Source organism: Mobula birostris, chromosome 18 (genome assembly GCF_030028105.1).
Source record: "Mobula birostris isolate sMobBir1 chromosome 18, sMobBir1.hap1, whole genome shotgun sequence".
NCBI lineage: Eukaryota > Metazoa > Chordata > Chondrichthyes > Myliobatiformes > Myliobatidae > Mobula > Mobula birostris.
Genome location: NC_092387.1, coordinates 70,436,329 through 70,543,743, shown reverse-complemented (window position 1 = coordinate 70,543,743; position 107,415 = coordinate 70,436,329). Strand labels below are relative to the sequence as shown.

Genomic DNA, 107,415 nt, shown 5'->3' with positions numbered 1-107,415 from the left:
GTCCCATTTCTGTGCACTGACTGAAATGTTAGACAACCTCCAGTGACGTTCATTCGCTGCATTCATATCTCTTCATTTCTCTCTCCACCCCCCACCTTTCCAGCCAGCTGCTTCCATGAGGAATTAGTGCTCTTTTTTTATCTCCTATTTCCTTGATCACTCTTGGCATTGGGCTTCAGTCTGCCTTGTGTAAGCTTTTGATACCTCTGGATACTATGCTGCCTCCCATTACTGGCTCGTTGGCCAACATTAATTCTGATGTACTTCATTAGTTCCTTTTGGAGCCAACATCCCACTGAACAGTTTATTTCTTTTCCATTCACCTAATTTTTCTCCTCATCTTTCATTTACTTCAGTGATTAGAACAACATACAATACTCCAAATTAAGCCCCACCGACCTCTACAATTTCAACGTAACATCCCAACTTCTGTACTCAATCTTCTGATTTATGAAGGCCAATGTGCCAGAAGCTCTCTTGACAACCCTATCTATCTGTGATGCTACTTCCAAGGAATTACATAGCTCTATTCCCAGGTCCCTCTGCCCTCACACTCGTCTGCATAACATTTATCTGCTATTTTTCAGCCTGTTTTCCCAACTGGTTGAGATCTTGCTGAAGCTTCAGTCGGCTTCCTCACTGTCTACTACTCCTGTAGTCTTAGCATCACCTGTACATTTGCTCATATATTTTACAATATTATCATCTAAATTGTTAATATTGATGATAAACAAGGGAGATGTAGGAGCTAATTAATAAGCATATTGTCTGTTTGGATTGGAAAGCCAACCATGGTTTAAGGAAAAACTGGCATTACATCTGCTTAACCTGGATCTCTACTCCTTAAGTTTTTCCACCTCACCAAGTTTGCTTCCAGATCCTGTTTAGGATCCATCTCCTCCTCCTCCTGTAATTTCTCCGAGACTTGGCATTTATGAGGCAGATTAAGACTGTCCTATACTTTGTAAATACAACCTTTGACAAAGTTGTTTTTTTTTCCTGAACATATTAATGTCACTCTGAAGAACTGGGAATTTGGATTGAAATTTTTATTCACCGTGTTTGTACAGATTTACCCCACACATCCCCATTGCTAGTGCCTATGATAACTCCAGTGTTTAACAGTGCAAATGTTCATGCAATGTTGGCTTAGCCGCTTATTGCCCTGAGATTATCTCATATTTTTTTCAGTATACACTTTGTTCAGATTTTTCATGTCTTTAAACGTGTCCCCATCAACATGCATTTCTCATTGTTCTTTCAGTTCCGTGTTCTGCTTGCCATTAATTTCTGGAGCTAAATGCCCTTTACCCTGTTTACTGGCCTTTTCCTGTGGTGGCTGCTCCATCCTTAGCTCCACTTTCTGTTAACTTTGCCTCTTTATGTTCTATGGGCCCGGTTTCTGTACCCTCAGCCACCTGGGTCTTGTCTCCCTCAGCTGTGATCTCTGTTGTTTCACTGGTTCCTTCCTCCGTCACTGCTTTGGTTTCTGAATCTCTTGCCTCTTCAGCCTTTTCTTTTGGTTTTCCCTCAATGTGCTCGACACCTGTCTGTGAGTCTCCATTCGCCCCTTCACCCTCTTTCATTTTAGAAACCTCTTTCTCTTCAGATTTTTCTTTAGAAATCTTTTCTTCATCCTTTGCTTCTTCTGCCTTCTCTCCATCTTCCTTCTCTTTTGCCTTCTCTCCATCTTCCTTCTCTTCTGCCTTTCCTTTAACCTTTTCTTCTGCCTGCCCTACAACCTCTTCAACTTTCTCATCCTTTGCTACTTCTGCTGCCTTCCTATCTTCAACTTTTTCCTCTTTAGACTTCTCTTCTGTCTTCTCAACCTTCTCTCCATCCTTTACTTTGGGTTTTTCCTCGACTGCCTTCTCTTCAACTTTCTCTTCATCCTTTCTTTCAGCCTTTTCAACCTTTTCCTCCTCCGGCTCTTCAACTTTCTCTCCTTCCTTTCCTTTGACCAGTTCCTCCTCGGGCTCTTCAACTTTCTCTCCTTCCTTTCCTTCAACCTTTTCCTCTTCTTCCTCTTCAACCTTCTCTTCAGTCTTTTCAACTTTCTCTTCACCCTTATCCTCCTTTGTCTTTTCAATCATCTCTTCAGCCTTGTCCTCTTCAATCTTTTCAGCCTTCTCATCACCTTTTTCAATCTTCTCTTCATCCTTATCATCTTCAGCCTTTTCAACCTTCTCTTCATCCTTATCCTCTTCAGCCTGTTCAGCCTTTTCAACCTTCTCTTCATCCTTATCCACTTCAGCCTTCTCAACCTCTTCAGCCTTTTCAACCTTCTCTTCAACCTTATCCTGTTCAGCCTTTTCAACCTTCTCTTCATCCTTATCCACTTCAGCCTTCTCAACCTCTTCAGCCTTTTCAACCTTCTCTTCATCCTTATCTTCAGCCTTTTCTTCATCAATAGCCTCCTTTGCTGGTTCCTGTTCACCCACACCTTTATCTTCTGCCTCATCGGCTTCCTTTTCCTCTTGCTCCTCCTCTTCAGTTGATGCTTTTGGTTTGCCATCTTCCTCCTCCACATCTTCCTCTTTCTCTGCTGCTTCACCTTCTGGTTTTACTTCCTGATCATCCACTGGCTTGTAGTCAACAGCTTCCAATTCTGCCATATTAATTTCCTTTGTTGTTGCACTAATGATTTCTTCTACAAACCTGTATTGAGGCATAACCTTTGTGGAGGTGGCTTTTGTCTTGGTCGTCACATAAGCTGTGTGTGCTATAGGCTGTGGCTTATATGTATATGTTGAGGGAGTGAAGTCACCAAATCTTGTCTCTTCCCCTTCAAGGAGTTTTCTTTAAAATAGAAAACAAATAATGTTAGATCATCAGCAAAATATTAAATTCTTATATGTTAATGAAGTCTGGCACAGTTAGTTTTGTAATGAAGAAGGTGAAGTGATTTATACCAGAGAAGATGTTTCCTACAGTGGGGAAGTCTAGCCCAAGAGGGCAGGGCCTCAGAATACTAGGACATACATCTATTTAGAACAGAGATGTGAAGGAATTTCTTTAGCCAGAGGGTGGTGAGTGGAATTCATTGCTGCAGACAGCTGTGGAGGCCAAATCACTTGGTACATTTAAAGTGGAGGTTGATAGGTTCTTAATTTGTAAGGATGTCAAAGGTTATGGGGGGTAGGCAGGAGATGGGGTTGAGAGGAATAATAAATCAGCCATGATGGAATGGCAGAGCAGACTTAATGGGCTGAATGGTCTAATTCTGCTCCTATCCTTTAAAAGCTGGATTTGGATTCCACATCAGTGTGGTGTGATGTTGACAGGGTTCAGGGTGTGCTGCCCCATCTCTGAGGGAAAGTTCCACGTGCCCCATAGATGGGTTTATTCTTCTGCTGTTTGCAATAAGTTTGGGCAGAAATTGCTCCAGTGATCCCATTAACTGAAATTTATTTTTTAGATGATGATCTGAAGAATTTTATTTAGATGATGATATTTTGGGTTAATTGAGGTAAAGATTGAATGTTGGAGAATGGAACATGTGCTGCAGTGCTGGACATGGAATAAGTGTCTCTCAGTTCCCATTCAGAGGGGGATTTTTTTTTATGTGGCTTTGGAGAAATTGCCTTCCTCATTCAGAACTAGCTAGTTGACTGCACTGCTTTATGGTGTCCCAAGTTGTGAAAGACACTATGGAAATGCTAGTCTTTGCATTCTGGGCCCACACCTCCAATTCTGCAGAAAATTCACGTAGCAAAAGAGCAACCTTCAGATAAGTGGCTTAAAGGAAAAGGATACTCTTTAGTAAAGAAACATTTGTACAGCATGAGAAATGATCTTAGATTGAAATGTAGGTAAAGTGTGGAAGAAGTTACAATAGTGGCATTAAGAGACCTGATAGCCTCAAGAGAATGAAGGAGTATGGATCTCTCCATAAAAACTACCTCTTTATTTCTATTTTGCACAATTTCGTTTTGTAACTTATTGTAATTTTTATGTGTTGTACTGTATTGCTACTGCAGAAAATCAAATTTCATGACATATATCGGTGTTAATAAACCTGATTCTGAATCATGTACAAGCAGAAGAGAATTAGTTAAATTTGGGATCACATTCAGCACAGACATTGTGGGCCAAAGGGCCTGTTTTTGTCATGTTCAGTTTTCTACACTGAGGGACGCTGATGAGGTCCTGTAAAACATGCTGTAATAATCAGGATAATTTGAATCTCCATGTAGATTGGCTAAATTGGATTGATAAGCATGAGGATTCTTTAAAAACTTTAAAAAATAAAATATATTTGGGAGAATTGTTTACATTGGGCCCAGTCATGTGTAATAAAAGAGGATTTATTGATCATTTCCAAAGGATCCTCTTGTTGGGATGGGAGGAGGGAGGTTGGAATTTCATATTCAGTTTAACAATTAAACTATAGACTAAGTCTATAATCTTAAATTTTAAAAAGTGGGCTACAGATTGTATAAGAACATTTAAGGAAGTTTTTCACAATCCTGAATAAAAGGATTATGCATTCCTAGGTCTGAACATCACCAATAGCCTGTTCAGCTACATTGATGTCATGGCCGAGAAAGATCACCAACACTTCTACATTCTCGGGAGACTAAAAAAATTTGGCATGTCTCTGTCAATCAGTGCACCAGTCCCGACACATCACAGCTTGGTAGGACAATTGCTGTGTTTGTGACTGCAGGAAACTGCAAAGAGTTGTGGGAATAGCTCAGCATGCCATGGAAATCAGCCTCCCTTCCATGGTCTCTGTGGAACTTCTCAATGCCTGCATAATCAAAGAACCCTGCAACCCCAGACAGTCTCTCTCCTCCCATCTCCCATTGGGAAGAAGATAATAAAGCCTGAAAGTAGGTGTCACTAGACTCAAGGACAGCTTCAATACCACTGTTATCAGACTATCGAGCGAACCTCTTGCACAATAAGATGGACTCTTGTCTTTACAATCTACTTCATTATGATTGCTTACCTGCACTGCACTTTTTTTGATAGCTTTTACACTTTATTCTGCATTATTATTGTTTTACCTTATTCTGCCTCAATACACTGTAGTGAACTGTCCTGCATAAACAGTACACAAGATGGCGTTCTGCATAGGTATGTTCCATTGAGGCAGGGAAAGGATGGTAGGGTAAAAGAACCATGGTGTACAAAGGATGTAGAAAACCTAGTTAAGAAGGGGAAAAAAAGCTTATGAAAGGTTCAAGAAACTAGGTACTGTTAGAGCTGTAGAAAATTACAAGGGTGCCAGGAAGGAACACAAGGATGAAATTAGAGCTAGAAGAGGTCTTGGTGAGAAGGATCAAGGAAAACCCCAAGGCATTCTTGAAACAAGTATGTGAAGAGCAAGAGGATGAGCCATGTGAGAGTGGAAATGTGCATGGAGTTGGTGGAGGTAGTGGTGGTACTTAATAAAGACTTGGCTTCAGTATTCACCAGTGAAATGGACTTCGGCAATTGTGGGGATGACTTACAGTGGACTGAAATGCTTAAGTGTATGAACATTAAGAATGAGGTTGTGCTGGAGCTTTTGAAAGGTATTAAGTTAAATAAGTCATCGGGACCGGACGAGATAGACCCCAGGTTACTGTGGGAAGCAAAGATTGTTGAGCCTCTGGCAATGATCTTTACATCATCAATTGGGACGGGTGAAGTACCAGAGGAATGGAAGGTTACAAACGTTGTTTCCTTCTTCAAGAATAGAGATAACCCAGGAAATTATAGACCAGTGACTTTTACTTCAGAAGTTGTTGGAGAAGATCCTGAGAGGCAAGATTTATGAGCATTTGGAGAGACATAATCTGATTAGGGATAGTCAGAATGGCTTCGTCAAAGGTTAGTCATGCTTTACGAACCTGATTGGATTCTTTGAGGATGTAACAAACCACATTGATGAAAGTAGAGTAGTGGATGTAGTATATATGGATTTCAGTAAGGCATTTGATAAAGTTCCCCATGCCAGGCTCATTCAGAAAGTAATGGGGCATGGGATCCAAGGAGACCTTGCTTTGTGGATCCAGAATTGGCTTTCCCACAGAAGGCAAAGGGTAGTTGTAAATAGTTCATATTCTGCATCGAGGATGGTGACCAGTGGTGTTCTGCAGGGTTCTGTTCTCTTTGTGATTTTTATAAATGACCTAGATGAGAAAGTAGAAGGCTGGGCTAGTAAGTTTGCTGATGATAGAAAAGTTGGGAGGGTTGTCAGAGGTTACAGCAGGACATTGAACTGGACTGAGAAGTGGCAAATGGAGTTCAATGCAGATAAGTGTGAAGTGGTTCATTTTGGTAGGTCAAATTTGAAGACAGACCATAATATTAATGGTAAGACTCCTGGCAGTATGGAGGATCAGTGAGATCTTGGGGTCCATGTGTATAGGACACTCAAAGCGGCCGTGCACGTTGACAGTGTTGTTAACAAGGCATATGGTGTGTTGGCCTTCATCAGCCATGGGATTGAGTTCAAGGGCCATGTGGGAATGTTACAGTTAAATAAGATCTGGTTAGACCCCACTTGGAGTACTGTGTTTAGTTTTGGTCACCTCACTACAGGACAGATGTGGATAATATAGAGAGAGTGCAGAGGAGATTTACAAGGATATTGCCCGGATTGGAGGGTGTACCTTATGAGAATAGGTTGAGTGAACTTGGCCTTTTCTCCTTGGAGCAACAGAGGATGAGAGGTGACCTGATAGAGGTGCATAAAATGATGAGAGACATTGATTGTGTTATCGGATAGCCAGAGAGTTTTCCCCAGAGCTGAAATGGTTAACATGAGGTAGCATAGTATTAAGGTGCTTGGAAGTAGGTACAAGGGGGATGCCAGAGGTAAGTTCTTTTCACACAGAGAGTGGTGGGTGTGTGGAATGCACTGCCAGCGAAGGTGATAGAGGTGGATACAATAGGGTCTTTGAAGAGCCTCTTAGATAGGTACATGGAGCTTAGAAAAATAGAGGGCTATGAGGTAGGGAAATTCTAAGCAGTTTCTAGAGGAGATTACATGGTCGGCACAACATTGTGGGCTGTAGGGCCTGTAATGTACTGTAGATTTTCTGTGTTCCATGTTCTACAAGTCAAGTTCTTCACTATAACTTGGCACCTGTGACCGCACTACCAATTAAGGAAGCTAAGAACTGTATCAAATTGACAGAAAAGGCATGAGGTGTTATGAAGATTGGTGTACACAGAAGACTGGTAGCATTTGAGAAACCAGCAACAAGGAAGGTAGTATGGAAAGTTGCCAAGAAAGAAATCTTGAGGCAGATAGCGAGGTCTACTGTAGGTACACAAAGGAAAGAGCAGCAAAGGAATGGAGTCTCTGGGAGGAAAGTGACCACAGCATTATCTAGGGAGTTAGGAATTGATGGCCCTTTGGCCCATCATGTTTGTGCTGACCACAATCTCAATCCCATCTGCCTCCTGCCTGCATGTGGTCCCCATCTCATGTATCTGTCCACACCACCTAAACACTTCTACTGTATCCGCCTCCACCACCTCTTCTGATGCTATGTTCCGGGCATCTACAACTAAATTTAAAAAATGCCTCTCACACTGGGAAGACAAATTCTGATCACCCACTCCGTAGAATTCCCAGAATTTTACATACTTTTCACCTCTGAGCCTCTGATTTTTCAGAGAAAACAGTCAAGTTTATCCTTATAGCTTAGACTCCCTATTCCAGACAACATCCTCGTGTTAGACACAAAGTACTGCAGATATGGAACAAGAAACAGCTATCTACAGGATTGAAAGGGACCATCGACGTTATGGGTTGAAACCCTGCAATTCAGATAGGATGGAATAGCAATGACTGTAAAAGAAGAAAGATCATCCTTATTCATTGTAGGGATTTCACTGTCCTGGGACATGGCCAAACTATTGTTGTTAACCTTTAGGGAATCCTGCACAAGGACTCCAAAATCCCTCAGCACCTCTGATTTTTTAATTTACTCCCTGTTCAGAAGATAGTCTATGCCTTTATTCCTTCTACCGAAGTGCAAGATGATATACTTCTCGACACTATATTCCATCTGCCACTTCCTTCCCCTTCTCCTAATTTTATTCCTGCCGATTCCCTGCTTCCTCTATCTGATCCTTCACTTATCTTCCTATTATCTGCAAACTTGGCCACAAACCATCAATTCTATCATTCAGATCATTAACATACAATATGAAAAGTAGCGGACTTAAAACCAACCCCTGCAGAACATCACTAAGTCACAGGCAACCAACCAGAAGTTAAAGGTTTCCCAATCCTCTAGCTTCCTACTCATTTTTGCAATGATATATATCCCCTCTTTTTCTTATATGCTGTCTTTGATTCCCTTGTCAGCCACAGTCTTTTTAAGACGAACCCATCCTGTGTTTTCTGAATTACTCGCAGAAACTCCAGCCATTGCTGCTCTGTCGTCATCCTTGCTTGGTGTCCCGTTCCAGTCAACATTGGCCAGCTCCTCTCTCATGCCCTTGTAGTCATCTTTACTCAACTATAATCCCAATACATCCAATTTTAGCTTCCCTCTTCCCTCTCAGTTCAACTAACAAAAAAATCGTCTCACACTGTTTTGTTTGCAAACTTCCAGTTTTGAAATGTAAAAGATTAAAATATGTATAAGTAATCTTCCAATCTGAGCCATTAGTCCTGAACATTGTCCATCACTACTTTGCGTTCAGTGCCGTAGGGAAACTGCGAAGGCTTTTGAGAGGATGAGGGGTAGTACCTCCCCGGAATGAGGGCCTTTGGTTAGGAGGAGAGAACGGGGAAACCGAAGTTGCTTCCCTTGGAACAGACGAAATTGTGGGAAGATTTAATAGAGGAAGTTAAGGCCGTCGATGGTCCAGACAAAAGGAACCATTGGAAAGTCGGGAACAGAGGAAGAGGTCGGCGGGAAAAATGTGAAGGTTCTTGACGCAGTGAGCAGTCAGGCTTGGAATCACGTTGAAAGTGCAGCTTTGGAGAGAGAGGGAAAATGCGATAGTGGGGAGGGTGATCTGGCTAGATTCCTCGCACAAAAAACTGCCTCAGACTGGGCAGCTATCACCTCTGTCAGTGCTGTAACCTGCGATTCTGTTACCTCGGGTTAAGTAGTGGTTGTGGTTTAAAGGGTTGATTCCGAAATGCTCGTTCTCAGTTTAGAGGTACGATCCTCAGCCTAGAATCTCATCTGTGGAAAGAACCCGTTTCTCTGACGTTTCCATCTAGCTGCCTTTTCCTGAGTAAATTGTTCTTCCAAAGGTTCTAGCATCTGCAGAGTTAGTGTATTGATTTCACGTCACGGTTATCGATGTGTGTGGTCCAAATCCAAAGTAAGATGGTGAATGGGAAAGCCGCAGTTTTAACCCTTTCCTTCCTCGTGCTCCTCCTCAGGGTTAATTCCTCCCAGATTATGTCGGGATGTAGGGGAAGGGCGAGGGGGAGAGTCTCAGCTGCAGTTTTGACGGAAGGACTACATTCTAATTGGAAAGCCATTCATCTGTCCACACAATGCACAGAGCAGAGATTGGACTCCATGGTTCCTGTACCTCCACTCATCGAGGACTTGGTGACAAGGGTCCCGTATCACTTTCCTGCAGAAAACTGCTGTCTCCTCCCAGAATTTCTTTTTCTGACCAACTGGTACTTTTACCAAGAGGGTAAAGACAGTTAGAGGGAGGCGGTGAGCATGCCGTGTCACATTATCTGACAGAATGGTGATGGAGTCCGCACAAACTCCGAAACCGACCAGCACTCACTAAATCTGATGGCGACTACCTTTAAGATGTTGGACAGAGGAGTTCTGGTCTCAACCTGCCCTGCTCTGAAGTGAATGCAGTTGCAAATTTCAGAGCGTGACAGTGCGTGGGGAAGGTTTATCCTTCAAAGTAGGAAAATGCCACAAAAAGAGTTTTGTGCGTTACCCCCGCCACCCACAGACGGTGCTCGATCCGCTCAGTTCCTCTAGCAGATCGTTTGTTGGTCCAGGTCCCAGTATCTGCCGTTTTTTTTTGTCTCGCAGGAAGAATTGTTTTGTTTGTAACAAATCCTTTTGAACATCAAATCAGTTCAGAGGGAAGGCTCGGGGACAGTGACTTGGTGATGGTCATCGGCTTCTGAAACGTCATATAACCGCAGGGGCAGCATTTCACAACTCTCCTTACTGTCTCTTTCTGTTTTAGTGTCTCCCCCTTTCACTATGATTAATTTGCATTCCGAGAATTTCTTTCACTGCAAATCATTCCGTACTCATAACCATTACAACCGTACCTGTAGGAGGCGATCTCCACGTCCAAGGCCATTTTGACGTTCAGCAGGTCTTGATACTCCCTCAGGTGGCGGCTCATTTCCTGCTTCGTACTTTTAAGCTCGTTTTCTAGCTGTTGGATGGCATCCTGTAAAACCGAGCAAATTGGAATAGATTGAGCAAGCAGGAGAGAGAATGTGCGCAAATCCTAAACACAAGAGATTAGGTAAATGCTGGAAATCCCGAGTAACCCACACAAAATACTGGAGGAAATCGGCAGGTCAGGCAGGGCGGAATGGAGTCCTGATGAAGGGTCCCGGCCCGAAACATCGACTGTTTAATCCTCCCCATAGATGCTGCCTGACCTGCTGAGTTCCTCCAGCATTTGCGTGTGCTACTCTGGTGTACAGAGAAGGTGTACAGTTTCTCACCTGGTACTGGATCAATTCTCCGTCGTGCCTGGCCTCAGTATCACTCAGCTGCTTCTCCAGAGACTCCTTCCGGCCTCTCAGTGTTTCTAGTTCGATGTTCTTGCACTGAAGCTGCCGACTGTACTCGCTGATCTCCTGCCTGGTACTCTGTAGGGCCTCCTTGTTGATGGCTGCTGCATCGTTGAGTTTGGCTACCTTGGAGGTGAACCACTCCTCCGCATGTTGCATGTTAACGCTGGCGCACCCTTCCATCTGCGATCGAATCGCTCTCAGGGCTCCGGCCAAATCGGGCTTGGTAAAATCCTTCATTTCCACGCTGACCTGTGAAGCTTGGACCTGAGAGAACAGGTCGGACATTTCTTCCTCGTGGTTCTGCTTGAGAAAAAGGATTTCGTCCGTCAGAGACTGCACCTTCCTTTCCAGCTCCAGCCTCACCAGGTTGCTGTTGCCCTGGTCTTTCTTACAAGCCTGCAGGCTCGCCTCGGTGTCCAGACGAGCTTGTACCTCGGCCTCGAACTTTTCCTTTAGCCGCTGGACTTTCTCCTTCAGGTGGTCTCGCTCCAGGAGAACCTGTGTCTTCTGGTTTTCAGTCTCCAGGAGGAGGTTTCGTAACTCTAACATTTCAGGTTCGTAGAAGCTGGCGAGGCCAGATCGGTTGCTTTGGCTCTCTCTCAGAGCAGCGATATCCGTCTCCAGCCCCTGATTCTGCTGTTCCAGCTGCCGGACCTTGTCAATGAATCCGGCGAAGCGGTCGTTCAGCCCTTGCAGCAGCAGCTTCTCATTCAGGCTGACCGCGCTGTGATCCTCGGAGAAGGCTCCCGACTGATAGAGCTGCAAGCTGTCCGAGGGCCTCTGAAGCAGGGCGGCAGATAGCGGACTCTGCTTGAGGGACGAAGCGGTTCCTCTGGACCAGGTCTGAGTGCGAAAGCCCATGTCTCGATGCATGGGCATGGTCCTGGAGGAGTCCAAGTGCAGCCTCCTTGTCGGAAGGGCATCCAGTAAATCCCAGCCGTAGCTTGTCATTCTGCTGCAGGACTGTCCGGAACAATGCGGTCCGCTTGTGCACCGAACCTTTTATTGAGAAATCTGATGCTGACGCTGCTCATTTGTTTGCCCGACGACTTGAAGGAAATTTGTGAGGCTTGCAGTCTCTCGCTATTCTGCATTTAAACTGGCAATGCGTCTTCGAGTGGCCAACCTGCACAACTGCTTCCTCTAATGTTCCAAAGTCCAAAGACTCAATTCAGCAAAAAGCAGATTATTGTACCAAAAGGATCTCTCTTCCACCACTTCTGAACACATGGGCTGATAGATAGTTTGTATGTGAGTCAGGCACCGATAGGAAGCAGTTTGCCCTGGTTACTCTGGCCGCAACTCCCACCCCTGTCTCATCAAGAGCAGCAGAGCCCATAGACAGGTTCCCTCTAGGCCACCCAGCTTCACCTAGAGGTATATTGTCATTGGGTCTAAACCCTGGAACTCCTCACTAACCCCATCTTCACCAGCCGACATCATGAAATGGACAGTATTCAGGCATGGGCTGAGAAGTGGCAAGGAACATTTACTCATCATCCGAGAGAGAGCGAGTGTAGCGATCTACCATGGGCATTATCATGTCACGGCCTTCAACACCATCATCATCAGGTGCCGTGCCCAGTCTGAGCTTTGACCGCCATGGCCCACACACTCCTTCCAGTTCTCTGGCTGCTGTCTCCATCATCATCACAGCCTTCACCCCCTCCCCCCATTAACATTGTGGCCACTTGTTAACCAGAAACTCAACTTGATCTGCCAAATTAATATTCTGGCTACGAAAGCTATGATTGACTCTTCTCTTGACATCTCGAGGCCTTCCACCATCTATGTACGAAGCATATTTCAGGAGTGATGTTAGGCTCTTTACTTGCTAATGCCATACCGGACAAAGCAGCCCACATCATTTAGGAAGAGATCATGGGCCGAAAAGCTGCACTGTTCTGTGTTCAAAGCAGTTGGATAAGTGCACAGAGGGATGGGGCTCGGAGGAATGTGGTCCGAACCTAGGAATTGGTATGAGGCGGGTGGGCAACGTGGTCAGCATGGTCTGGTTGGGTCAAAGGGAAGGGTTGCATGCTATACTAATCTATGACTCTACAATCAACCAGTCCTGACATCCATTCCCTTCAGCTTTGTGCAGTTTCCACCCACAAGTGATCGATGACGTTACTCAGCCACTTCAACTGCATCCTCTGAACCCTGGACTGCATCACGTACAGGGACGCGGGCAGGCACAAATTACCCTTGACTCGTTGGGCCGAATGGCCTAATTCTGCTCCTCTGCCTTATACTCTTTAGCGCAGGGGATAACCACCACTGGCAGATTTCCGTCAAGTCAATCCCACCATGACGTGGAAATATATCAGCAGTGTTTTATCACTGGGTCTAAGTTCTGGAAATCCCTTCCCACGCCATGGCGGAGAACTTCACCAGAACGACTGCAGTGGTTCAAGAAGGCAGATCACCATCACCTTCTCAAAGTTTAGCAATAAATGTTCGCTTTACCAGTCGTGACATGATCCTTAGAACAAATAAAAACGAATAATGAAGAAAAGGGTTCAAATGGTGCAACGAAGTAACTGAGTGTGGCCTCCCCGAATTGAGGATGTCCTCCCGCGAGGGGGGGGGCGGGGTGTGGTAACGAGGGACGTGGCCTCTTCGTGGGACAGAGAGGGACGAGTGAAACATCTCAGCCCAGGACAATAGCTATAAACTCATTTATTGAAGGAATAAATTTTGAAAACATTCTGTCAAACTTCACTCCGAAATCACAAACACTTCTCGAAGGTGGTGGTGGGTGGCTGGCAGTGGAGATAGTTGTTTAACTGTTCTTTTACGCCGTTGCCTGGACAACATTCTTAGCGGAAGACAGTTTATGTGTTGGGCTCCAAGGTCAAAGCGGAGGTGCAACTGTCCCAAAGGGTGGGGAGGGGAGGAGGGTATGAAATGCGATTACTGTAAGATCAGTGTAAATGGGTGTTTGATGGACAGCAGCGAATCGTTGGCCTGAAGGGCCCAGTTCCGGGTTCTGCTACTCTACCTAACCCTGCCTGACCGCGGAGTTGTGGTTGATGGTGATAGCAGGTGGGTTTCTCAGGGCTGCGCCGGTCGTTTGGCCCATCTCGTGAAAGGTGTCCAGGTTTCTATAACCGCAGATGGACAGAGGGGAATTAGACATTCCTAAAATAGACAGAAAAACGCCCCAAGGAAATTCACCACATCCCGTTTCAGCTGCCGGGCGCATTCTGCCCTGAGGTTCATGGTTTAACGAGAAGGAAGCGCGCAGCGTTGCCCGTTTAAGAGGCGGTGGGGCCACTCCTCTGCCGCATGTCTCCGCCTTGCTGAGTCATGTGTTGGCTCCGGCCGTGGCCGCTGCAGGAGCCGGTGTCCCGCGGCCGGCACCCGCAGTCGAACCGCACCCGTCCCGCATCGACTGACAGTGGGCTTGTCCTGCGGATCTACCCAGCGGGGGGCGGGGTAGGTGCCGGGACAGAGACCCGAGCAAGGGAAGGGCAAGGGTAAGGGAAGGGTGTGGGCGGGAGGCAAGTAGAGTTCCAGTGGAATGGGAACCAGAGTGCCAGAACAGTTACCGGAGAGACTGTGAATAAAGATGTTGGTAAGACCTCAGAGAAAGTGAGGAATCAAAATGTTGAGCACGGCGCGACTAGTTCTCAGCTGTGTACACAGGTATGTCAATGCAAGAAGGCGGAAGAGCTCAGGGCATGGATCGACATCTGGAATTACTATAATGCAGCTATTAGTGAGACTTCGTTGCAAGAGGAGCAGGGCTGGTATCTCAGTATCCGTTGCTTTAGACATCACAGAGCGGGAGGCATGTTAGTTCGGGAAAATACCACGGCAGGGCTCAATCTGGACAGACTGGAGAATTCGTCTAGTGAGCCGTTATGGGTAGAACTGAATAATAAGGAAAGTGTGATCACGTTAATGGGGCTATATTACAGACCACCCAACCATCTGAGAGATTTAAAGGAATAAATTTGTCGAGAGATCGCTGACTGTTGCAAGAAACTTACGGTTGTTATAGTAGGTGGTTCTAATATAGTAAGTCTTCATCGGTGGTAGGTCTTTGACTGGGGCTCCCATACTGTAAAAGGATTAGATTAGATAGAGTTTGTTAAATGTGTTCTTAATCAGTACATAGAAGTTCCAAGGAGAGAGAATCTATGGGGATTGTCACGGAGTACAGAGAGCTGGACAGTGTTTGTGGGGAGGGTCACAGAGTACAGAGAGCTGGGCAGTGTCTGTAGGGAAGGTGACAGAGTACAGAGAGCTAGACAGTGTCTGTGGGGATTGTCACAGAGTACAGAGAGCTGGACAGTGTCTGTGGGGATTGTCACAGAGTACAGAGAGCTGGACAGTGTCTGTGGGGAAGGTGACAGAGTACAGAGAGCTGGACAGTGTCTGTGGGGAAGGTGACAGAGTACAGAGAGCTGGACAGTGTCTGTGGGGAAGGTGACAGAGTACAGAGAGCTGGACAGTGTCTGTGGGGATTGTCACAGAGTACAGAGAGCTGGACAGTGTCTGTGGGGAAGGTGACAGAGTACAGGGAGCTGGACAGTGTCTGTGGGGAAGGTGACAGAGTACAGAGAGCTGGACAGTGTCTGTGGGGAAGGTGACAGAGTACAGAGAGCTGGACAGTGTCTGTGGGGATTGTCACAGAGTACAGAGAGCTGGACAGTGTCTGTGGGGAAGGTGACAGAGTACAGAGAGCTGGACAGTGTCTGTGGGGAAGGTCACAGAGAACAGGGAGCTGGTCAGTGCCTGTGGGGAAGGTGACAGAGTACAGAGAGCTGGACAGTGTCTGTGGGGATTGTCACAGAGTACAGGGAGCTGGACAGTGTCTGTGGGGAAGGTGACAGAGTACAGAGAGCTGGACAGTGTCTGTGGGGATTGTCACAGAGTACAGAGAGCTGGACAGTGTCTGTGGGGAAGGTGACAGAGTACAGAGAGTTGGACAGTGTCTGTGGGGAAGGTCACAGAGAACAGGGAGCTGGTCAGTGCCTGTGGGGAAGGTGACAGAGTACAGAGAGCTGGACAGTGTCTGTGGGGATTGTCACAGAGTACAGGGAGCTGGACAGTGTCTGTGGGGAAGGTGACAGAGTACAGAGAGCTGGACAGTGTCTGTGGGGAAGGTGACAGAGTACAGAGAGTTGGACAGTGTCTGTGGGGAAGGTCACAGAGAACAGGGAGCTGGTCAGTGCCTGTGGGGAAGGTGACAGAGTACAGAGAGCTGGACAGTGTCTGTGGGGATTGTCACAGAGTACAGGGAGCTGGACAGTGTCTGTGGGGAAGGTGACAGAGTACAGAGAGCTGGACAGTGTCTGTGGGGAAGGTCACAGAGAACAGGGAGCTGGTCAGTGCCTGTGGGGAAGGTGACAGAGTACAGAGAGCTGGACAGTGTCTGTGGGGATTGTCACAGAGTACAGGGAGCTGGACAGTGTCTGTGGGGAAGGTCACAGAAAACAGGGAGCTGGTCAGTGCCTGTGGGGAAGGTGACAGAGTACAGAGAGCTGGACAGTGTCTGTGGGGATTGTCACAGAGTACAGGGAGCTGGACAGTGTCTGTGGGGAAGGTGACAGAGAACAGGGAGCTGGACAGTGTCTGTGGGGAAGGTGACAGAGAACAGGGAGCTGGACAGTGTCTGTGGGGAAGGTGACAGAGTACAGAGAGCTGGACAGTGTCTGTGGGGATTGTCACAGAGTACAGAGAGCTGGACAGTGTCTGTGGGGAAGGTGACAGAGAACAGGGAGCTGGTCAGTAAGAAAATGAAGGTGCTTGCACATGTATATGTGATTTGTACAGTGGTGTAACCTCTGACCAGTGGGGTGCGGTAGAGTATAACGATACGTAGGTAATGCAAATGTACAATATGGGAACAGGGCCTTTGGGCCATTATGTCTGTGCTGAACATGATGCCAAATTAAACGGAGACTTTTTAGCCTGCGTGGATCCATATTCCTCCATTCTCTTCATATTTGTGTGTCTACTGTAAAACTGTTGTGTCTGCTTCAACCCCCTCCCGCGAAAGCCTGTTTGAGTCACTCAACACTACTTGTGCAAAAAACTGACCCACACATCTCCCTTATGCTCCCCCCTCTCACCGCTGCCCGTTAGTATTTGACATTTTTATCCTGGGAAAAAAACTCTGACTGTCTGTCTCTGCCTCTCAGAATTTTATAAACTTCCATCACATCTCCTCTCACCCTCGACAAGGCCAGAGAAAACATAGTCATAGTCATACTTTATTGATCCCGGGGGAAAGTGGTTTTCGTTAAAGTTGCACCATAAATAATTAAATAGTAATAAAACCATAAATAGTTAAATAGTAATATGTAAATTATGCCAGGAAATAAGTCCAGAGCCAATAGGACAATACACGTTTCTCCAACTGCTCCTTATAGCTAATACACTCCAAGCAGGCAGCATCCTGGTAAACATCGTCTGCAACATCCTGGTAAACACCCTCTGCAAAGCCCCCACATCCTTCCTGTACTGGGGTGAGCAGAACTTCACACAATACCCCAGCTGCTACCTGCACAAAGTTTTATGCAACTGCGACATGGCTGCCCGATTCTTGTGCTCAACACAGACCAGGCTATTCCCTCTGCTGCGAAATCCTTTCTGCGCACTCATCCGGACTATCACAGCTTGCTGAGAATTTGGATTTTCCTTCATATTGCAGAGGAGTAGCCAGGGACGAAGACATCAATCATTTGTTGAGGAAAGTATGTTCAAGAAGCTATTAATATTGAAGTAGAACCGATCATGGAGGTGACCCCATGAATGAAATTCTGCAGAGGTACAGAAAGTTTAAAATGAAAACTGTTTGGTGTGTGTCAGTAGCGAGCATGAGTGAAGAATGGATGACTCTAACTCTGTATTCTCAATATTATTTATTTACACATTTATTGTAGTCGCACAGTTTGTCTTCTTTTGCACATTGCTTCTTTGTCAGTCTTTGTCCGTGTGTAGTTTTTGATTGATTCTATTGTATTTCTTTGGTTATTGTAAATGCCCACAAGAAAATGATCTCAGGGTTGTATGTGGTGAAATATATGTACTGTGATAATAAACTTCCTTCGAACTTTGAACTGTGATATTTCTGTTGAACAGCAGTCCTGTCTGAAGGTTTTATAGTTAGAGCTGCTTTACACTGATGTGATATCAGCCTCTAATTGCACTTGTACTAATAACCAGGAGTCACCTCTGGAAAGAGATTGAGCAAGTCACTTCAATGTCAGCTGCCTCACTGAGTCCACTCTCAGTGCCTGTTCACAGCTCTAGGAGCTGGTTAGGGTTTCACTCATCCTGGCCAGCAACTACAATCTCTGTAACATCCCACCCCTACACCTTCAGACCTTGTTTTCACGTCTTCAAGCCACCATTGCTGCACACCCATGCAGTCTGGAATCTCCCTCTAAAACTTCCCCTTGGATCTCCCTGAGGTCTCCTTCTTGCTCCCTCAGTCATTATTGTGTCCGGTTGTTATCGTTTCATGGCTCTGGAAACTGTTACTGAGGACACAAAGCTGTTAGAAAATTAATTCTTTTCAAACAGTTTAAATTATTAAAACATAAAGTACTTAGTATCATTTCAGAAAGAAGCTAGCTAGAAGTGTTTCTTGTATTGATGTACCAGACCCAGGAAAGGTTTGGCACAGAATCCAGTGTGATTGACTTTGTCCCAGCGATTGGCATTGACACTGCGGAATTGTGAATGCAGCGGAGGCTACCTTGCAGGACAATGAATAAAGTGACAATTCCACACTGTCAGAATTGCCTGCTAACCGGTGAGCACAGGTTTTTGTTTTAAACCAGTGACCAATAATGGCCTTCACCAAACCTAATGCTCCATGCAGTGTGAACACAGTCATCTTCAGTGGATGGTACTGGAGGGTAATGTATAATTTGTTACTCCCTGACACAGTGGCAGATGTAGTGATGGGGATGTTTAAATGCGCCTGGGTGGGCTGGGTTGGGGAGATGAGAGAAATGGGTGCAGAAGGTGTTAGAGAACTGGGGAGCACCTAATTTCACCTGTGGAAGACCATTAACCCATCAATAAAACGTATGGCTCATATCTCACTTTCAGACTGCCACTAACAAGTGTGATTACAATAACTCCATTTTATAACCACATAATCATATAACAATTACAGCACGGAAACAGGCCATCCCGGCCCTTCTAGTCCGTGCCGATCTCCTACTCTCACCTAGTCCCACTGACCTGCACTCAGCCCATAACCCTTCATTCCTTTCCTGTCCATATATCTATCCAATTTAACTTTAAATGACAACATCGAACCTGCCTCAACCACTTCTGCTGGAAGCTACCACACAGCTACCACTCTCTGAGTAAAGAAGTTCCCCCTCATATTACCTCAAAACTTTTGCCCTTTAACTCTCAACTCAAAAATTTTAACAGTAGTTCATTTAATTTGTTCAGCGCATCTATAAACATTCCACAAAATAATCACTCAGAACGTTGTTTCCAATACTAGTGTGGCTTTTATTCCCTTTGTTTTCTTACCTATAAAAAATGTACAAATGCAACATCCTAAATCCTTTTTTAACCCCTTGAGTGTAGGAATCTACTGAAACAGAATATATTCAGGGCTTTGTGGCCACTGGTAATGTTTCTGCATTTTCTCAAAAAGATGTGACTTGCCCTGGGAATACAAACATATCCTAATGCCTGGGCCAGCCAGATGATGGGTTGGGGAGGGGGGAGAATTGATTAGGGCATTGACGACTCTTCCACAGTGTAACTGACACCTCAATGTGAGTACAGACATGACCTGCACTCTGGGTGACACCTCACTACGGTGCAGTCTTACCTCTGCCCTGTCTGCTCTGTGTTCCTCCCTTATTGCCATCTGCTCTGTTAACAGGCAACCCCTTTGGACCAGGTACGCATGTTTTTGTGCCTCCATCATCTTGTCCACTGGCAGCAGAGTCTGATCTCCATGTTAATGAGTTAACTGCCACTGTGATCCCCAAAGCTCACTCACTCATAATCCCGGTAACACGTGTAAGGGTTGGAATCATGTAGCTGCAATTCTACTCCACGTGGTAGGGGATGACACAATTGAGGTATATAACCATTTTACTTTTGAAAATGGAGATAATTTGAATCTAAAAGCGATAATGGACAAATTTGACGTATTTTGTATACCGAAACGCAATATGACATATGAACAGTATAATTTTTTCAAAGGTCGGCAGAGACTAGGTCAAACAATTGATCAATTTGTTACGGAGTTGAGAAACCACAGTAAAAGATGCGAGTTTGCAGAGCTTACAGATTCTCTCATTAAAGACAGAATTGTTTGCGGCATTCTGGATAATGGTCTGAGAATAAGACTGATAGAACAAGATTTGAATTTGGAATAAGCTGTGGCATTCTGCAAAGCTTCTGAGACTGTGATGTCGCAGGCTAAATAGCTTTTTATCGAGAACAGCTGCATAGATGCTGTAAAGCACGAACATATTTTAAAAAAATAATGTAGTGACAACGAAACCGACAGAGAGCAAGACGTTATCTGAAAGAAAAAAACTTTGTGATCGCTGTGGGTGGGAACATCATCTAAAAAAGTGTCCAGTGAATGGGAAAATGTGCAACACCTGCAGTAAGTGTAATAATTTTTCACACAGTTGCAGAAGTAGAAAGGAAATAAAACACGTGAATGCAGTGCTTGAAAATGAACGTGAGGAGTTTTATATAGATGTGCTTTGTGAAAACAAACAAAGTAACAATGACTGGACTATGCCATTGCAAGCGAACCAAAACATTATTCTGTTTAAATTGGATACCAGAGCACAAGTAAATGTTCTTGCAGAATCTGTGTTTAATGCATTAAAGCCTAGACCAAAGTTACATCAGACAAATATAAAAGTGACTGGGTATTCAGGTGCAGACATTCCAGTTAAAGGAACATGTGTGGCAAAAGTATCACATAAAAATATTGTGCACACGCTTTCATTTGTGGTGGTGCCAAAGAAGGTACAGTCAATACTGGGTTTATCTGCCTGTGAGAGACTGAATTTGGTGAAAAGAGTATTAGTCCTGGACACTGACACAGAGCCAAACTTGCCAGTACAGTACAATACTGAACTGAAGCCAAAGAGTGACAAGAATCAGGATCCAATTGACGAAGTGAAAGCACAGATGAAGGAATAGAGAAGTTTTATTGAAATGATGAAGTCTCAGCATACAAAAGAGATTACACAGTTAATGAATGAATTAGATGAAGAAAAAAAGATTCGTATTTCATTACAAATGGAAGTGGAAGGAATTAAGAAAGCTACAGCACTTGAAGAAGTACAACCCCGATCATACATGGTCCAAACAGAAGAAGGAGCAGTGTTAAGAAGAAATCACAAAGACCTCAAGAAAGAGCCACCTTCAGAGTTTCAGTTAACTGATGCAGACCAGATAAAACATGGAAATAGCAACGAAACACAAGAACTGTGTGAACCACTGAGAAGGTCTACTCATGTTTGTAAACCCCCAGAGAGACTGATAGAGACATGTTAAGTTATGTATTTGTTCTGATCAATGTTGCTAATTGTTTTTCTTTTTAAGGAAAGGAAGATGTGATGGTATCACATGTCACGTGTAAGAACGTGATTGGACAGAGTTCTGAGTATGCACAAAAATGACAGAATGATCTAGAAACTGTAAGGTGAAAACGTGGTTGCTATTTGCTGTTGTAAACAAGAGTTCTGGTTTTAATTCTTCCAGAGTATGGTTTGTTCTTAGTAACCCATGGTACGTATAAAGAACACAACAACTAACTTTTTTGAGTTAGTGTGTGGCGTGAGGTGGGCTGGGGGAGATCAGTGGGTGTTGTAGACAGGCAGAGTACAGTAGGCCACAGTCTGCCTGAGAGGACAGCTTCTTCCCTGGCTTCTCCACAGCTGCACCTTGCTGATGAGATGAAATAATATTCCGATTTTGGCCAACATTGTGAAAGGCTGAAATTGGAAACAATTTTCTTCTTTTCTCATCTCCAGCACTATCAAAACGAGAACAAATAAGCACTGTTTATGCCACAAGCTGTTAAAGCAGCAGCACATCAGAAAAGGGTTAAAGTATTTGGAAGAAGGTTCTAGTTCATTCAGGAATTCACCAGAGACTCTTCAGGTTTTTACAGATGTCTGGTGGAGAACATTCTGACTGGTTGTAACACTGTCTGGCATGGAGGGGCCAATGCACAGGGCTACAGGAGGCTGCACTGGGTTGTAAACTCGACCAGCTCTGTTACAGGCACAGCCAACCCCTCCAACGAGGACATCCTCAGGAGGCAGTGCGTCAGGATTAAGGACCCTCACCGTCTGGGACAGGCCCTCTCCTCATTGCTGCCATTAGGGAGGAGGTACAGAAACCTGAAGACGCACACTCAATGATTTGAAAAGAGCTTCCTCCCCTCTGACATCAGATTTCACGAGCCCTTGAACACCACCTCACTATTCCTCTTTTGCCCTATTTTTGTAACTTCTAGTTTTTTTTTATGTTTTGTACTGTACTGCTGCCATAAAACAACATACTTCACGAGAAGTAAGTTTATTTTTCCATAGCCGCTGCCTGACTTGCTGAGTTCCTCTGGCATTTTGTCTGTGTTGCTTTGGACTTTCAGCATCTGCAGAATCTCTAGTGTTTATACTTCATGAGATATGTCAGTGACAATAAACCTGATTCAGATTCTGTTCACTCGATTAGACGCATATTTAATCATACATTGAAATGATAAGAAACATTTGTTTATTGACACCAATAGGAATTTGTTATTAAAAGGTTGAATAATTTACTGTGAAATATATTCACATCATGGGTTAAGTTTTCTGTTAAAGCTCGCCCTGATGCTTCTCTTTACCGTTCAGCTTATTGCTGAGAGTGGAACTGGAACTAAATTCGAAATTATCAATATGTGTCAATTGCCCAGACTGTCAGAGGTAGAAATGATTTATTCCCTTGCAGTATTTATTTCTGATGACAGAGAGAAAAGCTATATTGTTGAACTTGTAAGTGAGCCAGTCTCTAGTGTTAAAGTAATGCAGCACAGAAACAGGCCATTCAGCCCAACCAATCCATGCCAGGCATTCTATCCTTTCTACTCGTCACAGTTACTTGAATTTGGCCTATAATCCTCCAAGTCTGTCCCCTCCATATCCCTATCCACATGCTTCATAAATGGCCCCAGCCACTTCCCTTGGCAGTTCATCCCAGGTCCTCAGGCCCTTCTATGAAAAGAAGTTGCCTCTCTGGTGTCTTCTAAATCTCTCCCCTCTTATATTTATGCCCTTTGGCTTTGGACTCCCCAACCCTGGGGAAAAGATGATAACTGCCACATTATCCATAATCCTAATGATTCTTTGAGGTCACCTCTTATTCCTCTACACTCCAGGCAACAAAATTTCAGTGTGGTATCAGAGGGTTCCTTGGGGCTTTAGGGCAAACAGTTGGTTTCTGACGAGATGGGCATTATGTATGTTGATAGTCCGATAGGTCACACATCATTTCTTGCATTTAGTCTGTTAATTAGCTTTTTCCACCATAGAGTTCCTACAACGTGGGACATAAAGGTAAAAGTTTGACAATTAAATCCCACTTCAGGTTTACTGATTCACAGATTTACTTCAGTCTCTGAAGTTGGATGTAATTGGATGTACAGTTATTACTCACGACTCCCACCATCTCTCTTTGATTATTTTTATTTTCTCCTATTTTGCTATTTTGCATTTCTATAAGCTCTTGAGTTTTTCTCCAATCAGTGTGTTTGTGTGGCCAGACATGGCTGTGGTCTGAAAGTAGAGGTCACCCTGAACGATGCAGAGGAATTTTAACTCCTGGCTGACTGTGAATCCTTGGAATTCATCAGCTCCTAGTGCCAGGATGCTGAGATACACTCTGCTGCAGGCTCCTGTTGATGGATCCGGAATGTCAGAGACACCGAGGGGACATCAGACAGGGAGGGCTCAGATCAGTTGTCATACCAAAGGAGCTGGGGACATCTCACAGTCACTGCCTGGCTCCTGTCTGTTACATCCCTCTTCTCCCTCTTTCTCTCTGTCTGTCTGTCTATTTCTCTCTCTCTTTTGCTCTCTATCTCTCTCTCTCTCTCTTCCTCTCTCTCTCCCCCCTCTCCCCCTCTTTCTCTCCCCTCTCTCTCCCACCCCTTTTCTCTCCCCCCTCTATATATATCCCTCTCTCCCCTCTCTCCCCCTCTATATATATCCCTCTCCCCTCGCTCTCCCCCCTCTATATATAACCTTCTCTCCCCCTCTCTCTCCCCTCTATATATATCCCTCTCTCTCCCCCCTCTCTCCCCCCTCTATATATATCCCTCTCTCTCCCCTCTCTCTCTCCCCCCTCTATATATATCTTTCTCTCCACCCCTCTCTCCCCCCCATATATATCCATCTCTCCCTCTCTCTTGCAGCACCCCTTGCCCCCACTCTCTCTCTCTTTCTCCCCTCTTTTTTTTCCTCTCCCTTCTGTCCCTCTCTCTATTTCTGTCAGCTTTTGTCTCTCCATGCATGTCTATGAGTGTTCCTGTATTCCTGTGCATGTCTATGAGTGTTCCTGTATTCCTGTCCTTCTGTTCTGTGTGTGTTTTTTCTCTCACTTTCTCTGCTCCTCTCTGGGAATAAAGATACACACTGTAATTTCTTGAAAGATGTCAATAAGACTGGAAGAGTGCAGAGGACATTTACAAGGACATTGCCAGGACTTGAGGACCTGAATTACAGGGAAAGGTTGAACAGGTTAGGATTTTATTCCCTACAGCAAAGGAGACTGAGGGGAGATTTAATAGAGGTACAGTATACAGAATTGTGAGGGGTATAGAAGGAGTAAATGCAAGCAGGCTTTCCCACTGAGACTGGGTGAGACTAGGACTAGAGGTCATGGGTTAAAGACCATAGGCCATAAGATAGAGGAGCAGAATTAGGCTATTTGTCCCATCGAGTCTGCTCTGCCATTTCATCATGATTGATCCAATCATCCTCTCAGCCTCAATCTCCCGCCTCCTGCCCGTATCCCTTCATGCCTTGACCAATCAACATTCTATCAACCTCTGCCTTAAATATACATTAAGACTCGGCCTCCACAGCAAAGGATTCCACAGATTGACCATGCTCTGGCTGAAGAAATTCCTTCTCATTTAAAAGAATGACCCTCTATTCTGAGGCTGCGTTTTCTGGTCTTAGACTCTCCCAACATAGGATACATCCTCTCCACATCCATTCTATCAAGGCCTTTCACCATTTGATAGGTTTTAACTAGCTCACCTCTCATTCTTCTGAATTCCACTGAATACAGGCACAGAGACATCAAATGCTCTTCAACAACAGGCCTTCATATTAAAGGTGAAAGGTGAAATGTTTGAGGGGAATACGAGGGGATCTGTTTCACTCAGAGGGTGGTGAGAGTGTGGGTTGAGCTGCCAGCAGAAATGGTGGGTGCAGGTTGGATTTCAACATTTAACTTTGGATAGGTACATAGATGGGAGGAGTATGGTCTGGGTGCAAATTGATGGAATAGGCAGAATAATGGTGCAGCACAGATTAGATGTGCTGAAAGGTTATGGTGTTCTATGGCTCTGTTATGTTCACTCTTTATCTTGCTCCCTCTCTCTCACACTTGATGTGTCACTCTCACTCTTTTTCTTCCCTGGTCTGTCACTGTCTCCCTCTCTTGTTGTCTCTCTCGTGCTCTCTTACCTAATCCCTATTCACCCCTTTCCCTCTCTCTCTTTCTTTTATTCTATTCCTTTTCTCTCCTCTTTTTTTCTCCATCCCTATTTGTTCTTATCTTTTTCCCCTCTCTCTCTGTACCAGGAGGTTTTTGAAAGAGTAATTTCAGAATTCAGAAAATGAGTTTAGTGCTGAGGAGAGAGCTGACTGGTCATTCAATAGCTAATGTTTGTACAACTTAGTTAATCAAACATTCTCTCTGCAGCAGTAGAAGTTGAGGGAGAGTTGACAGAAGTGTATAACATTAGAAGAGGCAGAGATAGAGTTTATTCTTGGTTTAGAAATGTCAAATACTAGCAGGCATAGTTTTACAGTGAACATGGAACATAGAACAGTATGGTATGGACCATTTCACCTCTTCACACCCGGACTCATCCACATGTCCAACTCTCCACATCCAGACCTCTGCACATTTCCAACCCTTCACATCTCCGGCTCTGCACATCTCCAACCCTCCACATCCAGACCCACCCACACCTCCAGCTCTCCAAACCCAGATTTCTGCACCCCTCCAACCCTCCACATCTCCAGCTCTGCACATCTCCAACCATCCACATCTCCAGCTCTCCACATCTCTAACCCTCTGAATCCAATCCCTCCACGCCTCCAACCCTCGACATCCAGACCCATCCACATCCCCAATCCTTCACATCTCCAGCTCTGCACTCCTCCAACTCTCCACATCCATACCTCTGCACATCTCCAACCCTTCACATCCAGACCCATCCACATCTCTAGCTGTCCACACCCAGATCTCTGCACATCTCCAGCTCTGCACATCTGGACCCTCCGTATCCAGATCCCTCCATAACTGGACCATTCTATGACCTGATCAATCCACATCCAGACCCTGCTACATCCAAACCTCTCCTCATCCAGACCCACCCGATCTGGACCTCCACAACTGTACCCATCCATATCCAGATCCCTTCACAATCAGATCCTCCACATCCAGACCCTCCATATCCTGACCCCTCCTTATCCAGAGATCTCCACATCTGGACTCCTTCACATCTGGACTCTTCCACATCTGGATAGCTCCACATCAGGACCTTCCACATCCAGACTCTTCCACATAGGATACCTCCACATTTGGACCTTCCACATTGGGACTCTTCCGCATCTGGATACCTCCACATCTGGATAGCTCCACACCTGGACTCTTCCACATCTGGACCCTCCACATCCAGACCCTCCATATCCTGACCTCTTCCACATCTGGATACCTCCACATCCAGATCCTTCACATCCGGATCCTTCACATCCAGACCTTCCATATCCAGTCCCTTCACATCCGGACCCTCCACACCCGGACCCTTCACATCCGGACCCTTCACATCCGGACCCTCCACACCCGGACCCTTCACATCCGGACCCTTCACATCCGGACCCTTCACATCCGGATCCTTCACATCCGGATCCTTCACACCCGGAGCCTTCACATCCGGATCCTTCACATCCGGATCCTTCACATCCGGACCTTTCACACCCGGATCCTTCACATCCGGATCCTTCACATCCGGACCCTTCACATCCGGACCCATCACATCCGGACCCTTCACATCCGGACCCTTCACATCCGGATCCTTCACACCTGGACCCTTCACATCCGGACCCTTCACATCCGGATCCTTCACATCCGGACCTTTCACATCCGGACCCTTCACATCCGGACCCTTCACATCCGGATCCTTCACATCCGGACCTTTCACATCCGGACCCTTCACATCCGGACCCTTCACATCCGGACCCTTCACATCCGGATCCTTCACATCCGAATCCTTCACATCCGGACCTTTCAGATCCGGATCCTTCACATCCGGACAATTCACATCCGGACACTTCACATCCGGATCCTTCACATCCGGATCCTTCACATCCGGACCTTTCACATCCAGACCCTTCACATCCAGATCCTTCACATCCAGATCCTCCACATCCAATCCCCCCACACCTCTGCCCCTCCTTTAAACCATACTTTGACTGCCTCTTTATCTTGGTGTTGGGCTCGATGATACATTTGTCTGAGATACACTGGGTGCTCAGTACTGAGGGACAATTCTTGGTCCTAGATGTTGGTGTAAAACTGCTTTTGTCGGTAGCAGAAAGCAGGTGTGGCTGTGTTGTTGAGTTCACACTGATCTGTGAGTTCATACCAGTATCTGTGCTGACATTGATCTGTGACACTGCAGTAGACTGTGGGGCTGGGGTGATCCAGGGGTAGGGATCACTTCTCAGAGCTGACGTACATGGGTAGTGATTAGGGAGGCAACGGAGGTGAGTGTTTCTCTACAGTGCTGACCACGGAACCTTCTGCTGGCGGGCGCTGAGGGAAGGACACACCAACACCACCGCCTCTATCCCGATCGTGCTCCCGGTTCCTCTATCCCGATCGTGCTCCCGGTTCCTCTCTCCCGATCGTGCCCCCGGTTCCTCTGTCCCGATCGTGCCCCCGGTTCCTCTCTCCCGATCGTGCCCCCGGTTCCTCTGTCCTGATTGTGCTCCCGGTTCCTCTCTCCTGATCGTGCTCCTGGTTTCTCGGTGACGGAACGGGGAAACTCATGGGTCATGCTACAAAACTCCAATTCTTGGTGTCGGTGGGGGAAACGAGGGGCACGAGGCATCAGTAGATGTTTGATGGGCACTGTCAGCTTCACTGAGGGTAATGTGTGTGTTGTGTCAGGTCCACCGTCCCACTGGGGTTAACTCTCCCCCAAGAACTCATCTTCAAGCTCTATCTATGGCGAGGTACTGTTTCTGGTCTGGAGTTTTGTTGGTGGAGGAAACATCAAATAATTTCAAATTACCGTGTGTGGTATGATAATGTAGCATCAGTGACCGGGTTTCAATCCCGCCACTATTCTGCAATGTGTTTGTATGTTCTCGCTGTGACTGTGTGGGTTTCCTCCGGGTGCTCCAGTTTCCTCCCACATTTACGAGTTAGTAGGTTAATTGGTCAGGTGGGTGGAACTGCGCTGTGTGGGCTCGTTGGGCTAGAAGGGCCTGTTACCTCGAAATTAAAATAAAATAATTTTACTTTGGTTTTCAGGGTTGGTGCGGACAATGTGGAGACAATGGTGAGCCTATTGAACCAGTAGGAGGCAATAGTGACATCTCCAGCTCCCATTTCTCAACAACCCACCTCACTCACTCAGCATTTACTCGTGTGATAACACCATAAGACATAGGAGCAGAATTAGGCCATTCAGCCCATCGAGTCTGCTTTGCCATTCCATCACGGCTGATTTATTTTCCCTCTCAACCCCCTTCTCCTGCTTTCTCCCCATAACCTAACATCCTGATTAATCAAGAATCGATCAAATTCCCTTTTAAGTTTTCCCAGTGACTCGGCCTCCACTGCCGTCTGTGGCAATGAATTTCACAGATTCACCCCCCTACTGCCTGAAGAAATTCTTCACATCTCTGATTTAAATGGACCTCCCTCTATTCTTAGACTATGCCCTCTGGTCCTAGACTCCCCCACCATGGGAAACATCTTTATCATCTCCACTCTGTGTAGGCATTACAATATTGAACTGACTTTATTTTTTACATCCTTCACATACATGAGGAGTAAAAATCTTTACGTTACATCTCCGTCTAAATGTACAATCTGTAATTTATAGTAATTTATAATATGTAGTATGTACAACAGGATAGGTCAATATAACATAGAAATATAATTGTATCAGCGTGAATTAATCAGTCTGATGGCCTGGTGGAAGAAGTTGTCCCGGAGCCTGTTGGTCCTGGCTTTTATGCTGTGATACCGTCTCCTGGATGGTAACCACTGGAGCAGTTTGTGGTTGGGGTGACTCTTATCTCCAATGATTCTTCAGGCCCTTTTTACACACCTATCTTTGTAAATGTCTTGAATAGTGGGAAGTTCACATCTACAGATGCTCTGGGCTGTTCGCACCACTTTCTGCAGAGTCCTGCGATTGAGGGAGGTACAGTTCCCATACCAGGCAGTGATGCAGCCAGTCAGGATGCTCTCAGTTGTGCCCCTGTAGAAAATTCTTAGGATCTGGGGACTCATGCCGAACTTCTTCAACCGTCTGAAGTGAAAGAGGCACTGTTGTGCATTTTTTACCACACAGCCGGCATGTACAGACCACATGAGATCCTTGGTGATGTTTATGCCGAGGAATTTAAAGCTGTTCGCCATCTCAACCCCAGATCCATTGATTTCTATGGGGGTGACCCTGTCTCCCTTCCTCCTGTAGTCTACAACCAGCTCCTTTGTTTTTGTGACATTGAGGGAGAGGTTGTTTTCTTGACACCACTGCGTCAGGGTGATGACTTTCTCTCTGTAGGCTGCTTCATTATTATTTGAGATTAGAGCAATCAGCGTAGTGTCGTCAGCAAATTTAATTATCAGGTTGGAGCTGTGGGTGGCGACACAGTCATGGGTACACAGAGAGTAAAGGAGGGGGCTGAGGACACAAACCTGAGGGGCATCCGTGTTGAGGGTCAGAGGGGTGGAGGTGAGGGAGCCCACTCACAACCTGCTGGTGATCTGACAGGAAGTCCAGGATCCAGCTGCACAAGGCAGGGTGAAGACCGAGGTCTCTGAGCTTCTTGTCGAGCCTGGAGGGAATTATGGTGTTGAATGCTGAACTGTAGTCCAAGAACAGCATTCTCACATCAGCATCCCTCCTCTCCAGATGTGTAAGGACAGTGTGTAGAGCTGTGGCTATTGCATTGTCTTTCGATCAGTTGTGTCGGTAGGTGAATTGTAGGGGGTCCAGTGTGGGTGGTAGCAAGCTGCAGATGTAGTCCTTGACCAGCCTCTCAAAGTATTTGCTTATTATTGAGGTGAGTGCGACAGGACACCAGTCATTCAGACATGTTACCTTGGTCTTTTTAGGTATAGGGACAATGGTGGATAGGTTTCAATGAAATTTCCTCATTCTTCTAAACTTCAATTGCTCTTCATTTGTTAACTCCTTTATTTCTGGAATAATTCTCATATAACCATACAACAATTACAGCACGGAAACAGGTCATCTCGGCCCTTCTAGTCCGTGCCGAACTCTTACTCTCACCCAGTCCCACCGATCTGCACTCAGCCCATAACTCTCCATTCCTTTCCTGTCGATATAGCTGTCCAATTTAACTTTAAATGACAACATCGAGCCTGCCTCAACCACTTCTGCTGGAAGCTCGTTCCACACAGCTACCACTCTCTGAGTAAAGAAGTTCCCCCTCATGTTACCCCTAAACTTTTGCCCTTTAACTCTCAACTCATGAAGCTTCTCTGGATCTCTCCAATGCCAGCATATCTTTTTTCAGATAAGGGACCCAAAACTGTTCACAATGCTTGCTAAGTGTGGTCTAACCAATTCCTTATAAAGCCTCAGCTTTTATATTCAGTCCTCTCAAAATGAATGAATGCTAACATTACATTTGCTTCCTTACAACCAACTCAGCCTGAAAATGAACCTTTAAGGAATCCTGCACAAGGACTCCCAAGTCCCTTCGCACCTCTGATTTTTGAATTTTGAATTTTCTCCACGTTTAGAAACTAGTCTATGTCTTTATTCCTTCTACCAAAGCGCACGACCATACACTTCCTGACACGATTCCATCTGCCGCTTCTTTGCCCAATCTCCTGCTGCAGATTCTCTGCTTCCTCAATGCTACCTGCCCCTCTTTGTATCATTTGCAAACTTGGCGACAAAACTGTCAATTCTGTCATCCAAATCATTGACATATAATGTGAAAAGAACTGGTCCCAATGCTGAACCCTGTGGAACAGCACTTGTCACCGCAGCCAATCAAAATAGGCCTCCTGCCAGTCAGCCAATCTTCTATCCGTGCTGATATCTTCCCTGTAATACCATGGGTTCTTATCCTGTTAAACAGCTTCATGTACGTCACCTTGTCAAAGGCTTTCTGATATTATTCAAGTAAATAACATCAACCAACACTCCTTTGTGTATCTGCCTGTTATTTCATTTAAGAATTCCAACAGATTTGTCAGGCACAATTTCCCTTAAGGAAACCACACTGACTTTGGCCTACTTCATCACGTGCCTCCAATAATGGATATTATCATCCTTAATAATGGATTTCAACATCTTTCCAACCACTGAAGTGAAGAAAACTGGCTATAATTTCCTTTCTTCTCAGTAAAAGTCTCATCTATGAGGCTCTCAGCCTCCTCAATAGTCCTGAGTGTCTCCAGCTCGAAGTCCAGTTCCTTGGCCTTGTCAGTCAGGAGCTGACGTTGGGTGTACCTCCTGCAGACATAGTCATCAGAGAGACTGTTACGTACCTTGAAACCCCACATCTCACAGGGTGTTTCTGTGGGTGTGTGAGTGTGTTCAGGTGTGTGTCTATATCTGTGTGTGAGTGTATGCGTATGTGTCTGTGTGTCCCTGTGCGTGAGTATGCATGTGTGTTTACATCCATGCCTGAATTTGCACATGGTGGTTCAAAGACTCAAAAGTTTCAAAGTACATTTATTATCAAAGAATGTTTAAATTATACACCGTGAAATTTGTCTGCTTACTGGCATCCACAAAGTAAGAAACTGGAAGAACCCAATTTTAAAAACGAAAAACAAAAACCACCGCACAGGGAAAGAGGAATTTAAAAAAAAACAATGAAGCAAACAATAGAAGCAAGTGACAGCGTCCCCAGGTCCGCTGCCTGGGACAGCTGGAGTAGGCCCAAACAGACTGTGGAGATGATGCACAGCAGGTTGTCAGGAGAATGTAAAACTCGATAACAGCAAGCTTTGTGTTTCAACATGAGGGGAAGGAGCCTCTCTCATGAATGTGTGTAGTCATTTAGTCAGAGAGAGTCACTGTCTGTTTATTAATGTGTAAACCAGAACCACCAGAAGGGAACCTGTTAATAGTTGTTTAGCAAGGAAGACTGCTATCAAACTAATACAAGTTTTCAACTGTGGAGCTCTTTTGAAAGCTTGGCAGTGTTCCAGTATTTTATTCTGTTGGACTAAGTTCAGACATCACACCAGAGATTCCCCTGGTTCATATCCAGATTTATCGCACATCAAGAAGGAGTTAACTATATAGCTAAGAGGGCATCTTGTCTCAGTAATTTCAGGAGCTTCTGACCAGCAGAGGGGGCTGCAGTTTGACAGAAAGGGATGTGCAAAACAAATTAAACGTTTGTAAAGAGAAGTCAAACGCAGAATGACACACAGTCTTGAGTGCATTTACTGGAGTGGGTGGGAACATTTCCCAGGCCAGAGAGCCTCCACATATGATCAGCTGGGTGAAACCCCTTCCAGTCCCTCCAAAACTATCTGTAACCCTTTTATCCCCCCATCACCACTTCTACTTCTGTCATCTGTGCTTGCCCCCTGTAATCCTCTTCGGGTGGAAGGGCAGGTAGTGTTGCAGAAGGGCTTAGGTTGATTGGGGAATGGACAAAGAAGTGGCAGATGGAATATAGTGGAGGGACGTGTATGGTCATGCATGCACTTTGGTAGAAGGAATAAAGGCAGAGACTATTTTCTAAAGGGGGAGAAAATTCAAAAATCAGAGGTAAAAATGGACTTGGAAATCCTCACTGAGGATTCACTAGTGTTTAACTTGCAGGCTAAGTCAGTGGTGAGCAAGGCAAATACATTGTTAGTATTTATTTGCAAGGACTGGGCCTGAAGGCCACGGTGTTGCCTAGCGGGTGTCAGGGCCAGTCGACAGATGATGTTGTGGACTAAGGGGTCTGAACTATATACTCTCCATCTTCGTGTTTTACTGTGGGCATCAGGACTCTCATTATGTGATTATGATCATGTGTCTACGATTGTTGCTAATGTGTTTTTGCTCCTTGACTCCATAGTAAAGTTGTCTCATCTGGCTGTATTCATGAGTGTTCATGTATGGTTAAATGACAATTAAAGTTGAATTGATTTGAATTTTGAGAGGACTGGAATATAAGAGCAAGGATGTAATGCTGAGGCTTTATCGGGCATTGGTTAGAGTGCACTTGGAGTATTGTGAGCAGTTTTGGGCTCCTTATCTAAGAAAAGATGTGCTGGGATTGGAGGTGGTCCAGAGGAAGTTCAGAGAGTGATCCTGGGAAGGAAAGGGTTAAGTGTGAGAAACGTTTGATGACCCTGTGTATCTACTCACTGGAGTTAGGAAGAATGAGGGGGGATATTGCTGAAACCTAACAAATATTGAAAAACCTAGACAGAATGGATGTGGAGAGGATGTTTCCTATAGTGGGGCAGTCCAGGGCCAGAAAGCACAGCCTCAGAATAGTTGGTTATCCCTATAGAATAGAGATGAGGAAGAATTCCATTAGCCAGATGGCGATATATCTGTGGAATTCATGTTATGGACCACTGTGAAGGCTAAGTCACTGGATATATTTAAAGTGGAGGTTGATAGATTCTTGATTATTCAGGGATCAAAGGTTATGGAGAGAAAGTAGGAGAGTGAGGTTGAGAGGGATAATAAATCAGCCATGATGGAATGGTGGAGCAGAGTTGATGGGTTTGAATGTCCTAATTCTGCTCCTATGTCTTATGGTCTTTAATTTTCTGGTCAGCTTTCCTCATCAGTGATGCTGTAGAAATCTTGCAGTTTAGGATCTAATGATCTATCTGCTCGTTGGTTGAACCACCACACTGAGAGATTTGGAACATCTATAGCTGAGAAATAGCATTACATCAGATCCTGATAGTGTTTTCCTGAGGGGAATAGTTTTCCTGAGGGGAATGATGTTCCAGAGGAATATGAAGTTTGTTTGTCCAAGGCTTGGTGTGAGCTGAGGCTTCAATCTGTTGTGTGAATACAGAAGACCAACTTGGAAAGTGTGTCACCCTGAGGATGGGATCAATCAGTACATTCAAGAATCCTGGTCTTGAAGAGGAAGGAGACACGTTTCTCCTAATGTTGCAACTACTTAGGTAGGACACAAGGGTCTGAGTGAATGTGTTACAGTATACTGATCACTGGGGTCTCTATCCCAACCTGGCTTCGTCAGCCCTAGAGGCCAGCCAAAGACCATCTGTAACCAGCCATTCTCAGACAGAACCATGGCTGTCAGTCCACGTGAGGGAGAGAAATTCATCGGTGAATCATCAACCCTGAACTCTGTTTTTTCCACAGGTGTATGTGTGAACTGTCTCAACCCCACAGTGTAAATGTGGGGAGTACCAAGGACATTAACTATGTTCATGTCTGTTCATAACATAGAAACATAGAAACATAGAAAATAGGTGCAGGAGTAGGCTATTTGGCCCTTCGAGCCTGCACCACCATTTATTATGATCATGACTGATCATCCAACTCAGAACCCCGCCCCAGCCTTCCCTCCATACCCCCTGACCCCCGTAGCCACAAGGGCCATATCTAACTCCCTCTTAAATATAGCCAATGAACTGGCCTCAACTGTTTCCTGTGGCAGAGAATTCCACAGATTCACCACTCTCTGTGTGAAGAAGTTTTTCCTAATCTCGGTCCTAAAAGGCTTCCCCTTTATCCTCAAACTGTGACCCCTCGTTCTGGACTTCCCCAACATCGGGAACAATCTTCCTGCATCTAGCCTGTCCAATCCCTTTAGGATTTTATACGTTTCAATCAGATCCCCCCTCAATCTTCTAAATTCCAACGAGTACAAGCCCAGTTCATCCAGTATTTCATCATATGAAAGTCCTGCCATCCCAGGAATCAATCTGGTGAACCTTCTTTGTACTCCCTCTATGGCAAGGATGTCTTTCCTCAGATTAGGGGACCAAAACTGCACACAATACTCCAGGTGTGGTCTCACCAAGGCCTTGTACAACTGCAGTAGTACCTCCCTGCTCCTGTACTCGAATCCTCTCGCTATAAATGCCAGCATACCATTCGCCTTTTTCACCGCCTGCTGTACCTGCCTGCCCACTTTCAATGCCTGGTGTATAATCACACCCAGGTCTCGTTGCACCTCCCCTTTTCCTAATTGGCCACCATTCAGATAATAATCTGCTTTCCTATTTTTGCCACCAATGTGGATAACTTCACATTTATCCACATTAAATTGCATCTGCCATGAATTTGCCCACTCACCCAACCTATCCAAGTCACTCTGCATCCTCTTAGCATCCTCCTCACAGCTAACACTGCCACCCAGCTTCGTGTCATCCGCAAACTTGGAGATGCTGCATTTAATTCCCTCATCCAAGTCATTAATATATATTGTAAACAACTGGGGTCCCAGCACTGAGCTTTGCGGTACCCCACTAGTCACTGCCTGCCATTCTGAAAAGGTCCCGTTTATTCCCACTCTTTGCTTCCTGTCTGCTAACCAATTCTCTTACCACATCAATACCTTACCCCCAATACTGTGTGCTTTAAGCTTGCACACTAATCTCCTGTGTGGGACCTTGTCAAAAGCCTTCTGAAAATCCAAATATACCACATCCACTGGTTCTCCCCTATCCACTCTACTAGTTACATCCTCAAAAAATTCTATGAGATTCGTCAGACATGATTTTCCTTTCACAAATCCATGCTGACTTTGTCCGATAATTTCACCGCTTTCCAAATGTGCTGTTATCACATCTTTGATAACTGACTCCAGCAGTTTCCCCACCATCGACGTTAGGCTAACCGGTCTATAATTCCCCGGTTTCTCTCTCCCTCCTTTTTTAAAAAGTGGGGTTACATTAGCCACCCTCCAATCCTCAGGAACTAGTCCAGAATCTAACGAGTTTTGAAAAATTATCACTAATGCATCCACTATTTCTTGGGCTACTTCCTTAAGCACTCTGGGATGCAGACCATCTGGCCCTGGGGATTTATCTGCCTTCAATCCCTTCAATTTACCTAACACCACTTCCCTACTAACATGTATTTCGCTCAGTTCCTCCATCTCACTGGACCGTCTGTCCCCTATTATTTCTGGAAGATTATTTATGTCCTCCTTAGTGAAGACAGAACCAAAGTAATTATTCAATTGGTCTGCCATGTCCTTGCTCCCCATCATCAATTCACCTGTTTCCGTCTGTAGGGGACCTACATTTGTCTTTACCAGTCTTTTCCTTTTTACATATCTATAAAAGCTTTTACAGTCAGTTTTTATGTTCCCTGCCAGTTTTCTCTCATAATTTTTTTTCCCCTTCCTAATTAAGCCCTTTGTCCTCCTCTGCTGAACTCTGAATTTCTCCCAGTCGTCAGGTGAGCCACTTTCTCTGGCTAATTTGTATGCTTCTTCTTTGGAATTGATACTATCCCTAATTTCTCTTGTCAGCCACGGGTGCACTACCTTCCTTGATTTATTCTTTTGCGAAACTGGGATGAACAATTGTTGTAGTTCATCCATGCAACCTTTAAATGCTTGCCATTGCATATCCGCCGTCAATCCTTTAAGTGTCATTTGCCAGTCTATCTTATCTAATTCACGTCTCATACCTTCAAATTTACCCCTCTTTAAGTTCAGAACCTTTATTTCTGAATTAATTATGTCATTCTCCATCTTAATGAAGAACTCCACCATATTATGGTCACTCTTACCCAAGAGGCCTCTCACGACAAGATTGCTAATTAACCCTTCCTCATTGCTCAAAACCCAGTCCAGAATAGCCTGCTCTCTAGTTGGTTCCTCGACATGTTGGTTCAAAAAACCATCCCGCATACATTCCAAGAAATCCTCTTCCTCAGCACCTTTACCAATTTGGTTCACCCAATCTACATGTAGATTGAAGTCACCCATTATAACTGCTGTTCCTGTACTGCACGCATTTCTAATTTCCTGTTTAATGCCATCCCCAACCTCTCTACTACTGTTAGGTGGCCTGTACACAACTCCCACCAGCGTTTTCTGCCCCTTAGCGTTATGTAGCTCTACCCATATCGATTCAACATCTTCCCGGCTTATGTCCTTCCTTTCTATCGCGTTAATCTCCTCTCTAACCAGCAACGCCACCTCACCTCCTTTTCTTTCATGTCTATCCCTCCTGAATATTGAATATCCCTGAATATTGAGCTCCCATCCTTGGTCACCCTGGAACCATGTCTCTGTGATCCCAACTATATCATAATCATTAATAATAATCTGCACTTTCAATTCATCCACCTTATTACGAATGCTCCTTGAATTGACACACAAAGCCTTCAGGCACTCTTTTACAACTCTCTTAGCCCTTATACAATTATGTTGAAAAGTGGCCCTTTTTAATGCTTGCCCTGGATTTGTCGGCCTGCCACTTTTACTTTTCTCCTTAGTACTTTTTGCTTCCACCCTCACTTTACACCCCTCTGTCTCTCTGCACTGGTTCCCATCCCCCTGTTGTGAACTAACTTCCTCTCGCCTAGCCTCTTTAATTTGATTCCCACCCCCCAACCAGGCAGGTTGGATTATAGTCCAAGCTCAAGCCCCACAATATCCAATGAGAATAATACAGATGGCAACAAATTGCATTTACATTGTCCTTTTAGGAAACAAAACTGTCACCCGTTCACATGTAATGTTGAGGCTTTATGAAGCACTGGTGACGCGTCACTTGTAGCACTGTGAGCAGTTTTGGGTCCATTATCTTAGGAAGGACGTACTGACACTGAAGAGGTTCATGAAAATTTTGACCATCTGTTAGTCTTGTGAGACCATGGATCTGCACCTGGAAAGTCTTCACTCTCCAGGGTACAGGCCTGGGCAAGGTTGTATGGAAGACCGGCAGTTGCCCATGCTGCAAGTCTCCCCTCTCCACGACACCAATGTTGTCCAAGGGAAGGGCATTAGGACCCGTACAGCTTGGCACCGGTGTCGTCACAGAGCAGTGTGTGATTAAGTGGACACAACACACGTTGCCTTGGCTTGGGCTGGAACTCATGACCTTCAGGTCGCTAGTCCAATGCCTTAACCACTTGGCCATGTGCCCACACCATTCATAAAAATGATTCCAGGATTAAATGGTTTGTCATATGAAGAGCATTTGATAGCTCTGGGACTGTATTCACGAGAATTCAGAGGAATGAAGGGTGACCTAATTGAAACCCATTGAATGGTAAAAGGCCTTGATAGAGTGGACGTTTCAAAGGATGTTTCCTATAGTAGGAGAGACTAGGACTAGAGGACACAGCCTCAGAGTAGAGGGGCATCCTTTTAGAAACAGAGAAGAGGCGGAATTTCTTTAGCCAGAGAGTGGTGGATCTGTGAACTTTGTTGCCATATTCGACTGTGGAGACCAAGTTTTTATGTATATTTAAGGAAGAAGTTGATAGATTCTTGATTGGTCAGGGCATGAAGGGATATGGGAGAAAACAAGAGATTGGGGCTGAGAAGAAAGATGAAGGCCAAATGGCCTAATTCTGCTCCTATATATTATGGTCTTATGGAAGGGATATGAGAGGAAGTAATTGACACTTGGTCGAAAGGGAGAGGTTGTAGAGCAGGAAGGAGAAGGAGAGAGGTTTGGGAAGGAACCTCAGAACTGAAGGCACAGCTGCCAGGGGTGTGAAAAGTCTGATTTGGACAAGGGTACTGTTGGTCAGTAATTTTCAATTGTTTTACATAAATAAATCACATTAAACAGATCTACTTTCTTGGACAAAGTGCATTTATTTGTGAATGACAAGCTGGTAGCTCTTTGCTGAATGTGCTTGGAGCAACTATTAGTGTAATAGCTTATCAAGAATGCAAAAGTGTCTGAATCCAAATTCACAATCTGCATGTATTTCAATATCTTAAAATCAACAGAAAAATTATGGAATTTTCCTGTTATTAAAACTGTTCCTCAAAGTCAAAGCACCCCATGGCAAATGTTTAATTCATGCAATAAATTAAGTCTGAAATGATTCCCCTGAGAAGTTCTCATACCTCCTGTAGACAAACAAGTATTACATATCTATGTTGTGAGGTACCATCCTCTACCATGTAACATGCATTTCTCATTGACTCAGAAATGAATGGTTCCTCTCTGTTCATTTGTTTTCTTTACTGTCACCATTTCAATCTGAGCTGGTGGTCTTCTCTTCTCTTCCAATGACTTCATTCACTGTTTTCTTCACTGCACTGGTAACTGAGAGTTTGCCCTCGTTGCTCTCAGTGGTTTTCTCTGCACATTTTTCAGTGATCTCTGACAAGGTTTTTGTCACTTTCTTGTCGGTTTCACCTTCCATTTCATCTTTCTCCAACTTGATGTCCAACCCATTTGTGACAGCTTCTGGGCTTCTCTCTCCTGACTGGGTGCTCTTGCTTTTGGGACCATCGCCTGCAACTTTCCCTTCTGCTTTCCCGATGCTTTTATCTCCTCGTTCCTCACTTCCTCTCTTACCTTTCTCACTCTCCTTTTCTTCCCGTGTTGATACTTCCTTCTCTTGCTTGCCTCCTTTCTCCTCCTGCTCCTTCAGGACATCTGCCTTTATCTCTCTCTTTGTCAGTCCACTGGGGGTTTCTCTCCTCTCAGACTCTTCTGTCTTCTCTGCTTCATTGCTTTGAAATTTCACTTTCTGCATTTCGCTTTCTTTTGCTGGCTTTTGCACCCTTCCTTTCTCATCTCCTTTTGTCTCCTCTTTGGGTTTCTGTAGTTCCTGCTCTACTTTATCCTCTTGCTTTTCATCTTCAGTTTCAACAGGATATGCCTCTTTATGGCTCGGTTCTTTGAGCTTGTCTTTCTGTTGAGGTCCATGCTCTTTACCCTGTTCTTTACCATTCCTTTCCTCTTCAGCATCTCCCTGCTCAGACTGAGCTTGCTGGGCCACTGTTTGTGTCACACTGTCACTCATCTCTTCAGCTTTGGCTTTTTCTTGCTGCTCAGACTCTATTTTTACAATCACATTTTCCTTATCTGTTTTTCTGTCCACTGACATCTTCTCATCATTGCTTTCCCTCTCTATTTGGCTTTGTTGTTCAGCCGAACCCATGGTTTTGCTTGTTCCAGACTGTTCTCTCTTGGTGCTCTCTTCCTCTCTTGCCTCTTCACTTTCTGCAGCTTCCTCCTTGGAGGCTTCTCTTCCTGCAGCACCATGCTCTTCACTATCCTTTCCACGGCCAGGCTCTTCATCCAACATTGTGGCTACACTACTTTCTTCTTTAGTTGGAGCTTCCTCTTTCTCAGACCCTTTCCTCTCCACCCTTCCTTCTTTATTCTCTGTGCCTCCTTCTCCCACGCTTTCTTCGTTAGGCTCACTCCTCCTTTCGGCCTCCTCTTCATCAGAGGCTTCAACTGTGGTCACCTCATCCTTGTCTTCATCCCCTTCTTCATCAGGTTTTCCCCCTGAGCTCTCAGAGATCACTTTGAGGACCGAGTCCTCTAGGTCTGACATGTCAACTTCCTTCGTGGTTTCGCTGATAATCTCTTCCACAAATTTGTACTGAGGAGCAGCTTTGCTGGGGGTGCGCTTGGCTTTGGTCGGGGTGTACACGGTATGGGTCAGGGACTGAGTTTGCCTGTAGGTGTAGGAGGGAGGAGTGAAGGTCCCTGCAATGGACCCGAACCGAGTTTCCTCCCCTTCAAGCAGTTTCCTTAACACAGGAGAGAGAAACACAGAGAGAGAGAGAGAGAGAGAGAGAGAGATAGTTTGTTACTGTTATGATGTGGTGAACCACTTTGTGATTCCAAAGCCAACATAGTCACCTTGTTACTGGGAGCTTCTGCCTTCGTGTTCCCTTCATTACGAGCCAGTGAGTCACTCCCTAAGCCCTAAACCTGTCACCATGGGTAGACCAAATGCCAGGAATGACCACCACCCCCTCCTCCACCTCATATTCCCTCTTCGTGTTCCATGAAAGTGCTCAGAGCCCCAGTACACCAGCGTTCCCATGTAGAGTGTGGAGCAGTGCAAATGTGTAGGGATGTGTCGGGTGTAGGGTACAGGGCTGTGGGGTGTACATGTGTGGGGTCGTAGTTCTGTGTGGGTGTGGGGGTGTAAATGAGTGGAATGTGGAGTGTAGATGTGTGGGTGTGTGTGGGAATGTAGATGTGTGTGGGTGTGTGTGTAATGTAGATGTGCAGGGTGTAGATGTGTGGGAGTCTGTGGTTGTAGATGTGTGTGTGTGTGTGTGTGTAATGTAGATGTGTGGGGTGTAGATGTGTGAAAGTGTAGATGAGTGGGATGTGGGGTGTAGATGTGTGGGAGTCTGGGGTTGTAGATGTGTGTGGGTGTGTGGGATGTAGAGTATAGGGCTGTGGGGTGTAGATGTGTGGGGTTGTAGTTCTGTGTGGGTGTGTGGGGTGTAAATGAGTAGGATGTGGAGTGTAGATGTGTGGGTGTGTGTGTGTGGAATCAGGTGTGTGGGGTGTAGATGTGTGAAGGTGTAGATGTGTGGGATGTGGAGTGTAGATGTGTGTGGGTGTGGTGTGCAGATGTGTGGGTGTGGGGCAGTGTAAAAGTGTGGGGTGTAGATGTGTGGGTGTGTGGGTTGTAGATGTGTGGGTTGCAGACGTGTGTAGGTGTAGATGTGTGTGGGTGTGGTTTGTAGATGTGTACAGGTGTAGATGTGTGTGGGTATAGAAGTGTGCAGGTAAGGGTTGAAGATTTATGAGGGTGTATGGGGTAGATTTGTGGGGTTGTGTGGGGTGAAGTGTAGATGTGTGGAAGATGTAGGGTGTAGATGTGTGTGATTGTGTGGGGGTGTGGTTGTGTGGGGGTGTAGATGGGTGGGGTGGTGTGTAGGTGTCTGGAGGTGTAGATGTGTGGGTGTGTGGGGGGTGTAAATGTGTGGGCTGTAGATTTGTGAAGGTGTAGTTGTGTGGGTGTGGGGATGTGTGGGTTGTAGATGTGTGGAGTATAAATGTGTGGGTGTGGGGGGGGTATAAAAGTGTGGGGTGTAGATGTGTTCGGGTGCAGATGTGTGTGGGTGAGAGTTGAAGATTTATGGGGGCGTATGGGGGTTGGGTGTAGATGTGTGGTGGTGTGTGGGGTGTAGATTTGTGGTGGATTTGTGGGGTATAGATGTGTGGAGGTGTAGATGAATTGGGTGTAGATGTGTGTGGAAGTGTTTGGGGTGAAGATGTGTGGATACGTGGGGTGTAGATGTGTGTGGGGGATGTAGATTTGTGAGGGTGTAGATGTATGTGGAGTGCAGTTGTGTGGGGTGTGGGGTGTAGATTTGTGTGGGGTATGGGGTGTAGATAAGGTGGTTTGTTGGGTGAAGTTGTGTGGGGTGTGGAGTGTGGGGTGTAGATTTGTATGGGGTATGGGGTGTAGATTTGTGTGGGGTATGGGGTGTAGATATGGTGGTTTGATGGGTGTAGATGTGTGGGGGTGTGGGGTACGGCGTGTAGATATGGTGGTTTGTGGAGTGCAGTTGTGTGGGGGTACGGGGTGTAGATATGGTGGTTTGTTGGGTGAAGATGTGTGGGATGTGGGGGTGTAGATGTATGGAATGCACTGGGGAGGGGGCAGAATTCTGCTACTTTTTCCAAATCCCCGCGCTGACAGTGTGGCCCTGGACGCTGAGGAAGTTCGATGCGAGTTTAATTTTATCAGAGCCTTTTGCACACTGGTTGTCCGACTGTTGGTGCGGACTTTCATTGATTCTATTATGGTTATTGGTTTTATTGAGAATGCCTGCAAGAAAATTCATCTCAGGGTTGTATATGTGACATGTACTTTGATAATAAATTACTTTGAACTTTGAAAAGTTGGAGAATGTGATTATTTCTGTAAATCCTTTCACTCAAAGGCCGGTGGGGACTCCCCGCTGGTTCAATGGTACCCGGGACGTTGCGGATGAGGACTGGTGCGGTCTGCGTGTTTGTTCCCAGAGAGGAGGTGGTGGGAGTGATTTCACTCGGAACCCGGGAGGCTCTTGTGGAAACTCTGCAAATAGAAGGGGAGGAGGTCGCTACACCAGCTCTCGGTAACTCAATACACCAGGGAAGGTCCGTTCGTTATCTGTCCAGGGTCCTGAAGCCGGTGCCTGTTTTCCTTTGCTTGAGAATCTGATCAGAGAGCGTCTTCTCCAGACGAGACCCGCTGCTCCTTCATACCCGTTTACCCCGGCACCGACCCACTGGCTCGACCCCATCACCCACCCTATCATCGACCCCCCCCCCCCCCCCCCCGGCAGCATGAATTTACTGGCGACAGTGAATGCAGTTTCTGGCAATTTTAATCATTAAAGGCACCGGCTGATCTTTATGATCCGAGACTCCGCTTGGCGGGGGTGGTTATGTGCATCGCGAGGCGACCCCCCAAACCACCGTCTGCACCGCGGTGGCTGGAGGGATGAGAGCGGGGATCTGTATTTACCCGATTTATACGGGGCGTGGGAGTTCGGTATACCGCAGGTTCCGGGTCAGTTAAACATTGCAGTGTAACGGGACTCTGTGTATCCCAGAGCAGGGCACTGTCTGTGGGGAAAATGTTCTCCGCTCTTTCTACATCCCCGTTGCTACGGCTTTAACCGTTTCGTAAATCTACCTTTCCTTGTGGGACTGTATCGGGCCAGTTCGGCTGTACTGGAAACTGGGTACCCGATTGTTGAGTTTCGAGGATCGTTCGGCTGTAGGCGAGACTGCTCGTGTACTAAATCCCGACGGAGAGCTGCAGATCAAACCAGGGACAGAAATAAATCCCTCCGGTTTTATTGCTTTTTCAGGTTTGAAGATCACCTTAAGAAATAAGGGGGGGGGGGGTGGGTGTGGAGAGTCGGCGGAGTAACAGGTCACCCTTTTCAGAAAGCGCACCGCCTTTCTCACTGTTTGGTGTTGGTGTACGATCTGCCCGTGATCGCTCCTGAACTTGGTGCAGACCGAGACTACCTGATACAGTTGTCCAGCTAGAGGCTACAGTCACACCTACCTGTACCCCCACCCTGAAGTCATAATCACACCTACCCAAAGGTTACAGCCTCACTTAACTGTAGATTAGTCACACCTGCCCGCAGGTTGCAGTCACATCTATCTGTAGGTTACAGTCACACCCACCTGTAGGAGGCAATTTCCACATCTAAGGCCATTTTGACATTCAGCAGATCCTGATATTCCCTCAGATGATGGGACATTTCCCACTTTGCGCTTTTGAGCTCGTTCTCCAGCTGATGGATCGTGTCCTGGAAGACAAAAGACGCAGTTGGAAAAGTTACTAGCTGAATGCCGGAGAAGAGTTGGCGCAGGGGGCCGACGCTCTCACCTGGTACTGCAGCAGCTCGGCGTCGTGTCTCTCCTCGATGTCGCTCAGCTGTTTCTCCAGGGACTCCTTGGTTCCGCGCACCGTCTCCAGTTCGATGCTCTTGGACTGCAGCAGCCGGCGGTATTCGCTGATCTCTTGCCGACGGCTCTGCAGGGCTTCGTTGTTGATCTCGGCGGCTTCACTAAGCTCTGCAAACCTGCAGCGGAACCACTCCTCGGTATGCTGAAGATTGGCACTGGTGTAGCCCTCCATCTGCGCCCGGATCTCTTTCAGAGCCGCCGTCAGATCGGCCTTGGCGAACTCTTTGGGCTCCACGGTGACCTGGGTCGCGTGCAATTGCGAGAGGAGCTCGGCCACATCGTTCTGGTGGGTGGCCTTCAGGAGGGCAATCTCTTCGGCCAGAGCGCGCTCCTTCTTTTCCAGCTGCAGTTTGAGCCGCTCAGCGTCCTCGCCCTCCTTCCTGAGGAGTCGGGCGCCTACATCCAGTTGCTCCCTGAGCCTCGCCTCGTCCTCGCACTTGCCCTTGAGGAGGTGGAGGTCGTCTGCCAGCTGCTCCCTCTCCAGCTGGAGGTGAGCCTTCTGCCGCTCCACGTCCCGCAGCAGCTGGCGGAGCTGGCGGAGCTCGGGCTCGAAGGCAACGGCCAGCCGCGACGGCGACAACTGCCGCTGCCTCACCTGCGCGATCTCCGCCTCCAGCCCGCGGTTCTGCAGTTCCAGCTGACGCACCTTCTCGATGTAGCTGGCGAAACGGTCGTTCAGACCCTGCATCTGCTGCTTCTCGTTCAAACCGACCGCCCTGCTACCCTCGCCGAAGGAAACCGGCATGGCGAGCGCCAGGCTGGCCGAGGACTTGTGGCAGCGGCCGCTGCGCTTGGACAAGGAGACAGCGCCGCTTTCCCTGGCCCAGCTGTGGGGCAGAGGCGCCGACAGCGAGGAGCCTAGGTGCCGAGCCAGTTTGCGGGCGGGCTCGGTGCGGTAGGAATGCGACTGCCAGCTGTAGCTCATGTTTCTGTTCCGGACGTCCTCGCGAGTGCGGAGCCGGCGCGCTCCTCGTCTTATATAGAGAGGTGGGCGCGGGTGGGGGTGGGGGATTGCGCAGAGTGAACTGTCCCAGCTGCTGCTTGCTTTTCCGGAGGGGGATTGGGGAGGGTATGACGCACTCAACCCTCTGGCATTACATGAGGGCTGTACGTTTAATATAGTTATCTCGATGAAAACAGCAAAAGAAAATCTGAAAAGCAGGACTCCCAATGATCGCAAAATTCCACAATGTTCATGCAGCCTCCGACCGCTCTCACCGCCTGCAACCCAGACTAGTGTCCATCTGTAGTACTGACCATTGCGTACAGGTGCAGAGATGACCGAAGCCTTCAGTGTCCAGTTCGATCGTGGAGGGAGATCTCCAAAAGGGAATATTCAGCGCAAAACATATTAAAACTGCTGAGGCTGGGAGCGCAAAACCGGAGCTGGTCATTCTCACGAGGTCGGGCAGCGTCTGTGCAGAGAGAGTTAACTTTTCTCAGTTTCTCCCTTCGCCGACGCTGACTAACCGTGGGGAATTCCAGGTGTTTTCGGCTTTGATTCGCCAGATTTACTGTCAAATAAAGTCGGATAGCTTCAGAACGCGGGACAGCTCCCTGGGCAGTAGAGAACCGTTCTTCCCACGGCATCAGTTTTCTCCGTTCAGTTCAGGATGGCGGAGTATCTCCAACCGCCGCCATTCGGTGAATGTCGGAACGTGAAAATTGTCAGTGAAATATCCCTGCCCCAGTAGGGGAATTTACCCGGAAATACGGAAATATCCCTGTCCCGCTGTGGGAGTTATCCGCCGCCACACCCGTTGGTCAATCCCACCATGGTCGATTTTCTGTTGATGGAGGATTTGGTGAAGTGTTGGTGCACTTCTTCCTCGGGATGATCGTCCTGACCCTTAGCGTGTGTGTGTGTGTGTGTGTGTGTGTGTGTGTGTATCTTTGCACGTGTGTGCAGGTGTGTTTCTGTCTGATTGTTTATGTGTGTGTGCATGTGTGAGTGATTGTGTTACTGTGTGCTTGTGTGTGTATGAGCGTGTATCTTTGTATGTGTGTAGGTGTGTGTTTGTGTGAGTGATTGTGACAGTGTGTGTACCAATGTGCTTGTTTGTGTGCGTATGAACTTGTATCTTTGTGTGTGCAGGTGTGTGTCTGTGTGATTGTGTGAGAGTGTGAATGTGTGTGTGTATGCGTGCACCTGTGCAAGTGCACGTGTGAAGAGTGTGCGTGCAAGTGTGCGAGTGTGTGTCTATAATTTTGTGAGAGAGTGTGAGTGTGTGAGTATTTGTGTGTAAGTATGTGTAAATGTGTGTCTGTGAGAAAGACTGTGTGTTTGTGTGTAAGTGTATGTGTATATGTGTGTGTGATTATGTGCGTGAGTTTGTGTAAGTGTGTTTATGTGTATGTAAGTGTGTATGTGTGTGTCTGAATGCGAGTGTGTGTGCCTCTATGTTTATGTGTGTCTGTGTGTGTGTGTATGTAATTGTGAGAGGGTGTGTATGTGTGTGCGAGCGAGTGTGTTTTGTGAGTGTGTGCATGCGTGTGTATGTGTGTCTGTGTTTGTGTGAGCGTGAGAGAGTATGTATGTCTGTAAGGGTATATGTGTGTATGCGTGAATGTGCGCGCGTGTGTTTATGTGTGTGTGTGTGTAAGTGTGTTTGTGATGTGCATGAGTGTATGTGAAAGTGTGTGTGTGGGTGTATGTGCATGTGTCTGTGTGAGCGTGTGTATGAGAGTGTATTTGAGTGAGTGTACATGTGTGTGAATATGCGTGTGTGAGTGTGTTTCTGTGTGTGTCTGTGTCTGTGTATGAGTGTGTGTGTATGTGTGACTGTGTGAGTGTGTGTATGAGTGTGATTGTGTGAGTGTGTGTGTGAGTGTGACTGTGTGAGTGTGCGTGTGTGTGTATGTGTGACTGTGTGTGTGCGTGCGTGAGTGTGAGTGTGTGTGTGTGAGTGTGTGCGTGTGTGTGACTGTGTGAGTGTGTGTGTGAGTGTGTGTGTGTATGTGTGACTGTGTGAGTGTGTGTGAGTGTGTGTGAGTGTGTGTGTGTGAGTGTGTGTGTGTGTGAGTGTATGTGTGACTGTGTGAATGTGTGTGTGTGTGTGTGTGAGTGTGTGTGTGTATGAGTGTGTGTGTGTGAGTGTGTGTGTGACTGTGTGAGTGTGTGTGTATGTATGTGTGAGAGACGCAGATTAAACCCAGTGGACAGTAAGCACAGGGTCTGCCGGTTTTTCAGTCACTGGGTCAGCGAGAGTTTCGAAGGCTTGCTGAGGCTGAGACAAATCTGCAGTGATGTGGAGCCGCTCCGTAACAAGGTCAATTTTTAAAAATCGTTATGATCACTTATAATAGATTACTTTACAAACCACTACAAGTAGAATGCGATGCGTTAATTATTCCACATCTACAATAATAATTTCTCGTAATATCTTAACGCGGACATTGAACGGCACAGTTTTAAGCAGTTCTCGCTCAGATAATCTTTATTAAATGCCATGTAACAGTATTCTATGATTTTAAAACAACCTTCGCCAGGAGCGCGGGCTGAGGCTTTCCCCTCTGGACGTGTTAACCCGAGGGGCGGGAGGGGGAGTCGGAAACCCTCTCAGAGTTTAACACATCTGGACTAACACTGAAATGGCCAGGCATGGGAACTGGAGTTCGTGCGGAACCACAGGAGAGACGGGCCGAATAGCCTGTTTTGTGCTGCGAAACTGTTCTTTAACATCCTGCGCCAGTGTAGCTCATACAGGGGGCAGCATCAAACCCTTTGCCTTCTCCGGAGCAGATCCACGGGTAAATTTCAGCTCTCTTGTTAATCCTTTAACCCGTTCACCGCCACGACCCACTCCACGAGGACTGAAGGAGGGGCACTGAGGGAGTGCGAGGGCCGAAGGAGCGTGAGGGACGAAGAAGCGGAACCGAGGGATCGGTAGGGCCGAGGGAATGGTGCTGAGAGAGGAGAATGTGCGGCTTAAGTGTTCTTCTGCCAACATTACACGTTGCCATTTGTAGACAGAGGTGCCGCTGCCTTCGTGTTGAATGCAAATGGACAGGCTGGCGAAGGCGCCCCTGGTAAAAGAACATAAGAGAGCCTGGATCCCTGAGCAGAGCTCAAGGCCCTTGTTATGATGACCAGATGTAAAGATGACAAGGACATTCAGAGCTGCAGAGAGTTGGTGCGGGGTGTTTAACTCCATAGTTGGGAGACAGTGTCGGTCCTCAGTTCGAGGTTGCTCTGTAAAGTCGATTAGAAACATAGAAACATAGAAAACCTACAGCACAATACAGGCCCTTCGGCCCACAATGCTGTGCCGAACATAGAAACATAGAAACATAGAAAATAGGTGCAGGAGTAGGCCATTCGGCCCTTCGAGCCTGCACCGCCATTTATTATGATCATGGCTGATCATCCAACTCAGAACCCTCCCCCTGCCTTCCCTCCATACCCCCTGATCCCCGTAGCCACAAGGGCCATATCTAACTCCCGCTTAAATATAGCCAATGAACTAGCCTCAACTGTTTCCTGTGGCAGAGAATTCCACAGATCCACCACTCTCTGTGTGAAGAAGTTTTTCCTAATCTCGGTCCTAAAAGGCTTCCCCTTTATCCTCAAACTGTGACCCCTCGTTCTGGACTTCCCCAACGTCAGGAACAATCTTCCTGCATCTAGCATGTCCAATTCCTTTAGGATTTTATATGTTTCAATCAGATGCCCCCTCAATCTTCTAAATTCCAACGAGTACAAGCCCAGTTCATCCAGTCTTTCTTCATATGAAAGTCCTGCCATCCCAGGAATCAATCTGGTGAACCTTCTTTGTACTCCCTCTATGGCAAGGATGCCTTTCCTCAGATTAGGGGACCAAAACTGCACACAATACTCCAGGTGTGGTCTCACCAAGGCCTTGTACAACTGCAGTAGTACCTCCCTGCTCCTGTACTCGAATCCTCTTGCTATAAATGCCAGCATACCATTCGCCTTTTTCACCGCCTGCTGTACCTGCCTGCCCACTTTCAATGACTGGTGTATAATGACACCCAGGTCTTGTTGCCCCTCCCCTTTTCCTAATCGGCCACCATTCAGATAATAATCTGTTTTCCTATTTTTGCCACCAATGTGGATAACTTCACATTTATCCACATTAAATTGCATCTGCCATGAATTTGCCCACTCACCCAACCTATCCAAGTCACTCTGCATCCTCTTAGCATCCTCCTCACAGCTAACACTGCCACCCAGCTTCGTGTCATCCGCAAACTTGGAGATGCTGCATTTAATTCCCTCATCCAAGTCATTAATATATATTGTAAACAACTGGGGTCCCAGCACTGAGCCTTGCGGTACCCCACTAGTCACTGCCTGCCATTCTGAAAAGGTCCCGTTTATTCCCACTCTTTGCTTCCTGTCTGCTAACCAATTCTCTATCCACATCAATACCTTACCCCCAATACCGTGTGCTTTAAGTTTGCACACTAATCTCCTGTGTGGGACCTTGTCAAAAGCCTTTTGAAAATCCAAATATACCACATCCACTGGTTCTTCCCTATCCACTCTACTAGTTACATTCTCAAAAAATTCTATGAGATTCGTCAGACATGATTTTCCTTTCACAAATCCATGCTGACTTTGTCCGATGATTTCACCGCTTTCCAAATGTGCTGTTATCACATCTTTGATAACTGACTCCAGCAGTTTCCCCACCATCAACGTTAGGCTAACCGGTCTATAATTCCCCGGTTTCTCTCTCCCTCCTTTTTTAAAAAGTGGGGTTACATTAGCCACCCTCCAATCCTCAGGAACTAGTCCAGAATCTAACGAGTTTTGAAAAATTATCACTAATGCATCCACTATTTCTTGGGCTACTTCCTTAAGCACTCTGGGATGCAGACCATCTGGCCCTGGGGATTTATCTGCCTTCAATCCCTTCAATTTACCTAACACCACTTCCCTACTAACATGTATTTCGCTCAGTTCCTCCATCTCACTGGACCGTCTGTCCCCTATTATTTCTGGAAGATTATTTATGTCCTCCTTAGTGAAGACAGAACCAAAGTAATTATTCAATTGGTCTGCCATGTCCTTGCTCCCCATAATCAATTCACCTGTTTCTGTCTGTAGGGGACCTACATTTGTCTTTACCAGTCTTTTCCTTTTTACATATCTATAAAAGCTTTTACAGTCAGTTTTTATGTTCCCTGCCAGTTTTCTCTCATAATCTTTTTCCCCTTCCTAATTAAGCCCTTTGTCCTCCTCTGCTGAACTCTGAATTTCTCCCAGTCCTCAGGTGAGCCACTTTTTCTGGCTAATTTGTATGCTTCTTCTTTGGAATTGATACTATCCCTAATTTCTCTTGTCAGCCACGGGTGCACTACCTTCCTTGATTTATTCATGTACTTACTTCAGAAATTACATAGGGTTACCCATAGCCCTCTATTTTTCTAAGCTCCATGTACCTGTCCAGGAGTCTCTTAAGAGACCCTATCATATCCGCCTCCACCACCGTCACCGGCAGCCCATTCCACACACTCAGCACTGTCTGTGTAAAAAACTTACCCCTGACATCTCCTCTGTACCTACTTCCAAGCACCTTAAACCTGTGCCCTCTTGTATTAGTCATTTCAACCCTGGGGAAAAAGCTTCTGACTATCCACAAAATCAATGCCTCTCATCATCTTACACACCTCTATCAGGTCACCTCTCATCGTCCGTCACTCCGAGAAAAGGACAAGTTTACTCAACCTATTCTCATAAGGCATGCTTCCCAATCCAGGCAACATCCTTGTAAATCTCCTCTGCACCCTTTCTATGGTTTCCACATCCTTCCTGTAGTTAGGTGACCAGAACTGAGCACAGTACTCAAAGTGGAGCCTGACTAGGTTCCTGTATAGCTGTAACATGACCTCTCGGCTCTTAAACTCAATCCCACGATTAACGAAGGTCAATGCGCCGCATGCCTTCTTAACCACAGAGTCAACCTGTGCTGCTGCTTTGAGTGTCCTATGGACTCGGACCCCAAGATCCCTCTGATCCTCCACACTGCCGAATCACCACAGAAGATTGGGTAGGTTGTTAATCGCATTAGGACTCTAACATTTACATTATTTTGTGAAGCCACTCGATTGTTGCAGCCCTGAGAGCGGGCGGATTGAGCTGTGGGCTCTCACCCTTCAATGAATAAACTATATTCAGCGGGAGTTGAAATAGACATTCCAAAATAATTATTTTGATTTCCGGCATCTGCAAGATCTCCTGTGACTCCGTTTTGCTGATCCGTTGTGGGGTTCCTTTGAGGTATACCTACCCTGGTGAAGCTTTCCTCTTCCCTTCCATGCGAGTTCGACCAGACTGGCTGCTATCTCACTGCTCCCCTCTGTGACAGTGACCTGTTGTTGGGTGTTCCTCCCACTCTCTCTCCCCCACCTTCTTATTCTGGCTTCTGCCCTCTTCCTTTCCAGTCTTGATGAAGGGTCTCCCCCCAAGATAATCCCCCCCAAAGACAAAGTTCCTCCAGCACCTTCTGTATGTTGATCAACATTTCCAGCATCTGCAAAATCTTCAAAACATAATTATTCACTGATCCTTTTAAAAACCTTTATTCCTCCTTCTGCACCCAGTTTAATCTGGATGCAGTCTCTTACTTTCTCTGACTTCCCTCCGGACCTTTGTGAAGTCCGGCTGTAACTTAGTTGCTCCACTCACCAAGGATATCAGTGACCTTGTGTCTCAGTCTTCTAGAAATCCGTGACGCTGTTGTTTTCTGAGCTGCGGAATGAGGGAAAATGAACCCTAGTTGTGAACATCTCCCCTCCACCTCCCACACATGAGGGATGAAAGCTAACTGAGTGCAGAGATATTGAGAGCATTTTTGGTCGTCACTGGGCAAGGCTGTTTAACTGTGGAATTGAATAGCACATTCACACCCACACAGCTGATAGCGACACAAGGCCAAGCTAAAGGTGAATTGTTTGCAATGACCAAAAGTTCTCCAAAACAAAGCAAGATATGTTCTTCACTAGGACCGAGAGTCTCAATATTAAATACTTTCATGCAGTTCCTACAGGCTGCTCTATCCTTCACAAGGGCTGGTTCCTCTGGGTGTGCCATGTCTATTGATAAGGTTCATGGGGAGGAAGAGGGCAATGGCTCCCAACAGTTGTGCTTTCTTCCCCAGTAGCTTTCTCCTCTTTACTGATTCTCTCCCGATTTTCTTAAATAGTCTCAGGAGGCATTTTGCATTTTTTCAGGGGTATAATAAACAACCTCATATATTCTTCACATCAAGGCGGTTGAAGAATTATTGCCAGCCGGGTGAGTTGGATTGAGTCAAGTTCAACCTGCAGACCAAAGTTGCACTGTGCAATTTGCACGGAATCAATAAATCCCATTTAATAACTCAGGGAATTATAATCTCATTTTTGTTCAATATCCTTTGATTTTACTCTTTCTGGCATTAAAATTTGAAAGGTGACAATAGATACATAGCGTACAGAACAAAACACACTTACAGGATGGATACGCACGTCGACGACTGCATTACTGCCGCTTCCTGCACCCATGCCGAGCTCGTCCACATCATCAACTTTATTTCCAACTTCCACCCTGCCCTCAAATTTACCCGGCCCATTTCCAACACCTCCCTCCCCTTTCTCAATCTCTCAGTCTCTATCCCTGGAGACAGCTTATGTACTGATACCTCTTATAAACCTACCGGCTCTCACAGCTACCTGGACTATGCCTCTTTCCACCTTGCTACTTGTAAAATGCTATCCATTTCTCTCAATTCTGCATCCATTCTCAGGATGAGGTTTCGCACTCCAGAACGAAGGAGATGTCTTCCTTCTTCAAAGAAAGAGGCTTCCCTTCCTCCATAATCAATACTGCCCTCAACTGCATCTCTTCCATTTCACACACGTCTGCTCTTATCCCATCCTCCCACCGCCCTATCAAGGATAGGGTTCCTCATGTCATCACCTACCGCCCTACCAGCCTCCGTGTCCAGCACATAATTCCCTGTAACTTCCGCCACCACCAATGAGATCCCCCTACCAAGCACATCTTTCCCTACTCCGTTCCCCTCCACTTTCTGCTTTCTGCAGGGATTGCTCCCTACGCAACTCCCTTGTCCATTCATCCTTCCCCACTGATCTCCCTCCTGGCATGTATCATTGCAAGCGGAACAAGTGCAACACGTTCCCCTACACCTCCTCACTTGCAGGTCTCACTGCTCACATTGACAGGCTGTGACTCTGGGTACCACAGGCCTGTTCAGGTTGATAAGCTTTGACTCTGGGTACCACAGGGCTGTTCCTCTGGGTACCACAGGGTTGGGTTTTCAGGCTGATGGTCTGTGATGTTGAGTACCAGAGGGCTGCTCAGGCTGACTTGCTGTAATCTGGGTACCACAGGGCTGGCTGCTCTGTTCTGTTTACCATCCGTATCAACTCTTCCCTGAGAGGATCAAGTTTCACGTTTCCAGGCTTCAGGGATGGGATGGTCAGTAGGAGAAGATGTCAGGGAGGTTTGGGCCAGCATCATTGGTGAGTGAAGACATGGCAGCTGTGGAAGAAAGTGAGGGCTCTTTCAGGGCATGAAGCAGACAGCAGAGTACTTTTTAAACACAAGCAATTCTGCAGAAGCTGGAAATCCAGAATAATGCACACAAAATGCTGGGGGAACAGGGCAGGTCAGGCAGTGTCTGTGGAGGGGAGTCCTGATGAAGGGTATCAGTCCAAAATGTTGACCGTCTAATCCTATTCACAGATGCTGCCTGACCTGCTGAATTCCTGCAGCACTGAGATTATGCAAAGGTGAGAGACTAGTGAATGTGGAGGCTCTGTGGGGCCTGTGGGGTAGCAGCAGCAAGCAGGTAGGAAGGTGTATGCACATTGATCTTTATGAAAGGTTGTGGATACAGGGTTAGGGTGTTGAACTGGAATTGTACGGTTCTGTGCTGAGATCACACACGCACAACTGTTATCTCCTTACCTTAGAAAGGACTGGAGGGCACAGCTTTAGAATAGAGGGATGTCCCTTTAGAAGAGAAATTAGGAGACATCTCTTTATCCAGAAGGTGGTGAATCTGTGGAATTCATTGCCACAGATGGCTGTGGAAGCCAAGTTATTGGGTATATTTAAAGCAGAGGCTGATAGATTCTTGATTAGGAAGGGCATCAAAAGTTATGGAGAGAAGGTAGGAAAATGGGGTTGAGAGGGACAATAGATCAGCCATGATGGAATGGTGGAGCAGATTTTATGGGCTGAATGGCCTAATTCTGCTCCCAAGTCTTCTGGTCTTGTGGTTTGATGATATACTAGCCATGGTGGCTGTGCCTGGGCTGGAAGTTTGCTGCGTGTCCAAGGCTGAGTAAGTGAGATCTGTGCTCTCTAAAGTTTACAGAGGTGAGATGTTCTCACTGAAACCAACAACGTTTGCACAGGGCTCCACTGGCCTGCTGCAAACCGTGGCTGATATTTCTGGATGTGAAGGGAATCACGTAAAGGGCAAATTACTGGGTATATTTAAAGAGGAGGCTGACAGGATTTTGATTAGTCAGGGCATCAAAGGTTTTGGGAGAAGGTAGAAGAATGGGGTTGAGAGGGATAAGAAATCAGCCATGATGGAATGGTGGAATAGACTCGATGGGCTGAATGGCCCAATTCTACTCCTGTGTCAAGGGATATGGGAATGGGGCAGGGAAGTGGAGCTGAGGCAGAACATCAGCCTTGATTGGAAAAGGAACAAATCCCCGGGTGACATCCCATTTCACGTGTACAGTCATACAGGTGTACAGTATGGGGGTGAGATAGATCAGCTGGCTGAGTGGAATTGCAACAACAGCCTTGCACTCAATGAGAAGAAGACATCAAATTGTTTGTGGACTTCAGGAAGGGGAAGTTGGGAGAATACACACCAGTCGTCACTGAGAGACCAGCAGTGCAAAAGGTGAGCAGCTTCAAGTTCCTAGCCGTCAACTTCTCTGAAGATCTTTCCTGGGTTCAACGTATTGATGCAGTTACAAGGAAGGCATACCAGATGCTATATTTCATTTGCAGTTTGAGGAAGGGGAGCTTGTATTGGGGGGGGGGGGGGTCGTGACTGTCACATGACAGCACTGCCCACTCCCTGGTCGGAAGGCACGCCACCTGCCAATCAAGGTTTGACCCCTCCTTACCCATCAATGCACACCTAACCATTGGTCCCTTTAATTAGCCTTGTACTTGGCCTTGGGAAATTGGCCTTTGTAATCAGCTTAACCCTGCTGGCAAGGGGTGGCGGGTATTGTATTGACTTTTCCCTTGGTTGTATGTGTGTGTGTGTGTGCATGCTTTGTTTCCATGCGATTTTCCCACGTTCGTTATTAATTGTCCGCGTGTGTTTTATTGCCGATCTGACTTTCCCCATGACTGCTGTAAATTGTGCACATGTGCATTTGCTTCTGTTGCCATTTTCTCACATTTGTCTTCTGTAAATAAAATCCTTTACTGCCAAGACTGTGTGTCCAGAGTCCTTGCCTTTGAGACCTACCGAATCTGTTTCCTCACTTACAACAGAGCTCCACATCCCTTTCCCTCCATCTCATTCTTTGTGTAGTGGGCACTCAGCATCCGTTTACAAACGCCTCTCCTGAAGCTGCCAGCTGCTTACTTCCCAGAGCTGGATGAGCAGAACCTTCCTCCTGCTGACCAGGAAGCCCACACCACTGTCTTTGGACCCTGTCATGGTTCTCCATAGACCCCTTCTGTCTCCCAAACTCTGCCTGCCTCGAGCCATATGTGGTGTCATGCATGGTGAGCACAGGTCCATCTCTTCCTACATGGAACAAGGGCTCCATCCTCTGTGTACCCAAGGTCAGACAAAGCTCCTTCCATTACCTAAGTCCACCAGGTGGTGACCAACCATCACTGATCCAAATCTTCTCCTGATGAGCAATATATCTGTTCTCACCCTTCTGTAGGCTGAAGGTAGGAGGAAGGAGATTTAAAGGGGACCTGAGGGATATGTTTTTTAAATAGAGGGAGGATGATATTGAAATTGCATTGTCAGACGATTGGAGGAATTGGCTACAGTCACAATGTTTTAGAGGCAATTGGACAGACACAGATTGGTAAGGCTTAGAAGGATAGGGTCCTAATTAGGGCAAACAGGGTTAGTGATGAGTCAAAGGGCCTGTTCCTGTACTGTACAGGTCTGTGACTCCTCCATCCCTACAGATCTCTGAAGCTGCCTCGTGATCTCTCCCCCAAATCTGCTGCTCCAATTTAATCTACCTTGGGCTCGGAAATCCTCTCATGTGTAAACCTTCTCTGCTCCTCAGGCTTTTTCAGTAAACAGTTTTGCCTCCTCCATTTGTTGCTCAACATATAATTTCCTTTAATAACTCACAGAGAAACACCTTGGGACAGTTTGCAAAACCAGTATATAAAACTGAATCTTTATGCATGTCTGTATATAAGTTGCTGAGTTCTGTTTCTCCCAGCAAGGATACACAAGTCAGTTCCCAGCTGATGCTCTCTGTAAAATCTACTGTGGAAATGAAACAATTTTCTTCACATAAAATCAACAAGAACTAGGTTGCAAACTTTCCTCACAAAGTTTGAATGAATAAGTGCTGTGAGAGTTTACAATTCCTTCACTGACAGCAGGAATGGCTGCCTACGTAGCTCAACCTAGTTTGCTTTCCTCCACCAGGAACAGGCTGGTGTGGACTGTGATCACTATCTGTCAAACTGATATCGTTACAGTAAGTATTCATTAATAGATGCTCACAGTTTTATTTTCTCTCTTTTGCATATGGTGGGTGGGGAGATCAGATAGAGGAGAAGAGATAGGGTAGCATAGTGGCTAGCACAATGCCATTGCAGCTTGGGTCATTGGAGAGTGGTGCAGGTTTGATGTAAATTGATAAAAGCATTTAAGAGAAGTTTGGATAAATACATGGGTGAGAGGGGTGCAGAGGGCTGTGGTCCAGGTGTATGTCAATGGGACTAGGCAGAATATCAGGTTGGCATTGTCTATTTGGGCTGAAGGTCTCGAAGATGCTATGACATTGTTCGGCAAGGATGATCCTACATCACTGGAAATAATTCCTCATGTTGTTTCAGATGAAAGTCAGTGCTGGCTCCAGTACTAGTATCAGTAGACAATCTGTCTTCCCGGAGACTTGGAGCTCTTCGGGGGATGGGAAATGATAGAATTGGCAACAGGGACAAGAAACAGAATCTAACAACATCAGCTATTAGAGGTTCTAGTTTATTTTGTCAAAAAAACTGAGCACTAGGTGTAGACATTTGAGAGGGAGAACATAATTTTGCAGGTTCACAATCGCTCACCCTCTCTGTGATCACAGCATTACATTGCGGCCGGCATTGAGTCAGTAGCAGGATATCAGGACACAGCCAAAGGCTCGAAGGAGGAATTGATCAGGGGAGAACAATGTGACAAAGTCCCCCCATCACCCAGAACATGCCCTGTTCTCATTGCTACCATCAAGGTGGAGGTGCAGGAGGCTGAAGACACACTCAGTGTTTCAGGAACAGCTTCTTCCCCTCCACCACCAGATTTATGAATGGACGATGAACCCATGAGCTCTCACCAACGAATCCTCACTTTTTGCACTGCTTACTTAATGTGAAAAAGACTAAGGAGCTGATGGTAGACCTGAGGAGAGCTAAGGTACCGGTGACCCCTGTTTCCATCCAGGGGGTCAGTGTGGACATGGTGGAGGACTACAAATACCTGGAGATACGAATTGACAATAAACTGGACTGGTCTAAGAACACTGAAACTGTCTACAAGAAGGGTCAGAGCCGTCTCTACTTCCTGAGGAGACTGAGGTCCTTTAACATTTGCCGGACGATGCTGAGGATGTTCTATGAGTCTGTGGTGGCCAGTGCGATCATGTTTGCTGTTGTGTGCTGGGGCAGCAGGCTGAGGGTAGCAGACACCAACAGAATCAACAAACTTATTCGTAAGGCCAGTGATGTTGTGGGGATGGAACTGGACTCTCTCATGGTGGTGTCTGAAAAGAGGACGCTGTCTAAGTTGCATGCCATCTTGGTCAATGTCTCCCATCCACTACATAATGTACTGGGTGGGCACAGGAGTACATTCAGCCAGAGACTCATTCCTCCAAGATGCAGCACAGAGTGTCATAGGAAGTCATTCCTGCCTGTGGCCACCAAACTTTACAACTCCTCCCTTGGAGGGTCAGACACCCTGTGCCGATAGGCTGGTCCTGGACTTATTTCATAATTTACTGGCATAATTTACATATTCCTATTTAACTATTTATGATTCTATTACTATTTATTATTTATGGTACAACTGTAACGAAAACCAATTCCCCCCTGGGATCAATAAAGTATGACTATGACTATGACTATTAATGTAGTTGAAAATGAGACAAGTGATTTTGTCCAGATTAAGAGGAGAGTCAGACAGGGTTGTGTTCTCTCTCCCAACCTATTCAACCTTTATAGCAGGAAAATTCGAAGCGGAAGTAACAATAATCCAGGCATGATAATTGGTGGATACAATTTGAACAACCTATAGTACGCAGGTGACACAGTGTTGAGAATACTTCTAAAGAGAAGCTTCAAGAAATACTAGAGAAATTTGCTGCAGAAAGTGCAAAGAGCGGATCGACCACAACTTCAAGAAGACTGAATTTATAGTCATCACAAAACAGAAAGAACTGAAGAAGTGTGAGCTGAAAGTGAGCAAGGAAATGATGAAACAAACGTGGAAGTTCAATTACTTAGGGTGCATGATAATATCTGACAGTAGGGCTGATTTTGAAATTAGGAGGACGACTAGGATTGCTAAATGCACGTCTGAGAGTTTGAGCCACATACCTAAGAATAACATGATTTCTATGGATGTTGCGGTGTGGCGTTCATTCCACACTAACATACGGAAGCGAATGTTGGACAATATCAAACCAAAATGAGGGAAGACTTGAAGCTGCAGAAATGTGGCTTTGAGAAGAATGATGAAAATATCACGGAAGGATAGAGTAACAGATGAGGATGTATTGAGAAAAGCTGGAAAAGAAGAGAGCTGACATCATCAATCAGGAAATGGCTGCTGGAATTTCTGGGATGTACTGAGAAAAGAAAAGTTCAAACATCTTGCAGTGATGGGAAAAACTGATGGAAGAAATAGTAGCGGTCAAAAGCACATGACATTCATGAGTTATATCAAGGGATAGACAAGCAAAAGTTTTGAAGAGTTTATTAGAAGTTTACAGATTAAAGACAAATGAAAGACATGATTGTCCACATCATATATCACTGCAGATCATGAATGAATGAATGAATGGAGATCTAATTTAATTTTCTTTTTTTAATATATGTCTTATTGTAATTAAAGCTTTTATTATGTATCACGGTGTACTGCTGCTGCAAAACAACACATCTCATGGTATATGCCAGTGGTATTAAACTTGATTCGGATTCTGACTATGTTGTTGAAGGCGCAAATAAGGGTTGCATTAAAGAAGGGAACGTTTCCATTTCTATATGTCTTTTATCCCCAGGCAAGGTCCCAGAGAATGACAGTGTTGTTCTTTTGTTTAAGAAGGGCATAGAAGCTTATCGAATATTGAAAGGCTACGTAGAGTGGATGTGTAGAGGATGTTTCCTATAGCGGGGGAGTCTTAGACCAGAAGCCTCAGAATACAATGACAGAGATGAAGATGAATTTATTTAGTCAGATAGTGGTGAATCTGGTATTCGTTGCCACAGGTGGCTGTGGAGGCCAAGTCATTGGGTATACTTAAAGCAGAGATTGATATGTTCTTGATTATTCAAGGCTTCATAGGTTACAAGGAGAAGACAGGAGAATGGGGTTGAGAAGGAAAATAAATCCACCATGATGGAATAGTGAAGCAGGCTCAATGGGCAGAATGGCCTCATTCTGCTGCTATGTCCTGTGGTCTTTGCTTTTCCCATAGCACCAAAGACCCTGCCGTCCTGTGTAAGCTCTTCATGACAGAATTCTCAACAAGCACAGAATTCTCAACAAGCGCCACATTTCTCTGCACTGTCAAAGACTGTCCTTATGGCTTCATATCTCACAGCCAGTGGGATCTTATGAGTTTAATAGGCTGATCTGCACATCTGCCGCATTAATTGAAAGATAACACCAGGTGTATCTGGCATTTTGATTCCTGCCCCCGCAGAATAGCCATATCGGGAAAACATTAGTCATTGACTGTTGAGCACCTTGTAGATTTGTGTGGGGGATCTTGAGATGACAAAATGTGTGATTTCAATGCAAGTTTGATGCTGACTCTTTCCTTACAAACCTATGTAAAAACCCCGATTAGTTTAAACCGAGTTCTTCATGCAAATGTCCCCTGAAAAGACAAAGCTCTTTGTGAAATACAAAACAACCCAAAGGTACAAGTTACAAAGTGATGGGAGAAAGATGAGTATGTTGATAAATTCTCTGCTTATCAGCCTCACTGTGTGTAACTGAGAAGTCTTTAAACTCTGAACAGTAGAGAACTTTTGAGTGGTGTTCTGCATAGGTGTGTTCCATTGATGCGGGAAAAGGATGGTAGGGCAAAAGAACCATGGTGTACAAAGGATGTAGAAAATCTAGTTAAAAAGAAAAGAAAAACTTATGAAAGGTTCAAGATTCTAGGTACTGTTAGTGCTCTAGAAAATTACAAGTGTGCCAAGAAGGAACTCAAAAATGAAATTAGGAGAGCTAGAAGGGGCAATGAGAAGGCCTTGGCGAGCAGGATTGAGGAAAACCCCAAGACATTCTCCAAGTATGTGAAGAGCAAGAGGATGAGCCATGTGAGAATAGGACCAGTCAGGTGCAATAGTGGAAACGTGCATGGAGTCGGAGGAGGTAGCAGAGGTACTTAATGAATACTTTGCTTCAGTATTCACCAGTGAAAAGGACCTTGGCAATTGTGGGGATGACTTACAGCACACTGAAACACTTGAGTGTATAGACATTAAGAAAGAGGATGTGCTGGAGCTTTTGAAAGGTATTAAGCACATAGAAACATAGAAAACCTACAGCACAACACAGGCCCTTCGGCCCACAAAGTTGAGCCGAACATGTCCCTACCTTCGAAATTACTAGGGTTACCTAGAGCCCTCTATTTTATTAAGCTCCATATACCTATCTAAATGTCTCTTAAAAGACCCTATCGTATCCGCCTCCACCACCGTTGCCAGCAGCCCATTCCACGCACTCACCACTCTCTGCGTAAAAAACTTACCCCTGACATCTCCTCTGTACCTGCTCCCCAGCACTTTAAACCTGTGTCCTCTTGTGGCAACCATTTCAGCCCTGGGAAAAAGCCTCTGACTATGCACACAATCAATGCCTCTCATCATCTTACACACCTCTATCAGGTCACCTCTCATGCTCTGTCACTCCAAGGAGAAAAGGCCGAGTTCACTCAACCTGTTTTCATAAGGCATGCTCTCCAATCCAGGCAACATCCCTGTAAATCTCCTCTGCACCTTTTCTATGGCTTCCACATCCTTCCTGTAGTGAGGCAACCAGAACTGAGCACATTACTCCAAGTGGGGTCTGATCAGGGTCCTATATAGCTGCAACATTACCTCTCAGCTCCTAAATTCCATTCCATGATTGATGAAGGCCAATACACCGTACGCCTTCTTAACCACAGAGTCAACCTGCACAACTGCTTTGAATGTCCTATGGACTCAGACCCCAAGATCCCTCTGATCCTCCACACTGCCAAGAGTCTTACCATTAATACTATATTCTGCCATCATATTTGACCTACCAAAATTAACCACTTCACACTTATCTGGGTTGAACTCCATCTGCCACTTCTCAGCCCAGTTTTGCATCCTATCGATGTTCCGCTGTAACCTCTGACAGCCCTCTACACTATCCACAACCCCTCCAACCTTTGTGTCATCAGAAAACTTACTAACCCATCCCTCCACTTCCTCATCCAGGTCATTTATAAAAATCATGAAGAGTAAGGGTCCCAGAACAGATCCCTGAGACACACCACTGGTCACCGACCTCCATGCAGAATATGACCCATCTACAACCACTCTTTGCCTTCTGTGGGCAAGCCAGTTCTGGATCCACAGGGCAATGGCCCCTTGGATCCCATGCCTCCTTACTTTCTCAATAAGCCTTGCATGGGGTACCTTATCAAATGCCTTGCTGAAATCCATATACACTACATCTACTGCTCTTCCTTCATCAATGTGTTTAGTCACATCCTCAAAAAATTCAATCAGGCTCATAAGGCACGACCTGCCCTTGACAAAGCCGTGCTGACTATTCCTAATCATATTATGCCTCTCCAAATGTTCATAAATCCTGCCTCTCAGGATCTTCTCCATCAACTTACCAACCACTGAGGTAAGACTCACTGGTCTATAATTTCCTGGGCTATCTTTACTCTCTTTCTTGAATAATGTGACAACATCCGTAACGCTCCAATCCTCTGGAACCTCTCCTGTCCCCATTGATGATGCAAAGATCATCGCCAGAAGCTCAGCAATCTCTTCCCTTGCCTCCCACAGTAGCCTGGAGTATATCTCATTCAGTCCCGGCGACTTATCCAACTTTATGCTTTCCAAAAGCTCCAGCACATCCTCTTTCTTAATATCTACATGCTCAAGCTTTTCAGTCTGCTGCAAGTCATCACTACAATCACCGAGATCCTTTTCCATAGTGAATACTGAAGTAAGGTATTCATTAAGTACCTCTGCTATTTCCTCCGGTTCCATACACACTTTCCCACTGTCACACTTGATAGGTCCTATTCTTTCACATCTTATCCTCTTGCTCTTCACATACTTGTAGAATGCCTTAGGGTTTTCCTTAATCCTGCCCGCCAAGGCCTTCTCATGGCCCCTTCTGGCTCTCCTAATTTCCTTCTTAAGCTCCTTCCTATTAGCCTTATAATCTTCTAGATCTCTAACGTTACCAGCTCTCTGAACCTTTTGTGAGCTTTTCTTTTCTTCTTGACTAGATTTATTACAGCCTTTGTACACCACGGTTCCTGTACCCTACCATAACTTCCCTGTCTCATTGGAACGTACCTATACAGAACCCCACACAAATATCCCATGCATATTTGCCACATTTCTTCCGTACTTTTCCCTGAGAATATCTGTTTCCAATTTAAGCCTCCAATTTCCAATTTTAAAGTTAGATAAATTGCCAGGACCAGACGAGATAACGTGGGAAGTGAGGGTGGAGATTGCTGAGCCACTGGCAATGATCTTTGCATCATCATTGGGGATGGGAGAAACATCAGAGGTTTGGAAGGTTGCCTTGCTCGAAAAAGGGAGTAGAAAAAACCCAGAAACTTATAGACTAGTGAGTCTGATTTCAGTGGTAGGCAAGTTGTTGGAGATGTTCTTGAGAGGCAGGATTTATGAGCATTTGGAGAGAAATATCTGATTGGGGATAGTCAGCATGGCTTTTTCAAGGGCACATCGTGCCTTATGATCCTGATTGAATTCTTTGAGGATGTAACAAAACATATTGATGAATGTAGAGCAGTGGATGTAGTGTATATGGGTTTCAGTAAGGCATTTGATAAAGTTCCCCATGTGAGGCTCAAAGGAGACCTTGCTTTGTGGATCCAGAATTGGCTTCCCACAGAAGGCAAAGAGAGGTTGTGGATGATTCGTATTCTGCATGGAGGACGGTGACCAGTGGTGTTCCACAGGGATCTCTTCTGGGATCTCTTCTCTTTGTGATTTTTATTAATGACCTGGATGAGGAAGTAGAAGGGTGGGTGAGAAAGTTTGCTCATGACATGAAAGTTAGGGTATTGTGGACAGTATGGAGGGTTGTCAGAGGTTACAGCGGGACATCCAAGGGTGCAGAACTGGGCTGAGAAGTGGCAGATGGAATTCAGCCCAGATAAGTGTGAAGTGGTTCATTTTGGTAGGTCAAATTTGAAGACAGGATATAATATTAATGATAAGATTCTTGGCAGTGTGGAGGATCAATGAGATCTTGGGGTCTGTGTCGATAGGACACTCAAAGCTGCTGTACAGGTTGACAGTTTTGTTAAAAAGGTGTATGGTGTGCTGACATTCATCAACTGTGGAATTGAGTTTAAGAGCCATGAGGTAATGTTTCAGCTATATAGGACCCTGGTCAGACCCCACTTGGAGTACTGTGCTCAGTTCTGGTCACCCCACTACAGGTAGGATGTGGATACTACAGAGAGAGTGCAGAGGAGATTTACAAGGATGTTGCCCGGATTGGGGAACATGCCTTATGAGAATAAAGTGAGTGAACTCGGCCTTTTCTTCTTGGAGTGATGGAGGATGAGAGGTGACCTGATAGAGGCGTACAAGATAATGAGAGGCATTGAACATGTGGAGAGACAAGGGTTTTTTCCCAGGGCTGAAATGGCTAACATGAGAGGGCACAGGTTTAAGGTGCTGGGGAGTAGGTACAGGGGGATGTCAGGAGTAAGTTTTTCACACACAGAGAGTGGTGGTGCATGGAATGGGCTGCCAGCGATGGTGGTAGAGGGGGATACAATAGGGTGTTTTAAGAGACTCTTAGATAGGTACATTGCACTTGGAAAAATAGAGGGTTATGCGGTAGGGAAATTCTAGGCATCTTCTAGTGCAGGTTACATGGTTAGCACAACATTGTGGGCTGTAGGGCCTGTAATGTGCTGTAGATTTATATGTTTCTGTGAACCAAATCAAATCACTGTAGTGTGAGCAGATGTCAAGATACAAGTGCCTGAAGCTCACACTGCCTGTGGTGTTGTGCTGGGGTCTGCCCTGCCTGTGGTGTTGTGCTGGGGCCCACCCTGCCTGTGGCATTGTTTCATTTCACCATACATCATGGAGTGGACCCTTCCCTCTGTTTGAACTGCACTGGCCCAGCAACTCCACAATGCCATTTAACCCTAACTTAATTACAGGACAATTTACAATGACTAGTTAACCTATTGAGTTCATCTTTGGACTGCAGGAGGAAACGGGAGCACCCGGAGAAACCCACACATTCCACGGGGACTCTTACAGAACGACGGCAGAATTGGATTCCCAACGCGGGAATGGGCTGAGCTGTAATATCATCACAGCTACTGTGGTGTTGCTGTGAAACCCGTTTGACAGACTCTGTGAAGGGAAGATGAGCTTTATTCGATCCTGTCTGGAACATTACTTTGGAATGAATTGAAGACCCGTTCTGCATTTCACTGGTTTTGTAGAGAGGATTCCAGTGCAGAATTGGATTTTCTCACCCAAGCTTGTCATGGCAGTTCTGAAGCAAGCTTTTGAAGGCTCTTCAGTGTAATGCTGAAGTGGTCCTGTGGAGTTCTGATGCAATAGTTCAGGATTTCACCTGCTGGACGAGTGGTCAGGCTGTGGGTCAGCAGATAAGTGGGCTGGTTCCTATCACATTTGCAACAACATCATTGCTGGGGATGAAGTACAAACAGCTCTGACCAATCGATCAGCCCGGGCTAAGTTGTCCTTACACCTTGTCCCTATTCCTCCCCATCTGTCCTCTCTCCTCTCTACCCACTACTTGCAAGCTTCTTTCCTCTTTCCCATCAACGCCTGTCACACTCTTCTTCTCTTCCTCATTCCCCATCTCTGTGAGTCTGTTTAGCTGTCATCTCTTCACTTTCTTCTGTGACTAATGACTGCCCCATTCCTCTCAACACCTGCCTGAAATCCTGCTTCCTTCTCTTTGTACCACCCTTGCTCTCACAGTCCCTCTCTCCTCTCTTTTTCTCTATCTATCTCTCGCTCTCTCCCTCCCTCCTTCCCTTTCTCTGTGCCTCTCTTGCTCTCTCTGTCACTCACTCTCTCCCTCAAACTCTTTCCCTCTCCACCCCCCCTCTCTCCCATCTCTCTCTTCCCCTCTCTCCCCCTCTCTCTCTTCTGCCCTGTCTCTCTCTCCCCTCTCCCCTCTCCTCTCCTCCTCCTCTCCCTCCCTCCCCCCTCCCCTCTCTCTCTGCCCCTCCCTCTCTCCCCTCTCTCTATCTACCCCTCTCTCCTTCTCTCCCTTCGTCATTTCATGCCGCTCAGCCGAGGAAGCGCTTGGATAGATTTCTGTACCCGATCCTGTGCCCCCGGGAGAACTGCCCTCCGCCAGACCAGGGAGCTGGTGAGAAGGGAGGTTGGAAGCTGAGCAGAGAGGGGCGAGAGTGAGGGAAGAGGAAGGAGGATGGTGGGGCAACATTGGATGATAGAGGTGAAAAGGTTAGAGGGAATAATGTGAGATTAGCATTAAATGTAGGGCCTTGTGGAGTTGGGTGTCATGGGGAGAGGGATATTCTGGACATTGGCATGTTCTAGACAGTGGGATATCGTGATGGGCAGAGTGAGGCCATGGACAGTGGGATGTGGTGGTCAGTGGGGTGTCATGGACAGTGGGAGACCCTGGGGAGTGGGAGACCATGGACAGTGGGAGACCGTGGACAGTGGGAGACGGTGGGGAGTGAGATGCCGTGGGGAGTGGGATGCTGTGGACAATGGGAGACCGTGGACAGTGGGATGCCGTGGGGAGTGGGAGGCCGTGGACTGTGGGAGACCGTGGGGAGTGGGAGACCGTGGACAGTGGGAGACCGTGGACAGTGGGATGCCCTGGACAGTGGGAGACCGTGGACAGTGGGATGCCGTGGACAGAGGGATGCCGTGGGAAGTGGGAGGCCGTGGACAGTGGGAGACCGTGGGGAGTGGGAGGCCGTGGACAGTGGGAGACCGTGGACAGTGGGAGGCCGTGGACAGGGGAGACCGTGGGGAGTGGGAGACCATGGACAGTGGGATGCTGTGGGGAATGAGATGTGGTGGGATGGTTCAGAAGCTGGGAGAGGTTTGGGTAGAGAGAGTTACAGTTTAAATATGCTCTCAAGGTGTGATCCCAGAGCGGGACATGCCTGCGACGTGGGGGAATAGCTAGACTTTATGACGGGACTTCTTCTATGCCTGATGTTGTTGCCCGGGACTCTGGCTCTGTTTTCGGAGAAGCAGTCGGTGCCTCAGGAGTTAATAATCCTCGTTGCGGAGGTGGGATTTGGAGAGCACTGCATCAACTGTTGATTCACTGCGGATAAAATGCGGACCCGCACTGGCCCGGACCGGAGGAGCAGCGAGGTGGAGGCTTGGATATCCCGCCCCTCCACCGGTCATCATCAGTCCCACCCTCAGCAGCTCTATCCCACCACCTCACTCTCCTCCCACACTCCCTTCCCTCTCATCTCCGCTTTCTCCCTCTCTCACTTCCCTCCCTTTCTCAGTCATTCTATCCCACCATTTCTCTTCTGTCGCTTTCCCTTCGGTCTCTCGCTTACACCTTCCCCCTTTCATTTACAATCCCCCCCCTCCCTCAGGAATCCCTCCCTTCATTTACAACCCCACCCCGTAACCTCCCCCTTCATTTACAATCCCCCTCCTCCTCAGTAAGCCCACCTTGCTCAGAAATCCCCTCTTTCATTTACAATCTCCCCTCCCCCAGTAACCCCTTCTCTTTCCATCTATGTATCATTTTCACAATTTAGTTGCTCAATATTTACCATAATTTTATTTAGTTTTATGCTATGAGAAAAATTATAATAACCTCGTTAAAATTCTGATTAAAACAAAATTCATTTTCAGTAATTTAACCGTAACTGTTCTGTTATACTGAATGCCATATCTATCCTGAGACTTGACTGGGGGTCTGCAGTTCAGTTAATCCTTGCTCCAAGCCAACATAACCAGTCACCGAGTTTGTGTGAGTGTGAGAGAGAGTAATTGTGTGTGTGTGAGAGAGTGTGTAATTGTGTGTGTGTGTGTGTGTGTGTATGTGTGTGTGTGAGTGTGTAATTGTGTGTGTGTGTGTGAGAGAGAGAGTAATTGTGTGTGTGTGAGAGAGTGTGTAATTGTGTGTGTGTGTGAGAGAGAGTAATTCTGTGTGCGTGAGAGAGTGTGTAATTGTGTGTGTGTGTGTGTGTGTGTGTGAGAGAGAGAGTAATTGTGTGTGCGTGAGTGTGTAATTGTGTGTGTGTGCGTGTGTGTGTGTGTGTGTGTGTGTGTGTGAGAGAGAGAGAGAGAGAGAGAGAGAGAGTGTAATTGTGTGTGTGTGAATGTTGATTCTGAGAGCAGGGATCCAAGTAAGTACTGGCAGGAAGTGGAGGGCAGAGGAAGCTGTTCAGGAGGCAGAGGCGAGGCTGCGTCACAGGAGGCTGGTGGGAGTAGTCACACGAAGCCGGGCTGGGCCAGGATCCTTTCCAACTCCCCAAATGGACACCAGAGGGAAGGAAAGGCATCGTCTAGTTCAGGAGGAGGTGAGAGCAGTAGTGGAGGAGACGAGAACCTGCAAGGCGGTGGGAATGAAGCAACAGGGAGCTTGGACAAGGTGGGAGAATGCGGTTGAGAGGAAAGTGACCTGGGCTGATCTTTGGAAAGCCGAACCACACCGCATCCAATTTCTCATCCAGGCAGTGTATGATGTGCTTCCAAGCCCATCAAACCTGCACACATGGGGCAAGGCAGAGTCATCTGCGTGCCCACTGTGCTCCAAGCGAGGAAACCTGGAGCACATCCTCAGCGGCTGTGCAAGGGCACTTGGTGAGGGACGGTACAGATGCACGATCAGGTCCTGAAGACCATCGCTGAAGCTATCAGCGCAGGAGTTGAGTGGGCGAAGCGGTCGCGACCCTCCAAGCAGACCATTGCCTTTGTCAGAGCTGGGGAGCAGCCAATACCCGCTAAAAGAACATCTGCAGGCATTCTGACCTCTGCAAGGGACTGGCAGCTGTTGGTGGACCTCGAAGGGCAGCTGAAGTTCCCCAACCATATCGCAGCCACCACCCTGCGACCAGACATTGTCCTAGTGTCTGAGTCGACTAAGCAAGTGGTGCTGCTGGAGCTGACAGTCCCATGGGAAGATCGCTTGGAAGAGGCCTTTGAAAGGAAGCGCTCCAAGTACGCAGAACTGGTCAGCAACTGTCAGCAGGCTGGATGGAGAGCGAGGTGTCTCCCAGTGGAGGTTGGTTGTAGGGGATTCGTAGCCCGTTCTTTAGTTAGAGCCTTCAGCAATTTGGACATCGAGGGAGAGAGGAAGAGAGCCATCCGCAGTACCACCGATGCGGCAGAGAGGGCCTCAAGATGGCTGTGGCTCAATGACCCATTAACTTACTAACCGGTACGTCTTTGGATAGTGAGAAGAAACCAAAATTCCCATACGAAACACGAGCTCACAGGAAGAACGTAAAAAACTTTTTTACAGACGACGTTGGAATTGAACTCCGAACTCCGACGCCCCGAGCTGCAATAGCGTCCCATGCTAGTTTATCTGCAAACGATTACCTGTTCACCTAATCCATCTGAAACAGTTAATGCAGTCATTATGAAGTTTATAGTGTGTTCCAAAAATTGTTCCTCCCAGGGGTAATTCCCAGGGTCTCCCGCTTTCCCACTTTGGAAACATTAGGGTGTTCTATAGCCCAGAGTCAATCTACAGCTGGCCGTTGTCCCCTGCCGTGAAATTTGTAAGGGGGGATAGTTATTGATCCCCCCCCCCCTGTGAATTTTGTAAGATGGGGAAGAGTGTCTGGTCCCTGAGTCACTCCTCTGCATTCCACGCCTCCCCCCCAACCTTCTAGCTCCGCCGCTGTTTACAGGGTGAAGCCTTACATTGGCTCAGAGCGCACAGTGCCAATCTATGATGGAGCAGCAGATGAGGAGACAATCTTTTACCCTTCAGGTCACTTGAGCCCATTCTTGCTTCCATGTTCCCTCTCACCGTGAATTCACGAGAACCAGCGCTTTGTCCTTAGGAAAAATCCCTCGATCTACGTCCAGGGACTGAGGCGTTGGCCGAAGCTGCAGGAGCAGGGGTGATGTGTGTTTGATGCCTCCACCCCAGTACCCATCAACCATTATTCAGCTGTTGCCTATAAAAGCCCAGAGTCAATTGATTATCGAAGTACATACACGTCATCATGAACAGTCCTGGGATTCATTTTCTTGCAGGCATTCATGATGAAATGCAATCGAATCAGAGGAGGTCCTCGCGCAACAGGACGGACAAACAACTAGTCTGCAAGAGACATCAAACTGTGCAAATACAAAAATAAATAAAAAAACAATAAATATCAAGAACTTGAGATGGAGTCCACGAAGGTAAATTCGTTAAGATTAATGAGTTAGTTAAGATTAGCATCTTACATGAACAGAATTCAATTTTTAATTCTTTTCTTAAACTAGACTAGTCTGACAGTGATGTTGCAGATTAATGAATTAATTATGCACAATATAATTATCTTTATTTTAGAATCATTTTAGGAACAGCCACAATGGTACTTTGAGGATCTCAGTCTGAGGGGAATGTTTTCTGACCGAGCTTTTGTCGTCATTATTTTTCACATTTTAAATTTAGAGACATTTTGCAAAAAAAAAGCTTTATAAGCATCAACTGAGATTCAGAATCAACAGAGCACATGGAGATGAAACAACTTCAGCCACCAAAGACGTAGAAGAAGTCTGCAGTTATGAATTACTTTGCCGGATCTGCGTTGTTTCTATCACATTAGTATTCTGCTGCAAACAAACTCCCATAGCCATCATCCACCCAACAGTGACGTAAACGGAATATTTATATCAATGTACCTATATTAAAGGTATCATCTCAGCAAAGAATAATTCCTTTTAAAGATATTTTCGGATATATATGTGAAAATAAAATTGGATTCAAATTGCTCAATTTAAACTGGGGATGATCTGACCTAGAGATACCCTTGATTTTCAAACAGGCTGTACAGAGGCTGCAGAGGGATCGTCAGTGAAAGTTGCTTTCTGTCCACAGTTCTGGCTCGCCAAGGTCATTGGGAACAGAGAGAGGTCTGGGTGCTCGGTCTGTCTCATGTAAAACAAAACATTCTGCATGCATTAACTGACTACACACCAAGGACTGCTTCAGATTTATCTGAATTTAGGAGGATGAGAAGCTACTGGATGGAGGTGTACACGATCATAGGCATTGATACAGTGGCTTTTCCGCAGAGCAAAAATGTGGGAGCATAATTTTAAGGTGATTGGAGGGAAAAAAGCGGAATGTCAGAGGAAAGTATTTTTTAACACAGAAAGTCGAAGACATTGAATATAAGAGCTGGAATGTTATGATGAGGTTGTATAAGGCATTGGTGAGGCCGAATCTGGAGTATTGTGTTCAGTTTTGGTCACCAAATTACAGGACGGATATAAATAAGGTTGAAAGAGTGCAGAGAAGGTTTACAAGGATGCTGCCAGGATTTGAGAAATTCAGTTACAGAGAAAGATTGAATAGGTTAGGACTTTATTCCCTGGAACGTAGAAGAATGAGGGGAGATTTGATAGAGGTGTATAAAATTATGATGGGTATAGATAGAGTGAATGCAAGCAGGCTTTTTCCACTGACGCAAGGGGAGAAAAAAACCAGAGGACATGGGTTAAGGGTGAGGGGGAAAAAGTTTAAAGGGAACATTAGGGAGGGCTTCTTCACACAGAGAATGGTGGGAGTATGGAATGAGCTGCCAGATGAGGTGGTAAATGCGGGTTCTTTATTAACATTTAAGAATAAATTGGACAGATACATGGATGGGAGGTGTATGGAGGGATATGGTCCGTGTGCAGGTCAGTGGGACTAGGCAGAAAATGGTTCGGCACAGCCAAGAAGGGCCAAAAGGCCTGTTTCTGTGCTGTAGTTTCTATGGTTTCTATATGGAATGTGCTGCCAGGGATAAAGGAAGAGGCAGATACATTAGGGACATTAAAAATACTCCTAGATCGGCACATAGATAATAGAAAAATAGAGTCCCTTTGTTTCTTTTCTAATGAAATCCCTCTTAAATCCCCAGAGTTTGTTTACAGAACGTTTACATTAGAACAGTGATCTATGTCGATCGGACATACTTTGCAAAACCTAACCCGTGTTGATAGGGTTATTGTATTTATCTCATCCCATTCCAATGTGTGGCTATCACTGGTTAATCCAACTGATTACTCAATGCCTGAGCAATCTCGTGTCTACCGAAGCGGATTCGTGCATTTGTGACAAACCCGTGTCTAATGGAGGGAATTCATATGCATTTAACAAACCCGTGTCTAACCATAAGACCATAAGACTTAGGAGCAGAATTAGGCCATTCAGCCCGTCAAGTCTGCTCCACTATTCTATCACGGCTGATCCCGGATCCCACTCAACCCCATACACCTGCCTTCTTGCCATATCCTGACCTGACCGGTTAGGAAACTATTAACTTCCGCCTTAAATATGCCCACGGACTTGGCCTCCACCACAGTCTGTGGCAGAGCATTCCACAGATTCACTACTCTCTGGCTAAAAAAAATTCCTCCTTACCTCTGTTCCAAATGGCCACCCTTCGATTTTGAGGCTGTGTCCTTTAGTTCTGGATATCCCCACCATAGGAAACATCCTTTCCATATCCACCCTGTTTAGTCCTTACAACATTGGATAGTTTTCAATGAGATCCCCCAATTCTTCTAAGTTCCAGTGAGTACAGGCCCAAAGATGCCAAATGCTCTTCATATGTTAACCCCTTCATTCCCGGAATCATCTTCATGAACCTCCTCTGGACTCTCTCCAATGACAACACATCCTTTCTGAGATATGGGACCCAAAACGGTTGACAACACTCCAAGTGTGACCTGACTTAGTGTCTAATAAAGGCTCAGCATTATCTCTTTGCTTTTCTACTCTATTCCCCCTATCCCCTTGAAATAGATGCATTTGCATTTGCTTTCCTTACCACAGACTCAACCTGTAAATGAACCTTTTGGGAGTCTTGCACAAGGACTCCTAAGTCCCTTTGCAACTCTGATGTTTGAATTTTCTCACTATTAAGATAATAGTCCATGCTATTGTTCCTTGTACCAAAATACATTATCATACATCTCCCAACACTGTATTCCACCTGCCACCTTTTTGTCCATTCTTCCAATTTGTCCAAGTCCTGCTGCAATTGGATTTCTTCCTCAGCACTACCTACCCCTCCATCTATGTTTGCATCATCCGCAAACTTTGCCACAAAGCCATCAGTTTCATTATCCAGATGATTGACAGACTATGTGAAAAGTAGCAGTCCCAATGCTGACCCCTGAGGAACTCCCAACAGAGGGGATTCGTGTGTTTGTGACAAACACGTGTCTAACGGACAGGATTCGAGTTATTAATAAGTCACTAACTTCCCCAAATGATTGGACACCTTTGGATGGTTAAAGGTTAAGAATTTTATTTAGCGATATAGCGCAGAATAGTCTCTTCTGGCCATTCGAGCGGTACCGCTGAGTAACCCGCCGGCAATCCCAATTTAACCCTAATGACGGGACAATTTTCAATGGCCAATTAACCTGCCCGGGAGGTGTTTGGACTGAGGGAGGAAATGGGGCATTCCACTGGGAGGTACTCCTTGCAGGGACACCGGAATTCAACTCCGAACTCTCACATCTCAATCTGTAGTAGTGCCGTGCTAACCACTTCAGGGGTAAGGCCTCAGAATTGAATTTCCTTGGATCCTGAAGCAATCATCTTTCGAGAAGAAACGAAATTGCTTTGTCATGTTCTGAACAGGTACGGTGTTGTGGTACCTTTTCGAGGTGAAGGGCTGCCGTCAGTAAATGGGCTGATTCCTTCTTGTACTCACAGCACACACAGCTGTTCCTGTTAAAAAGTGTACAGGTAGGAATAACCAGGCTAGTGTTCTCGTATCTGTTCACTGTAATGTAACGAAAGTACACATAGACCAAGATGTCAACTGTCCTGTGCTGGCACCAGTGGGATTAGCAGTTGGTCTGCCACCTGTTTTCAGGAGAAAGAGATATAAGGAAAACAATGGAGCAGCTTTTGGAGATGTTAATGAAGGGACGGGAGAGTTTAACGGAAGGAGACACAGTCTGAGAGCTGTCAAGATCGGCTCCTCTTTGAAACCTGAACTGTTTGAAGTGTGATGGACAGGCGATACCCCAGCAGGGGGATAAAAAGGGACAGGTTCGCTAAGGTAACACACACACGACACCACGAGGTAACGAGACCCTGGAAGCGGTGCGCCTCCCACAAGTCGGTGGGAGTCTTTGGAGGGCTGGTCGCGGGACCAAGCCATAGACGCACCGGGTGGAAAGGTCCGATCGGCGGGAACCTGGTGTGTGTCCGCCTTTGCCTGGGTGCCAGGTTCACTGCAGAGGAGCGATCGTATCTGAAAACGGAGGGGTCACAGTCGGTGACCTCAGAAGATATTACAAAGAGCTCGCCCGAAAGCTGACTGCGAAGAATATCGAAGGTCTGTTTGGAATCCGATTTGAATATTCATTCGCTCTCTCTCCCACGGCAGTGACTACTGTGAACTGAACTGAACTCAATTGAACTGAACTTTGCGTCACTTTGAAACTGGTCATTTACCCCTAGACGACGATAGAGCTTGATTGATCCTATTATCCTAGATCTGTGTACATGTGTGTTTATTCATTGCTAACCTGTTGCATTTATATCCTTACTATTAGAGTACTGTGTTGCTTATTTCTTTAATAAAACTTTCTTAGTTCCAGTAATCCAGACTCCAACTGAGTGATCTATTTCTGCTGGTTTGGCAACCCAGTTACGGGGTACGTAACAGTAATTAAAGACTAACTACTTGAGCACCATGTAGACGGGGCTGCTACATAGGGCAACATGTGGCAGTAACGAAACCAGGGACGTGGGGTTAAGGTTTGAATTTTAAGCCTCACAGGACAATATGGTTGTTGTGAATAAAACTCTTCAATGAGGATAAGAATAACTTCATCTGACTTGAAGAGACCTTTGCAGCAAACGAAGACCGTACACGCACAGTGTTTGTAGGATTGGGTGTAGTCAGGTCAGAAAGTCTTATTCGTGGTTCGCCCTTCTTCCTCTGCGGACACATCATCTCGGATATACCTAGTCAGAATGAAGGGTCACGGCCTGAAATGTCGACTGTTTATTCACCTCCATGGGGTTTCCAGCACGTCTTGTATTTATGATCTACTGACATACCCACCATATTGTCCTGGGCAATTGCCCAGGGAATGCTTCTGTCAAGAGTGCTAGACTAGTGTTCAATCCCCACCTTTGGCGCTGTCTATGTGGAGTTTGTGTGTTCTCTCTGTGACCAGGGGGCTTTCCTCTGGGTAACCTTGTGGAGGTGTATAAAATCATGAGCGGTGTAGCTAAGGTGAATGGTCACAGTTCTCTTCCCAGAGCAAGAGATCTAAATCCAGAGGGCACTGGTTTAAGGAGAGAGGGGAAAGAATTAGTGCTTTTTGTCACCCGGAGGGTGGTGGGCATATAGAATGAGTGAACAGAGGTAGAGGTGGGAACAATTAGTTTATAAGATGCTTGTACCAGATACATGGACAGAAAAGGTTTAGCGAGATATGGAGTTGTTGTGGGGAACTTAGTGGGGGAGCAGGCTATTGCGCCAAGTCCTTGACATCAACAAGCCGACAGTTCTAAAGATCGACTAACAGTCCTTGGACGCAGAGGAAATCTGCTCTGAGCAGAGGTCTAGCCACTCTAGCCAGCACAAAGTCCCAGGTGTAACATTGCCCACGGAAGCAGAGCGTCACCTATCGTGTTCCGGAAGTCTGGACCCTGCTGAGGTTTCATCGCTCTTTGCCTTCTCATCGATAGGCGATGCTGGCAGCACACTCACTAGGACAGCCGTGTGACACAGGAAATGGCACCCTGAAAAACCGTCAGTAATGAGTAGTAGACGACTTTGGCAGCTGGAAGCCTCGGTGTTCACAAACCTCTGGTGCACTGGCACTGCCGAAGCTGTAAGGCGGTTGGCACCTTCTAGCATTCCTACCAAAATGAATAGTGAAAAGATAGGCCTGGAGTCATCTGTTTCACTGACATGGTCACCCTTATGTCGGGGGCCTTGCTGACTGGGTTTACTGAGGTAGAGGAAGGAGGAGCAATGAAACACCTCTGCCTGGCTGAGTGCAGAATATCAGCCATTTTAGCAAGCTTCCTGTAGTCCATCACGGGTGCATTAGTGAGGGCTATGTGAACTTGATCAGGCATTTGCAGCATGAAGAGTTCTTTAAAAATAAAACCAGGATGGTGGTTTCCCAGGTAGCATGTGGTCCTTTAGTTCCGACGGCCCAGCATTGCCGAAGCCGGGCAAAGAGAGCTACTGTTTGGCACGCTCAGACTCCAATAGTCTAAAAGTCTTTAAAAGATGAGCTTTCAGCGATAGGTTTTTGTTATGTTCAGGTGGGTGATCAGCAGAATCACCCGTCTTGCAGCCGCGGAGTTTCTGAGCAGCACTACTACATAGAAATACTTGGTGCTGTTGACGGTGATTTCTTGCAGCGTGAATTGCGTTTTGGCCTGTATAAAACAAGCGACAGAATTTTGCTTCCCAGACTCTGGCAGTTTCAAAGCAACTGCGTTGGCCAGCATGTTCAACGGCTCTGGACTCATCCTAGAGCATGGGGTTGCCAACGTAGGTTTTCACAAATAAAAACGATTTGGATGTTTTATGATTAAGAAAAGTTGTAACAAATAATTTATTGTACTTTGAACACTGAGCGCAAATTGTGGTAAAAGTACTTTACATAATTCCATCATCACGTCAGAACAGCCTCTTAAAATGAAGCCCAGCTCAGTGTCAGTGGCTGTGAATTATGTACATTTCCACCAATTACACTACCCTACATGATCATATCCCGCTGAGATCGGTCATATTCCCTTTTGTTTCCCATAAAGGGGTCTGTGCTTCTGAAGTGGTTTGTAAGTTTCTGATAAGTAGACTGTGACTTAAGTTCAGTGAACAACCCCCACCCCCAACCCGGCCCCCAAGCACCTCCCACTCCCAGTTTCAGCAGCAGCTTCTCAGCAGGTGGAAAGACTGCAGTTTACTTCACCCGGACCCCTACCTTGACCTCTGGGCTTCCTAAGGGCCCTGTTGCCATCAGGAGGCAAATGACATCATGGAGAAACACAATGCCTTACTTGTACACAGCAAGATCTGACACAGAGTGATAAGCTGAAGTTGCTTTGAGGGGTTTTCAGGCCACAAATGGGTATTTGTACCCCCATCAGAGAGGAAAGCAATGCTCTGACAATCAGAACTCAGTGCCGGGTGCCCGCCTGGGACAGGAACTCTCAGCCTCAGCATGGGTTTTGGACCGGTGACCTCATTCAGGCCTACCACGGTGTCGGAGCTGACTCAGTGGCCCGAGCTGATTCGGACACAGTGCCTATCATTGAAGATGCCGAGATGGGCTGAATAGGTGAGCACACTGACCAGACCTGATTCGGGTAGCATGCCCATCATCGTGCTTCCCGCATGTAGATAATGCTGAGACAGGCTGGAGAGATGAACTCGGTGACTCAAGCTCATTCAGGTACCATGTCTATCATTGTGCTTCATGGATTTCCCCTGGGATCAATAAAGTATGACTATGACCATGACTATGACTATGACTACGACTATGACTATGACTATGTAGAGGAAGCCGAGACAGGCTGGAGATGGGGATCCTATCATCTCCTCTTCTCCCCTGGGAATTGGAACCAAAAGACCAGTTCAATAGGGATTTATGCTCATCGGACACACGGTTAGTGTTTCTGGCTGTTGTCAACGTCAGTATAAACCTCTCCTTGGTATGTCTCACCTTGTCCAGAGTTAAACTGAAAGGTGGGAAATGGGCAGGAAGGGGTTAAATGAGCAAGTTATGAATATGAGAAGTGACAGCCAAACTTTGTGCACTAACTCCTTAAAACTTTGTACTGTACTAAGTTTTTATTCAGTACAAATGTTATCATCTTTGTTAGACCTGATCAAGTTCCAGTGACAATCATTCAATAAACCATCATCACAGCCTCGGCCAAACCACATTAATTGGTGGGGTGGGCTCCCAGTTGCCGAGGGGAAGTCCCTGTTCCATGTGGAGCTGGTAGAGACATCTCCACCACATGGATTTCTCCAGAAAGGAAGTAGACCACATGTTGTGCAGATGTGATCATCGGAAAGTTTCAGCAAATGTTCACTATACTCCTTGCCCATCCTCTGGGCTTCCCCCCCTCCCCCTTTCTTTCTCCCTAGGCCTCCTGCCCCATGATCCTCTCCCTTCTCCAGCCTCATGTCCCTTTTGCCAATCAACTTCCCAGCTCTTAGCTCCATCCCTCCCTCTGCTGTCTTCTCCTATCATTTCGGATCTCCCCCTCCCCCTCCCACTTTCAAATCTCTCACTAGCTCTTCTTTCAGTTAGTCCTGATGAAGGGTCTCGGTCCGAAACGTCGACTGTACCTCTTCCTATAGATGCTGCCTGGTCTGCTGCGTTCCACCAGCATTTTTTGTGTGTGTTGCTTGAAATTCCAGCATCTGCAGATTTCCTCGTGTTCAGCAAATGTTGTTCATTGAGAGTTATAGAGCACTACAACACAGAAACAGGACCTTTGGCCCATTTAGTTTTTGCTAAACTATTAATCTGCATAGTCCAATCAACCTGCACCTGGAACTTAGCCCTCACATCCATTTTCCTATCCAAACTACTCTTAGGTGTTGAAATCAACCTTACATCAACCATTTCCATTGGCAGCTTGTTCAAACTCTCACTGCCCTCTGATTGAAGAACTTCTCACTCATATTCCTCATAAATACTTTATCTTTCTCCCTTAACTCAGTAAATCTGAGAGAGTGAGCAAAATCCTGGTCTGAGTTCTATAGTTGTTGCTCTGGCCAAATGCTTGTGGGTTGTGTTTAGAGGGCAGTTAGATGGCGATGAGGTGGACCAGACTATGTTCTGCTCTTGGCCTGGGTTACTAAAGCTGAAACTTTGAGGAAATTAATTGGCCACAATTTCCTTCATCACTTGAAAGAGCTGCAGGGTTTTGAGAGCTGGTAAAACTGTCAGGAGTCTGGACAATCGAAGGAAAATCAATACTTCGCTAGCTGTTATGCACTATATTAATTTACTGCATATTTAATGCACATTGGCTTCATTGTGTTTCTGATAGATAGTTGGTTTCTGAACAACTGGATCTTCACCAGATCTCCCCTACATAAGACCATAAGACATAGGAGCAGAATCAGGCCACCTGGCCCATCGAGTCTGCTCCGCCATTCAATCATGGCTGATTCTTTTTTTTTATCTCTTCCTCAACCCCAGTTCCCGGCCTTCTCCCGATAACCTTTGATGCCATGTCCAATCAAGAACCCATCAATCTCTGCCTTAAATACACCCAAATACCTGGCCTCTACAGCTGCATGTGGCAACAAGTTCCACAAATTCACCACTCTTTGGCTAAAGAAATTTCTCCATATCTCTGTTTTGAAAGGCCACCCCTTTATCCTGAGGCTGTGCCGACTTGTCCTAGACTCTCCCACCATGGGAAACATCCTTTCCACATCTACTCTGTCTCGGCCTTTCAACATTCGAAAGGTTTCAATGATATCCCTCCTTCATCCTTCTGAATTCCAGTGAGTACAGACCCAGAGCCATCAAATGTTCCCCCTATGATAACCCTTTCATTCCTGGAATCATCCTTGTGAACCTCCTCTGGACCATCTCCAATGCCAGCACATCTTTTCTAAAATGAGGGGCCCAAAACTGTTCACAGTACTCAAGGTGAGGCCTCAGCAATGCCTTATAAAGCCTCAGCATCACATCCCTGCGCTTGTATTCTAGACTTCTTGAAATGAAGCAAGACACACAAAATGCTGGTGGAACACAGCAGGCCAGACAGCATCCATAGGAAGAAGCACATTTGACGTTTCGGGCCGAGACCCTTCATTGCTTGAATTTCCAGCATCTGCAGATTTCCTCATGTTTGCGCTCTTGAAATGAATGCTAACATGGCATTTGCCTTCCTCACCAGTGACTCAACCTGCAAGTTAACATTCAGGGTGTTCTACACAAGGACTCCCAAGTCCCTCTGCATCTCAGATTCCTGGATTTTCTCCCCATTTAGAAAATAGTCCACACATTTATTTCTACTGCCAAAGTGCATAAGCATGCATTTTCCAACATTGTATTTCATTTGCCACTTTCTTGCCCATTCTCCTAATCTGCCTAAGTCCTTCTGCAACCTACCTGTTTCCTCAACACTACCTGCCCCTCCACCATCTGCCAAGGAAGTTCTCACCTGCTGCCTGTTACCTTCAGGCAATGCAAGATCTCCTCCTTCACCCTCAACCCTTCTTCCCATTCACCCCTCCCCATTCATCCTCACCTCACCCCCACCCTGTTCACCCCTCCCCTTTCACCTTCACTCTCATTCCTCTCCTTCACCCCTCACTACTCCCCACTCACACTTTACCCCTCCTGCCCTTCTTGCTCACCCCTTACTCCTCTTCCTTCAATCACACCCCTGCCCATTCCCCTTCACCCTTCTTCACCTCTTACCCACACCCTGTTCACATTTCACTCCTCCTCCTTTGCCTCACCCCATTTATCCCTCCTCCCACCACACCCCATGTTCCCTGACCTACAATGGTCGCTACCCCCAGTTTGTGAAACTCTCCATGATTTGTGGTCCAACTATTCCCCCTCCAATTCTGGTAACTCAATCCCTTTCAGTGCTCCTGAGATGCCAGCTATTCTGGCATTCATCCACTGAGCCCAAACTCCAGAATTCCCCTCCTAAAACTGCCTTTCTCTGTGACCTTTGGATCTTGCTCCTCAAAGCTGCTTGAGCAAGTTCAGGCAGCTATTTCCTCTAGTGGTTCGTTGTCCAGCTTGATCAATGGAGCCCTCCGACACTCCCTGGTCTGTTGTACTACACTGATGATCACAAAGGGTTCCCTTGGTCTAGCCCTGTCCCTGGTGTACTGACCAATCAGGAAACTATCAACTTCCACCCCACAACCTGGCCTCCACTGCAGTCTGTGGCTGAGAGCTCCACAGATTCACTACTCTCTGGCTAAAAAACTGGTCTTCTTGAAGACGGTGTTAAGGATCTGGAGAAGCAGCTGGTTGACCTTCGGCTTATACAGAAGAGTGAAGAGATCCTCGATCAGAGTTACAGGGAAGTAGTCACCCCTAAGCTGCAGGAGGTGAGTAGCTGGGTGACCATCAGGAGAAATGGAAATGTGAATAGGCAGTTAGCACAAAGCACCCTGTGGCCATTCTTCTCAGTAATAAGTATACCATTTTGAATACTGTTGTGCCAGGGAAATGCCATGGAGACTGGATTACTGACACTGAGCATGGGACCATGGTGCAGCAGGGAAAGAGGGAGAAGAGAGGAGCAGTAGTGATAGGGGACTCAAAAGTCAGAGGAGCAGACAGGAGATTCTGTGGATGTGAACGGGACACCCGGATGGTATATTGCCTCTCTGGTGCCAGGGTAAGGGACACTTTGGACCACGTCCACACATTTTGGAGAGGAGGGAGAGTAGCCAGGCTTGTTGGTACAAATGGGTACCAATGACATGGGAAGGAAAAGCAAAAATTCTGAAAAGAGAATTTAGAGAGCTTGGCAGAAAGCTGAGAAGCAGGACCTCCAGGGTAGTAATTACTGGACTTTTGCCTGTGTCAAGCACCAGTGAGGAGAGAAACAGGATGATTTGGCAGGTAAATGTGTGACTGAGAAGCTGGTGCAGGGGGCAGGGCTTCAGGTTCTTGGTTCACTGGGATCTTTTCTGGGGGAGGTATGACCTGAACCCAACGGGGATCAATATTCTTGGGCTTGTTAGAGCTGTTGGAGAGGGTTTAAACTAAATTGGTGGGGGGGGGGCGGGTGGTTGGGAACCAGAGTGAAGGGACTCAGGATAGGACGGATGGTAAAAAAGCATAGATAGTGTGCAGTGAGACTGTCAGGAAGGGCAGACAGATGATAGGACAAAATTGCAGCTCACAGGATGAGTATCAGTGCATTAGAGATACAGAATCAAAAAGGGTCACAAATATAGTATTCAAAGCGTTACATCTCAATGCACAGAGGATAAGAATTAAGGTGGATGATCTTGTTGCACTATTACAGGTTGTCAGGTATGATGTTGTGGCCATCACTGAATCATGGCTGAAGGATGGTTGTAGTTGGGAACTGAATGTCCAAGGTTACACGTTATATCGGAGGGATAGGAAGGTCGGCAGAGGAGTGGCGTGGCTCTACTGGTAAAGAATAGCATCAAATCAGTAGAAAAATGTGACATAGGATTGGAAGATGTTCAATCCTTGTGGGTTCCGTTAAGAAACTGCAAGGGTAAAAGGACATTGATGGCAGTTATATACAGGCCTCCCAACAGTAGCTGGGAGGAGGACCACAGATTACAACAAGAAATAGAAAAGGCGAGCCAAAAGGGCAAAGTTATAGTAGTCATGGGAGATTTTAACATGCAGGTTGATTGGGAAAATCAGGTTGGTAATGGATCTCAAGGGAGTCAGTTTGTTCAAAGACTATGAGATGGCCTTTTAGAGGAGTTTGTCTTTGAGCCTACTAGGGGATCAGCTATACTGGATTGGGTGTTACGTAATGAACCAGAGGCGATTCGGGAGCTTAAGGTAAAAGAACCCTTAGGAACCAGTGATCACAATATGATTGTGTTCAACTTGAATTTTGACAGGAAGAAAGTAAAGTCTGACGTAGCAGTATTTCAGTGGAGTAAAGGAAATTACAGTGACATGAGAGAGGAGTTGGCCAAAGTAAATTGGAAGGAGATTGGCAGGGATGACAGCAGAGCAACAATGGCATGAGTTTTTGGGAAAAAATGAGGAAGGTGCAAAATGGATGTATTCCAAAAACAAAGAAATACTCAAATGGCAAAATAGTACAACTGTGGCTGACAAGAGATGCCAAAGCTAATGTAAAAGCAAAAGAAAGGGCACACAACAAAGCAAAAATTAGTGGGGAGATAAAGGATTGGGAAGCTTTAAAAACCAACAAAGAGCAACTAAAAGATTCATTAGGAGGGAAAAGATAAAATATGAAAGAAAGCTAGCAAACAATATGAAAGTGGATAGTAAAAGCTTTATCAAGTATGTAAAAAATACAAAAGAGATGAGAGTGGATATATGACTGCTAGAAAATGAGGCCGGAGAAATAATAACGAGAGACAAGGAAATGGCAGATAAACTAAACGAGTATTTTGCATCAGTCTTCACTGTGGAAGACATTAGCAGTATGCCTAATGTTAAAGGGTTTGAGGGAAGAGAAGTGAGGACAGTTACTATTACAAGAGAGAACGTGCTCAAAAAGCTGAAAGACCTAAGGATACATAAGTCACTCAGACCAGATGAACCACACCCTAGGGTTCTGAAAGAGGTAGCGATAGAGATTGTGGAAACATTAATAATGGTCTTTCAAAAATCATTGGACTCTGGCATGGTGCCAGAGGACTGGAAAATTGCAAACGTTACTCCACTCTTTAAGAAAGGAGGAGGGTAGCAGAAATGAAATTATAGACCAGTTAGCCTGACCTCAGTGGTTGGGAAGATGTTGGAGTCAATTGTTAAGGATGAGGTTATGAAATACTTGGTGACACAGGACAAGATAGGACAGAGTCAGCATGGTTTCCTTCAGGGAAAATCTCGCCTGACGAACCTGTTGGAATTCTTTGAGCAGATTATACATGGGATAGATAAAGGGAATGTAGTGGATGTTGTATATTTGGACTTTCAGATGCCATACATGAGGCTGCTTACTAAGATAAGAGCTCATGGTATTACAGGAAAGTTACTGACATGGTTAGAGCATTGGTTGATTGGTAGGAGGCAGCAAGTGGGAATAAAAGGATCCTTTTCTGGTTGTCTGCCAGTAACTAGTGGTGTTCCACAGGGGACGATGATGGGACCATTTCTTTTTATGTTCTATATCAATGATTTAGATGATGGAATAGATGGCTTTGTTGCCAAGTTTGCAGATGATATGAAAATTGGTGAAGGGGTAGGCAGTGTTGTGGAAACAGGTAGGCTGCAGAAGGTCTTAGAAAAATTAGGAGAATGGGCAAGAAAGTGGCAAATGAAATACAATGTTGGAAAATGTATGGTCATGCACTTTGGTAGTAGAAATAAATGTATGGACAATTCTCTAAAAGGGGAGAAAATACAGGAATCTGAGATGCAAAGAAACTTGGGAGTCCTTGTGCAGAACACCCTAAAGATTAACTTGCAGGTTGAGTCGGTGGTGAGGAAGTCAAATGCCATGTTAATATTCATTTCAAGGGGTCTAGACTACAAGAGCAGGGATGTGATGTTGAGGCTTTTTAAGGCATTGACGGGACCTCACCTTGAGTATCGTAAACAGTTTTGGCCTTATCTAAGAAACATTGTGCTGGTGGAGGTTTCACAGGAGGTTCACAAGGATGATTCTGGAAAGGAAAGGGTTATTGTACGAGGAACATTTGATAGCTCTGGATCTGTACTTGCTGGAACTTAGAAGGATGAGGGAGGATCTCATTGAAAACTTCCAAATGTTGAAAGACCTAGACATGGTAGATGTGGAAAGGATGTTTCCCATAGTGGGGGAGTCTAGGACATGAGGGCACTGCCTCAGGATAGAGGGGCGACCATTTAAAACAGATGTGGAGAAATTTCTTTCACTAGAGGATTGTGAATTTGTGGAATTTATGACCACAGACAGCTGTGGAGGCCAGGTTGTTGGGTGTATTTAAGGCAAAGCTTGATAGGTTCTTGATTTGACAGGTAGGTTACGGGGAGTAGGCCGGGCAGTGGGGATAAGGAGGGGAAAAAAGGATCAGCCATGATCGAATGGTGGAGCAGACTCAATGGGCCAAATGGCCTAAGTCTACTTCTATGTCTTATGGTCTTAAAACTGTTGACAATACTCCAAGTGTGGCCTGACTAGTGTCTTATAAAGGCTCAGCATTATCTCCTTGCTTTTATATTCTATTTCCCTTCAAATAAATGCCAACATTGCATTTGCCTTCTTTACCACAGACTCAATCTGTAACTTAACCTTCTGGGTGTCTTGCACAAGGACTCCTAAGTCTCTCTGCACTTGCCAAACAGCAAGTATGCTCTTACCTGAGAAGTGGTTTTATAACATTAGGTCAGGTGCTTCTTAAACTCGCCCTTTAATAGATTTTTTTTGTATCTTCTAAATCCTTTTTGAGGTGTTTGAGTGACTGGAACATTAAGAAACATTAATGATTTTTGACACAACTGACAGCTGGCTAAACCTGGGGAATGGCTTTATGTCCTGTTGTGGAAGTTGCAGGAAAGCAAGGGATAAAATGGTGTGCAAACAGAACAGAACACAGGCACTTTGCACAGCCTTTTTATGTGGGAAAATTCACTAACAGTCAAGGTGTTAAGTTGACAAAGACGAGGGCCATTTTGTTGAAGTGGAAGGATACATCAGCTCCCACTTTGTCACAATGGTTCTCTCAAGTGATGCTATGTCTTAGTTTGGAGAAAATTAGAAGTCGAACCTTTGAACCTTTATTTGATTTTGAGAAAAGATGGGGCTCATTTGCTTGTTATTATCATTTGAGCTAATTGATATAAATTTTCCACGATCTAATTGTATATTTTTTAGTATATTTTCTTCTCTTGCTGGCGGTTTGATGTTTATTTTTAGAAGCTTTTTGTATGACGCATGACTCTGGGGTTGTACACCTAATGGGTTCTTTTTCTTCTCACTTTTCTGCTTAGTAGGTTTGTTTTGGTTATCACAAAATTTTTTTTTCAATCTTTAAGATAATCTCTTTTTTGAGACATTGTAAGTCTTGTTACTTCAATGTACTCGTTATATTTTCTGTGTAATATAACAATAAAAAGATTTGAAAAGAAAGAAAGTTGACAAAGACAGTAGGCACACTGCTTGAACATGGTCCTTGAAAGCCAAACAGTTAGTACAGCCTTTCTGTTCAAACCTGGGAACCAAGTTCACTAGGCAGACCAAGACAAAGTAGTAGTTCAAAGTAAATTTATTATCTAAGTACATATATGTCACCATATATAACCCAGACATTCATTTTCTTGTGGGTGTACTCAATACATTCATAAAAGAACAATAACCCTAACAGAATCAATGAAAGACTGCCCAACTTGGACATTCAGCCAGTGTGCAGAAGACAACAAACTGTGGAAGTTCAAAAAGAAATAATAATAATAAAGAAATAAGCAATAAATATGGAGAACATGAGACAAAGAGTCTTTGAAAGTGAGTCCATTAGTTGTGGGAATATTTCAATGACGGGGCATGTGGTTTTGAGTGAAAATCAAAGTTTCAAAGGTTCATTTATTATCAAAGTATGGATCACCATAGAATGCTAAAATTTGTCTTCTGATAAAACAAAACAAAGAAAGAACATGAAAGTCACTCAGAGAGATACATCCAACCCTGGAGATGGCTGGAGCAGACAAATTGGGAAAACATTTAATTGGGGCAGGGGGAAATATGATGCTGTTAGGCAGGAACTTGGGAGCATAAACTGGGAGCAAATGTCCTCAGGGAAGTGCAAGGCAGAAATGTGGCAGATGTTCAGGGTACATTTACGTGGCGTTTTACATAGGTATGTTCCATTGAGGCAGGGAAAGGATGGTAGGGTAAAAGAACCATGGTGTACAAAGGAGGTAGAAAATCTAGTTAAGAAGGAAAGGAAAGCATATGTAAGGTTCAAGAATCTAGGTACTATTAGAGTTCTAGAACATTACAAGGGGTGCCAGGAAGGAGCTCAAGAATGAAATTAGGAGAGCCAGAAAGGGCCATGAGAAGGCATTGGTGAGCAGGATTAAGGAAAACCCCAAGGCATTCTACAAGTATGTGAAGAGCAAGAGGATGAGCTGTGTGAGAATAGGGCCAATCAGGTGTGATAGTGGAAATGTGTGTGGAGCCAGAGGAGGTAGCAGAGGTACTTAATGAATACTTCACTTCGGTATTCACCAGTGAAAAGGACCTTGGCAATTGTAGGGATAACTTACAGCAGACTGAAACACTTGAGTGTATAGACATTAAGAAAGAGGGTTTTCTGGAGCTTCTGAAAAGCATTAAGTTAGACAGGTCATTGCAACCAGATGAGATGTACCCCAGGCTACTGTGGGAAGCAAGGAAGGAGATTGCTGAGCCTCTTGCGATGATCTTTGCATCATGAATAGGGACAGGAGAAGTACTGGAGGATTGGAGGGTTGCAGATGTTGTTCCCTTGTTCAAGAAAGGGAGTAGAGGTAACCCAGGAAATTATAGACTAGTGAGTCTTACTTCAGAGGCGGGCAAGTTGTTGGAGAAGATCCTGAGAGGTAGGACTTTTGAACATTTGGAGAGACATAATCTGATTAGGGATAGTCAGCATGGCTTCATCTAGGGGAGGTTGTGCCTTATGAGCCCAACTGAATTCTTTGAAGATGTAACAAAACACATTGATGAAGGTTGAGCTGTGGATGTAGTGTAAATGGATTTCAATAAGGCATTTGATAAGGTTCAAGGCTCATTCAGGAAGTAATAAGGCATGGGATCCAAGGAGACCAACAGAAGGCAAAGGTTGGTTGTAGATGGTTTGTATTCTGCATGGAGATCGGTGACCAGTGGTGTTCCACAGGGATCTGTTCTGGGACCCCTCCTCATTGTGATTTTTATAAATGACCTGGATGAAGAAGTAGAAGGGTGGGTTAATAAGTTTGCTGATGACACAAAGGTTGGAAGTGTTGTGGATAGTCTGGAGGGTTGTCAGAGGTTACAGCAGGTCATCGATAGGATGCAGAACTGGGCTGAGAAGTGGCAGATGGTGTTCAACCCAGTTAAGTGTCAAATGGTTCATTTTGGTAGGTCAAACTTGAAGACAGAATATGATATTAATAGTAAGACTCTTGGCAGTATGGAGGATCAGTGAGATCTTGGGGTCCAAGTCCATAGGACACTCAAAGCTGCTGCGCAGATTGACAGTGTTCTTAAGAAGGCTTATGGTGTATTGGCCTTCATCAACCATGGGATTAAGTCCAAGAGCCGTGAGGTAATGTTACAGCTATACAAGACCTTGGTCAGACCTCACTTGGAGTACTGAGTTCAGTTCTGGTCACCTCACTACAGGAAGGATGTGGGAGAGTTCAGAGGAGATTTACAAGGATGTTGCCTGGATTGGAGAGCATGCCTTATGAGAATAGGTTGAGTAAACTTGGCCCTTTCCTCTTGGAGCGATGGAGGATGAGAGGTGACCTGATAGAGATGTATAAGATGATGAGAGGCATTGATCGTGTGGATAGGCAGAGACTTTTCCTCAGGGCTGAAATAGCTAACATGAGGGGGTTAGTTTTAAGGTGCTTTGAAGTAGGCATAAGGGGGATGTCAGGGGTAAGTTTTTCAGACAGAGAGTGGTGGGTGCCAGCGTCAGTGGTAGAAGCAGATACAATGGGGTCTTTTAAGAGACTCATAGATAGGTACATGGAGCTTAGAAAAATAGAGGGCTATGTGGTAGGGAAATTTGAGGCAGCTTCTAGAGTTGGTTACACGGTCGGCACAACATTGTGGGCTGAAGGGCCTGTAATGTTCTGTAGCTTTCTATGTTCAATGTTCTAAATTCAGCCCCCCTGCAGAAAACAGAACAGCATCCCGATCATTAACCACAAAGCCTCTCTCTCCCACACAACAAAACTAACAGAGCTCCCAAAGTACTGCAAAACAGGATGTGAAAAAAAACACAGAATATAAAGACCCAAACATGAGGAAAAAGTACACAGTCCATAAACGGAGTAGTCCAATCCATAAACGCAGACCACGATACCATCCTACGATATCAGCGACATTCATTGAAAGAGAGGCAGAGAGCCCTATCCACCCGCCACAGCGAGCCACACAGTGATAGGCTGCTCACAGATTCTGCCACACGAGGCAGAGAGCCCTATCCACCCACCACAGTGAGCCACACGGTGATAGGCTGCTCACAGATTGTGCCACACGAGGCAGAGAGCCCTATCCATCCGCCACAGTGAGCCACACGGTGATAGGCTGCTCCTGAATGAGCCTTGCATGGAGAACCTTATCAAATGCCTTATTGAAATCCATTTACACTACATCCACAGCTCTACCTTCATCAAGCTCAAACAGCCCCAGAAACACAGTTAAGGAGAAAAAGAGATGTAAAAGAAGTAGAAAAGACATTTTCGTGAGCTATCTGAAAAATGTCGACCAAGGGAGTACTGTATGCTGGTGCTGTCTTGACTGGATTCTCTGCTCATCACTGTTGGTTCAAGAGCCTTATAGCTGGAGGGTAATAATTGTCCCGGAACCTGTTGGTGTAAATCCTGCAGCTCCTGTATCTCTTCCTGATGGCAGCAGTAAGAAAAGAGCATGTCCTGGGTGGTGGGGTTCCCTGATGATGGATGCTGCTTTCCTATGGCAGTGCTCTGTACAGATGTGCTCAATGGTGGGGAGGGCTTTATCTGTGATGGACTGGGCTGTATCAACTACTTTTTGTATGATTTTCTATTCAAAGGCATTGGTGTTTCCATACCAGGCTGTGACACAGCCAGTCAATATACTCTCCACCACATCTATAGAAGTTTGTCGGAGTTTTAGATGCCATGCCGAATCTCCACTACTCCTAATGAAGTAGAGCCACTGCCATGCTTTCTTCGTAATTGCACGTATGCTGGGCCCGGGACAGGTCCTCTGAAATGATAACACCGAGGAATTAAAGTTGCTGATCCTCCGATGAGGTCTGGCTCATGATCTCTGGTTTTCCACTCCTGAAGATAAAAATGCAAGTGAAGGATTCCTGGGTAACATTTACTGTTGGGCAGTTATCTTACTAAGTCTCAAGTACTACTGGCCTTTACCACACTGACTTAATTAGTTACTAATGGCCTTTATGGCATAGATTTATTTAGTTATTAATACCTAAAATATGTATTATGATTGGTCCTTACTGTAAATATGCGAATGCTAGGATGCAGAGATGCACACAGTTGCTATTGGATCAGTATTTCTATACAACTGGACAATTTCTGTATAAAAAGGGCACGTTAGCTGAAACCAGAACAGTTTGGTGACAGGGACCAGGTTCTTCTCCTTGTGCACAATAAAATAAAATGTGATTGAGGAACGAGTGTGAGTTGTCTGATTCAAGTTAATGGACAATGACACTGTCATCAGATGTTGTCAATTGGGTATACATAGACATCGAATAGTACAGCACAGTGCAGGCCCTTCGGCCCACAATGTTGTGCCGACCCTCAAACCCTGCCTCCTATATAAGCCCCAACCTTAGATTCCTCCATATACCTGCCTAGTAGTCTCTTAAACTTCACTAGTGTATCTGCCTCCACCACTGACTCAGGCAGTGCATTCCACGCACCAACCACTCTCTGAGTAAAAAACCTTCCTCTAATATCCCCCTTGAACTTTCCACCCTTTACCTTAAAGCCATGTCCTCTTGTATTGAGCAGTGGTGCCCTGGGGAAGAGGCGCTGGCTATCCACTCTATCTATTCCTCTTATTATCTTGTACACCTCTATCATGTCTCCTCTCATCCTCCTTCTCTCCAAAGAGTAAAGCCCTAGCTCCCTTAATCTCTGATCATAATGCATATTCTCTAAACCAGGCAGCATCCTGGTAAATTTCCTCTGTACCCTTTCCGATGCTTCCACATCCTTCCTATAGTGAGCTGACCAGAACTGGACACAGTACTCCAAGTGTGGCCTAACCAGAGTCTTATAGACCTGCATCATTACATTGCGACTCTTAAACTCTATCCCTCGACTTATGAAAGCTAACACCCCATAAGCTTTCTTAACTACCCTATCCACCTGTGAGGCAACTTTCAGGGATCTGTGGACATGTACCCCGAGATCCCTCTGCTTCTCCACACTACCAAGTATCCTGCCATTTACTTTGTACTCTGCCTTGGAGTTTGTCCTTCCAAAGTGTACCACCTCACACTTCTCCGGGTTGAACTCCATCTGCCACTTCCCAGCCCACTTCTGCATCCTATCAATGTCTGTCTGCAACCTTTGACAATCCTCTACACTATCTACAGCACCACCAACCTTTGTGTCGTCTGCAAACTTGCCAACCCATCCTTCTACCCCCACATCCAGGTCGTCAATAAAAATCACAAAAAGTAGAGGTCCCAGAACAGATCCTTGTGGGACACCACTAGTCACAATCCTCCAATCCGAATGTACTCTCTCCACCACCACCCTCTGCCTTCTGCAGGCAAGCCAATTCTGAATCCACCTGGCCAAACTTCCCTGGATCCCATGCCTTCTAACTTTCTGAATAAGCCTACTGTGTGGAACCTTATCAAATGCCTTACTAAAATCCATATAGATCACATCCACTGCACTACCCTCACCTATATGCCTGGTCACCTCCTCAAAGAACTCTATCAGGCTTGTTAGACACGATCTGCCCTTCACAAAGCCATGCTGATCAGACCATAATTCTCTAAATGCCTATAGATCTTATCTCTAAGAATCTTTTCCAACAGCTTTCCCACCACAGATGTAAGGCTCTTTGGTCTATAATTACCCGGACTATCCCTACTACCTTTTTTGAACAAGGGAACAACATTCGCCTCCCTCCAATCCTCCGGTACCATTCCCGTGGACAACGAGGACATAAAGATCCTAGCCAGAGGCTCAGCAATCTCTTCTCTCGCCTCGTGGAGCAGCCTGGGGAATATTCCGTCAGGCCCCAGGGACTTATCTGTCCTAATGTATTTTAACAACTCCAACACCTCCTCTCCCTTAATATCAACATGCTCCAGAACATCAACCTCACTCATATTGTCCTCACCATCATCAAGTTCCCTCTCATTGGTGAATACCGAAGAGAAGTATTCATTGAGGACCTCGCTCACTTCCACAGCCTCCAGGCACATCTTCCCACCTTTATCTCTAATCAGTCCTACCTTCACTCCTGTCATCCTTTTTTTCTTCACATAATTGAAGAATGCCTTGGGGTTTTCCTATACCCTACTCGCCAAGGCCTTCTCATGCCCCCTTCTTGCTCTTCTCAGCCCCTTCTTAAGCTCCTTTCTTGCTTCCCTATATTCCTCAATAGACCCATCTGATCCTTGCTTCCTAAACCTCATGTATGCTGCCTTCTTCCACCTGACTAGATTTTCCACCTCACTTGTCACCCATGGTTCCTTCATCCTACCATTCTTTATCTTCCTCACCAGGACAAATTTATCCCTTACATCCCGCAAGAGATCTCTAAACATCGACCACATGTCCATAGTACATTTCCCTGCAAAACCATCATCCCAATTCACACCCGCAAGTTCTAGCCTTATAGCCTCATAATTTGCCTTTCCCCAATTAAAAATTTTCCTGTCCTCTTTGATTCTATCTTTTTCCATGATAATGCTAAAGGCCAGGGAGCGGTATCTTCTGTCCCACTCAGTCCTAGTGAGAAGATACGTTCTTTGTGGAATGGGACAGTATTTACCAGCAATCTGACCCTCATGGATCTACAGAAGGTTTATATTTACTGGGCGACTCATCGTTGGTAGCATCATCCTCTTCAGTGACCACCACAGATATGGTGAGCCAGTGGCAGAAGGAACCTCTAGCTGAGGTGATGAGTCAGGTGAGGCCGTGAGAGGGAGCAAGAGCACTGGCTCAACGTGGCAGCTAGGGCTGGCCTGAACCTGGCTGCTGAGTAGGACATAGAACAGCATTGTACAGGCTTCTCAACCTTCTCAAAGATCAATCTAACCCTTCCCTCACTCATAACCCTCCATTGTCCTATCACCCATGTGCCTAACTAAGAGACTCTCTAATGTCTCTAATGTATCTTGTTTCTATCATTATGGTGGCAGCGAGCTCCACACACCCACCACTTTCTGAGAAAAGTACTTACCTTCGATATCCCCCCTATGCTTTCCTCCAATCACCTTAAAATCATGCCCCCTGGTATTAGCCATGGCACTGGGAAGGGCAGGACTAGATGATCCTCACGTAGGTGCTGGTGCTGGTTGGCGAGGGGGGCTCCATGAGGTCTCTGTGCTGTTTTTTGGGGATGAGGTTGTAGGGGTCAGTGGAAAAGCGATGACAGGTTGTGGACATTCAGAGCACAAGAGCAGCAGAGACAGCTGCTTAGTCACTGGCTGAGACCACACAATCATGTTTCTCTAAACCCTTCCACATCAATTCCTCAAATGCAGACCATGGTTTACAAATTTTTTTGTGTTCCTGTGATCCATCTCAATCTCTGCCCGGTATTGCATGGACAATGATGTAGCACTTGCTTTGATGTCTGTGGTCCTTTCATTCATTGAGAAGATCATCTTCACGGCCCTGTTATTGCCTTTTATCACTTCCAGGAGAACAGTTGTGATAAATTTCAGTAGGAAACTAATGAAAGCATCATGTATATTAAAGAAAGCAGTGTGGGCAAGACAGCAGGCTGTTGGCTGCTGATTACAGAACATGGAAATCTAGCACCATGGGACTGCATAGAAATTGTTCTGAATTATCACCGATATACAGGAGGTACCTAATAAAGTGGCCACTCAGTATGTTCATGATCTTGTGCTGCTGTAGCCCGTCCACTTCAATGTTCAGCGTGATGTGCATTGAGAGATGCTCTTTGCACACCATGTTTGTAGCACATGGTCATTGGAGTTACTGTCGCCTTCCTGTCAGCTTGAACCAGTCTGGCCATTCTCCTCTGACCTCTCTCATTAACAATGTGCTTTTGCCCACATACCTGCTGCTCACTGGATCCCTCCTTTTTGTTTCTCGCAGCATTCTCTGTAAACTCCCAGAGATCAGCAGTTTCTGCAATACTCAAACCACCCTGTCTGGCACCAACAACCATTGCCCGCTCAAAGTCACTTAGATCACATTTCTTCCCCATTCTGGTGTTTGGCCTGAACAACAGCTGAACCTCTTGACCATGTCTGTATGCCTTTACGCATTGAGTTGCTGCCATGTGACTGGCCTATTAGACATCCGCATTAACAAACAGGTGAACGTGTACCTAATAGAGTGGCCACGGAGTGCGTGTCAGTGAAATTTGTTGATTAGTGACAGCAGTGCAGGGCAATACATAACATTGCTGTAAATGAGAACATATATAAAAATAAATGTGCAATGAGAGCAAAATCGTGTGCTCAAGAGAGACAAGTACAGTTAAAAGTTAAGCAAAGTACTGCAGCATTAACAATGTACAAAATCAATAAAACAGATATTAAGTAAATGGTTGAGAAGTGTGACTTACCTGAACTCACCTCTCCATCCCCCACCCCCCTGCCACTGGGGGCCGCCCCACTCCATTGACAGTAAGGGATGTAACACTCCTGTGCCGTTGTATCCTGGATCAGGATCTGAGGCAGATTCTTGCCGGATTTATTGGGAAATGGAGGAAATTGGCACTTGCTGATGGACTCAGCATTGTGGAGCCCGCAAAATCCCACACGGTTCTGCCAAGAGCTTCCGGCCCTGCTTGCTCTGATGGAGGGAATGGGTAAGAAGTTTTAGACTAAGGAAATGTAGAGTCATAGAAAAGTACAGCACAGAAATAGGCCCTTTGGCCCATCTCCTCCAGGTGAACTATTTAAAATGCCTACTCCCATCGACCTGCACTAGGACCATAGCTCTCTATACTCCTACGTATCTATCCAAATTTCTCTTAACCATTGAAATCGAGCTCACATGGACCACTTGTGCTGGCAGATTGTTCCACACATAGTTTCTGATTTGCTTCTGAATTCGGTGTGAAAACAGCCCCTCCACATCCACTCTATCTAGTCTTTCAATATTTGATAGGTTTCAATGAGAACCCATCTTGTTCTTCTAAACCCCAGTGAGAACAGGCCCAGAGCTGTCAACCCCTCCTCATATGCTAACAAATTCTTGTGAACGTCCTCTGGATCCTCTCCAATGCCAGCACATCCTTTCTTCGATAAGGGTCCCAAAACTGCTCACAATACTCCGATGCCTTATAAAGCCTCAGCATAAATTTTGTGTGAATCAGCAGACACAGTGTCCTCTCCCAGGGGAAGTTGCTGATCCCATTTTGTTGTCAAGGGGGATGTGTTCTGTGCAATATATCAGTCCTTCATAAAGGACTTTATTACAGTATCCCTGCATACAAACAGAAGACAATCAAGTGTATTATCACTGACATAAGTCATGAAATGTTTTGTGGCAGCAGTACAGTACAGTACATAAAATATACAATAATCACAATAAGAAATGTACTCTTTTCCACAGATTTCAATAGACAATAGGTGCAGCAGCAGGTCATTCGGCCCATCGAGCCAGCACTACCATTCACTGTGATCATGGCTGATCATCCACAATCAGCACCCCGTTCCTGCCTTCTCCCCATATCCCTCGACTCCCCTGTCATTAAGAGCTCTATCCAACTCTTTCTTGAAAGCATCCAGAGAATTGGCCTCCACTGCCTTCTGAGGCAGAGCATTCCACAGATCCACAACTCTCTGGGTGAAAAAGTTTTCCCTCAACTCCTTTCTAAATGGCTTACCCCTAATTCTTAAACTGTGGCCTCTGGTTCTGGACTCCCCCAACATCGGGAACATGTTTCCTGCCTCTAGCGTGTCCAATCCCTTAATAATCCTATATGTTTCAATCAGATCCCCTCTTATCCTTCTAAATTCCAGTGTATACAAGCCCAGTCGCTCCAATCTTTCAACATATGTCAGTCCTGCCATCCCGGGAATTAACCTTGTGAACCTGCGCTACACTCCCTCAATAGCAAGAATGTCCTTCCTCAAATTTGGAGACCAAAACTGTACACAATACTCCAGGTGTGGTCTCACCAGGGCCCTGTACAGCTGCAGAAGGACCTCTTTGCTCGTATACTCAGTGCCTGACCTGCTGAGTTCCTCCAGCATTCTGTGTGGCTGCTTGGATTTCCAGCATCTGCAGATTTTCTCTTCTTTGTGATAAGAAATATATATCCAGATTGAAGAAGTAACACAAAAAGGGAGCAAAAATAATGTCATGCTCATATTCGAAGAAGGAGTCTGAGAGTCTGAGTGGGAGTGCCGAGAAAGACATTTTTGAATTTTTCTTTATTTTTTTTTCTCCAACGGCGTTCTGAGAGGCGGGACTGCGCAGGCGTTTGACGTCGGGCTGTGCAGCACGGCATATTTAAAAGGAACAGAGCGTCATAGAGCGGGCAGCAGAGTTTGCGGGCTGCTGAGTGAGCCGGGAGCAGAGTGAAGACTTAAGGGCTTCGGCTCAACGGGCTTAGGCGGAAACAGGCGAGGCGAGGGAGGTTTGGCATTCATTTTCTGTTGTTATTTGAGGAGAGGGGCAGTATGAGTGTGAGGGCAGTTTGCTGTTCTCGGTGTCGGATGTGGGAGGCCCTGGAGTCTCCAAGCCTCCCGGACGTCTACATCTGTGCCAAGTGCATCAAGATGTAGCTCCTAAGGGACCACATTACAGAACTGGAGCTGCAGCTCGATGACCTTCGTCTGGTCAGGGAGAGTGAGGAGGTGATAGAGAGGAGTTGCAGGCAGGTGGTCACGCCGGGGCCACGGGAGGCAGACAAGTGGGTCACGGTTAGGAGGGGGAAGGGGAAAGGTCAGGTAATAGGGAGTACCCCGGTGGCTGTGCCCCTTAACAACAGGTACTCCTGTTTGAGTACTGTTGGGGGGGGGACAGCTTACCCGGGAGAAGCGACAGTGGCCGTGCCTCCGGCACAGAGTCCGGCCCTGTAGCTCAGAAGGGTAGGGCAAGGAAGAGGAGGGCAGTTGTGATAGGGGACTCGATAGTAAGGGGGTCAGATAGGCGATTCTGTGGACGCAGTCCAGAGACCCGGATGGTAGTTTGCCTCCCTGGTGCCAGGGTCCGGGATATTTCTGATCGTGTCCAAGATATCCTGAAGTGGGAGGGTGAGGAGCCAGAGGTCGTGGTACATATAGGTACCAATGACATAGGTAGGAAAAAGGATGAGGTCCTGAAAGGAGAATATAGGGAGCTAGGAAGGGAGTTGAGAAAAAGGACCGCAAAGGTAGTAATCTCGGGATTACTGCCTGTGCCACATGACAGTGAGAGTAGGAATGCGATGAGGTGGAGGATAAATGCGTGGCTGAGGGATTGGAGCAGGGGGCAGGGATTCAAGTTTTTGGATCATTGGGACCTCTTTTGGCGCAGGCGTGACCTGTACAAAAGGGACGGGTTGCACTTGAATCCTAGGGGGACCAATATCCTGGCAGGGAGATTAGCGGGGGCTACTGAGGTGACTTTAAACTAGAATGGTTGGGGGGTGGGAATCAAATTAAAGAGGCTAGGCGTGAGGAGGTTAGTTCACAACAGGGGGATGGGAACCAGTGCAGAGAGACAGAGGGGTGTAAAGTGAGGGTAGAAACAAAAAGTACTATGGAGAAAAGTAAAAGTGGCAGGCCGACAAATCCAGGGCAAGCATTAAAAAGGGCCACTTTTCAGCATAATTGTATAAGGGCTAAGAGAGTTGTAAAAGAGCGCCTGAAGGCTTTGTGTGTCAATGCAAGGAGCATTCATAATAAGGTGGATGAATTGAAAGTGCAGATTGTTATTAATGATTATGATATAGTTGGGATCACAGAGACATGGCTCCAGGGTGACCAGGGATGGGAGCTCAACGTTCAGGGATATTCAATATTCAGGAGGGATAGACATGAAGGAAGGGGAGGTGGGGTGGCGTTGCTGGTTAAAGAAGAGATTAACACAATAGAAAGGAAGGACATAAGCCGGGAAGATGTGGAATCGATATGGGTAGAGCTGCGTAACACTAAGGGGCAGAAGACGCTGGTGGGAGTTGTGTACAGGCCACCTAACAGTAGTAGTGAGGTCGGAGATGGTATTAAACAGGAAATTAGAAATGTGTGCAATAAAGGAACAGCAGTTATAATGGGTGACTTCAATCTACATGTAGATTGGGTGAACCAAATTGGTAAAGGTGCTGAGGAAGAGGATTTCTTGGAATGTATGCGGGATGGTTTTTTGAACCAACATGTCGAGGAACCGACTAGAGAGCAGGCTATTCTGGACTGGGTTTTGAGCAATGAGGAAGGGTTAATTAGCAATCTTGTCGTGAGAGGCCCCTTGGGTAAGAGTGACCATAATATGGTGGAATTCTTCATTAAGATGGAGAGTGACATAGTTAATTCAGAAACAAAGGTTCTGAACTTAAAGAGGGGTAACTTTGAAGGTATGAGACGTGAATTAGCTAAGATAGACTGGCAAATGACACTTAAAGGATTGACGGTGGATATGCAATGGCAAGCATTTAAAGGTTGCATGGATGAACTGCAACAAATGTTCATCCCAGTTTGGCAAAAGAATAAATCAAGGAAGGTAGTGCACCCGTGGCTGACAAGAGAAATTAGGGATAGTATCAATTCCAAAGAAGAAGCATACAAATTAGCCAGAGAAAGTGGCTCACCTGACGACTGGGAGAAATTCAGAGTTCAGCAGAGGAGGACAAAGGGCTTAATTAGGAAGGGGAAAAAAGATTATGAGAGAAAACTGGCAGGGAACATAAAAACGGACTGTAAAAGCTTTTATAGATATGTAAAAAGGAAAAGACTGGTAAAGACAAATGTAGGTCCCCTGCAGACAGACACAGGTGAATTGATTATGGGGAGCAAGGACATGGCAGACCAATTGAATAATTACTTTGGTTCTGTCTTCACTAAGGAGGACATAAATAATCTTCCAGAAATAGTAGGGGACAGTGGATCCAGTGAGATGGAGGAACTGAGCGAAATACATGTTAGTAGGGAAGTGGTGTTAGGTAAATTGAAGGGATTGAAGGCAGATAAATCCCCAGGGCCAGATGGTCTGCATCCCAGGGTGCTTAAGGAAGTAGCCCAAGAAATAGTGGATGCATTAGTGATAAGTTTTCAAAACTTGTTAGATTCTGGACTAGTTCCTGAGGATTGGAGGGTGGCTAATGTAACTCCACTTTTTAAAAAAGGAGGGAGAGAGAAACTGGGGAATTATAGACCGGTTAGCCTAACGTTGGTGGTGGGGAAACTGCTGGAGTCAGTTATCAGGGATGTGATAACAGCACATTTGGAAAGTGGTGAAATGATTGGACAAAGTCAGCATGGATTTGTGAAAGGAAAATCATGTCTGACGAATCTCATAGAATTTTTTGAGGATGTAACTAGTAGAGTGGATAGGGGAGAACCAGTGGATGTGGTATATTTGGATTTTCAGAAGGCTTTTGACAAGGTCCCACACAGGAGATTAGTGTGCAAACTTAAAGCACACGGTATTGGGGGTAAGGTATTGGTGTGGGTGGAGAGTTGGTTAGCAGACAGGAAGCAAAGAGTGGGAATAAGCAGGACCTTTTCAGAATGGCAGGCGGTGACCAGTGGGGTACCGCAAGGCTCAGTGCTGGGACCCCAGTTGTTTACAATATATATTAATGACTTGGATGAGGGAATTAAATGCAGCATCTCCAAGTTTGCGGATGACACGAAGCTGGGTGGCAGTGTTAGCTGTGAGGAGGATGCTAAGAGGATGCAGGGTGACTTGGATAGGTTGGGTGAGTGGGCAAATTCATGGCAGATGCAATTTAATGTGGATAAATGTGAAGTTATCCACTTTGGAGGCAAAAATAGGAAAACAGATTATTATCTGAATGGTGGCCAATTAGGAAAAGGGGAGGTGCAACGATACCTGGGTGTCATTATACACCAGTCATTGAAAGTGGGCATACAGGTACAGCAGGCGGTGAAAAAGGCGAATGGTATGCTGGCATTTATAGCGAGAGGATTTGAGTACAGGAGCAGGGAGGTACTACTGCAGTTGTACAAGGCCTTGGTGAGACCGCACCTGGAGTATTGTGTGCAGTTTTGGTCCCCTAATCTGAGGAAAGACATCCTTGCCATAGAGGGAGTACAGAGAAGGTTCACCAGATTTATTCCTGGGATGGCAGGACTTTCATATGAAGAAAGACTGGATGAACTGGGCTTGTACTTGTTGGAATTTAGAAGATTGAGGGGGGATCTGATTGAAACGTATAAGATCCTAAAGGGATTGGACAGGCTAGATGCAGGAAGATTGTTCCCGATGTTGGGGAAGTCCAGAACGAGGGGTCACAGTTTGAGGATAGAGGGGAAGCCTTTTAGGACCGAGATTAGGAAAAACTTCTTCACACAGAGAGTGGTGAATCTGTGGAATTCTCTGCCACAGGAAACAGTTGAGGTCAGTTCATTGGCTATATTTAAGAGGGAGTTAGATATGGCCCTTGTGGCTACGGGGGTCAGGGGGTATGGAGGGAAGGCTGGGGCGGTGTTCTGAGTTGGATGATCAGCCATGATCATAATAAATGGCGGTGCAGGCTCGAAGGGCCGAATGGCCTACTCCTGCACCTATTTTCTATGTTTCTATGTTTCTATATTCAATTCAGAAATCTGATGGTGGAAGAGAAGACGTTTTCATAAAACACTCAGTGTGTGTCTTCAGGCTCCTGCACCCCCTCCCTGATGGTAGTTATAAGAAGAGGGCATGTCCTGTGTTATGAGAAGAGGGCGTGTCCTGGGTGATGAGAAGAAGGCGTGTCCTGGGTGGTGAGAAGAGGGCATGTCCTGGGTTATGAGAAGAGGGTGTGTCCTGGGTTATGAGAAGAGGGCGTGTCCTGGGTTATGAGGGAGGGCGTGTCCTGTGTTATGAGAAGAGGGCGTGTCCTGGGTGATGAGAAGAGGGGGTGTCCTGGGTGATGAGAAGAGGGCGTGTCCTGGGTGGTGAGAAGAGGGCATGTCCTGGGTTATGAGAAGAGGGTGTATCCTGGGTTATGAGAGAGGGGTGTCCTGGGTTATGAGAAGAGGGCGTGTCCTGGGTGGTGAAGGCCCGTAATGATGGATGCCACCTTTCTGAAGCATTGACTTTTGAAGGTGTTCTGAAGGTGTTCTCAGCTTACAACAGTAACAGCTTCTGGCATTGACCTCGCAAATATTAGAGAAAAGAAGTAACTGGGGCCTTAGTTCTTGGAAAGTTGACGTAGTTAATATTTGTAAGAACCTGTTCAATACCATCAATAGGTGGAGATGGAGATGCTATTAATGCTGTGGAAGAAGGAAATCTCAAACCAGAGGCTAATAGACTTGGCCAGTCAGACTGATTAGAGAAAGAAGAGAGCAGCACAGTTTCAGTGTCCAGCACCTTCCACGAGGCTTTGGTTTATGAGAAGCCTCATGTTCCTTTCCTATGGTTAATTGGCAAACCATATTGTAATTCATGTGCAGCAATAGACCCACCTGAATACTAAGTGTGGTTGAATATGTAGCATTAATTTACTGTGTAGTTTTGTGATTTAGTGAAGTAATTACAGTCTTATAATGCACCTGGACCATGAATATTTAATGTTGTGAGACAGTGCACCTTGAGCTGGAGAAAATGAAGCTGAAGATCTGAGTTAATGGACTGGTTCACAGTACGGGGAGGAGCCCAGGGTAGGCACGCAACTCCATTTCCAAAATAGAGTCATAGAGCATAACAGCACAGAAACAGGACCTTCAGCCCATCTAGTCCTTGCTGAACTATTATTCCGCCTATTCCCATTGACCAGCACCCAGACCACAACCCTCCAAACCCCTCCCATTTAAGTACCTATCCAAATTTCTCTTAAGTGTTGAAATTGAACCTGCATCTACCACTTCCACTGGCAGCTCTAGTTCAGCAGAGGCAAGGAGAGCCTGGCATGGGGTGAAGGGACCAGTGCCCAGTCCTTGGGGCTGAGGGCGAAGTCCTACCCAGCTGGTGAGAGATTATCTCTCTTCCCGAGGTCAGGACAGCGGTTCCAGGACAGCTGGGGGAGGTCTGAGGGTCAACACCCTCTAGGACCTATGTGGTGCCGAAAGGGAGGAATGTCCTCTACCCACAGAAAGTAGGGAGGAATTCACCTCACCCTCTATTGGTGTCAGATCTCTGATCCCAGATCTACCACCCTCCCACTCACCTGTGTCCTGATGAAGGGTCTCGGCATGAAACATCGACCGTAGGAGTCTTTTGCCTTCAGTAGGAGACTCTTAACAGTTTGCACTGATCTTTCCACTTCTCCATTTGTCTGTGGGAATGGTGGACTGCTTGTCTGGTGCTTGAAGTGGAGGATGGGTTAGTAAATTTGCTCATGACACAAAGGTTGGGGGTGTTGTGGATAGTGTGGAGGGCTGTCAGAGGTTACAGCAGGGTGTTGATAAGGATGCAAAACAGGGCTGAGAATTGTCAGATGGAGTTCAACCCAGATAAGTGTGAGGTGGTTCATTTTGGTAGGTCAAATATGATGGCAGAATATAGTATTAATGGTAAGACTCTTGGCAATGTGGAGGATCAGAGGGATCTTGAGGTCCGAGTCCATAGGACACTCAAAAATGCTGCGCAGGTTGACTCTGTGGTTAAGAAGGCGTATGGTGCGTTGGCCTTCATGAACCGTGGGATTGAGTTTAGCAGCCAAGAGGTAATGTTGCAACTATATAGGATCCTGGTCAGACCCCACTTGGAGTACTGTGCTCAGTTTTGGTCGCCTCACTATAGGAAGGATGTGGAAACCATAGAAAGGGTGCAGAGGAGATTTACAAGGATGTTGCCTGGATTGGGGAGCATGGCTTATGAGAATAGGTTGAGTGAACTCGGCCTTTTCTCCTTGGAGAAATGGGGGATGAGAGGTGACCTGATAGAGGTGTATAAGATGATGAGAGGAATTGATTGTGTGGATAGTCAGAGGCTTTTTTGCAGGGCTGAAATGGCTAGCATGAGAGGGCACAGTTTTAAGGTGCTTGGAAGTAGGTACAGAGGAGATGGTGAGTGTGTGGAATGGGCTGCCGGCGACGGTGGTGGAGGTGGATACGATAGGGTCTTTTAAAAGACACCTGGACCGGTACATGGAGTTCATAAAAATAGAGGACTATGGATAACCCTTGGTAATTTCTAATGTAGGGACATGTTTGGCACAACTTTGTGGGCTGAAGGGCCTGTATTGTGCTATAGGTTTTCTATGTTTCTATGTAAAGGATGGTTGTGGATGGTTCGTATTCTGCTTGGAGGATGGTGACCAGTGTTGTTCTGGGACCCTCCTCTTTGTGATTTTTATGAATGACCTGGATGAGGAGGTCGAAGGGTGGATGTTGTGGATAGTCAGGAGGGTTGTCAGAGGTTACAGCGGGACATTGGTAGGATGCAGAACTCTGCTGAGAAGTGGCAGATGGAGTTCAACCCAGATAAGTGTGAAGTGGTTCATTTTGGTAGGTCAAATTTGAAGGCTGAAATATTATTTATGGTAAGACTCTTGACAGTGTGGAGGATCAACAAGATCTTGGGGTCCATGTCCACTCAAATCTGCTGTGAGGTTGACAGTGTGGTTAAGAAGGCATATGGTATGTTGGCCTTCATCAACCGTGGGATTGAGTTTAACTGCTGTGAGGTAATGTTACAGCTGTAGAAGACCTCAGACCCCACTTGGAGTTCTGTGCTCAGTTTTGGTCACCCCTTCACAGGAAGGATGTGGATGCCATAGAGAGAGTGCAGAGGAGATTTGCAAGGATGTTAGTTGAATTGGAGAGCATTGTGAGAGCAACCCACCCACACCCCCATCCACTCACCCACCTCTCCAAACCCACATCCACTAACAAACCCACTAACCCATCCACTCCACAACCCCCACCCACCACACCCCCACTCCCTAACCCACCCACACCTCCACCCAATAACACACCCACACCCCCATCTACTAACACCCCTCCACACCCCCATCCATTAACCCACCCCACCCACACCCCCACCATTTCCTGTCAGTCACCTTATGTACAGACTTCTGTGCCTGGCCTCACTTTATGGACATACAATCAATCAATGGATAGAGGCTATCTAATGTATTTATATTTATTATGTCTTTATTTAATTGTGGTTTTTTGGTGCCATGTTGGATCTGGAGTAACAATTATTTCATTCTCTTTTACACCTGTGTACTGGAACAATCTGGGATGTTGAAGCTGGGCTGTTCGGTGTGAAATGGATGCGGTGTGAGTCAGTGCTGTCTGTGTGGGATTACCTACCCTGTGGGACCTCTGTGCGATGTAGACGGCCACCTTGGACGCTGTGAGTCTGGATATAAATGTGCCAGTGAGCGAGATGCCGGATGTGTGCTGCTGGATTAGGCGGGTCCTGGCACTCTCTGCTAACTGATGAGCTCTCCGGGGAATGAATGTCCTCTCTCCTCGAACAACACTGACCTACAGAAAATCAATTGATGGCACAACAAACTCCCAGCTGCTTTTGGAGGTTTGTGGTGAACAGACGTCCTGCGAAGGTGACCTTGGCAGTGAGCTAGAGCTGCTGAATGAAGCAGCAGGCGGACGAGGTGGGGGGGGCTGAACAGCGTCAGGCAGAAGGAGATGGCCGATTGCTTAAATCACCGGGTGAGGTTTCATGGTAAACGGATAGAACCACTGGGAGCAGGAGGTTCTCTGCACTAGCTGGAGCAGATATTACCACACAAACTAAAGTGCCTCCCGGTTTACAATTGTACCCTTCTCCTCGAGTTCTTTCTGTTTCTGCCTGGGCACCAAATAATCAAAAACAGACTAAAGTATATCAGTCTCCCTCCCAGCTCACCTGGCATAATAACGCTAGGTATGGAAGGAGGGTCCCCACCCCCCCACACAATAAAATCGTGGCTCATCTGTAAACACCTGTAAAGGAGGCACAGAAACAGGCCCTTTGGCCCATCTAGTCTTTGCTGAACTGTTGCTCTGACTACTACCTCATGAAGATGCTGGGAATGGTTGTACCCATGATGGGGTTGGACGAAATGTAGAAAACCACAGCACAGAAACAGGCCCTTCAGCCCATCTAGCCCACGCCAACCTGATCTTCTACCTAATCCTAGCTACCCGCATCTGGACCAGAGTCCTCCATATCCCTTCCATAGAAACCATAGAAACCATGGAAAACTACAGCATAGAAACAGGCCTTTTGGCCCTTCTTGGCTGTGCCGAACCATTTTCTGCCTAGTCCCACCGACCTGCACATGGACCATATCCCTCCATACACCTCCCATCCATGTATCTGTCCAATTTATTCTTAAATGTTAAAAAAGAACCCGCATTTACCACCTCCTCTGGCAGCTCATTCCACACTCCACCACTCCGTGTGTGAAGAAGCCCCCACTAATGTTCCCTTTAAACTTTTCCCCCCTCACCCTTAACCCATGTCCTCTGGTTATTTTCTCCCCTTGCCTCAGTGGAAAAAGCCTGCTTGCATTCACTCTATCTATACCCATCATAATTTTATATACCTCTATCAAATCTCCCCTCATTCTTCTACGCTCCAGGGAATAAAGTCCCAACCTATTCAACCTTTCTCTGTAACTGAGTTTCTCAAGTCCTGGCAACATCCTTGTAAACCTTCTCTGCACTCTTTCAACCTTATTTATATCTTTCCTGTAATTTGGTGACCAAAACTGAACACAATACTCCAGATTCGGCCTCACCAACGCCATCAGTTCCATCATTCTATCTTTCCAGACTTCTCTTAGGTGTTGCAGTCAAAGCCACCACTTATGCTGACAGCTGGTTCCACACTCTCACCACCCTCTGAGTAAAGAGGTTTGCTGCCCAGTTCCCCAAAGCTCTTCATTCCTCCATCCTTCAAATAACTATCTCTTTCCAGCTTAAACGTATCTAATGGATTTACCTCCCTGAAGGCAGAGAGTTGCAGAGACACAGGACCCCTGAAGGAGGAAGCTTTCCCACACCTCAGACTGCTTGCTTCCCCGTGGCCATAACTTTGCCACAAGTGAGAACAAGCCTGAATGGGGGTGTCCATCCAGCACCCAGTCCCGCTCGCTGCCCAGCCCGCCGCTGGGTGCTGGGGGTGCCCATCCTGCACCCAGTCTGGCTCACTGCCCCGCCCACTGGGGGTGTCCACCCAGCACCCAGTCTCGCTCACTGCCCCGCCCGCTAGGGGTGTCCAGCCAGCACCCAGTCTCGCTCGCTGCCCCGCCTGCTAGGGGTGTCCACCCAGCACCCAGTCTTGCTCGCTGCCCTGCCCGCTAGGGGTGTCCACCCAGCACCCAGTCTGGCTCGCCGCCCAGCCCGCTGCTGGCTGACATGCACTCTCCCCCAATGCCTTCACTTGTCCTCCAGCCCTATCCTTTGTCACTCACTCCAACCTGCAGACACTTGCAGCGTCCACTCCTCTCCTACTTTGAATGTTCCATCCTTTGGATGAGCGTCTTCATGACGTTGAAGGAGACTGCTCTATGTCTGTGCTCATTGATAGAGAACTCCTCGGCACTGCATGCAGTTCTGTCGGCAGTTGGTCCTCAACTATACATCCGGCCGCTGCTTCAACGTGGGCTGGGGTCCCCAGCAGTGACCTGCCCCACCCTCCAGGGGAAAACAGTTTCCTTTCATCTCCACTCTCCAGATTAAATCAAGCCCAGGCACTTCAAGCTCTTTGAAAAGGAAACAGTTTGTTCCTATTTACTCTATCCAGGCCCTTCCTAACTTCAGAGATCTATATTAAATTTTCCAGCAGTGCGAATGAAAGACCTAGATACAGTGGACATGGAGAGGATGCTTCCAATCATGGGGGAGTCTAGGACCAGAGGGCAGGGCCTCAGAATAGAGGGACATCCTTTTAGAACAGAGATGAGCAGGGATTGCTTAAGCCAGAGAGTGGTCTAGAGGTCATAGACCGCTGTGGAGGCTGCCTCTGGGTAAATCTAGAGTGGAGGTTGATCGGCTCTTCAGTAGTAAGAACATCAAAGCTCACAGGAAGAAGGCAGGAGAATGGGGTTGAGAGGGACAGCCATGATGGAATGGTGAAGCAGACTCGATGGGCTGAATGGCCTGATGTTATGGACAGCAGCCCCAGTTTGTCCAGATGAACCAGAGTTCAGGTGACTGGTCTTGAACTGAAATATGGTCTGTCCATTTCCCTGCATAACACTGCCTGTCCCACGGAGTTCCTGCAGGGTCTCTGGTGTTTCCTGTCCCTCCAGTTTATCCAGCCATTACTCATTCACACAGGAATATTGGAGGCTGTCTGGGTAGGTGGCAATATT

At 46.1% G+C, this 107,415-nt stretch overlaps 2 protein-coding genes and 1 long non-coding RNA gene across 3 annotated transcripts; 1 reads left to right on the top strand and 2 right to left on the bottom strand.

The window, feature by feature from the left end:
- Positions 1 to 1,047: 1,047 nt before the first annotated feature.
- On the bottom strand, positions 1,048 to 11,649 carry LOC140211880 (uncharacterized). The gene is made up of 3 exons (XM_072282067.1): positions 10,634 to 11,649; positions 10,226 to 10,350; positions 1,048 to 2,799 (listed from the first exon to the last, which is right to left on the bottom strand). Exons 1-3 carry the CDS (start codon positions 11,582 to 11,584, stop codon positions 1,317 to 1,319), a joined length of 2,559 nt encoding a protein of 852 aa, XP_072138168.1. The 5' UTR covers positions 11,585 to 11,649; the 3' UTR covers positions 1,048 to 1,316.
- A 5,540-nt stretch (positions 11,650 to 17,189) lies between these two features.
- LOC140211879 (uncharacterized) lies at positions 17,190 to 68,031 on the top strand. The gene is made up of 3 exons (XR_011889604.1): positions 17,190 to 17,489; positions 57,214 to 57,265; positions 65,494 to 68,031. It is a non-coding gene; the product is annotated as an uncharacterized lncRNA (long non-coding RNA).
- On the bottom strand, positions 39,360 to 45,275 carry LOC140212234 (uncharacterized). Its single transcript, XM_072282960.1, has 3 exons — positions 44,490 to 45,275; positions 44,285 to 44,409; positions 39,360 to 40,875 (listed from the first exon to the last, which is right to left on the bottom strand). The coding sequence occupies exons 1-3, from the start codon at positions 45,255 to 45,257 to the stop codon at positions 39,360 to 39,362; spliced, it is 2,409 nt and encodes an 802-aa protein (XP_072139061.1). The 5' UTR covers positions 45,258 to 45,275.
- Positions 68,032 to 107,415: the final 39,384 nt, after the last annotated feature.

Coding starts and splice junctions, on each gene's coding strand:
- LOC140211880 (XM_072282067.1), bottom strand. CDS start 11,584: ATGCCCATGCATCGAGACATGGGCTTTCGCACTCAGACCTGGTCCAGA. Junction 10,351..10,633: donor GAGAATTGATCCAGTACCAG/GTGAGAAACTGT, acceptor TCGGTTTTACAG/GATGCCATCCAACAGCTAGA. Junction 2,800..10,225: donor GTGGAGATCGCCTCCTACAG/GTACGGTTGTAA, acceptor TCTATTTTAAAG/AAAACTCCTTGAAGGGGAAG.
- LOC140212234 (XM_072282960.1), bottom strand. CDS start 45,257: ATGCAGGGTCTGAACGACCGTTTCGCCAGCTACATCGAGAAGGTGCGT. Junction 44,410..44,489: donor CCGAGCTGCTGCAGTACCAG/GTGAGAGCGTCG, acceptor TTTGTCTTCCAG/GACACGATCCATCAGCTGGA. Junction 40,876..44,284: donor GTGGAAATTGCCTCCTACAG/GTGGGTGTGACT, acceptor TCCTGTGTTAAG/GAAACTGCTTGAAGGGGAGG.